Source organism: Aulonocara sp. 'chitande type north' Nkhata Bay, linkage group LG4 (genome assembly GCF_057382095.1).
Source record: "Aulonocara sp. 'chitande type north' Nkhata Bay isolate Kocher_YH1m ecotype deep benthic linkage group LG4, A_spYH_male_GT1.1, whole genome shotgun sequence".
Taxonomy (NCBI): domain Eukaryota; kingdom Metazoa; phylum Chordata; class Actinopteri; order Cichliformes; family Cichlidae; genus Aulonocara; species Aulonocara sp. 'chitande type north' Nkhata Bay.
Genome location: NC_141347.1, coordinates 17,473,289 through 17,596,627, shown reverse-complemented (window position 1 = coordinate 17,596,627; position 123,339 = coordinate 17,473,289). Strand labels below are relative to the sequence as shown.

Sequence of the window (123,339 nt, the reverse complement as noted above, 5' to 3'; positions counted from 1 at the left end):
CGGATGGAGCGCCTCTACAAGCACTTTGAAATCGATTGCCCTCAGAAGGGTCCTTTAAGTGAAGGAAAACTAGAAAACATGATGAAACGCTCTGGTGTACAGAAAATGTAATGCGGTTCTCTGAGTTGTTGGCGTAATAAGGGTGAGCTGGAGGTTTTGTATAGGCGCTCTTCTGTTTGGAGAAAAAATACTCTAACACACTGAAGTGTATATTTAGGTGCTCTTTCAAAGCATAATGCCATGACGAGTGGCCTTTCGGGAAAGACAAGACGCGGTGTGCTGTAAGGGAATAAAACACGGTGGAAGTGTCCTTTCAGAAAAGAACACGAGCTGCTGTGTTCTATAAAATACCTTTACGATGGCCATTATGGAGAAGAATAATGTGTCCGTCGTGCAGGCTGGCAACTTGGAAAGACCTTTGGAGTTGTTGTTGGTTTAGAGCAGATAGAGAAGTGTTCTTTACTCATAGACTGAATCCAAAGCTGCAGCAGCAGAGCACAGGGAAAACTTCAGCCTGAGAATGCTGAAAACGTCCATGAAAGCTGGAAAATCTGCAACACAAATCATTTCAACTCGGAGTCAGTGTTCAGAAATACTCATACTACCCCAGCAGCAGGTTTCCGTTTGTGGGGACGTTTCAGCACCCAGGACAGCTCCACTTGCGAGGCAAACAGCAGATCAGCAGCGACACCCAGAGGGCGGAATATAGAATACAACAACAGGAGTGTCATCGTCCTCTTTTGAGCCTCGTTTTGACTTATAGGCCACGGATCATTTTAAAATAAGATGCTGCAGACTAACAGGTTGACTTCATTCTAAACTCCAAACACACATCACCGGGCAGTCCATAGTGAGTAACTCTGAGTTTACAGCAGGTAGCTGGATTGGCCCTTTCAGATGAATAACAATAAGATTTTTTTAAAGATGGAAATAACCAAGTAAACAAGGAAAAGCAAGGAAAACAGATATCAGCAGATAAGGTTCTTCTGATGCTTTATGATCTGGCACCACGAGGAATTCTAGTGAGCTTCTGGAAACAAACAAATAAAATCTGGCACCATTCTTTAGACACTTGAGCCATTTAATTTATTATTACTATACCATTTGGTTTATTACTTTATTTTATTATTATTTCTTTATCATTTATTTATTTGGGGGGGGGGGGGCGCTCCATCCTAATGAACGACAGACAACAGCTTCCTCTGTTGCCATAGAAACTGCTTTTGCTTTGCTTTGTCTTGGCTATATCTGTTGCTGCTACGCTGGCTTTTGGCCCGCAGACCAGTTCGGCTGGCTCTGCTGACATTACGAGCCCAAGCTGACATTTAAAATTCATCACCGGTGAGATCACATTCACTTACTGTAAAATGACAGCATGACAGGCCTTCTTCTGACTGGCTGCAGAATGCAAAATCCCAGCAAGGGTTACCCATGACAGACAGCATATTATGTGTCTGTGTGCTTATAAGAGCTAAAATGATGTTTGTTTTATGCATATGTCATTCATATCTTTTTATTTGGAAGCAATATGTAGATGCAGCTGCACAAATGAGCAAAGCGAGCACGGATTTGTGCATCAGCTGTGATTCAGGTATAAATAATCCCACCTTTGCAGTGTCATGTTGGGGTTGAACGGCAAACACAGCGAGGCTAACAGAAGAAATCATTTCTTTATTTAAGAGGTGTTGGTTTCTAAGAGAAACAGCAGCATTGTGTCTTGAGTTTGAACCACATGGTGCAGCAGGCAACTGAAAACACCAGCTGAGAAAATGAGCGCAAGGAGAAAAAGGAACAAAAGCATCAGAGAAGAATATTAGAAGAATAACAGACAGGGAGGCCGTGCTTAAAACCTCGGTCTGTTTTGCATTTCTGGCACATAACAGAGGACTTGAATGTGCAAGAAGACATTTGGATAGGCCTGCAGAGCTCTGGGAGTCTGTTTCGTGGAGGGATTTAAGCAAATTACATGATATGTACATGATAAACACTGTCCTCACAACTGAGCACGAGCAGTTTCGTCCTGTCATCGTGCTGTTTTGGCGCTTTTGGAGTAGTTTAACCTTGCCTGACTTCATGGGATTTTACAGAAAAGGAGTCACTCCGTCTGAAAGTTATGTTTGAACAATGATTGTGAAAGAAACAAAATTGGTTTCATAGACATAGCTATGTGGTGACATAGGCCTGCAAATTTTGACAGTACTGTTTTTGTCTTGTAACATGGTAGGAGAGAACAGTCCTGATCGCATTTATATTGTTAAAATAAAAGGCAAGCTAAATAATAAAACATCCACCATTCACATCAGCATAATGAAAATGAAATAAAGATGAAGATGTGAAAAGGTGAGACTTTTCAAAGCAATAATACTAAAAAGTACAGCCTTCTTATGATGTAGGATACAGACATGTTGCTTGTTTTCCTGCTAAATTACTAATAAATTAACTTACATTTATGTACAGATTAGTCATGCATTACTTAAGATTACTTACACCTTAATGAAACTGACTTGCAGTTGAATTATTTCTTTGTTTCCAGGTAAAAGTCTGACTTGTTACTCACTTATTCCAGTGTACCTACCTGTTAGTATAATTACATTCTATTTTCAAACAAAATACATTGAAATTCCATTTAATTACAGGGTTCCACACCGTATTACATAATTTCTCAAATGCTAATCCTTTTTTAGAAGACGCCCTCTGAGTATTAATCATTGGATTTCCCAGCTTAATTCAGGTTCAATTCAGGTGTTCGTTCATGAAAAATCCTCAAGGGGACATCACAATCCCAGAATCTGGACTCTTTTATGCTTATGCTTTCGGATGGGAACGACATGGTGAAAATCAGACTGAGGGAAACTACTGTTTAATAAAATACTGTAGTTCATACAAAGCAAACGGTTTTTGGAAATATTAACTTTGGGGCACATTTGGAGAAAGATTTATTGACCTGTATTTTCCTAATCGCAAAAAAGTTTCTACTTAGATGTAAAGATTTCCCTCATAAATCAGTGCTAAACTATCTTTGGCTCCACTTTCTTTTAACCACAGAGACCCTCTTAAATATCTCACATCTTCTTTTTCATTACCTCTCTTTTATTTGCTTTCTTCTTCTTCTGGGATTTTTATCAGCTACAATAAATATCTTCTTTTGATTTTCTTCTTGTCATAAGCCATCATCTTCTCACTGACCCCTCCGTCTCCGCACTCTCCACATACAGCCTCTCTCAATCTATCTAACCTTATCTTAATCTCACCATCTTTTCTCTCTGTCTGTTTACTTGTCCCTTGAGAATCTGCTTCCACTGCTGTTTCTCTCACCCTCCCACTGTTTGGTTTGGACTTGCCCTGCTTTGCTGAAAATTCACAGAAGCAAATGCCCAAGGGCGCGCGCACACACACACACACACACACACACACACACACACACACACACACACACACACACACACACACACACACACACACACACACACAAAGTCTTAAAAGTATTATACCAAACACCGAGTTAGTATTCGATAGGGATCTATGCACCTGGGGAAAATGCAGAATGTTTTAGGGTATTGGCAGAAAATCAGATGTATTAAGCTTCATATTTGTGATCATGAGATTCAGTCATAGTGAATATATTACATCTTTTTTTCCTGGTGTCTAGCAGGGGAAGATGTGTGGGAGAAAATCAGGGGACTGAGTGCACAGTTCTTCAGCCCACGTAACTTTCTTTGCTTGCTGAGTCTCATTCAAGGCAGCGCACATACCCGAAGCACTAAAACATCTCCGTATATCCAGCGCCCTTGTGGAAATATCCAGTAATTATTACCGTGATTCATGGGTTTCGACACATACTTAACGAAGGTGTGTGGGCTTAGCGTTGTGCCACTAGGTTAAACCCAGGGCTTTCAGGGTCACAGAGGCAGTATACTTCATAAAAGAGTGTGTCACCATGGTAACTCATGCTGCAGACCTAACCTGCTTTGGTGCGGGTTAAGTGTGAGATAAGAAACCACTATATATAAACCCTGCTGGAAAATTGCTTCATTCCTAGAAGACACCTCAGTGCACGGATAAGAGGGCCTTTAGATTTTTGAGGCCACTTCAACACTTTGACTCTCCCTGACAAGGATCAATGAGAGGCAGACATTTTCCGCAGTGGGAGCTTTATATCTTGCTTTGTTTTACCTGCTTTCAGCGAGCAATTTTAAAGCAATTTCATTGTCCTACAGGTCTCCATATAATCACCGTTGTTGGCTATTTTCTGACTTGCTGAACTTATAAATATTTCCATTTGTAAAGGTGTTGGAAGCAAGTTATGAATAAATCCAAATGGTAATCATATATAGTATTATCTATGGATCTTATACTTAGATGTCGTACCTGTGCTAACATGATTAGTGCCTCAGTGCTGTCTCTCAGTTTTGATATAATTTCTCAATATCAGCCAACTCTTCTGTCTGCCCGTTGTACATGCCATGCAGGGGCCTGTCCTGTCATGATGGTTCCTTTGGCATGTTTAGGACTACTCAAGACTTGTTTACTCTCTGCAGTTTGCAAGTGAAAGGATAAGTTCTATTTAAAAACAATCAGACCTGATTCTCGTATCAAACACTCCACTCTAGGATATATTTGCTACATTCTAATATCTACACCACTTGTAGATTATTCTTCTTATGGTAGAATTATTTATTCCAATCATCTTTATTGAGACTCGGCATGTTGAACTGTTGTTGGAAAAGAGACCCTGAATGTTACAGGGTGTCATTAGTGAAGGAGGTAAATTTGAACCTTTGATTCTAAGAAAGGTCTATCTACAAGCTTTTAAAATGTAGGTATATACTCCCTTTTTAATGTGACTGGGTGGGTTTTTTCACCTAAATCACGACAAGACCTAAAAAAATCTAAATGTCATGAAATGTCACGCGTTATTTCTTTTCGTATGTCAGCTTTATCTGCACTTTTTGAAAGAAGGTTTAAATGTTTGCTCTTACAGATATATGTCCAAATAAAGTTATAGGTTGAAATAGTTTTTTAAGGTCTATGAAAGTATATTTTAAAAGCAGTTACACTGCACATATATCACATTTTCAAAAGCTCACATACATAGCTGCACATTGCTAATCTGAATGAAAGTGAACAACACAGAGTCTTACGGGCTTGTGAAAACGTGTTCAACATGTTTCACTGCCAGTGATTCTGAGTTCATGTCAGAGCCACGGTCTTTTGACACTTTCTTTAGTCATTATTTCATTTAAATTTTTTATTACTTCTTTCCAAACTATCATCCTCATTTCTAGCACCCAGTGATTTATTTCCATTAGTGGGGGTTTGGTCAAATTACTACTCACAAATAGATCCCCTGCTCAACAGAGACATAAATATCATAACTCCCATAAAAAATTGTAAGTGATACATAGCGCTTGATGCACTGATACTAGTGTTGAGCATAAGCAAAGCACCAGTCTTAATGGTCATTTATACAGTTCCATCAAGAGTCAGATCCATTAAGATCTGAATGACTGTGTATGTCATAGCAAATAAAATATGCATGCAACAAACACAGTGGAGGAAATAATTATTTGATCCCCTGCTGAATTTGTAAGTTCACTCACTTGCAAAGAAATGAACAGTCTCTCATTTTTATGGGAGTTTCATTTTAATGCAGAGAGAAAGAATATCAACAAAAAATCTGGAGCAAAAGAAATTAGATAAAAGTTTTGAAGTAATTGATCTGCTACAACACAGCCAGCATTCTGGCTCCCAGCACTGGCTGTGCACCGATACAGCTCACAGATTCCAGTCAATATCATTCAATTGATTACTCAATTTAGATACTTCTGATCACAACTCGTTTTGTGTTATCTTTACAGCCCTGGTTTCAGATCCAGTCCCTTACCTTTTTTGGAGTTTGCATAATCTTCCTGTGTCTGCATGGATTCACTCCAGCTACTCCAGACATGTCCTCCAAACACATCAGGTTAATTAGTGATTGTAAACTGACCATAGATGTGAATGCTTAATTAGCTCTCTTAATATGCAGTGGGTCTACCAGACCCACTGCATATTTAGTATCTTAAAATGTTTAACTTTGTCGCAGTTTCAAGGAGTACAGACCATATTATTAGATATTTTATCTCTGTTCGGGCCCAGCACCTCCTGATCAGGATGATTTTCTAGGTTCCTTGGAGCCTGCTGTCCAGGCAACCAAAGCCATGTTAACAAGTCCCATGATCAAGAAGCGGGACTAATCAAATTTGACTTGGAAGACCATTCCAGTTTCTTCTTATCAAGATTAGCAGGAAAAACACCTGGACAACATCCAGGTAGGTAGTACTGGGCAAGTCCCCTCACCCACATTGGCTCCAGCTGACCACCACATACCTATTGGGTAAAACCCAAAGGATTGGGGATTAGGACATTTTTTATGAGAGAGCTGAGGCAGACTTCCTGTATAGGGGTTTTGCAGGCCCTGCAGATTGACAGTGTGATAAATGATAAAGCAGTTCCCAGACAGGCAGAAGGCAAAATATTAGGGAATGTGTGGGATCAGACAGGTGTTGGTGCTTGAAATGGAGCAATGCTGTGTGTGAAAATAGGAAGCAGGATGACAAAACACAGGCATGCTATAAACACACAAATACAAACAAATACACCCCCTCCCGTCCAGTGTGTCAGTGGGACCGAACGCCTTACTATATCTTAAAGTGAGCAGTGCCATATTCCCACATTACACGATGGGAGTCAAGCACCAATTTCCCCTTGTGAGTCACCGGGCGGTTAGCCAGAATCCCTCCAAGGTTGGCTAAAAGTCTTGTTCCATGAACTCCTCCCACATCAGAGTTTTGCTACAGCTACTTCAAGAGCTACACTCAGCTTTCATAGTTTTCTTACATACAACATATACATGAGCACTTTGGAAAACCTTAGTTTCAGTTTCCGAGGATTTTGATGTGATTACTGGCCAGATTTTACACACTTCAAACATATTTATTTCATTCATATTTCATGAACTGATTCTGGGCATAGGTGTGCTTTATACATAAAGGTGCTGAGACTATAGGTCATCTGCATTCATGCAGTAAAGTGATATTTACAGATCACTATCACTGTCAACTCCAGAGAGGGATTGACTTATAAATGCAGTTATGTTGGGGAGTTGGCCCTCAGGATACAGCATGTCTCAAACTGTAACATGAGGAAAATCCCAAGTCAAACAGGTCTGAACTTTCTGAACAGTGGTTTTTCTTTTGCCATCACTTGAGTTTGGTGTCAAAAACATTGAGACGAAAATACTGGGTGCATGGTGCTTTACTGTATGAAGGCATGATTCGGCAAAAAACAACTTTAAAGCCAAAATTCCTTCTCTCTGCTCAAACATGTTCACTGCATCTGCAACAAAAGCTGCTTCTTTGGCATTTGCTATTAACTCCATTGCATAATGCATGTTACTGACTGTTCTCCTCTTTTGGTTTATGGATGTTTGGTGTATGCTGCCATGATTAGAGGGAATTTTAAGGCCTTTGCTATAATTTTCAGTTAGATTTTCTAAGTACATCGGTAAACTCATTCAGGTGAGGATACGTTTTGCCTTGGTGTGAGTGCGAGCTGAAACATGCCAGTGCTCATTAAGTAGCTGTGAATCAGTGAGTAAAGGTATTACAATATCAGACAGGCTGCTACTTGGTTGGTATTAAATAAAAAAAAAGCCTGATAAATGATATTTAACTTAACCCTTTTTATTATAACATGAAACAAAGTGGAAAAAATGAAAAGTGAGTCCTTTGGATACTCTGCATCACCTTCTACAGCCTGTCTTTGTTAGGCTCTAGTAAGCAGGTTAGCTTGCTAACTAGCTTCCAGTGTTCTTCCTTTACTGGCATGACAACCATTAAAATAAAACCTTTCTATATTATAACTCCAGAGTCTCTGCTGTCAGCTCACTTTTACATTGTCTGGGTCTGTGCAGCTGCAAGACGTTCTGCTGCAACACCCCCAAAAGCCCCAGCTGTCTTCATCTCCAAGCTGTCTGAGATGCTTACCTTTGTATGTCTGACGCCCTCCACACTCCTTGTGAATTTTATATTTCACATCTATACTGACTCTCACAACTACCCTTTGCTGCAGAAATGTCACTCTTAGACTGCTTTAGCATTGGTCACCATGTTTAAGACCCCAAAGATCACACACTGGAAGGATATAGCCCCTTCCGACCTGCACTATATTGACCTCGCTGTCTCTGATCATCATGCCATCTTTTTCTCTGTTACTGTTCTCCCGCCCAGTGTCAGGTGTATCATCGCATACAGGAACATAAAGTCTCTCGCAAGTCACTGGGCTTGGCTTGACCTCTGACCCTCCAGAGCACAATGTGGAAGGGCACGCTACGGTTCTGTGTTGTCTCTGTGCCTTGACTCTGTGGTCCCTTTAAAATCACAACAAATCCAAAATCTCAAACTCCCATCTTCATCCTGCTCTCAATTCCCAATATGAAGGCCTTTGGTTTGGGTTAAATGCACCTTCATCCACAGAAACTATACAAAAAAAACCTAGTTTATAGGTGTTATTAATGAATATGCTCAAGGCTGAAACTTCCCCTCATGTTTGCTTTCCTGTCTCAAAGTGTTCTGTTTACTGAACTTTTAAAACATTCGTTTTCACTTCATTAAAAAAAATGTATGCGTGTCCTTAATTTAAATAGATGGAATGTATTAATATAGCACTTTGCTCATCTCATCCATGATGGCTGACACTAGAATCTCGTGGCCAAGATTCCAGCTCAAGTTATGAAAGCTCAAAAGGATTTAGACAAATACAAACCCTGATCTCAAAATAAAACAAAGACACTTGCCACATGTTGAGGAAAAAAGACATGATGAGTCTTTGTCAGCGCTGTGGTGAAAATCGCCTGAAATGCATTTGTTTTCCGGCACATTTCTTCACTCTTCTTCCAGAGAATAACGGTTTACATTTAAATGGGTCATAGCGATACAGACATTACAAAATCCTTCAAACTTAAATTAAATCACATGATTGTAACAAAACAGTGTCTCCTGCTATGAAGAAAAAAAGTAAGGTGTGTTGACTGTACTGTCTTTTGCTCTGTCCAGTTCACCAGTTGCTATATGTGGTGTACATAGTTACGCCACATATAGTCTTCTCTGTCATTTCCATTTCTAAAGGATAGAAGTTATTAACAATCATTCAAGATCAGGTCTCTGGATAGATCAGACCTTGTGAAAATATGAGTTTCTTTTGTCTGATGCTTGGTGACATACATGTACATCCTAAACGTAATTATTTGTAATCACCAAGATTATTAACTGAAACTAAAACCAGAGGTGAAACAGCATTTAGTTAAGTAAATTGAAATAAAGTAAAATAACTAAAAACTAAAAAAAAAGTAGGAAATATTTCCTTCAAGTATCACAACTTCCTCGATGAAGCATTGATAGACACGATGTTGTGAGACTGGATGTTTACAAGTCTGCGATTCGACTGCTTTTAAAAGGTTCACTGTTTTTATTGTAATACCTGTGCTTATTTTCTTTTGCCTCTGACATATCCTCCAAACATTAATAATTAAAGTTATAAGGCGAGTAAACACGTGAGTTTAAGAAAATACCATTAGCCAATGATACGTTTAGGGGAAAACATGATATAGCTCTGCGTCCAGCTGGTGAGCTGTCCAGAGTGACCTGTCCCCCGCCTTTTGCCCCATGGTAGCTGGGAAGCTGATAAGCATAAGTGAGAGCAAATGGATGTATGGATGGATGGTTGGACACATAAACACATAAGCACTCCTGCATTTGCTCAATTAGGTGGGGATTTGATATATTATCAATCAATCAATCAATCAATGAATCACAAAAGAAGGGTAAAGCCAACCAGTTCAAAAAAGATGACTGAAAACTAAATAAACTAACTGTAAGAGTTAGTATTAAATTTGTTCCCCTAGGTTGTTTTCTTAAGAAGAGAAAACTCAGTTTGTTGGAGCAGGGCATGTCTGTTCATGTTGCTGAGTAAATATGATACCCTAAGCTGAAGTGTCTTAACAGCAGAGAATGAGGCACTGTGTGTTCCTTCATTCTGCCGTTGTGCTCTGACACCATAAAACAGAGTCAAACTAAACGCCACAGACATCTACAGTGGATCAAAGACAGCAGGGTGGTACGTATAGATAGACTTGTTTTAGCCCATGTAGTAGCTCTCTGTGCTTGGCTTTTATCTGATTCCTCTCATGTAAAAAACATTGATTTTCATGCAGGTTAAAATGATGGCTTTCTTATTTACTGAATGGAGACATGTTACTGCCTTGGTTTCTATTTTCTGGCTAGCTGCAGCAGAAGGTAAGTCTTTGTTTTGAGTTTTGAACAGTGCTTAAAAAGAAGTTCTCACGGGAACTTTTTTTTTTTTTAAGATAAGATAAGACTTTATTGATCCCACAACGGGGAAATTTTTGCGTCACCTCAGCTCAAGTACAGATATATGAAGGAAATACAAAAATACAATTAAGTACAATCAATGAAAAAAAGTAAGATAATACACTATATACAATGGTAGCATACACAGTATGTGATTATGGATATAGTTGGAAATAGGGAAGACATAAACTATATAGCTTGGAAGGTCATGGAAGGTCCATTATGCATGAAACAGTATAAAGACAGTATAAAAGCCTTCCACCTCCAACTGAGGTAGTAAACTTTACTCCATAATATTTGTCTCTAAGTCAGTTTCCTGTATTTCTGGTAAACTATACCAAACTGGTCTTCTTGCCAGTGAATACAATAAAAATGACCCAATAACTGAGGACGGTATTTATCAAAGGTGTGATCAACCTAATCCCATTCATGCTGTTGATATTGCGGGAAATACTTTCCTGGCATATGGAGGCATTTTGATAACCATGTCTGGGAGAAGAAGAGCATCATCTGCAGATTAGCAACTAACTTGACGGCTGACAGTTTTTACGATGTCCTGTAAAATCTGGATCGTAACATTATGTGTAGCATCCTTGGAAGTATAAGTGAATGCAACTTTTCTGCAGAGCCTCAAGAACTGACAGTAGTTAGCTAAGCTTAGCTTGATGTCGATAAAACACAGTTAAACAAAGCTAGTCTGACACATGGTAATATTCTGCAATTACAACAAAAAATAAATAAATAAATAAACTAAGTGTAAAATTGTGTCTCTGGGACATCAGCCGAGTACATTTTTGTGATCTAATATCAACATAAAGTCTCTATCGTGCCTTTTAGTGACAATAAAAGGCACGATAGGTTATATGTTAGGTTTCAGATGAACAAGATTCGAATGCAGGATTCAAAGAAAAACTCTATTCAGGTTGTCAGGAGTCCAGAACAGAAATCCAGAATGAGCCAAAACAAACATCAAGCAAGGATGGATACGCTGATGCTCTGACAAGGGCTGAAGAGAGACGACTATTTAAACACAATGAGGGCTAATCAGGGGAAGGGGACACAGCTGGAAGAAAACTAGACACAATATAGTCATAAAGACAAAACATAAGTGAAATTAAAAGTAAGATACACAAATGCACAAAGTAAAACAGAAAATACCAGGGGAATTACACACAAAGATAAGAAACCTCAAGCAGAGAAGACCCAGGGGCAGACTAGACTTATAAACTGAAATGCAAGAAAAACACAAGAAACCAGATATAAATAACTCCAAGATTAGCAATTCAAAATAATGTAAAATATTAATAATATGAAAACTCAGCTTAATGATAAAAAATCAAAAACGAGAGCATGACATTTTATTTATTTATTTTTACAGTTTTTAGTGGGTGGATATTATCTGTTTCACATTATCGACTAACAATTAATAAATTCAAATTTTAAAAAATGAGAATGAGACGAGAGAAACACCCTTCAGCCATGTTATGAGTGTTGATGTTTGTCCATCAGAGGGCACTCAGCAACGTCCCTGTTAGCAGTACATGAGCGCAAGTAAATAAGTTAATACACAAAGGAAATGTTTGGAGAGTCTGTGTCTGAAAAGAAAAAGAATTACTGAATGACAAATCACCAAAAATCAGTATTTGGAACAGCTAAAAGACAATTAAAAACTATTAATAACAAAAATCAAAAGAATAAAGTAAATAAAACTAAAATTACCAGAAAAAAACCCACATTCTGTCATCCTGTGCACTCAGAGTCAGCAGCTGATTTATTAACTTAGCATCAAAACGAGGAAAATCCAGTTGTGTTTAGTAGCCATTCAACAACTCTATTCCTTCAGCTGCTTATTTTATAGTTTATAGTTTTCATTACTTTTAACAGGGACATGTAATAAAGAGGTATCTGTTCCTTATCTGTGCTAAGCTAAGCTAACAGCCTGCTGGTCTTAGCTATCCTGGTACAAACTTAAAACAAGAAAGTGGCTTAAATTTAGCATTTACAAAGTCACAATCCTAAATCTTGTTTCCAGGCAATACTTCGATACATTTTCCTGAAATCCAATTAAACTCTAATCCAGACAGTGAATTCCCACTGATGACTATTTCTAGTAAATATTTTCATTATAAATAAGCACTCTTTTAAGGATGACAATTATTAACTAATTAAAACATTGCTCCTGTTAGCATATTGAGCTAAAACATGGTAAATGGTAAATGGCCTGTATTTATATAGCGCTAGTCCCTAAGGACCCCAAAGCGCTTTACATATCCAGTCATCCACCCATTCACACACACATTCACACACTGGCTAAAACATGACTAAAAACGTTCAAGTATGTAACTTGAACAACTGATAACACTATGTCCTCTCTCTCTCTTTGGTATTTCAGCCAACCAGAAAATAGAGTTGAAGACTTTGCCCAACATCACAGCACAGCTTGGACAAAATGTGACACTGACATGTGAAACCAACTTAGATTCATCAAGTATTAAGCACTTGTCCTGGTTATTTCCTAGTAAAAATCAATCTATGTGTCAATATGATTATGGAAACACTGTGCTTGAGAACAGATGTGAAGTAATAAATGGGACTTCACTCGTCCTGAAACTCATCAACGTAAGCCCAGCTGATCAGGGATCATACATGTGCAAGCTACGCTCCAAAGTGGGAACACGAGAAAGTAACTCTACTGTTACAGTCCAAGGTGAGCTCACTTTAAATAGGTGGTAACAAATTTGTGATTTCTTTTTATTCATTCTAAGAGCCTTTTGTCTTTACAGAGTCTTCCACAAGTTCTCCAGAGGACATCTCCACGACTCTCGGTCAACCGGAAACTCCTGGATCTCACAAAGCAAATTCAGGGTCAGGAAATTTGGTGCAGTCGATGTATATAATGGTGGGAATCATCATAGTGAATCTTATTATGTATTGTTAATGGAACAAAAGTGTCCATTTCAGAATTTTATATGACTCGTTTTTAATGTGAACAGCTATAAGTTGCAGGTGGTCGTGCCCCGGAAGCTCAAAAAGAGAATTTTTGAAATTCTTAGCAAATCTTTATCTTGAGAGAAGGATTGTAAAATCACAGTTTTGCTTAAATCTGGACTAATGAAGTGCTGAATGTCTTCATTTAAAAAATCACAGCACTGATTGCTGAAAACTCCCCACTTGATGGCAGCACATCATTTTCTTTCCCTTGTCATGTGAAGCAGAGGCACAGTACACTTGCGCATTCGGCAGGAGCAGACTGAATAACTTTTATCACAAGTATCTAATTATTCCAGAAAACATGAACAGGTGAATTCACAGGCAGAAAAATCTCCACATTGCAGAAAATCCAGCTTCATTTTCACTCTTGTTTTACTGGCAGTTTGATGCTGACTGTGAAAAGGAAGGTTTGTATGTCACACCGCCACAGTCACATTTACTCAAATACTGCATAGAATTATTTGCTTGTCTGTTAAAAGTCATAATGTTATGTTATCATTTTTTATTTCCATATTACATTCAGCTCACAGTAAATGTGTAGTGATATGTACTCTAAGCTAATGTGCAGTGGATGATGTTGAGTCTTGCTTGGACACTGGATTTAGGGGGACTTGTATATAGGGTTGGAACTTTTTTAACATTTTTATTATACTACGCTTAAAAAAACGTGAAATGCTGTAAATGTGATGAACAATGTGTAAACCTTTTGAGAATAAAGCAACTAAACACCCCCCTGGTGCATTAGCATATTTGACTTGACATACCGTACACTCCGACTGTGGGTGTACATCTGCTGCTGCGACGCACGTGTTTGCTCTGCTATCGTGTGACTGCATGCGAGAGGTTTGTTTTGTCTTACGGGTTTCTCTGCTTGGTGGGAAAAGACAGAAAGAGCATTCTGTTTTCAAGCTTTTTATCTTAATTTCTTTTCTTCCTTCGACTTTTAGCACAAGAGCAGGAGTTTCCACTGGAATCGGATGAGTCTCAACAAATAACAAAAAGCCATTAACATAATATCAGCAGTCAGTGAGGAATGTTACATTCTGAGAAGTTACGTAAATAATAAAAAAAAGTAAATATGCTTCACAAAAACTCTCAATCCCAGGGCAGATATGTCAAAATAATAAGAGCTGATGCTGAGCAGACACGCAGCACAGATTAGTTTCAGAGGGGAGAACACAGGCAAGAGATAAAAGGCTTACTTAAGATCAATGAGACAGCAAAGCAGGCAGTAGAACTTTTCAATAAGTGCGAGTGTGTGAACACGTGCGTGTGTCTGATCAGGTACTCAGCGAATACAATCTATAGCTTTCATTTACATCTAATTTTTCAATGGCACACTTTGGGAAATGCAAACACAGCTGTGGATCAGCATGCAGCAGCGCTGTGTGTTCTTTAATCTACAGACTGATTTTGTGGAAGGCTCACAGAGGCAGAGGGAGAGTAGCTTAGGGAAGAGCCGGAGTCAAAGGGAATGGTTTCATGGAAAAAAACCCAACAACAATTCTGATGAACGCAGATTAGTGTCAAACAAACTTTAAGCATGTAAACTGCCTTATGCACTTCTCGTGAACCAGTTAGGTGCTGGTGTGTGGGAAAAAACTTAAAACTGCTCTTTCAGAGGGGTGTTCAGGCTTCACCTCACGAAAATCACACAAATGATGTTGTTTTTGTGTGCGTGTGTGTGTTTGTTTTTATAATAGAGGTACAAAGAACAATGTGTTGTTCACTTAAAAAAGTTTTAATTTTTTATTTAATGTTAATGCTTTATATTTACCCGCTGTTATTATCAGGAACATTTATATGCAAATGTATGTTCTCAGTCAGGGGAAGCTTGCTGGCATTTAGGCTGAATGTCCAGATACACAGAAAATTATAAATGTCATGTGTAGGTGTGTGTTTGCAACACGCCGCAATCCACAAAGTCATGAATGATGATCATCAAGCGATAGATAGATAGATAGATAGATAGATAGATAGATAGATAGATAGATAGATAGATAGATCAAGCATTTAAAGCACTTTTTAGTCACAGTAATTTAACATAGTAACAGCAATAACTTACTATACTATTTTTAGTAGCAGTATATAAGTTGCTGCTGCTATAAACCAAACAGTTCCTACCGCTGCAGGTTCAAGTCACTGTCAGGCATCCACAGAGTGGTTTTCAGTGACTATCTTTTCTCTTTCTGAGAGCAGCAGTCACAGTAAATTGTTAGATTAAAAAACTGCAGGCGACATGCTGGACATCTCCAACTACTCAATGAAGTAACCACCATTCATGTGCACGTTCTTTGCACCCTGTTGTCTGCAAACTCATGTGGTGGGCAGCATAATATCGGATCACAGCTGCTTGCAGAATGAAAGGGAGGAAAAAGCCAGTGAAACAAATTTGCTTTTAGCAGCAGTGCTTACGGTCAGCTCCAGCAGACCTTTAGAAACTGTGAGATTACTCTTTGGGTTTGCAAAACACAAGAAGATTAATTTGATTGTCTCACTATCAGGTAGAACTCAGTTTCCATGGTGATGCAAAGGCACTCAAGTCATGAGAGAAGTATATTGCTATTTCTCTAATTTGTTCCTTTTCATCCTTTGCTGCAGATGAGTGAAGCCTTCTGAAAGCCCAGCAATTACATATGCTTGAAAAGCTCTTAAATTCAAGGAGCAGTATTTGAGCAAACAAAGGTGAAGCTCATACAAGTCTGGGCATTATTTGTAAGAGGATCAGTTACATTTACTTATACAAAGTCAGGTGTAGTTTAAGAGTCAGGCTGTACACAGTACAAGGATTATGGCTTTGTATAGGGTACTCTAAACTGTATTTTCTCGAACCTGTCGACGCTTGATCTTTTATTTTCACTTTCTTGCACTTTGCTGAAAACAATCGACAGCAGTGCAATTTAAACTTTATCACATAAAATAACACTAACGGTGGAGCTGTTTGATGGGAGGTTGACCTCTTTTTGAAATTAGTTCCCTTTCAGTGCAGTGGAGGTGAACCACCCCCTATTGATAAACATCCTTAGCTTTTCATTGGCTGGAAGTTTCACGTCTCTAAAGTACTTTGGGTCATCTTGTGTTGTTTAAATGTGCTAAAAGCTATAAATAAAATAGACATCACAGTCATCACACAAGAGTGTTCAACGTGTATGTTTGTGGCTTTTTTCATTTCCCAAATATAATATATTTAACACAATTTAGTGGGTTACAGACTGAACTTAGAAGATCGAAACACAGTATCGATCCTGCACTTGTATCGATCTAAAACCTATACCAGTGCTGATATTGATACCACTGATACTTGGATTGATCCATCTCCATCTACTGGGGCAAAAAAAAATGTGGCCCACATGAAACTACCAAAAGTTATAGTTCCTTATATATCCACTTGAGCCTGTCTCCTAAAGTGAGTGAATACGGAGTAATTACATCAACAATTAAGGGCCTGACGACTCTGAGTGACAAGTGTGTGCTGTTTCATCCTATTCGGCTGTACTAAAAGAACCTCTGTGGAGTCCGTTATTCAGTTTTCTCTGTAATTACTTTTTGTTTTAAGCCTGTTTTATGTTAGCTAAAATTAACATCCTTCAATAATATCTCTTTTTTCCTTGAATTATGGATGCACTTTACTAATCGAGCGAGCCACCTACGCTTGCGTTGACTTGACTGTCAACATGCTCGATAAAAGCTTTGTTCGTTTTTTACTTTAGCTGATGTCTGACTTGACTGTTAGTCATATTCAGTTATTCTAACAGCAATAAATATTCGAATGCTATTTTTAAAAACAAAAACAGATTGTAATAACAAATTACCAAAATAACTGTTTCCAAAGCATTCTTGTCAAATGTTACCTGTCAGAAGGAGAAAATAAGATCCAGATGGGCAACCCAACTCCCAAATCTTCTAATTCAAATATTGTAGTGGATAGTATCTGATGTAGCAAATCTAAAAGAACTACACCCGTCAGTTTAATTCTAAAGTCATTAATAACTTGAACCAAAGCTGTTTTTTTGTTTGTTTGTTTTTTTTTTGGGGGGGGGGGGGGGGGGGGGGGGGGGTTCTTGTCAAGCCAAAAAAAGACTAGACTGATTTTGATCATGTTTGCTGTTGTAAGCAAAGTGGCCAGGTAACCTTCTCCCGGACTGCCTCGTTTTTTGGGGGTTTTGTTGTTGTTGTTGTTTGTTGGTTTTTTCAATAAAGAAACAGGAGATTAGAAACCAATCTGTAACACTAGCAGCCGGATGTAGGCTGGACTTCTTTACAAGTGGCTTTACAAAAGAGGATTCCAGCTAACAGGAGATTAAAGGTGTGGCAGAAAAATACCAGTTTATACTTACAGAGGTGTACTTACAGACGTTAGCTACATTTTCTAGCTATCTATCTAATAAGTTGTTACAAAGTTACTAAGTTGCTAAAGCTACAGCCCCATAGACAGAGGCTCCATCATTGTAAACATTAGCTGCTGATGTGTTGGTTATTTTTCAAAAATGTATCTAAATCATTCACAGTCAGCTTGTGTTATCATATATTAGCCCGATGTTGCTTCACCCTACGTCATAGGCACAGTCAGGGCTGCTTAGAGGTGCTGAAGTGACAACATTTGATGACATGACGATGGTCGCTGGACTGGTTGAACCCAGATCTGCGCCCACAGCCCCTCCTTTATCCTGATTCTTAGAATAGCACGCTTCTCCAGGAGCGTCAGTGGTGCATGTTATTTACTCTCTCCCAAGAGATCACAGACTGTTCACAATCACTCAAACGTTGTGGTATTTCTTAACATCTAAACATTACGCTTGAGCAAACCATTTGCATGGAACACGGAAGTCATGTACCTCCTAAAAACATATTTATTTTAGTTCTGACTGCATCAGCACCTGTCTCTCTACATCATCAGTCATGAAATATTGAAGGTATATTCAGACAGGTGGAAAATTAAAGTGCCAGATTTCAGGCCTGAATTTTCAAAACCGCAACAGTAAGACAACCAAATCTACAGTACTTTAAGTACTAATTAAATTACCTTTGCCTTTCGAATGCACAGAAATATCACAGTTCTCTATCTCAGACTCTATTTTGTTAACAGCTTTACGGTCCAGGATAGCGAAGGCGAGGTACACCATATATGAGTTGCCAGTCTATCATAGGACTAACGGAGTGTAAGACATCCTTTTCCTCATCTCCTCCCACGGCCAATTTAGAATCAACAATTAATCCATTTGTTCATTCACTGTGTGTTTGGACTGTGGAAGGAAACTGGAGCACCTAGGAAAAAACCCACGCAGGAACACGGAACATCCAAAGGTTGAAAAAAAAATGATGAGATGTTGAACTCCATTTAACTCCTCCAGTTTTAGGATAGTGATCATGAACCACTTTCATGGCTCATGGATACACTTGAAAACATTTTTACTGGGTCGTCATAGTTGCATAAGCAAACAGGTCTAGATGTACGCTGTTTTTAATGTGCATCAATTCAACTACAGAACAGAACATTTTAACTTTGGTGGCTAAAAAAAAATCCATTTGACGATGATTGCAGGTGATATTTTTTATGAGTCACGGTGGAAATTTTGACATAGAGGTGAACATAATGCATCATCAGTAAAATGCTTTCGCCTGCAATTAAAAAGATAAGTGGAGCACAGCTGCAGGGCACTTATTTTATGTAAACGGTGGTTGCTCAGGCTCCTCCCCTTTTTTCCGTCTGTGGAAGAATCCATAACTTACACTTGCTGCACAAATTACAGGCCTACAGAGAGCAATGCGGGGGGAAATGGCAACACCAGCAACATAACACAAACTCTAATAGCTATTCTGCGCATTGCGCGGGACTCATCCAGTGACATTAATTGGCTTGATCGGGGAACGGGAATGTGTTGCGTGTCTGTACAAGTGCACGCATAAAGTTTCTCTTCCTCTCAGAGTACTTCGTCTCCCTATTGCTTAAACTGTGTCTTCAAAATTGAGCACAAATCAAGGGTTCAAAATGTGTAAGGCAATGACCTTAATTTCAAAGATGAAAAAAAACCCATTACAACTGACTTTAAAAAATGTTGTTAAATCTTTGTGGAAACCAAAAACTGGAACGTTACTATACTTGTGGTGACCACCAGGCCTTATGGCGACAAAATGCCTGTGCCCTTGAGTTTAAAGGCATTTTTGAGACTCAAAATGTGGTTTTAGTGTCAGGGTTACAATTAGCTTATGGTTAGGGTTGGGCTAAAGGTTAGGGTTATTCATTCATTTTTGATAGTTAGGGTTAGGGTAAGTGGATAGGGAAAGCATTATGTCAATTAGATGTCCCCACTAAGATATGAAAACATAACTGTGTGTGTGTGTGTGTGTGTGTGTGTGTGTGTGTGTGTGTGTGTGTGTGTGTGTGTGTGTGTGTGTGTGTGTAAGAAGATATGTTCCTAAGACCACTCTGTATGAAAATGTGATTTTTTAAAGTATGCTAACTTTACTGTAAAACTTCATTTAGAATTTCAATTACTCGTCCTCCTATCTTTGTAAACACAGTACACTGCATATAATACACCTTGAAAGCATGTAAAATATAATTCAGGCAATTACTGTAGATAAATTATTTACCATTCAAGGAATTTGTACCTGCAGAGGTTTGAGGAAAACAAAACAGAATGGCAGCAATGCTAAAGTAAGCTGATGACCTTAAATGAACACACAGAATTCATTGTGTGATTCTGAGTCAGTCGGTCGACTGGTCACTGGTCACATTACTATCCATTATCTCGCTGCATTACACAGTCAAACAAAGCCTCGAGTCACGTGTCCTGGAACCCAAACACAGACTCCAACCACTACACCTTCTCAACGAGGTTCACGACACTCGAGAGTTTTCACACTTGTGCTTTGAAAACAGAGGGTCAGTGTGTGTATGTATGGGTGGGTGGGTGCTTTCCTGTGTGTTTGCAGAGTGCAGCCGGCAGCCCAGTGACATTAGGACCTAAACTGGAAAAATCAGCCAGAAGTTGAGAACAGCTGAACTGAGCGGTGAAGAGACACATGTCAATGTCTGTGTGCGCCATAGCATCAATCCCCAAGAGCTACACAGCTTTTAAAAAAGAAATGATTTTATAGATAGTAATCACTCAGTATGTGATTATATTTTCTTTTCATACACTCAGAAGTTTGATCTAATATTTTTTTTCTTTTTATCATGAGCAAACTTAATAAAATCGGAGATTTTTCCAATGGCACTTTGATTTCATGAAAACCTTTGACACTTTAAAACAGCACAACGGAAGCACTGAAGCATTTACAGAATTTGACCATTTTTTGCAGGTCCCCATCGTAAACAGAATAAACTATTCAACTGTGATGTTTACATTCAATGGCCACTTCATTAGGTACACCTGGGTTGGCTGCCTATATCTCCGTCAGTATAGAGCAAGTAAGGTGCTGGAAAGATTCCTCAGAGATTTGGGTCCACATTGATATGATAGCATCACACAGTTAGTACAGATTTGCACATCCATGATTTGACTCTCCTGTTCTACCACAACTCACGGGTGCTGTAATTAATTGAGATCTGGTGACTGTGGAGACCACTAGCACTTTATATAGCCTCTGTAGAAATTATCCACACCCTCAATTATCTTAACTGCACTACTGTATAGCTCTGTGTAAATAATCATTCTGTACATACGATAATTTTTAACCCTACAACTGTTTACAACTTGCATAGTTCCCATTTCTGTATAACTGTATATCTCAGATTTCTGTAAAGTTATTTCATATTCTGTATAGTTTTTCATATTTATATCCTGTTCATATCCTGTACATAGCTTACAGCCTGTACATACTTATAGTTATAGAATATTCACAAAATACTTCATACCGTGTACATTATAACATACCATAATAGACCCATTTCTGTAATATACTTACATATCTATATTATTGCTAATATATATTGTAATATATCTATATCACTAAAGCACTTCTGGATGGATGCAAACTGCATTTTGTTGCCCTGTACCTGTGCATGTGCAATGACAATAAAGTTGAATTCTATTCTATTCTATTTTAATACAATGAACTCACTGTCATGTTCAAAATCACTCTTTGAGATGATTTGGTCATTAGGGGATGGCCAGCAACAAAATGCTATGGTGTTTATATGATGCTCAGTTGGTGCTAAAGGGCCAACTGTAACCCGCACCATTACACCACTAGGCAGAATGGATACACGCTTCCATCTTTACATCAGATGCTGACCCTACCATCCAAATATAAAGCAAAAATCAAAACTAGTCAGACCAGGAAACATTTTTCAGTTTTTTACTGTCTAATTGTGGTGAGCCAGAACCCAAATGTAACCTCAGCTTCTGGTCTTAGCTGACAGAAATAGCACCCAGTTTCCTCAAGGTTAAACATGTTGTGCACTCGTGGATGCTCTTCTACATACCACCAAGGTATGGTTTTTCAAAGTCAATTAAATAATCTTTATTTCACATTGTAATTCTCAACTTGAACTTTGGGTTGTCTTGACCATGTCTAAATCCAATCAGTTGCTGCCATGTGATTGGCTGATTTGATATTTGCATTAACAAGAATTTAAACATGTTTACCTAATAGTGTCCAGTTTCCCTAATTATAGAGAAATTTTGTGACAAAAAAATTATGCATTTTTAAATTTTACTTCATTATCATAAAATCGTGACTTAAAACTAGAAACAAAAAAATGGCAGTACTGGTAGAATCTTCATCTATTTGAGTCATGCTGATGCAAATACCACCAAGGTCACTCAATGCTTGGAGTTATCAGTACTCCAAGAATGAAGTCACCTTGAAGAAGGCCTTGGGAGGCACAATGCAAATGCAGGGCTTTCTAAAAAAAACTGATGAGACAACATGTTTATCTTTCACGCTGTAAAATGTGCTTAGAGACTGGAAGAATCTTACATCGGTGTGGTGATTCACGGTAGTTCCCAATGAGATTTATTATTCAACATTTCCCCCAACATAGCTTGTTGCATAAGACACTAATGGATGACTGGTGAGCGGGTCATTGATGTCACTTCAAATTTGCATAGTGTTTAGTTAGATAGCACATAACCCTGACTGAAGGATGTATATCACCAGAGGGAGACAGAAAAAATATCTAATTGCAAAAACAAAAGCTTGGCTCACAAAAGCGCCTAATGTCCACAGATGCTAATAATCAGCTGGAGAATTTTAACCTTGATTGTATAACAGATTCACAGTTTTTTGGGGTATGCTTTTCAGTCCTGTAAAATCTCTATAAACTCTTAACCTGCTGTTTGAACTGTCAAGCTGTCAGCGTCGCTATGCTCATGTGTCCACAGTAAACTCTTCTAACAAAATGTTTGGAGTTCAATAAACTCATTTGGTCTTCTATGTGATGTTATCGAACAAGACAGGAGAGTCGTGCTTTCGGCTGCACCAGCACTCCTGCTGGTTTAAACCACAGCAAGTAGAAGTCAGCAGAATAAAAACCTCCGCATGCAGTTCTGTATTCTGTCTGTGCAAAGAATAAATGAAAGGTTGCTTGTTCACCTTTCACAGGAAATAAAGTTTAGATGAAACATGTATATATGCACACTGACTCCACCAGAATCACAAATAGACAGTTGAGAAACCTGCCCTTAGTTTTATGTGATAATACATAAAGATGAATTTGAAGATTCTCCAGCATTCACTCACACGGCATTCAGTGGTGGCCTATGTGCAGTACCAATACAAGAAATTAATTCCCCTTGCGGTGTAACATCCTGATAGATCTAAAGGTCAAGTGCTTCTTTGTGCAACATTTCCAGAGCTTCCCATATCTATTCTGACTCATTTTTATAGCTTCTTCTATATGGCTTCTGCCGGTAAACTGCAAGCACTGCCCGTGTTTTCAAGGATTGTACATTTAGATAAAGGTTTCACAAGCAGCAAGAGAGAATAAAAGGTAAGCTCTTCTCTGTGTGCGCATGTAAATACATTAGAACGGGGATCTCAGAATCGTATAGCGCACCCTCATCCTGAGTGGGCCGGACTACTGGACTACATTTAATAACTGAGATGTCATAATATAAAAAAGTGCTTTTTAGGACACAAGTAGCTGTCAATCAACTGCAATTCATGGAACACAAAATACATCACAGTTGCAAAGAGTTAAATTACTGACTGCATTAAATGAAAGATGTGAAAAGCTAATAATGCGCAAAGTTTTCAAAGGTTTTTGTTAGATTGAGAAGAAGAGAAGATTTTGAGTTTAGTAAATGCAGAAACTAGGCTGGGAAGCCTGACTGTAACCACAGAAGAGAAATCCAACATCTGGTGAACTTTTCTTTAATTTATCCCCATGACAGCTTCAAAATCACACTCACAACTCGAATTTTCACATTTAAAGAAAAGGGTAACAGCAATGTGAGGGGCTGAGCTGGTTAAGAAGAAAGACTCAGTTATAGTTTTGATTACAACCTTGGTACTAGTTATTTTGTATTTTTGTACAGCACTTACATAAAAAACAGACAAATGGGGGTTTTATTTAAAATTCAAAAATAAGTCACTCAAAATTTAACTGAATAATAATAATGGTCCCTTAAAAAAGGCCAAGTAAACAGAGCTCAAGTCATAATGCCAACTTAACATAATCAAACTGTGCGTTGTGCATGTCCCAGCTAATGCTTCATAAACATAGCTTGGTTTTGTTAACGTCTGTTATTCTAATAAGCAGCAGAATTAATCAGAAATATGACGTCGAATTTTAATAACCATCCAGACAACATTTGATTATATGAAAAACGTGTAAAATGTAAAGCAGCAGCATATGCTATTTTTATACATATATCTTCAGTGGGACATACATATATATATTTCACATAGCATGTGAAGCAGGTTTAACTCCATCTTCCCTCTGAACAACTTAATTTTGCATTTTGCAAATTTCATTAAATTTAGATTTCACATGTTTCCATGAACCAGAGACAAAACTCAAAAGACAGGTGGAGGACTCCCTTGAATGTGAAAGTCTCATATTTATATTGGGAACCTAATTATCTTTTTTTTAAATGAATTATTTTCTGGCTTTGAGACCTCAGGACATATTTCACTTTCAATCCTGTGTTTAATTAAATTTATCACTTTATTAATAACTGAAACTGAAATTAGTTTTGGACTTGCAGCACTAATGAAAAGGTCATGTAGCTTAGAGCTTAATTATCCCATAGTTGTCAGAGAGTAGTTTCTAGCACTTTCTATCAGTAATGCGGGAGCTTAATAATGCTTTTCACAAAGATCAGTTTTCTAATCTTCTCCCTGGTGTTTTAATGATCTACTCTTAGTTTATAAAAAATCGTATGCATTTTTTGAAGCATAAATATATTTCTCTGCTCGAATATCAGTTATTTCCGTATCTTTTGTATTACATATTACTATTCAGAAATCCTTAAAATGGCACATCCATCTTTCCTAGTTACATTCCAAATTTATAAATATGTTAATATTTCCAAAGTTGTTTCAGCAACAAATCTCTTTTTTCAGTTTATGGGCAATGTAAGCTTCAAGTTTTATCATACTGTAAACTAGATTTAATGGTTACACTAGATTAATGGGTTTTAACCTCTAATGGCCACTTGAGGCTCCAAAAGGAGTCAAATCTCAAATAAAAAAGTTTGCAGGACTAAAAAGCATGTGATCTGGCCACCTTGATCATGAGGCGTTCCAACACAGGCAGCTGTCAGGGACTCACCTCCTGCACTGTGTTTGTGGTGGTGGCGTTGTTGGATCCTTTTTCTTTTCTTTTTTTATCTATGGTACGATCGTTATAGTAAAATGACCATAAACTCAAGTCAAGCCTATAGTCCTGTAAAGGACCAGAAGTCTTTTTGCAACCCCAGATCTTACCACTGATGGGCTTCAAATATAATTCAGGTGTAGCGCACTTCTACATTGGCTTCATTTTCCAAACCCATATATTTCCATATTTTATACTGTGTTTGCACGCCACCCCAGTATGAAACATACCGACACATTAAAATTAGCCGTAACAGCAGAAGAACAAATTCTGAACATGCATCATTGAGAGACGTGAAGGTGAAACTTTCAAAAGCTCATTGATCAAAGCACATTCCTTTACAGGTCTCTACACGCTGAACATGACAGAGGTCAAGAGTTTCAGGCCTGATTGAATACCAAGCTTTTACGACCCTTTCATTAGGCGGACACTTAAAAGACTCACATGGTTTGTCGCTCAAGTCAATCTGGTTTGAGAGAGAAACCATTAGAAGACGTGGCCTGCTGTTTATATGTTAAACCGATCTCCCGAACACACTGAAGTCAGTTTAGGTTTAGAAATAGCATTAGTTTAAGTGACCTCTTTAGTTGACATCGGGGGGGATCACAGCTAGAATGGAGAAGCTCTGCAACTGTTGCTGCAACCACCACTAAGAAGCTTCACCAAAAACAACCCCACATACACTCTATGAGCAGCATTTTAAAGAAAGCTGAATAAAGTTTGAAATGAGAAACTGGGTCAGGAATACATAAACATTTACAGCAGCAAATATCAAGCAGGAACAAAACTGCCTTCACACACCAGGGTGCTCAGAGGGGGAAAAAAATCGATGCAGATTCTGAAAATAATTGCACACTTTCACTCGGAGGTCACTCTAATGCGATATTCTGAAGTTTCAATAAATCTAGTTATTTTCTTCCCTCTGTGTCCCCAGTGCCTACTGGCAGAGCATATAGTAGTTTCTGGCTAAAAAAGTAACACATATTTAAAAATATATATATAATATATATAATTCCAGAGGTTTTAAGGAGGTGTTGTTTAATATAGCAGCTACTCTAAACTCAACACTTTTCATCAAGTGCTGAATCCCGAAACCTCCAGCGAGAAACCTGCACACAATCCTTCAAATTAAAAAGATGTTTGCCGCAGATGGTCTTCTGATGCTTTGGACACAAGGGACAAAAAAAGGCTTAGGAGCTCATAACCTCACAGTACTGAGCACAGAGGAGCATGTCTGAAAAGGTCTTGGCTTATGAAATCTCTCTAAATCTCATTCTGAGATCGTGTTACCACCCTTTTAGTTAACTCGTTAAAGTCAAATGTGGGCCACCGACTCGCACCTGTTTAATCAGATTAAAAATTCTGTAATTCCTCAATAACCTCCATTACTGTGAACTTAGAGTTATTTAACTTTTTAATAGTTATTCTTTAAATAACAATGAATAATCTTTGCTGAACGGTTATTAATGGCATTGTGATCCATTTTCACCCACTCTTTGGATATTTACTGAACTTGATGTGTTTATAATTTTGTAAATTCTGCATTATAAAAGGTGAAACTGATTTCCACTGTGGATTTGCAATTTTAATGGCTGCTTCAGTTTAGCCACCAAAACTTATACTTGGACGTTTTAACAAAAGAATATCATTTGGCTTAAAATACAACCGTTCACATGTTGTAAAATGACACACAAATGATATGCACTGCAATAAATTGCTCTTATATGAAGCATCTGCGGTGAAAGTGGCATTGGTGACAGGTGCTCCATGGCTCCGTTGCCAAAGGATACCTTGTGTGTGTCTCTGAGATATCAGCGGCTTCAGCAAAGCTCCAGGGTTTGATGCATTGGGAATGAAAACAGGGACAATGATCAGTAATGATAGCTTTATTAGAAAACAACAATCATATCCAGCGATCAATGTAAAGACTTAAAATAATATAAAGTAAAGTGCTTTGAGTGCTAATGTCATTAGAATGTAACTGTTATTGTCTTGGTGCAGTACATACAGTACAGGGTGGGCCATTCATATGGATACACCGTAATAAAATGGGAATGGTTGGTGATATTAAAGTCCTGTTTGTGGCACATTAGCATATGTGAGGGGGCAAACTCCTCAAGATGGGTGGTGACCATGGTGGCCATTTAGAAGTCGGCCATCTTGGATAGAACTTTTGTTTTTCCAATAGGAAGAGGGCCATGTGACACATCAAACTTATTGGTAATGTCACAAGAAAAACAATGGTGTGCTTGGTTTCAACGTAACTTTATTCTTTCATGAGTTATTTACAAGTTTCTCTTTGTTCACAGCCATTGACATTGTCGAAGAGGTTAACACGTGAGGAGCGGATCGAAATTGTGTTGATATCTGGTGAACGCAGTAACCGGGTCATTGCAGCAGATTTCAATGCAAGACACCCTACGAGACCACCCATCTCCCATGCTGCAGTTAGCAAACTGCTTGCTAAGTTTCGTGAAACTGGTCGAACATCCCTTCGGCGGATATTAGCTACTCACAAATGGCACCCTTACAAACTCCAGTTACTGCAGCATCTCAACGAGGATGACCTAACACAACCACCGCTATTGGTCTGACACTAACCCACATTGGATGGATCCCTCCAAGACTGTTGGAACAACAAAAGTGATGGTTTAGTGTAGTATATGGGGTACAACAATAGTGGGTCCATTCTTCATCAATGGAAACCTCAAGGCCACTGGATATTTGAAATCTCTACATGATGATGTGTTTCCCGCTTTATGCACTGAAGCTGGCACGTTCCCTGAGATTTTCCAGCAAGATGGTGCACCACCACATTATGGGTGCCAGGTCCGAGCATTCCTAGATGAACAGTTTCCTGGAAAGTGGATTGGTCATCGTGGGCCAGTTGAATGGCCCCCAAGGTCTCCCAATCTGACCCCCTTAGACTTTTATCTTTGGGGTCATCTGAAGGCAATTGTCTATGGTGTGAAGATACGAGATGTGCAGCACCTGAAACTACGGATACTGGATGCCTGTGCTGGCATTTCTCCTGCGGTGTTGCTATCAGTGTGTGAAGAGTGGGAGAAGAGGGTTGCATTGACAATCCAACACAATGGGCAGCACATTGAACACATTTTATAAGTGGTCAGAAACTTGTAAATAACTCATGAAAGAATAAAGTTACGTTGAAACCAAGCACACCATTGTTTTTCTTGTGACATTACCAATACGTTTGATGTGTCACATGGCCCTCCTCCTATTGAAAAAACAAAAGTTGTATCCAAGATGGCCGACTTCTAAATCGCCACCATGGTCACCACCCATCTTGAGGAGTTTGCCCCCACACATACTAATGTGCCACGAACAGGACTTTAATATCACCAACCATTCCCATTTTATTACAGTGTATCCATATAAATGGCCCACCCTGTACAATCCTTAGCACACAATATAATCCTTAAGTGATTCTATAATTCTATATTTCTAAGTTTAATTTGCATATTAACATTTTTCTGAATATGCAGAATTTTCATATACTACCTGTAACATTATTCTTACAAAGAAACTTGGCTATTTTCTCAGGAGAGTGGCAGGTATTTCTGGGCAATATCTCTATATGGATTTTATTGTTATCATTATTTTTATTAATTAATCTTCTTTTTTTTTAAAAAAAAGCCTGAGTCACTGCTTACAAACAAATTCAGAGAATAACTGAAGACAGCTGTCCTCTGTTGTCATCTTCAATCAGAGGGACTAAATTGCAAAATTATGATTTTTTTCCCCACATATAATGTTTTTTATATTTCTCTTTATTATGTGCCTTATGACTGTAACATGAACAGTTTGTGAGCTTACTCAATATAAAAAGCACAGCGGGCATTAAATGTACTCATCAGCTCACTCCCTGTTGTCCAGCTGCCTTCACCTTTCAGTGCTGAAGGTTGCGTAACGAAATCCCAGTACACCCAGTCCAAATGTTATTAGCTGTTTCTCAGGATGTTCAAAGATTTGTTGTTGAGTGCATGCAAACACATATTACACACACACACATGCACGCTTGTGTGGATGCCTGCCATCCAGTGGGTTTTTGTAATGCTCACTCAGCCTTGCAGACATCTGATGCATACAAAGGCTCACCTTCAATTATTGCTAACCTTGGCGGGAGAGACATAACTGCCATTGGTGCCTTGGCTGATGTTGAAAAAGAACAATCAAAGCGGCACTGACTAATTCCTAGAAAGTATGAGTGATTCAGAGAAAAAAAGCATTAACTGGATGATATTTTAGATATATCCATGTACAGTAGAAAAATCATAATGATATAGATGAGAGCTTTTGCCTCATGGTAAACAATAATTGCTCAGTTGCTGAGCAGACCTGCTGCTACGGCGAGATATAATGAGACCGCTCGCCATTTGGTATGTTGCTTCTTCCCCTTCCACCACCGCACCTTTCATAATCCAGGACATGCTGTTCCAGAGTCAAAGGACAGTCAGAGGACCTGTAGCCAAAGTTAAAATCCCAAAAGCCACTGAATGAAAAAGATGGATTAAGAGAATGATGAGGTGGAGGTTGGTGTATGTTTTCTGTTCTTTTTGCTGGAATATGTGAACGGTAAAGACGTGTCTGCAATCTGCTGTAAATAAGGTGATCCAGAAGAATTTAGGAACAAATTAAGACAAAGGAGACTGATCGTGCTGTCCTGGAACAATAAAAAATGAATATGCATCTATGCTCTGAAAAAGCTTTTGATTTTAAAATAATTCAGATATGGTCATATTAGGTAAGTATCCATCAAAAAATGCTCTGTCAGATCACTCCATTGCCGTGGTCATTATGCATGTGTGACGCTCTCTTTTGTTTCAGATGGATGATGGAGCAGTATGTGCGACCAACCCTTTGTGTTACCTGTATGTCAGTGTATGTGTTTGTTTAAAAAAAAATAATGACACAGTGCATCAATGTTGAAGCCCTGAAAGAAACTGGTCTGAACAATTGTACAGTTCCTGCACACAAAAACTAAACCAAAAAAAGCTTTAAAAAAGCTGGACTGCTATTACGATCATCCTGGATATCGATCAACTTCTTCTGCAGAGACGATCTTATCCCTCAGGTTCCCTCAGGAATTCCAACTCTACAAAATACTGCGGGTGGTGCCAACAGATCAAATGGTGCCACTCTGCAGGAAATAAAGAACTGATTTACCTGCCCATACTTCATACTTATAGTGGAGACACTCTTAAGTTCACACAGTATTTCAAGGAGGTCTGGAGATCTTGATTGGACCATTGCAGCACCTTGATTGTTTTCTTTTTCAGATATTCTGTTGCAGATTTGTTCCTGTGCTTGGAATCATTGTCCTGTTGCATGAGTCAATTCCAGCCAAGCTTTAGCTGTCAGACCGATGGCCTCACATTTGATTTTAGGAGACTTTGATATACAGAAATCTGAATAGTCAGCTGAGTGACTGCAAGGTGCCCTGTTCCCGTGGGTGCAGAACAAGCCCAAATCATGACCCCTCCACCACCATGCTTAACTCTGGACCTCATACCAACTGTTAAGTACCAATAGGGAATAAGTAGCACAGACACAAAAAAATGTGCTAACATTCAGCCTTGTGACCTACAGCTACCTTTGGGTACCTTTGGGTATACAGCACTGGAGTTATATGACTTTGGTTTAGTACCACGGATGAATGTACTATGAGGGCACATCTTCTTCAGAGACTGGATAATTTGGTATGAGGTATTTGTGCTGATATGCTGTGTTTAGTTTTTGCAACCTTGTCTGCCCAAAGGACATCGCCATATATCTTTTATTTTGTGTATTTCGTCTGTATAGGATAAGAGCATGCTAATCAGATTATGCCAGTGCCTGACTGGTATTGATGTGGCAAGTCTAAAGCATTCAGATCATTGGCTTCAACCTGAGGATTGCACCCTATATATGGAGACAAGATGACCGCCACCTGCTGAGGATAATTTGCCTCCCTTTCACTCAGCCAGCCACAACGGTGGTTATGTAATTGGAAGTTTGATCTGTGTTTAGAAGGAAGTAAGTAGGGGTGAGCTACTATTTTTTTTCTAGGTGTTCCTTATATTTTTGTTAGACTAAGGAGGTAAGCTGTTGAAGTTTGGTTTGCTACATTTGCACAGGTTGGCTGAGCTTGTGTTAAATGGTGCAATTTATATATCATTTTGGCCTTAGCTCACCCTGATGTTATCTTACACTCCTCTGTTTGTGAATTCACTGAACAATAAATAAAGTTGTTCTTTTTTTCAGCTATATCAACATCTATATCGTTGCTCCCATCTAAATTTATATTGGCTCTTACTACGAGCAGTTTTTTGGTACAGGTTCTGGCATGAAGTGCAAACTTTGCAACTGTAAGTACAGACTACGTACAGAGTACGTGCGTATCCAGCAATGGCACTGGACCAGTGTAGTGTGACAAAGAAACATCTTGTGAAACATGACAGTTTGAGTGTTTGACTGATGGGCGTGTCAATATGACACACCCTGCTGAACTAACAGTTAGAAATAAACAGATAGGCATTAGATATATTATGTACCTTATGCAACTATTATATTATACTACTTATGCAACTGAATTAATGCTCCTGATACCTTTCTCAAAAACTGTTTTGGAAGTTAGGGGAACATTGGGTAACATCGCTCTAAACTGTAACCTTCATTTTGCTTTGGACAGTAAAGGCAGACATGCTGGGCAAACCACAGTTACATGTCAAAATAAGGGTTTTTTTCTTCTTCTTCTTTTATAGCTGAATAATATCAGAGTAACCAGTGTACAAAAATCAGAGTTGCTTAACAGAACACCAGATCCTGTGACCATATGAAAGGCCATGTGCTCAAAAAACAAATTGTTCCTTCCACTGTGACAGTCAGTCAACAGAAACCAACGCCTCCAGGCGACCACCAGCTCAATGCTACATCACTGCTGGTGCTGCTACTATTCTCACATCTGTATCTAACATCCGAGAAGCCTGGAGTGGATGTTTAAAAAAGCAAACAAAAGTAAATCATATCTAAAAATGGATCATGCTGAAGAAAAACAGACCAAAATAAAGATACTGTTCACGGTCAAGACTATAAATAAAAACTACACTAACTTCCCCAGCTGGTTTGAACTCTCGAATTTAGCATTTTATCAGTATTTTGTTTTTTTAAGCTAGAAATGATCAAAGCTGCCAAAACAAAGTTATGCATCCACAGAATGGAAAAGCCCAAAGACCAAAGCTATTTTTGCACCAATACTCACCAATGAAGTGAAAACCTGAGCAGAGAGAGACATTGCATTCCATCTTTAGAGAAATATGATCAATATGGACATCTAGTCTAAATGTAGCATCCCTAATGAATAAAAGTAAGATCATAAACTGTACTTAAAAAGTATTACAGTTAATATTTATTGCAAAAGAGAAAACGGTGACAGTGTGCTTGTTTTATTTCCTGAATTAGCCAGTATATTACTGGTTATTAACATTCCCCTTTAAGTAGAGTGCAGTATGCATTACAATCATGATGTAAAATCAGTAAACTCAAAAATGACATGAATTGACAATTTATTTTGGATATTTAGAGTGAATTACACAATCCACATATTCTTTTTCAGTCATTCTGTTGTGCATTTGCTGCTGTGCTTGTGATCATTGTCCTGTTTATGTCCTAATTAGAGTCAACCTTTAGCTGTCAGTCATGTGTCCTCACAAGAATCCTTACAATTGAGTTTATGGTCAAAGCTCATTTCATCACACCTCCACTACCGTGCTTCACAGTTGAAATGAAGTGTTTGCACTGATATGCTGCACTTGATTTTCTCCAAATATGCCGCTTTGCATGTACAAACATCTCCAGTTTCCTCTCATGTTTCCCAAAGAAATTTCTCCAGAAGTCTTGCAGTTTGTTCAGATACAACTTTACAAGCCTTAGGACTTTTGGCAACGTTTCCAAACAAGCCAAAATTGTTCAATCTTTTTCTAACTGTCCTGTCATGAGCTTCGACATTTAAAATGCTAACTGAGGCCTGTAGAGTCTGAGATGTAGCTTTTGGGGTTTTTTACTATTTCTCTGAGCGTTCCACAGTCTGACCTTGTGGTTAATTTGCTGGGACATTCACTTCTGGGAAGATTGTGTTAACAGACAACTGAATGCATTAGACTGGCACACTGTGAAAATTATGCCTTTATAGAGGTGCTCACGCTTGCTGATTATCAGTTAATGATGTGCACTTCATTATCACCAACTGGCTGCTAGTTAATTCTTTATACTGCTTCTTATGGAAGCAGTAAGGTTGTACTGAATGCCACAGAATCCTGTGACTACTTTCTTTTTCTTATACCAGTAAATTTAAATTACAATACTTCAGTGAGGACAAATAAAGTCAAACAGTGTTTATTTACAGTGATTTATATTTTTCATTATTGCTCTGTTCTGAGATCTGTGAAGAAGATAAAAGACCATCAGTACCGAACAAAGCAGCGATCAGGTACAATAGATGTGAATAAGTCAGTCACAATATTAGAAGGACAAAAATGGGTAGCAAAGCAGCTTGCATGTGCACAGCAACTTTTAGCAGGCTAAAACAATTTAAACATTATGCTCCATATGAGACTTGCCTATTAGACATAGAAAGCTGATCTGTCAGAACTGTGGCTGATATCGACTTTGTAGTTGCCTAAATGAACTCTAGAAGGCAGACCAAAAGCCTTAAATATTTTTTCTGATTCTGGTGCTACAACAACTGAGTATTAAGTCTTTTATGTTAGAAGAAAAATTCCACTTGAGTGTGAACAATTTATAGTATAAACTCTTTTACAACAAACTTTTAGCAAAAGATGAAAATGATTAACCTCCTTGCTGCAAAGGGAAGTATTATTTTTCAGATAAACAGATGTGTTGAGATATTTGATGTTGAGCCAGCAGTCAGGAATGCTTTCTGCACTGCACACAAAAACTCTCAGTGAAAGTATCTCAGTATCACCTTTTTTTTCTCTTACTGGACTTGATTTACATGTATCTCTGATTGGCTGGTGCAGGTTCAAGATGGAGCCACTGCTCCCTGCTGATTGGCTGGGAGCAGAAGGGGGCAGGCAATGTGTGTAAATAAATGAGCAGTGTAGCCTCATAGGCAGACTCACATGCCAACCACTTCCCTCTTCATCATTGCCATCAAAACACCTTCCAGGCTAAGGATCCACAGCCAAAGAGGAGAAGAATAGAGGGGTGAAAAAAGGCAAATTCTTCCTGTTACACGAAGAAGCACATCAAGATGTCTATTGAAGTGAAAGAGAAGACAGAGGTGCGTCTGGTGTTTTTGGGAGCAGGTGGAGTGGGAAAGACAGCCCTCATCCAACGTTTCCTCAAAGATACCTTTGAGCCAAAGCATCGGCGTACAGTGGAGGAGCTCCACAGGAAAGAATATGAGGTGGGGGGTGTCAAAGTCACTATCAACATCATGGACACCAGTGGCAGCTACTCCTTCCCTGCCATGCGCAGGCTCTCCATCCAGAACAGTGATGCCTTTGCTCTGGTCTACGCTGTGGATGACCCTGACTCTCTGGAGGCAGTCAAGAGTCTGCGGGATGAGATCCTAGATATCAAAGAGGACAAGTACACACCGATTGTGGTGATAGGGAACAAGATTGATCGTAACAATGAGCGACAGGTGTCCAGCGAGGACGTGGAGTCCACTGTGGAGTTGGACTGGAACCACAGCTTCTTGGAGTCTTCAGCCAAAGACAACATCAATGTCCTGGAAGCTTTCAGGGAGCTGCTCCAGCAGGCCAATCTTCCTAGTCGGCTCAGTCCAGCACTGTGCCGGAGGCGGGAAACCTTCCCCAAAGACAGCAACAAACGACCTCCTATGAACAAAACCAACAGCTGCCTCCTCTCATAGCGATATTGAGATGCACAAAGGACAAAGTGAGACTGGGGGGCAGAAAACTGTTGTAAATAGATTTAAAGTTCCTTGTTTGCAAGGGTCAGATTTGGACAGAAGCAAAACAAGAAATGCTGTTATACATCTTAAGCTTCATGTGAGACACTGAGTCAGTAAAATATTTGTCCATCAGTCTTGTAAGCACTGCAGTTAGCCCCACAGAGGCACTGACAGCACAGAGATGCTGCAGCGAGGACCGACATGTGATGATGTAAACAAATACGACCTTAAAGACAGTGTGGAATGTGGCTGAGCTCGAAAATACTTACTGTGAATGTTAAAAATGTAAGATATGGTGACAGTGCAGAGCTCATTTTACATACAAATATATGATAATGTTTGATTTGGGGCCTTTATGTTACTGCTGTTTAAAAAAAAGTGCAATAACTGTGAAACCATATAAATGCAAAAGTGTTTTTGTGTCTGCATATGTCAGTTTTATGAATCAAGTGAACAACTAAGGACAAATTTAAACTTTTTTTCTTGTGAATGCTTGTGCAACCTGTTCTACAGCTCTTAGAAGATTGTTTGCAAAACAGCTAACATTTAAATACACAGAGCACATTCACTGCTGGTTCTCTCTACTTTGATGTTTATTTATGTGAGTTTGTCTTAAAGAATAGCTGACAGAAGTGCATTGCAAATCTGAGCATAAAGGGGTTTTTTTGTTTTTCTTTTCTTATTAATGTGGTATTTTCTATTTATTGTGACACCACAAAGAGCCACAAAGGCATGTTCGATGTATTTATTCAGTGCTTATTTCAAGTTAAATAAAAGATTTGAATTTAATCCTGTCTATCCCGACTATTTTATCTTGTTTACTGCTGTGACTTTGTTATTTGACAGAGCAGCAGAGCAGACAAACAGGAACGGTATGAAAGTTACTGTATAACTAGGGGAAGTTTTCACAGTCATAAGTGAAAAGTTATGAATCTAAAAAAAGCAAAAAATTAAAGTCTAACACGTGAAAACAGGTGACCATTAAATAAATAAAACAACTTTATTTTGTATGTCCTTAAAAAGATTCACACTGCACAGACCTCCTATACTGTTTCTCTTATAATAAGAATTCAAATCAATTCAACATCAATCCATCAATTTTCTTCTGCTGTCCTGATTCAGGGTCTGGGTCTCTTTATTCCAACCAAACTGGTGGGGTGAGACTGTCTAGTCTGTTGGCCCAGTTATCACAGGGCTAATGGTGCAGAGACAGCCACTGCCACTCACATTCACACCTACAGAAACTTTGACCTAACATGCAAATTTTAGTACTGTAGGAGGAAAGCCCAGGCGCCCAGACACTAATTCTTGTTGCACACTTCAATGCATTTGTGGCAAAACTTACAGACAAACTATACCTCCCTTCTAGAGAATGGGGCTGGTCTAACCAGATCTGTAAAGGTTTTTTCATTTGTTTTTTTGTTTTTTATAAGACGGAAATGTAAAAAAAACCTGCTGAATCACCCAACTGACATGTCTTACAGTTTGTTCCTAAGACCCTAGAAAAGTTATGTTGGTACTGAGTGGATTAAATCAACTAATAGGATCGCTTGGTTGGTCTTTAACACAATCTCAACGGCACAAGCTCTGTTTTGTGCTGCATTGCCCTCTGGTGGTGCACTTGGTGATGTGTGCATTGTTTGATGACTTCACTTTATTAGGTACACATTGTGAGTACTGGTTTGTACCCCCTTTCGCCTCGAGAACAGCTTTGTGGCGCAGATTCAACAAGGTGCTGGAAACATTCCTCTGAGACATGACAACATCACATAGTTGCTGCAGGTTTCCCATAGGTGATCTATTGGATTGAGCGCTGGTGACTGTGGAGGTCATTTGAATACAGGGAAGTCTAAGGAGCTTGGAAAGAAAAGCGTCTGGACTTCTTTGAGTTGCTTGAAGACGTTTCACCTCTCATCCGAGAAGCTTCTTCAGTTCTAAGGGTCAAATGGTGGAGAGTCCCAGATTTAAACCCAGTGGGAGTTTCCTCCCAAAGAGGGACAAAGGACCCCCTGATGATCCTCTACCTAATCACATGAGCCAAGGTGAGAAAGCGGGTGTGGCTCACACCTTGGCTCCTTAGACTACGATGACCTGGATGACTGAGAACCTTCACAGACATGAATACAGGGAACCTATCATCATGTGCAAGAACCAGTTTGAGATCATGATAGTTTTATAACAAGGTCTGTTTTCCTGTTGGAAGCATCTGTCAGAAGATGGGCGCACAGTGGTCACAGGTAGGCCGTGGCGTTTCAACTATGCCGAAATATGGCAAGAAACCTTTACACCACCATGAACTGTGCCAAATCTAGCCTTATTTCATAACTGACAGGATGGCACTAGTATGGTCTTCTGCTCCTGTAGCCCATCTGCTTCAAGGTTTGACATGTTGCACGCTCAGTGATGCCCTTATGCACACCTTGTTACTGTTCCCTTCCTATCAGCTCGAGGCAGCTCGAGGCAGTCTGGCCATTTTCCTCTGACGTGTGGCATTAAGGTATTTTGCACCCAGAGAACTGCCGCTTGCTGGATATTTGATGTTTCTTGGACCATTCTTTGTAAAGTCAAGAGATGCTGCACAGGAAAATCTCAGACCAGCCCGTTGAACATAAAAAAACAATTCTTAACCCTGTTCAAACTTCAGCAGGTCATCTTGAGTTAATGCCACGTCACTGTCTGATTAGATATTTGTGTTAATGAGGAGTTGAACAGAGACACCACTGACTATGTCTCCAAAACCTCCTGAAGTGCAAAATAAAATCTAGTTACTAATTTTATTATCTGAAGTAAAATTAGTTACTGAGATTAAATCTGGATGAGTAATGTCTCCCATGTTTTGTTTAGCTGGATTTTGTGTCTACTGTGTATACTGAAACATGCAACAAAAGCTGATAAAGAGGTTTTCATTCCAACCAAACTGGTGGGGTGAGACTAAAATCTAATCCACTGCTTCAAGAAATTCACATGATGACTTGACTAAAGAGCTTACTCCAGATGGTTCTCTAATTCTCCACTCTTAACAATGGCAGCAATGACAGGACAAAGTTGCCTAATAAAGCATGATAAAGTATCATGCTATTTAATGTTCACTTTTCATGTTCTCTAAAAGAACTTCATACACATTGTTAGCATTTCCTGACTGTTAAAAGGCAACACAGGCTTAGAGAAAGAGACAAAAAGGTGCACTTCCTTTTTCCAAAAATGCTCAGATAAGGTACATTGTTTCCTCAGAATGAGACAAGGAAGTGATCTGTAATTATCAGATCTTTAGTTCCTCTTAGTGCCTTGTTTAAACTCACAGCTGCCTTCAGCTGCTCCACTGAGATTCACAAACCCATCTTTCTCAGCACATGGACGAAGACCCGGGAGGGGGGACCCCTGCCTTTTAAAACTCAGGTGCGATTTAAACCTCTTTACTTAGGTTGCTGGCAGAGCACAGGGCTCAGCTGTAGATAAGGGTAAAGGAAATGCAAACTACTCAGATAGGATTACTGCTACTATAGCAACAAGTAGAAAAGTCTGATTTGTGAGTATGACCTCTGAAATCCCTACACTGCCTGGCAAAGTGTTTGTCTCTGCTCCTAGACTTGGTCCAAGCTCCTCAGTGCTGTTTATATACCTGAGAAGTTTTGAACAAGTATAGGATCTCTGACGTCCACATCAGGTGTTTTTAAGGAAGCGGTAAGACCTAATGGCAACTGCATACTGGATCTTTATGCTAACATTTGAATCACAGTGCATGTTAAAAGTAACTGAAAGCCTTCTCATAAAGCTGTATTCAATTTTATATTTGTCTCTGCAAGATTGTTTTAGCAGGATTCATTAAATATCCAAACCGAATACATATAAAAACCCAGAAAAGCAACGAGAAATCTGGTTCTTTGTAGCCAAAAACTACAAATGGAACAAAATGTTAGCTTTTCCTTGCTGAAATAGAACATTTGGACTTCAAATGTATCTGTAATCTTTAAATCTCTCTGATTCTGACAGATCAGTTTCTTTTATTACATATTAGTTGAATTCAAAACTAAGGCCCACAAACCAAACCTGGTACTTCTTAAACTTTAATCCAGTCCCCATATCCTGTTTTTCCAATAAATTTTGTTAAGCACCACAACCTATAAAACTAAACAGACATTTGCACCTCTACAGCATCAGTAAACTAGCTGCTATGGAACAAAAAGGAAATTCTGTGACTATTTTGGTTTTCAGAGAATCCAGTTTGATTTCTGAATCCACGTCCTTCTTTGGAAACAGTCCTGGACCACAAAGGCTTCAGAGAGGTTCTGAAGTGAAAGTGATGGAGCTGTAAAGGGTAATGGCTATGCCATATAGTACAAACAGTCTACATAAGGTTCATAGTCAGGCAGTATGTCAAGAACACAGCTAAAGATTGATTTTCTTTTTTTTTAGAACTTGTTTAATGGATGTTTAATGTTTAATGGACGCCCCATTGTGTTAACTGATGTCAAATTCAGGCTTGTGACTTTATAAGCTATGTGGTAGCCTTTAAGCAGAAATGTAATATGGATGCAATTATTTAGCTTGAGTGTTATAACATATGTTATAAAGCTAATAAGCGTTTTTTTGTTTTTGATTGATGCAGCACAAATTAGATATGATTTTCATTACATGGTGCAGCCTTTAGAGAAACAGAACAGACTCAAATAATCTAGAATGTATAGATAGATAGTAGTTTAAGGTGCACATGTTTTGCAACGGGAGTTATTCAAATAACTTTTTTTTTTCTTCACAAAAGTGGCAGATGCTGTGGATTTAATTAATTTAATTAATAATAAAATTCCTTATTTGGTAGAGATGAGGCAGAACCAGAGGCAATGTTTTTTTTTAATTTCACAAACAGTGACAAACACAGTACAGTCTGACAGAAAGGTGGGGTTGGGATGGGGAGGGGTTCAGGGAAACAGTAAATACAGAGGATTTCTGAAACACGCTGTGGACAGAAATTTGAGCTGACATGGTAATGGCATTTTTACCCAACTCTGTGCACAAGAGTGCCCAACCTTATCAAATAACATCCAGCATCTATAGCAAACCTAAATGATAAGATAAAACGAGCACAGGTGTACAGTACTGCTGTATGGAAGACATTCTCGAAGTATTAGGGTGTGCGCACACAACAGTAAAACATCTTCATAAGCACAAGAGCAAATAATTGTGCATTGGCTTCTAAAGTATATTTCCCTGAGCAAAAGGCTCAAACAGCATAGAAAATAAAGTCATTTTCACTCAACCTTCACTCTGAAGTTTTCTCAGAGGCCATAATCACTTGGAGACTAACATCAGAACTGTGCTGCTGTGTCGCAAATCATCTTAAAAATTAGAAGGCAAAACAAATGCACAAACAGGGGACACCTTACAAAGATGTCAGTATGTTGCAAAACTGTCTATCCAAGTCAAGGCTTCAATACAAGCCATCTAAAGCACAAATTATCTGTACTTTTAATTACACAGAGAACAATATTCACCTTCATCAAAGGCATTCAACCAAACCATCGCAGCTCCCTGCATCAGTTGGCAATAGTGTGGTGCACACCTCCCTTTAGCTATGTCATATGTAGTGCATTGTCACAATCAGGTAATAGTTAACGGCATTTCAGTCGATTAATAAAGCGAGAATATGATAAAGGCTCATTTCGCCCACAGCAGCTTGCAGCGGTGGTATGAAGCCATTCGCTCTTAACTTCCTGCTGAGAGTGCAATACAACAAAAGTGAGTGACATTTTAACCTGTGGTGACGACATTCAAAAACATTTTCATTTCCCCAAATATTTCCACAGAAGATGCAAAGAAAAGCTGCATAAAAATGATCATTTGAGAACTACAGTTTGTATACTTGTTCTTACTCATTAGATGAAACATGCCTCGTTCAGTGCAAAGAAATCAGTGCCTGAGCAGCCCTGATCACAAGACCTGGCAAGGTGTTGGTTAGTAAAGCCAACAAATTCTTGCCAGCTCTTCTCCTTTGCAGATTAAGCTCAGTCACTAGATAGGAGGTACTGTTAGAGTATGACAAAATAATACCAATGCAAAGCATCTTTTGTTCAAGTGAAATGAATGAGAGCAGCGAGACGTGCCTTAAAAAACTGAAACAGGTCTTGTTTTTTATAATATCCACGACACGCCCGAAAACGTATCAGTTTTTAACAAGTGAAATATTTTTTAATAACTTCTGGTAAGAAGATAAATAACTTTGGGCAATTTATAGAATCGCTTCAAATGACTTACATTGCTTTTTTTTTTTAACATGTATAACACAGGAAATTATGACTTGCTCTCTATCACTGACAACCTCTGATGCCACTAGTCATCCACAGTGATGTTGCGGAACAAGTAAGCCATGGACTCGCCATTGTGGATCCTGCGGATAGCCTCAGCTAATATCATGCTGACATCCACAGTTTTGATCTTTGGACACTGCAGCTTCTGTACTTCATGGGGAACTGTGTTGGTCACCACAACCTGAGGACCCACAGTAAACACAGACATTTTATACTATGAATATATTATTTGTAATATTAGTTTGACATATAAGTAACAGAGCTGCTTTAAAATGACTTGAAACGCAAGTATCCAAACATGGGCATGCACTTGAAAAAAAAAAAGAAGAAAGGGGGGTGTGTGTGTGTGTAAGTTTTACTTTAAAAAAGGGACAAGTCGGTAAAGACATAAACTGGATCCAAAACATAATTAAACACTTAAGCAATACTGCCATTGACTCAGGTCTGTTACTTAGATCTCAGTTTTGTGAAAGACAGATGTCCCGAGTTCAAAAAGAGGACAAAATACTTGTACAATGAATAGAAGATCACAGGTATAGTGTTTCCTAGTTGGCATCCCTGACTTTTCTTTCTTTCTTCTTCGTGCAATCAATCAGAAAAGTGCAAGAGGCACAGGATCAATATTCTGATTCTGTTGTTTGAATAACTTATTTCTATAATTCTTAATAAATGAGCACTGCAGCAGTTTAGGAAACAGCCCCACACTGAGTTTGCCACCTTCACACTCTGCAAACTTTTAAGATAACATTTGTTTGTTTGTTTCCCCAATAGTATTAATATCAAAGTAAAGCAAAAACTTGAATCTTGACTCTGTAGGATAATTTAGTGGCTCTGTTATGCTGACAGAGACATGGCTTGGACCCACTTGTCTCTTTTTCTACCCTGATAAGAATGGTTGTTTTTTCATCCATATGATACGAGGAGTAACTGAACAATTTGACAAGTATGAAAATGATGTGAATAAGCAGCTGTGGTTTTCACACTTACCAGACATCGACCCAGATGAACACAATTCAGATTTTGACTAATGTGTTAGACAGCACTGGAATTATTGAAGCTTTTCTGGTAGTACTACAACACTTTGCTACAGGGTGGCTATAGTAGAGTAGCTAGAGCAAGTCATTAGAGGGTTGGTGACTCCAGTCTGCACACCAAAGCATTAATGGGAAAGATACTGAAGCCTGAGATGCATTCATTGGGGTGCAACTGTGTATGAATATTAAATATAAAGTATGAATAAGTGCATGAGGCATGTATGTTTTAAGGGCTTAGGGTAGAAAAGCACCAACTACCAGTCCTTTCACCAGTATGTGGATCAAGATTAAAGAGACTAATAGATCAATTAATAATTAATAGATCTCAGATCTCACTTGTTTGTTTTTAATAAGTCATAAATGTAGAGTAAACTGCAACTATTGTTTTCTAGATAGTTCAGAGGAAGTGAAAATGAAAACTTCTATTCAGCAGATCATGAAACTCCTTACACAGTACAGGGAAAAAATGCCCACTACGAGGAAGCATCTCGTTTTACACTCTGTTTACAATGAACAAATGATAGCCCGTAAAAAAAAAAGAAAAGAAAAAAAAGACCTTTTACCACTTCTCCTTTAGCTTGTGTGACAGTTTCGTTCAAATACATGAATAACCAGTTCTCGCGTGGGTGGGGGGGATCAGTCCTCACCTCATCAATGGCTGATTCCTCTATGAGACGTGGCGCGTCAGCAGAAAGTAAACCATGTGTGGCCATAATATAAATTTTATAGGCTCCTCTCTCTTTCAGGATCTCGGCAGCAGCGACAAAGTCTCCTACATCATCTATGATGTCATCCTGTCAGAAAAAAAAAAAAAATACAATCTGTAGTTAAAACTGCATCTCCCTTTTTCTTTGTGTTTTTTTTCCTATGATTATTGGTGATATACTTGCGGCACTGCTCACAAGCAGTGTAATGATATACAAAATATACAAAAACACTGTCAACAAGAAAAGATTAGGAAGTGTCAAAACTCTCACATTGCTCATTGTTCAGAAAGATAACTGGATCATATTTACCATTAGAATTAACTTCCTGCTTTTTGACTATACACAAAGAACAAATATTGATCAAAAAAAAAAAAAAAAAAAAAAAAAAAAAGAAGAAGTTAAAACTTTGTTCCCGTTTTAAAAACAAAGAAGGGATAGCGTCTGTATCATAAGCGCTGGGTACCAAATGATTCAGGAGAAAGACCAAAAGATCCATTATACCCCTACTAATCACACTCAAAGACTGAATTTGATCATCTTGTTGGATATTTTACTTGATTCTAGGGCTGTTCATATAACGATCTATATCAGATGACGATATAAAAACATCTAGTTTCATTTTACACTATCGTTTGTTTAGTGGTGTCGCAAAATAAACTGTTTACAGTAATATTTTTTCATCGTTTTGATGGTCACTGTAGTGGCTATATTAATTTCTTAAAGTTCTCTCTTTCTCTTATATTTAATATAACCACACTACGGACGGACAAGCGACTGTTTTTGTGCGTTGTCATTAGCAACAACGACGGTAAAACCATCGCGTGTCCGCTTGTTTATTTTCCATATAAACCTTTCACAATAAAGCTCAAGATCCTGTTGAGGCTTTTCAAAATAAACCGAATCACCTGAAAGAGTATGCAGTGTTTACGGATGGGAAGCAAAAAAAAAAAAAAAAAAAAAAAAGAGTCGCCAGGTGCTAAAAAAATAAATAAACCTTAGACTCAAACGTTAGAACAGGCTTTTCCCCGCCCGCAGCACGCTGTGTAATACATACTCTGAAGGATTAACACACATCATCACCATGGACTTGCATCAGAAGGAGATCCAGGGCTTCTTCAGCTTTCCCGTGGACAACTTGCGTGCCTCCCCTTTTTTGATTCAGTACATTCAAGAAGAGGTAATGATCCCTGTCAGATCTCTGCTGTGTGTATTCTAGTGACCTGTGGATCACTCAGTCCGTTACAACTTATGTCTAAAAATGTATAGTTTCATACATCGGTTAAAACACTCGACTCCAGGTACACGATGCCCAGCTGGAAACACTTCACATGTTTCAAATGTTGCATTTTTGTTATTTATATCGTTATCGGGACAATAGATGTCTTATATCCGGATATGAGATTTTGGTCATATCGCACAGCCCTACTTGATTCTATCATCATTATTATTATTAGAAGATTTTTTTATTTTTTTTTTTAATGTCAGTTTTCCCATTTTTTGGCTTGGATTAGATCTTTTCACATCCTTTAAAACAGAATTTGATAACTTACAACGAATAAGGAAAAATAAAAAACAAAAATATGTAGCAGAAGATGAAGAGCATACGTAACCAAGTAAAGTAAGGACAGTGCAAAACCAGAATTGCAAAAACACTTGGTGCAGAATGCACTGGATAAATAGACACACCTAAAGGAAGTGACTGGCAGACAGTAAGCATATCACACTTCAAAAAGAACTAGCCAATCATTTTAAAGAAAGCTGTAGTGTTGCATTGGTAGATTTTATCAAGAAAGAGGGCTGAATTATCAGCTAAAGTTAGCCACGGAAGCTAATGGAAATGATAACTAAGGAAGGAGAAGCAGAAATGACCTACCACGATGATGGCAATCCTTCCTCCCACATCCCCAACCACAGTAATGGGAGGTTTCTCTTTGGCCATCATTACTGGAAATGAAAAGAGCAGTTTGCCCATGAGAGCACTTCCAGGAAGTTATGCGTACAGTTTCTCACTTAATCAAAAATAAATCTCAGTAGATTGGGTAAAATGGGTTGAGAAAATTGTTTTTCGATTTAAGCTCATTTTCACTCCAAATCATTGTTTTTTCCATTGCATGCTGTGAATGATTCGTAGAAATGCTGCATTCAATTTAAATTTCAAATGCACTTGATTACACTTTCCCTCCATTCTACCCCTCCTACCCCTAAAAGATTAAACTCAAATGGCAAACATAGTACAAAACATGCCATGCAAAGATCAAATGGCCTAAGGGTTTTCTGCCCAGAATACCCAATCAGAAGACAATGTATACAACCGCCTTGACACACATGTTAGGTTGCCAGGCTGTGGCAGGCATGTGGCAGCACTCTGTATATGAATCAAATAAGCACCACACAGTCTTATTTCACATGGGTCAACAGTGGCAAGCACCGATGAGGGTTTCTTCATCCACACTTGCCAGTGTTCTGGGATCAGTCTTCAGTGGAACATCAGTGCTGCTACTTTTACATGCACGCCATAATTTTCCACCCTTTAAAAAAAACTTACAGTGACTTGGATATAATTTATTTCTATTAAGAAAAGCTCTGATTATCATCAATACTGTCACTGCATCAGTGCTGACGTCCACTATAACACTTCTGGTCTCACATGATATATCACATATCGCTATGTGTTAATAAAACATGAAAGTGCTTCATCTTGTGGCAGATCTTATCATGTCTCTAATTCTCAACTGATGCATTAAAAATTATCCTCAGATAAGGATTGATGCAGTGTACTTAAAGTGGAGAACCATCAGTAACACTCTGACATGTAACCCAAATCAAAAACAGCTGTTTTCTGATTACAGGTATGCATGTAAATGCAGTCATTTAGAGGGTTTTGAGGAAACAATCAACTGATAAACAATCAGCCAGCCAAGCCGATTGTGCAGGAAAAGTATAAAGCAGCAGAGAAAGGTGGAGGCATGCCTTGCAGAACATTTTGCTGAATACCGTGAGTCCCACAGCATCAGAAAACCTGGGAGTGTCACATTCAGTCTTTTATTGCTATCAACCAAAAACAGCAAGAGCCATGTTGTTAGCGGTACACACACTTAAAATACATTGTCTCGACAGTTTGTTGATGTGCTACAACATTGTCCTGAAAAATGTCTGCTCAGAGGTTTCTGAAATTAATTTCAGATGTCTAAAACGTATTGATACTTTGAGTTATCTGTAGAAAATGTTAAATCAACAGGTTGGCATGCCCAACCTGTCCAAACGGCCTAACAGAGTTAAAGCTTTGCATCACATTAAATATGCCACCCATCAGATCAGCCAGTAACCCATATACAGGAAGTCTGGACCGGTTCTTAGTGTAAAGGGTCAGTGGCTCTGAGCCTATGGGTATTACATAGTTTTGGAAATGATTTGAGCGAAAGGAGATGGGGTACATCCTGGTTTGTGCTTTGCCCTTGCTAAACTGCTTCAATAAAATATCCTGAATTCAGAAGTCTAAATTTCAGACATTTCTGTTTTAACTCTTTACGTAATCTTGTGAATAAGCAATAAATCTTTTAATACTTCTTACATGTTACCCTCAGGCCTTAAAATTAACAGATCCCTGGGACCTATATTCTTTTCCTGGCCACCAACGTACAACCTAGCAAAATTACCAAGAGCAAGCATCACAAGAGGAGAGCTGCCATTAACCAGTGTGGCTGACAAATGGTACTTAACCTACAAGGCTACTCAGCCAAGCAGGATAGACACTGGGAGCACCACCAGCTCAAGAACCAAGGTCTGCATTATCTGTTGGGAGCATTGCTTGGAATCAAAAACATGGTCCCTTTAAAAGAAAAGCTGGTCCAGACCTGTAGGAGTAACTGACCGATCCAACACTATTCAATAATAAAATAGGTTATCTGATCCAGCATATTAAAACTGCTACGATTATGCTATATGCTATAATTCACTAACCGTCCCATTCACAACATCTTTTGTTCCCGTCGCTGGATGTTAGATTTCAAATGCATGCGTTACTGTTTTATGACATGCAGTTATGACCAAATGTTAATCAGGTTTTTAAGGGCGGGTTTTTTATGGGTGCACAATGTGTTGATTGGCAAGATGAGTCCAGATGTTCAACTACAAAATAAAAACAGAAAGAATGTTTGGTATGGTTCTGGTTTGATTTATGGATTTGGAGTTTAAAAAACAAAATAAAGTAAAATAAAAATCAGAACACAACAAAAAAAAAAAAAAAAGAGGGTTTTGACCATCTTGTAGAACTAGCTGTCTGGAGTCACAGAAATGTGGCATAATGCAAACAGTATATCGAAACTGAAATTAACTGGTCTTTTAATTCGTTTGAGCACTAATCATCCACTTTGTTTTTACAGACCTGAATCCAGACTGTATTTTCACAAGATGCAACACAAACCCTTTGTTTATACATGCAAATTGAGGAACCATTTGAAGAGGAATCATTTCATAGTCAGATGTAAATTAATTTTACGGTCGTACTTGGAAGTTCTATGCCAGGGAACGGAGCTTGTTGTTTGCCTGCTATTGTCAACAAATAAACACCACGTTAAACACAAATGCACAAATATTTGACACGACACAACACATGACGCCAGGACTTGAAAAATCCTCTGCTCGGCCTGACGGGAATTTAAAAAGCGACACAACAAATCAGACTGATTCTAATAAGAAAAATTAAGGATGAAGCCATTTGTGAGTTGCAGTTCCAAAAGAGGATTTTTTAAGTCAAGGTTAAAAGCACAACGCTGTTGGTTTTTTGTTGGTTTTTTTAAACAAAATAATCAACTAAATATTGGACACAAATTTGGAGTCATTTGCCAACGACACACTTATTTGACATTACTTCAGATTCAGAGTTAGCACTATAAAAGCTTCACCCAGTCACATGTATTCGCACCAAAAAAAAAAAAAAAAACAGAAAGAAAAAAAAAAAGATAAAATTAACGTGGCAAGAAACAAGCAGAAGACTGCGCTTTTATGATTACATTGTAGTTTACACTTTGTAAGTTAGGAACTGCAGCTTGCCGATGCAGCATGAGTCAAAGTAGCTCATCTGTAGAAACGAAATCATGCACTAACAAAAAATAAATAAAAAACAAAAATCAGTTACTTGCAGTATGGCTGATGGTATGAGTGAGAAACGGCAGAATCGTCAGCTCAAAACAGGTTAGCATGAGTAAGAGCTGTATTTTGTCTGTTTTCCCCACAGAAGACATTTTAAACTGCTACAGTAGCTAAAACACAGGTGAACTCTACCATGACTGCATCCCACTGACTTTGATGCTGTTGCGCATGTTAGCTAATTGTCATAGCTTCCTGTGACGCTTAAGCCATCATTAATAAACTCATCAATCCACCTGTGCTTTTTCTGCTTCTAAATGTCTGCTGTGAAAAGGTCTGTTAAATTATAAATACAATGAAGTGCTAACATTAAAAATTCAGACAACTGAAGAGTTAAACTAGGAGAAAATTCTCAAAGAAACAATAAATAATGCAAATCATCAGTGCTGGTAATATCTATGGAGCACTTAAGCTACAAGAAAAATTATAAAAATTAAACATAAATGCTTTTCATATGGGTTTTCTTACAAGGAAGCTCCAGGCCTGTGTGTCCTGTTGTGTTGCGTACACATGGTGGGGAGTGTCTTCCATCAGCCATGTCAGACTCTGAACACTGAGCCTCGCCGTGGATCACAGCCAGACCGAGACGCAGTCTTTCTGCATAGGACTGAGCCCTAAAAATAGTAATAATAATAATAATAATTAACAATTAGTCAATAACAACATTATTATTATTACCAGTAACAACATGTATATATATGCACGTTAGTTATACATATGTATCTAAATATGCATGCATAGAATAGGACAGAAATTATTTTTGCAATATATATCTGATGTAAAGATTATCAGAAATTATCAGTGGTGTATTGCATCAGTTACCTTTTAGCTGCAGCAGGGGACTTTGCCACAATGATGGCATTTCTGTAATCAGGGATCTGGCAATAAAGAGTGAAAACAGTTTTGTTAGACTTATTGATGGAGTTCTGGACTGAGTGATCCACAGGTCACTAGAATACACACAGCAGAGATCTGACAGGGATCATTACCTCTTCTTGAATGTACTGAATCAAAAAAGGGGAGGCACGCAAGTTGTCCACAGGAAAGCTGAAGAAGCCCTGGATCTCCTTCTGATGCAAGTCCATGGTGATGATGTGTGTTAATCCTTCAGAGTAAAAGACATCAAATAATCAAACTCAAATAAAGATTCTTTGAACAAATCACAGATTGAGGTTTTCTTTTTTGCTATTTTTACCTGCTTTGGCTAACATGGAAGCTAACAACTTGCACACTATTGAGCCCCTTTTTCTCATCTTGCACTGCTTGCTGTAGGGGAAGTAAGGAATAACTCCAATGATGTTCTTTGCACAAGAGGTCTTGAGGGCATAAGCCATGACAAGCAGCTCCATGATGGCTGTGTTCACATCCCTGATTGTAAAAAAAAAAAAAAAAAAAAATCAGATGACTCTGTTTGGTGATAATCTAATAACCTTTTTAAATGTTTGGCACATCCTACTATACTCACCGTGGGATGGTCTGGATAATGAAGATGGTCTGTCCACGAACAGATTCTTTTACATCCACTCGAGTCTCTGAACAGAGAACATACTTCACCAATACTTTTTAATACACATTTGTTGTTTATTTGAGCAACAGAACACGGGATGTTGTACATTTACGTCTCATGACCTAAAAACTGATGAAATCTTGTAGCTCTATTACATGAACAATGTGCTATTTTTGATGGATTCCATTAATTTCTGCAACAGTCGTGTCGTATTAATATCCATGCCCTACTCCACAGCAATCCTGTGCCAACAACTTTTAATGCAACTATCAGGAAAGCTCTGCTTTCCCTAATGAAACAGACAGTGGTACAGATACTGATAATCTGAGCTAAAATGTCCTAGATCAATTTCTTCATTGACCATTCATACTACACCAAAACTAGTAAATAATTGATAAACACATCAATAACATAAAAGTTCCTGATTTTCCACTATCTACTATAGAAATGTGATTCAATGGGACTACTGCAGGAATAAAATAGGAAGTTTTCTGTTAATTAGCAAAGGCTTTCTATTTTATAACAACAGGACAGCCTGTTCGTGAATAACCAGAACTCTTCCTGTAATTTTACACATTATATTCTAACAATTTAACTGTACACGACAAACAGTCGTGCTGACAGATTTCTTTCGTTACAACAGCAGCATTTCTTTATCTTATAGAAAAATGAACCATGTTATTGAAACTACATGTATTGATCTTATATTAAGATATGTCAGGTATTATATAAGCTTAAACTTCTTTACACTGACAGTAAGCAGTTTTGCTTGTTCAGATTCAAGGTCAAACTGGGCTGTAGTGTCCCATGATATAAAATGAGTTTGGCATCCCTGATCTAGAGGATACTTCTATTTATATAGCACCAAATCACAACAACAGTTGCCTTGGGGTGCTTTATCTTGTAAGATAAAGACCCTACAATAATATAAAGGAAAGTCCAACAATCAGATGAGCCCCTAGGAGCAAGCACTTGGCGACAGTGATCATTGGGAGTGAGGTATTAAAATAAGAGGGGAAAAGTCATGGACAAGCTGTTTATAAAGTCACTTCTGGTGAGAAATCAGCTTATCAAGCAGAACAAATTGAAATACCAAGTCTGAACTGAACTTACACCTGTCCCTGAAAATTGCACTTACATTATACATTTAATAAAAGGAAAAATTCAAATACCAATCTGAAACTGACCATTTCGAAACAACAAATAGTGATTAAAAATATCAACTACAGTAACTTTAGCACACAATCTCTAACTACCCTCACCTACTTGTGTATCAGATCACAAGCCTACATTTCAGATAAAACCTGACCAGAAACATTTGGAATAAAATTGCATATAAAGCCATAACACCCTGCTCACCTCTGTTAGACTCCTGGAAGACCACAGACTTCCCCAGCTCCACACCCAGACGCCTGTGAAACATGAGCACAACATGGCAACCTAATGGTCATCTGCCAGCTGCAGAGTTTCAACACACAATATCAGGCTTTCACCACACGACTAATTCATTCATCCACGCATTACAGACCACACTCACTATGCATGGTAAAGTGTCAGCAGTGAAGTTTTTCCACAATTATCACCGACCAACAACCTAAAGAAGCACTATTAGTGGCATTAAATATTAACTAGCAGTCAGTCTTAACACTAACGGTTCAAAGCATTACTTACTCTGTTATTTTCTTGGCTAATTCTGTGCATGCTGCAGAGGAGTTTGCAGAAAATACTCGATAAGCACTTTTAGCGACATTCATTCTGGTGTTTAACTTGACAGGCACTGTCAACAGCTCAACCTTATTCCTTCTAACCACTTAGTTTCTTGTCCTTTTTTCTCTGACGTAGTCGTTAGCTTGCTCGCTCGCTAGCTGGCTCAAATTAGCCTGCTAGGGGAGCGGATGTACCCAGAATGACCGTCAGAGTGCGGCACAAAGTTAGCTAAAACATAGCAGTAAAATAAGCATTGCTTATTTTGGTTTGTCAAATTATTGTCGCAGTTTTCGCCGGAAGTCTACTGACACCTGCCTCTCTCTCAGGTAGCAATGTAGCTTATAATGTTAACTACGGAATCCCCGTCGGGTCAGTCTTAACCGCGGATCAAAAAACATAAGTTCAGTTGTACTGAATGTCAGACGGCGGTTTTCTTTAGGGATACTAATAATCTGGTAATAATTTGGTTAACCAAGAGATTACATTTATTAAGCAATAGTTTAATAACACACTGAAAAATATTCTGTTAAAAAAGTAATTTATTCAGAGCCAAAATATAGTTGAGCAAAATGTGAACATAGTCAAGTGACTAGATGAACTCGTCATTTCATATTATTGCATATTGTCTATGTAAGATTATATTTTTCAGTTTTTTTAAACACTTAACTGTTTTGGCAGGCCAAGTAGGTTAAAGCTTTAAAAAAAAATTAATTACGGAGTTCAATTATTTACTGTACTACGGTCAAAGTAGCATAAAATATGTGTACTCCAGCAAATTTACAAACTTTCTAATTGAAATAATAATAATTCATATTATTTTATATTCATATACTACAGGTTTTTAAATTTTGGTTAATATATGATATATGAAATATGTTGTTGTCATAGATTAATCATAGTGCGATTGTCAGTCACTTAAGATGAGATGACCATAGTTTACTGCCCAAACTAAGATAGCGAACTGTGTGAAAGAAAGCAAAAAGAAAATAAAGACACTATAAAGCGTTATTACCACAACTGTCCAGTAGATGCCACTAACGCTGTACTGACTGCAGTTACAGCAGTTATTCTTTTGGATGATAATATTATTGTTTTTCTTAAGAGGGTTAAAGGTTTGTGAAAAAGGGTCTGAATTTACTGTGGGTGTGAAAACCACTAGAGATTCAAGGAGTCATGAAGTGTTTACAGAGGTATGTGGATTTGTCTACATAAACCTGTAAAAATAAAGTTTTTTGATCCCAAAGTTTATCCACAATTATACTCTGACCTGGGGCCATAGGTCACAGCATGCACATGAACAACATACCATCCTTTAATTATGTGGCTTCTTGTACACCTTACAACCATGACGGGATGCAATATCTTGTAAACCACTGGTTTAATGTGATGCTTATAATTACTGTTATAACTTGTAAGACAGTGGTGGCAAGGCAGCCATGGTGGTGCTGATCTTTGGACAATGTAAAGGAGCAAATGTAAAGCCCTGACTGTACGCTTACACGAGGTTGACGAGTAGCCTACACGGTTAGGATCGTGCGCATAGTCATGATCTTGACGAGCCAGCTTGAAGGTCACATGCCTGCATTATAATGAGCTTCACACATGAACTGATGGTGCATGTGTCACGGCCTGGGCTCTATAGCTCCTCTTCATCCCCCCCCCCCCCCCCCCCCGGCTCCAATCAGCATGCACACCTGTGGCTCATCATCTCATCACCGGAAGCATCACTCTGCAGTCTCTCTGACAAACCATTCTGCTTGAAGCACTTACCCATCACCTTGTTGTCTACCTGCCCAGCTCAGGCCACTTGCTCTGATTGCCTTCAGTTCCATTCTGTTGCCTGCCCAGCTCACTGCGTGTCAAGTTGTGTCCTGTGTGCTCTGCTTTTGATCACGAAACCCAGATCTCATTGTAATGTTTCTCACTGCACACCTTAGGAGCAATAATTCCCCGTCTCCCGTGTTACACTATCCCCCTGTTCATTTCCCCTGTTTAATTGGCACTGCTTCTGCAGACGGGGTAAGGGAAAGCTATTTGAATGGTTGGTTATGATACATCTACCTTAAGTCTACTTTTTTTTTCACCAACTTGAATGGCATACTATCAACTCTGTCAATGTTTAACGCAGAGTTGTACATTGTACCTCCCCTTGTAAGACAGTTGATATTACCTAAGTCACAGTGTCTGGTCTTGTGTTTGCTCTCCTCCCATATTTACCTCCCAGATTCCAGGCTACCTGGGTCCTGGTTGGCCAATTCATTATAAAACAGCAATAACAACTTACTCAAGCTTTTTTTTAACACATGGAAGCGATATATCCTTATACTGATAACACCAACCACAGCAAAGCTACACATGTTTGCTTTTGAAGGAAGAAAATGAAAAAGTTAAAGCACAAAACACCTTATTATTATTAATATTAATATTATGATTTTTATCTATGCATTTATTTTTTCATTTACATAAAGGGAGCTTGTGAGAAATTCAATATCATTCCAGGTTATTCTCCTGGAAAGTCTGCATGAGGGACTCTAGAGGTAAAACAAGTTAAGAGTGCACCTTTATCTTATTTTACCATGCTGACATTACACTGTATCTGCGCTCACACATTATGTGCATGACATATCCGGCTCCCTTGCTTGGGATTTGTTTCTGATCTCATCGTATTTTCATTAAACACCACCTACAAAGGTGAGGCGGGCAGAGGGAGAGAAGGGGAAGAGAAGGAGGGAGGCAGGGAAGGGAGAGTGTATAAAGAGAGAGTACAGAGGCTCCTCCTCATTCGCTGCTGCGTGTGTTTCTTGTGTGATTTTTTTTTCCTAGCCCGTTCTTCACTCACACTCTCGCTCAGCAGAGATTCAGAGGTCGGGAGCAGAGATTCTCACAGGGACAAGGGGTGGAAAACAGGAAACTGCTTTTCCCTTCTGCCACCACATAGGAGACACAAACAAGAGGAAAAGACATCAACAACAACAACAACAACAAAAAGGTACAAATTGTGTTTATTTGCCTGAGGGGGAGGGGTGCTCTCATCAGCCCTGCCTTCTGCATGTGCTCAGCTCACTACACACTGTGTTTCCAGATGGAGAGGACGCAGGGAGACGGAGAGGTGGACCACCTGGAGCGGCCAAGCCCGCTGACTGACAAGGAGAGGGTGATGATCCAGGCCTCCTGGGGAAAAGTCTACCAGAACTGTGATGATGTCGGGGTGGCCATACTAGTCAGGTATTTCCTTTTCTATGTATGTTTGAGGAAATATCTAATTCACACCAAAATAATAAAAAGAGTACTGTGAAAAATGTTATCTATAATTAACAGGAATGTTATATTTGAACTATTTTAACATCCTTTTTTATGGCTATGCATCTATTTACTCACATGCTGAGTAAATATAGCACAAACAGTGTAATATCACCTATTTTGAGACTTTGGTATGAAAGTTCTTTCCATCTTTATTATATAGTTCACCACACGTAAGTTAAGGTTTGCCTTTTACCCCCTTTTACCGTCAGCGCACCAGCAGGAGCCAATAAAAAAACAGCTGATGCTTGTTTGTTCTCCTGTGCAGACTTTTTTTTTTTGAAAAAACTTGCTTCCTCAAAATCCAGGATACGCTCAACTTCAATGAGCTTGCTGACTTTTACAGGTTTTACAGTCATCTCTTTAGATGTGACGCTCTCTTAATCCTGTTTGTTAAGTTGTTAAGGCAGAGGTCAAACATTTAAACCCCATCTGTGCCCATGAAAGGGGCACACTCCCTCTCAGAAGAGGTTCTGATTGAATGCCTGTATAGAGGGCTTGGCAACCTATGGCAGCATGACTCCATCACCAGCTGTAAGACATTTAAAATCCTCCTCTTTTCTCTATCACAGTGGATACATACACAGCAGGTATTCAGTCTTTCATATATTTACTACATCATATTTTATTGATTTGCTGGTTGATTCCTGCACTTACCACACTTTCATTTTTTCACATTGAAAGTTAAGCAAAGCAAATGTTGCAAAAATCATCCATGTGCAGGGATTTCGCAGAAGTGTGACGGCTTTGAATGGAATTCTTGTGTGACGAGATTCGATGCACGACAGAGCATGCCTTTATAATCCGTTCTGACTGCAGGAGGTGAAAGTTGAGAGGGAGTGTAATACTGTATTTATACAATCACCATTAGTAATGTAGTTTTCACAGATTGTTGAAAAGATGGAATTTAGCTGCTGCGCTTTCCTACAGAAACAGAAAATAGTATAAAAAAGTATTTAAAATATGTCCTTTCATATTGTCTTGCTTATATTCCATCACTAATTTCCTGTGACCTTCGGGAATTTGATTAATAAAGTCCGATTGATATCCGTGTCCTGGCAAAAGTCTCCTTCAGCCAGCGAGAAAAGATCCTGCCACCGTGTCCAACTTCAAGCCTAACGCTGCAAATCCTTCAAACTCGTCGGCTTTATGGTCGTCAGATAGGATCTAAAGTAGCAAATCTCAGCGCTCTGTCTCTGAAATGAAAAACTTTCTATCACTTCAGCTCTTCATTTAGTCTCGAAATAAGATAAGGAAGGATTAAGAACCAATGACCATATGAAAAACTAATGAGGCTATTTATATGCAACCACAGGTCACATGCAATTACAAAGACAGAAAGATTAAACAGCACGGTTCATTATTTTGCTCCGGCACTTGCAGAAGCCCATACACCCAGGATTGAAAAATGAATGCACCGCCTCCCAACCTCCTTCCCTCAGACGTTTAAGTTCACGAGTAAAACTTAAATATCGAGCCATATGTTGCAGATCTGACAGTGTAAATCCGCACTTCCTTTTTCTGTTAGTTGCTCTACAGACAGGGAGGAGATGGGATATCTCGATCCGATAGCCAAAAACCAGATGCTTTGGCCCTCTTCCCAGACTGTGGGAGGGGGTAAGTTTTTAGGTTCCTCATTGTTAATTCACTCTGATACTTCTGAGTGTCAAAGAAAACATCTTTAAAAGGACTATTTGCTGTCTTCAGAAAGAACGCAGCGATATTAAATTCTCGACCCGGAGCTTAAACTGAGATGAGAAACTGAGTATTCCAACATAAGTATAACTTCGTATCTGTCTTTGCTGGAATTATAATTTCAGTGTCACTCAGAAAGAAAAGGAAGTATCAGGTGTGATCATAGCAACCTTAGTAAGCATGGAATACCCACACCCTCATCTGTAATAAGCATGTTACTTTTTTTTGGAAAGTATGCAGGATCATGTTTTTTTAAGTCCTGACAGGAACCAGAGCAGAACTAGAAACATCAGCCAACAGGTTCCCAAACGAGGAGCGGCGAGGGTGGGTGGCTTGAAAACAATGTGTATGAGGAGACAGGTTTCATGTTCCTGATATTAATTTTGTCATTCCATCCCAAGGAATGGGTAAAATAACAAATATTGACATTGATAACAGGACTGGAACTGTTTTTCTTTAAAAACAACAGAGTTATTCATCACACTGGGTTTTCAGGTACGAAATAGGGATACGCATATGTATACTACCTTATAAGTTGAATGGCAAAGGGCCTTAAACTGCAAATACAATAAGAAGTCTCCATCCATTCATTTATCAAAGCAAAAACAGTTATGAAACAGAGAAGCTCCCAGAATATCAGAGTTAGTGCACGCTTTGGGATTCTTTATCTGATGCTACAAGATTTACTTTCCTTCTCCAGTGTGACATATTAATTGGTTTGGAAAGCAAAGGAAGCTATAACCTCATTTATGATGATAACTATTTCATATTTAGTCATTTAGTCAGTATTCCTCATTTTTATTTCATAAACCTAACCACAGCTGTTGTTTAGTACAACAGAACTTGTGAAATCACTGTGTAAAGTATCTATTTATTCAGCTCTTTGCCATGATCACAGCTCTGCAGCTGGACTCTTCCCTTTAGGTTGTAAATCCTTTGCAAATATATGGAAACCACACTGCACAGTATCAGTTTAATGCAGTTATTTTACACTAAAAGTATGCAGCACCCTTATACATGCGCTAGTGTTTACTCGTGTTATCTTGCCAACTTGACAAGGGAACGTGGGTTTATAGGATGAGGCTGCAGGCAGAAGGAAGATGAGAATAGTACAGCAGTTACACGTATGTATATATATCGTATTTTTCATTTAGCACTCCTCCTTTGCAGATTCTTTGTCAACTTCCCCTCCTCCAAGCAGTTTTTCAACCAGTTCAAGCACATTGAGGACGCGGAGGAGCTGGAGAAGAGCGCCCAGCTCAGGAAGCATGCTCGGAGAGTTATGAATGCCATCAATACACTGGTGGAAAACCTTGACAACTCAGATAAGGTGGCGTCGGTGCTGAAGCTAGTGGCCAAGGCCCATGCACTCCAACACAAGGTGGAGCCTGTGTACTTCAAGGTAAAGAAAACAGTGCGTGAACAGCTGAGCAGAAAGCACGCTCCAAGACATTAGTAGAAAAAAAAACTGTCTTTCATTCTGCACCATGTGCTTCTGTAGAGTCACGTATTTACAGTCAGTCAGTTTAATAGGTTAGCATAAAATGATCAATAAATCATTTTGCATTCACAGGAAATGATACAATGTGAGACAAATGTGATAAATGTCAAGCATACGACGCATGTCATCACCCCCAACCAGTCATGATGGCCGCCCCTCCCTGAGTCTGGTTCTGGTAGAGATTTCTTCCTGTTAAAAGGGAATTTTTCCTTCCCACTGTTGCCAAGTTCTTGCTCAGAAGGGATTGGTTGATTGTTGGGGTTGTCTCTGTATCATTGGGTTTTTACCTTACAGTGTAAACCACTTTATATTATGTTTGTCATTAAACTCCTCTTTCCTGCCATAATTTTGTGACTTGGTTTTGCTCCCTCTCCTTTGATTCTTTTATGTTTTTTTCTCTAGCATGTAGTTTTAAGCAGATACATAATGCACAGTCAATTGTTGTGAGCTCGTGAACAGAAACCAGCTGCACACCGTTTAATATGATGCACCACGCAGCTGTTTGGACCAGGAAACCAGATTAATTAGCTGAGAGCGCCAGAGACTGCTAGCAACCCTTCCCATCTGAGATTCCTTTGATTCAGTATTGAAACATAGAGTTATATGAAAAAACTGACACTAAATAAGAAGATAAGAGACAGCTAGTGTATTTGCAAATTTGATGAACAGTTCCATACATCAGACCAAAGATAACAAGCACAACTCAATCCCTTGCAGTCTTTATATTGTACATATTATGCTTTCGTTGCTTCGACTGTACAAAAACCCGAGACTGGGGGTCAACATTTTCAGGGAAAAACAAGTCAAAGCGCTCCATCAATGTCCTGAGCACATTTGTTTGTGTCTTACTCAGATTCTGAGCGGTGTAATCCTAGAAGTCCTGGGAGAAGAATTTCCAGAGGTCATCACACCTGAGGTGGGCGCAGCATGGACAAACCTCTTGGCCACGGTTTACTGCAGTATCTCTGCCATCTACAAGGAACTGGGCTGGGAAAAGCTCTCAACCTCGACTGGTTGAACGTTTTAAACTTGGACTACCCATATGGAAAAGAAGTAGTAAAATTTTCTTAGAAATATACACGCTCTCTAATAGTAAAAGTTAGTTTTATATACATACATATCGTAATACTATGATTTACTCATGATTGTGTCCATTTTCTGTTTTTCTGGTGTCGTAGTTTGAATTTTTTTTAATGTTGCATGAGAAAAATGTGAAATGGCCACTTTCATATGTAAATTGATGGTATAAAATATAAGCCTTGAGAATTACACATATAAAACAAACATTTACTCGTTTTTTGTTTGGGTTTTTTTAAATTTTCTATTTCTTTTCCACATAGGCAGGCATGCGGGGAAACCTTCTGATTTCCAGGCTTCATAGGACATTAATCAGTTGACTCTAATGTGAGATACAGCTTGATGTAATCTAAGATCATCATGGGACGTCCACTCTTACGTGTGGTTAGTAAAGTGGGTTTCTAGTGTGTATAAGAGAGGGAGAGACAGAAAGAAAGAGAGGGAGAGAGGGAAGAATAAAAAAAATCAGCTCACCTTCTTACATTTGTACTCTTGTAAAAAGCTAAACCATTAAAAGGAGAGAGAGCAAAGAGGAAGAAAATGCAAACATAGACCCACCAGTGGACTAGAGGTCACATTTGACTTGGATGTGCCTTCTGCTGAATGTGTATATCTCGAAACAGAAATGTAAACAGCATTCTTTCTAAACAGTATGATGTCTTTCAGATGTTTAATCTTATCAGTCTGTATCCACTTGTAGCCACTTTATTAGCTCTTAAGTATACGAGACGTTTTTACATTTTTACATTTAAATGTGGCGATTGTACATTTTTCATCATGGCTCACGTTTGTATCTGTAATTGATTCAATTTTCAAATAAAAAGAAAAGCCTCTGTTTATCTGCTGCTCCAATGTGACCCTCCTGTCACTACACACTCGTGGGCATACCGACAAAATTACACCTTTCTTTTCTATTCCTTGCCCCACTGCTCCCTTATTCTGTGCTTGAGTCAGCAGTGCTAAGTATAAGTGGCTTAGCTGCCGACAGTCCGTATTTATACCCTCATTTATCCCACTATGTGCTCTCTTTTCATAATATATTGTAGGAACACTGGACTTGGCCTGCGGAGAAGTCATTAGAGGGTCTGGTTTTGGTATATTTAGAAGCAGTCCCATGATATGTTCTAAACATTCGATGTTTCCCAAGTTATGTTTGAGCACAATAATATTGAACTAGATAATCCACTTATAAAACAATGTAAGCTGATTGGTATGTTGATCTTTAGGCTCATGTTGCAAAGCTACCCTGTTGCCCCCGTTACATAATTCTGCCTATCCTCAACTGAAAAAAAGACAATATACTGATGAGATGGATTTAGCATGCTGTGCTAATGACATGGTGGTAAGGGTGGGCTGTTTTTAGAACAGCAACTCACAGCATGCTCTGTTTACCTCGTAGTCCTGCCAGCGAGATCTAACCCCCCCTCCTTGATCCTAGCTAATCCTCCATGGTAATCTCCCCAATCATGTGTGAGCGCCAAGGCAGGAATAGTCAGATTGTTACACCACAAACTCTGCCTTTTACCATTCAAGCCTTTCAATGGCGGAAGACGGTTCAGTGCTCTGAACCACCAGCGTTCCCAAGGCAGGAGATCCTTGGGGTAGAGCCATGTGTACGACTATGATGGTCCTCACCACCATTGCTCTCATCCTACGACAGAGGTTCTTCAACAAAATCAAACCGTGAGTCTAACTTTATAAACCCCCATTTGAATTTTCACATCTAGAAATCTTGTTTTATTTTTGCATTTAACCCCCTCATGTCAGTATTTGCTTTAGCAAATGCCTGAAAGAATAAAGAGGAAATTTACTTTGAGCCATTGGAGAAACACATTAAATAGCTCATTAAATAATTGACACAAAAACTATACTTTTAGCACATAAAAGCCATATCTGTTTCATATGAGGGGAACAGCGTGAGAGACTGGTTTTCATTGATTCGAAATCAGCCATGTGATTATTTTAGGGCTTGCTTCGAGCAACAGCGTGGTGGATTAAGTGGCTGGCTATGTAACGACAGTGTATTCCAGCTTTTTTTAATGGAGACATGAATGGAGGAGGAAAAAAATATCAGTGCTCTTGAGTTTATGGCTACTAATTGACTTTAAGTGCAATCATCTCAGGCCCCTGGCCCTGCTTACCCACTCACACTGCAATAGCAAACAACGCCAACGGCTACAGCACCATGGAGCATGGCAGCATCTAGCTCACTATTAAGACTGAAAAAAGCAAACAGAAATAAATGAAACAGGAAAAACTGTGCGCACATTTTCCATCATCCAGATCTCAAGATTTTATCATGATAAAAGTGTACATTGTGCTCTTGTTATGTATCACCTCCCACAGGCAGAGAGAGGAGTTTGAGGAAGACGTGCCATACATGAAGAGCAACGGAGCAACAGAAACAGAGAAATGACTGGGTAAGAAAACGCAAACAAATGACCTGAAGGGAAGCATACTGAGAAAATGCAACACCTTTTCTTCAAATTCGAGAACATGCGAGCGACAGATTAAAAAGCGGCAGACAACAAGATCCGATGGCTTCTTTAGTGCTTAGCGCTGGCCAGGTTCCAAAGTTTTAGGATTTACAATTCCCGTAATTCAACTTACAGCCCAGGTTGTTAAATGCTGTTGAAACTGTCAAACATGCATGTCATCCTTCTACTGGCCTGACATGAGATAACGTCCACTGGGTGTTGTTATTGCAGCCTTGAAAAATGTTCTCTGTTTACAGGTTGTTAAATCGCAGCAAACCTCCAGTGCTCATTAAAACACTGTTTTTAATGAGGAATCATTCAAAAACGATCAGGATTTTCAAGGAAGTTTTCAAAATCCTGATCTTTTTTGAATGTGCTTGTGATGAAGATTACACAACATGTTTTGTTCTAGGATTTGACAGTGTTTATACAGTCAGTTTTTAAGAATCCAAATCACACTACAGAACTCAACATATGATATGTACAAAACATTTTTGTTGTAAATCGAAAAGAAAACTCAATTCATTAAATAAAAACATTACAACATAAGACCAACACACCAAAATTGAGAATCACGACGGGTGACGGAAAGACAGGCTGACAATTATGAGGAAATGGTGTGTGTGTGTGTGTGTGTGTGTGTGTGTGTGTGTGTGTGAGAGAGAGAGAGAGAGAGAGAGAGAGAGAGAGAGAGAGAGAGAGAGGAGAGGTTTACAAAGGGGCTTCAGACAAGTGGAGAAAGTGGAGCAGTGGAGCATGTTGGAGAGGCACAGATGCATAAAGAGCCAAGACGCCTGCCCCACATTTGGCTTTTAAGTACTCACTGCTACACTGCTAACACTAAATGATTCAGAAGCAGAAGAAACAATGCACCATCTCTTTAGAGGGTTATTATAAATACATTGCCTTCCTGGAACCGCAGTGTTAAATGCGAATGTGAAAGATCGCTACATAAAATAGTAAACCTGTGCCCCACTGCAGGATGGAGGTTTCATGTAGGTCACAGGCCACCTTAGGAGAGCGCTTTTATGAGGGCAATTGGATTTAGCTAAGTCAGGATGACTATTCCTTCTAAATCATTATTGGCCAATGCCATTCATGACTTTGTAACTAACAGCATTTCAGCACCAAACTGTGTGTTCGCAGTGTTTACAGTTCCAATTGCATAAGTGGAGGAATTGTTTTCCTCTCCAGTGCAGATGGACAAAGTCTGAAATGTCATTGGCGTTTTTTTCTGAACTTCCAGCCATTACTTAGAATGTCATTAGCCATTGCAAACCGGAATTGTGAGTGGAAAACCTCTTCCCACTTTAGTTTATTTTAATTTAGTTTGCTTATGTGTGTCAGATACACCGTGTAGCATTTGATTGCAGTAAATTATTGCCTATAAATAAACTCTCTTTAAAATTTGCAGTGATGTCACGCGTTTCAAAATCATTATAGGATCATTTCCAACAGGAGTGAACTGAGGCACGCACCCTCGGTTAGCTTTATCACAGGAGATAATGAGAGAAGTCATAACTTACGTGCATTCTGACACATTCCTGAGTCGATCTAGTCTAACGTGTGCTGGATTTGGGCTGTTCAGTCTGTTATGATAGAGGAAGGAAAAACCCCACTGATAAATCAATTCTGCAATAAAAAAGAAGAAAAAAAAGAAAACATTCCAACATTTCTGACATTCCAGACGCGATATTTTAAACATAGATTGAAAGATCTGCCAGATCCTCTGTCATCTCTAGAACACCTGCAAACGCTGTGCTGTAGTGATGAAACTGAAGGAGGTTTCGTAACTTTTGTAAACCTTCGAAAGATGCACGAAGAACAGAGATGCCTGCCTCACATTTGGCTTTTGAGGACTCACTGTTACTACGCTAAATGATTCATGGGCAGAACAGCAATCCATCATCTCTTTGGAGGGGTAGTATAAATACATCACCTTCCTGGAACCGCACTGTTAAATGCCGGTGTAGAGGAACTTAATAAAGTAGTTGACCTCCATAATGAACCACAGCATGTTAGCTTCATGAATCATCTTCTGGAGACAGCTGTTTTCCCACATCATTCATGACTTTGCATTTAATATTTACATTTTTTTCCCAATTGCTTGCTCATCCTCCCCTGCAGATGTCATTTGTTAAATCTTAAGTTGAATAAGCCAGAAAACAAGTCTTAATTTATTTTGTGCTTCTTTTTTTCAGTGGCCTCTTGATGTCAACACTTGTTCCACTGATGCTACAGGACAGACTTCATGTAATCTTCTTTGTATTCTCTCAGTGATCTGATTCTAATTCATCTGCATTTGGCAGCTCACAGTAAGGCTCCCACCGGGAGTGAAAAAAATAAAATAAAATAGAGGGCTACAAAAACAATGAGGCTTGTTTTGATCATGCCTCCCCCCTATCTGTCCAACAGATGTTCGTTTTACTGAAGAGGAAACAGCAAATGAGTGAACATGGGTATGTTTCAGCTTGGAAGATGAAACTGGACAAAGGCTGAATTTACAACATTGCTACTACTGCTGTCTGCTTTAGAGTCAAAATGTATCTTTAGCTTGTGAATTTGATCAGATTTCCAGGGTTTAAAGTAACAAAAATGTGCCTCCACACAATAAAATGCCACAATGTTCTTCTCTGATTGTCTGATGTTTTGCTTTGACATATAAAATTATTTTCCATAAGGAAAAACAATAGAACAAAACATTTTCATACCCTCCAACAATATTACATTTTAAATCTCGCGAAATGTATGTTTCATTCACACATGGTGCAAGTAGCTTCTAGACCAGAGAAGTGAATCCAAGGCCATTGCCTTGGAATCCATTGCCTTAAAGCTGCATTCTTTCTAGTGGCCAGCAGGGGGCGACTACAGTGGTTGCAAAAAGACTTCTGGTTATGTTCCTGTGACCACTTGCAGTCAGCTGCCAACTTTAAACTAACTAACAGGAATAAGACGGCAATAAAACAGTTTGTCACTGAATGAGGTCAAGTTAGCAGTTACGTTCAATCTGTTTGTGATCAGCTGTGATAAATCTGTGGAATTACATACACAGAAATTCAATTTAACGATTAACGTTCAGAGTTCAGCAAAATTTTCTTCAATTTGAAACTGAAAATTTACAAATTCCACGAGAAAGTGGGAGGTAGTTACTCCAGGACTGGCAATTTAACTGCAAAATAGCATAGGTGCTCACTATATTTGAGCATAATCAGCTATGTCCAACCAGCTAATAACCACCCACATGACAGATGAGTTGTACTCATTGGAACAGACTGGCACAGACTGATTGCAAGGCAATTATTTGCAAACTTTTACCAATTTGTAATTACAGTCTGTGTGGTTTGGAGCATGATTGCTTGGAGACAGGTCGCCTCTCACCAGGCAACCTGTTCAATCGCCTCCTGATCAAAAGTAGTCACTCAGAGGTTGAAGGTGTTGCATGCTCGAACTACATGCAATCAATTGCTGAATGTGAAAGAATTCAATGTCCTTACCAGGCAACCCCAGTTTTTTTTTTTTCCTTTTTCACAAGAAGGTTGGTGTCCTGTTTTTACTCTATTGTTACAGAGCTGTTAGAAGTCCTCAGCTCTCTCACTCGGCCACCGACGTAAACATTTTACTGATAACTTTATGGGTTCAATTAGAAGTTTAAAGTCATGCTGAATAAAACATGAAGTTCACTGTTTTAACATTATTATTAAAATGCTACCAGTTGTAATTGACTTTGTTAGCTGAAGGGCGTACACTGTCCTCGGTTTTATTGTCACTGCCACCCCTCCTTCATGAGCTGCTAAACTTTAGGCTTCATATGGAGTTCACTAGCCAGTATGACTACTTACATCTTTTACTGTAAATAGTCTCATCTCACACTATGGTTAACCGTAGATTACATAAAAGATGGACGCCTGTTTGGAGGCCTGAAAACAGCTAACACCACTCAGGGCTAGCTAACTTGGTGAGCAAAGTCCATTGACATGCTAATTTTGGCTATTGGAAAACTAGGCCTAAAACAAAATGTTTTAATGAGAAAAACTGAACAACAAACTCCATTATATTTTAGTGCAACTGAATGCTGATCAAGACCAACCATCCATGCTCCCATGTTTTGCATAACTTCAAGCCTTAGCAGAATTTTAATGGGAACATTAGAGCAAAATTCACATGTCATGAATACAGAACTTAGCTACAGTGGCCCAAATGGTTTTTGCAAAAGGCTGTAAACATATTTATATCGGTGGTAAAACTGAGCATTTTAACATGGTGTATCTGCAGATCGACTCACTTTTGGAGTCAGGCTCTATTGCTGTGCTCAGCACTTCTGCGTTGGCATTATTTTTCACCCCCTAGACTGCTGCTTGTGATTTTCTCAGGAAATTAATCCTTTCACATATTTTAATTAAACTGATTTTTTACTTTATTTGCAATCAGTTCTTGTGGGGGTTTTTCTCCAGGAGAAGACTGCAAATGTAACACTTTCATGGGTAAATCATAGCATGACACATACATTTTTTTCCTGCCTCCTTTCCATATGGTTTGTGTTAAATTGTTGCACGCAGAGGGCTAGACCTTTGGCAGGATGCATCTCAGCATTTCACAAGTGGCCTCATTTCTTCTGAAGTATTGAGTTTACGTCATATGTTGCACTGTATGTGGCATGTAAACATTAAAGCTTTATGCTGTTCTCCCAGAGGAACACCAGCAACTAAATATAGCATTAAAAGGCATTTATGCTCTGCTGTGTGCCACTGAACATCAGGGAGGCTTCTCTGTCATATGCACTAATAATAACTGTTTCATACTTAGGTGATTTATTAAAATGGTTTTCATATCATACAAGTATTTATTTTCCACTCGGTCAAAGTGCTTTTTTTTTGCCTTCTATCAACATTTAAAATGTCAGCTGACATTACAGTAAACAAAGCACTCCTGTAAAGTATACCGATCACATGATATGCACAGCAGATAATTTGGAAAATAAATAAATTGTTATTTGCACACTTGTTATTTGATATTTACTTTATCAAAGGCAAATTGCCATAGATTATCACTTGTGTGCATTAGTCCGACAGTCTCGACAAAACTGCAGAGTCAAAATGAGGCCTGTCCACATTTGCCAGCAGAGGAAGGAAACCTGTCTGTTAACAGCTTCTGTCTGACTCACCAATTCAGCAAAAATGAAACAATATCGAGCATGTACAGACCTCATGCGCTAAAACTGTTTTGATACTACAATGAATAGGAAACAAAATCAGGTCTAGTTGTATGTAACTCTGTAACACGATGAATGATGGCTTTGAGGAATGTGCTTACTGTAAGACGACAGTCCTCCTGCACCTTCAAACACAGTCCACACAAATCATCACAGAAAATAAACTTTACAGTTCAAGTAAATGTTAAACATTAGATCAATATTGGAAAATGTCATTAAGACATAAAGCTCACATTCAGCCATTGTCTTTTATTTATCCATTTCAGAGCTCATGGGAGGGAGAGAGGCGGACTGAATTCGAACCCAGCGCTAACCACTGCACCTCTGTTCCACCCTACATGAAAATTAGTATTATGTATGAGCACATATGCATGTATAGCTTCAACACTGTGGGACAAACTTCCCTTTGCCATCAGAAAGGCACAAAAACTCAGTTTAAAAGGCTTTTAAAAATCTACTTGTAAACTTTTAAAGATGATTACCCTTTTTTTTCATTTTTTTTATAATGACTTTTATAAAATTTCAAGTTTAGGTACTCTTCTAGTCAATTTGCAAGCTGTTTCTGAGAACAGAAAAGGCTTTAGAATATTAATAGTATTAGTAAACTGATTTTAAAATATTACTCAGCTCTGATTTGCCTTGAGTCATTTTCTAAGCTTTGATGCCACCTGCTGGTAAACCACTTTGGCAGACCTCACTAAGCAGGCCCAAGCACTTTGGTTAAAAATACCAGCTCATGTTCAAAACGACTAACTTTAGTGTTTTTAGACAGCACAAATCAAAAGCCTTTTTTCAAACGCCTTTCCCCGAAGGCTTCCTTGAAACTACTCTACCCATAATGCACCTCAAACAGTAAACAGGAAACGTATGTTTTGCCGGTCGGCACCCGCTACTCCAGCACTGAGTGGCCCAAACACCGAAGCTGGTGGTTTACTGCTTATTTTGTATGTAGCTACATTTAATGCTAATCACAAGCCTAGCGCTGGAACACTAGTTAGCTTTTGTTTGCAGTGTAGCTAAGGTGCAACCCTCTGTGGAAATGGGTTGTGTGGGGGCGGTGCGATTTGTTTTTGTTTTTTTTTACCGTTAGTCTGCTGGCCAACTTTAAGATGCTAAACGCTAAACACAACGAGCTGTATGAATACGTGACTATTTAAACCACAGTAATTAAGACGAAAGGCTCCAGTCGTGTTATGTTCTTGACAAATGCTAGCTAGAGTAGCTGAGCGGTTGCCAATAGAGACAGGAGGCGCTATGTGTGTTCATTTTATGCTGCTCTTAAACCCAGAGCTGCTAACAGTGACGATGAAATGATAAATAAATAAAAAATGGCAGTAAAAATGTATTCTGCTCGGTTCTGTTGCACTGTTAGCTTGATGACTACCCTTACACTGTAAACCCACCAGCACAGATTGAACATGGTAAGTCAAACTGTGCTCTCCCTCGACATTTTTTTTGTATTTATTCATTGACGATGTAACGGGGTTTCATAATCTTCGAGGATCATTTCATTATCATTCACTTTTTTCATGATTATCTGCTAAATTAATAAACTTATTTTCACTGCTATTTTCAGGCTACAAAGCCGAAGGGGAAAGCCTCGAAAAGTAAGTTAAACTTGTGCTATTTGAATCCTACTAACTTTCCTTCTTTTTTTTAATTTTTAATTTTTTTTAAATAAACTTTCAGGAGTATCAAAAATAAGGCCTGGGGCCCAGAATCAATTCGACAAAAAAGTTTAAACGGTCTTGTACCAAGTAGTGATTTCCGATGTTTCTGTGTATTTGTTTTAATGTGTAATGTATTTGCTTATATTGAGTGTAGCTAACATGATTTATTAAGGGGTTATGTATATAAAATAAATAAAAACGCAGTGTCTTTATATAACTATTATTTTGTATTTGTTGCAATTTCTGCTCCTTTCTTGGCCAGATTACTCTTTAAAAAGACACTTTTAATGTCAGTGAGACTTAGCTGGATAAATAAAGGCTTCTATATAAGTTAGTTTGCCCAAAACTGATTGCAGCTTCTACCTTGTGACAGGAATGTTGTTTGTGGCTCCAAACGACTTGATAGCAATCATGAAAGATATGTTTGACAGACAACAAGTCATTTACAAGAGTTTAAAAATGATGAATCTCTTTTGGTACAACACTGACCCGCTGGGTGGCTTTGAACAATCTAAAGCACGGCATAAAATTAGACTTTTAACTGATTTACAGCTTGATAAAGACCTCTCCCATGGTCATTCATACTACACCAAAGTAATTAAGTAATATATAGACAATTAAATGGCAGAAAAGTTAAACTTTTGTACAGTGACAGTTAGGGGAGTTTCACTGGTCTGGTCCACTTTATATTAAAGTATGTTGTATCTGGCACACAATTACATCCTTGTCCCTCGTGATTGTACCTCAGCAAAACATTGACTGTAAAATGATAAAAGCCTATTTCTACATTAAAATATAACCCAGTGTGTGTCTGTCCTGCTGATCCAAAATCATTGGATCATGAGATGTCGTACCACGACAAATACAGATATAGGCAGCAGCAGTAGTATGCCTCTCCTGCACCTTGCTGAAGTTGACTGTATACCTCTGTTGCTTTTCTAAGGTTCATTCAGGGATGATTTGCTTGACAGCTTGCTTGATGATGACAGTAAGTGAGCGCAGTTGTGCTGTTTTATCAGAATTAGTGTCTATCTTTATGTTAAAGTGTGTCATAATATTTTCTTGAATTAATTTTCCAACTAGAGCAGCCAGTAAGGACGAAAGCATCACACGATGGACCTATGTATAGGTAAGTTAGAAGGAAGATTTGTGAATTGCAATGTGCCAGCTGTAAATTATTACTCCTCTTCATGTTCTGTTTTCTTTTCCTGCTCATCTGCTACTGATTATATCTTCAGCACGCTAGCACAGGAGATAAAAATGGATGGTGCGGACACTGAGGTATGTAGGATAATATGCAAACTGGGTCATATTCACCCCGTTTTTTTTTCCTTTTGTGTTTATTTTGTCTTTTTATATTTTCTTTTGTCCAAGGACTCGGATGTGTCAGCGGCTGATCCCAGCGACATACTCAAGAGCATGAAGGTGGGTCATTAATTGAGGTTGCGGCGGCAAAGATAAAGTTCACACTGCACGTTTCACTTTTCCTCTCTGTCCTCGTGCAGGACATGGACGACATGGACGCTGACCTCTTTGCATCAAAGAAGAAGCCCAGTTCGGCTCCCGCGCAAACAAAGCCACTTGTTAGCGAAGGACCAAAGAAAGACTCTGCTGTGCTCGAGAGTAATGCAAAACCAGAGGGAGCAGGTAATTCAGTGCAGAGTGTTCTCGCATAAATTACTTTCTCATTATTAGCTCCACATTATTACCAGCTTTGAAGTTTTACATTAATAGCAGCGATCAGAAAAAGGCTTTTGTCTGCCTTTGCTTCCCTCAGATGAACCCACCAAAGAGGGGAAGAAGCCGAACTCTGCACCTTTATCCTCAGCGCGGAGTTATAAGAAGTTCACCTTCTCTGGTAAGCGAGTCTCCCCCCTCCCTGTCGTGACATCCGCTTCCTTGACTGAGCTTTGTATAAATGAACATGGTGCAGATGTGTTGTTGACTTGCAGCTTTGCTTTGTTTCTCTCAAAATGTTGCTTTAACTCAGACAGTGGTGGTGAGGATGAAGGTGTTGCTCAGACTTCGTACGCTAAAGGTACATTAGTGTGGTTGATACGTGTTTAGTCCTGTACTTGCAGTTAAGTCACATCAGTGGGTGCTTGTGGGTAGTATTTAACAGTGGAGGTGTACACTGTAAAATGTTTGCTATTCCAAATCGAATCAACAAATCTGGAAGTATACGGAAGGAATTAGATTTGCATACGCTGACACCCAAGAACAATGATCCAACTAGCAGATGGAATTGCCCTTCAGTTATTCCAATATTATATCTATACATGTAAAGGGGCAAGTATAAATAATAATTTGAACTTGTGCCTATGGATAAAGCTCATATATCCAAACTTAATGTCACAAGTTCATCTGCTCTCTTTAATTCTCTCTGCCACTGAAGTTTGTGGTGTCGTCAGAAGTAAAATGTTGTTTTTGACGGTGACTATGAACTAAAGCATAGGACAAATTACAATTAAAGAGATTTTGCTCAACAATGTTCAAAAACTTTGAGTGAGCAATCGCCAGAGATTGTTGACAGACATGCAAAACACCTAAAACAACTGATTTCTGCAAAGAAAAAACTAGATTCTGTTTGATCTAGCTTGTGTACACTTACTTTTTTCACAACAGACTATTTATATTTGTATTTTGTTCAATAAATGGTAAATGGACATGATCAGAAATATTACTCAGGTTGACTGTGAGTTCGTGTGAACTGTAGCCTCAATTTCCTGTTCTTAGCTGACCGAAATCACACCCAGTATTGTCTTCTGCTGTAGCCCATGTGCTTCAAGGTTTGACAGGTTCACTCAGAGATGCTTTCTGCAAAACTGGGTTTTTCAAGTTATTTGAGTTAGTGTTGCCTTCTTATCAGCTCAAAGTAATCCGTGTGCTCTCATCTGATCTCTAGCATTAACTACTCTAGATTCAAAGTCACTTAAATCAGCTTTCTTTCCCATTCGGATACAAAGTTTGAACTTCAGCAGGCCATCTTGACAACATCTGCCTACCTCAATGCACTGCCATGTGATTGGCTGATTAAATATGTGTGTTAATGAGCAATTGAAACGTGTGCCTAACAAAGTGGCCACTAAGTGTATGTTTCACAACTGGGAAATGTGTCAGTTAATGAATCCAGTTCAACAAAGTACAGTTTCAAGTTATTGTATTGGTATAGCAGATAAAAATAATAATAATAAAGTAAGTATTTAAGTGTTTTATTGCCCTTTTACACTCTGGGGCCCAAATCCATTATTCATAATATAAAGACTCTTATTTTTTGCAGATCTAGACGACCCCCTGGATGATTTGCTTCCAGGTGACTCAAAGCCTGACTTGAAATCTAGCTTCTCCAAACCTGAAAAATCTGTGCCATCTCCTTCAGCATCTCCCATTCTAAAGAATGAAATGAGTAAGCCTTAAACTTACCAGGATCCTTTAGTTTCCTTTCTTTTTTTAAATAATTGCCAAATGCTGAAGGCTTGTGTTTTATTCTTTGTTGATCAGCTAAGGCAACAAAGAAAGGCGAGCTCACGTTTGAGGATGATAAGGATGACCTAATGGATACACTCGGATTTGACAGCAATAAAAACAATCCCAAGAAAAAAGAGACACCGCTTTGGTCTCCCAAGGAAAGGTAACAACTCTGTTTTCACTTTTTTTTTTCCCCTCTCACTCTCGTTGTTGTCCTTATTTATAGCACTCAAATGATGAATAATTACTGTGGTATTGCTTTGGGCTGCAGCTAAAAACATAACCAAACTCTGACTTTACAGACTTTACTAGCCTCAGTCTGGTTTGTTAGCCTAGCTGCTTTTGTGCGTCACCTCTGTTCCCTGTTGCTCTCAGAGCCGACGCCCCTCAGAGACCTCGTACCAGAATTGATGAGATTCTGGAGAGTTTCACGTCACCGCGTCTTCTGGAGCGACCACCAACGGGCGAGAGGAAGGACGAGCTTCAGTCTCAAGAAAAGCCGCAACAGGAGAAGACGTCTGCTGGGAGAGGTGATAGAGCACCATAGTTTTGTCCTTAACTTGGCTGTAATTAAATACTATCTTAAAAAAATGAAGTAGCTAATCGTTTTCCCAACTATCAGAGCCTCGTTTAGATGATGACCTCACATTTGGATCCTATCAGCCCACACTGGGATCCACTTCTGAAGGGCGTCAGTCTCGTAGACAGTCTGTCAGGTGTGCCCAGGTTTTGTTATTTACAGTTTGCTTCATGCCTACAGCTTTCAGCAGGACAGAAGTAATCTTTTTTTTCTTACGACCAGATTTTCTACTGAGGACATGAGTGTGTCTACGCCAGAAAAGAAGCCAAAGCCCACCACTCCCACATCTTCTCGACAACGCAACTCAGCTGACTGGCTGGGCCTCAAGACAGAAGATGAGCCGGTCTATCTAGAGGAGGGCATCGATAAGACAAAGAATCCAGCAGAGGCTTCAAAGAGCCCCTCGTCTCCTTTACTGGAAAGAAAGCCCTCATTCACTGGTAGCCATTCCACATCTGTTGCAAAAACACCAGAAGAGAGCTCAGCCCCCGCTGACAATACCATTAAACAGGCCAAGCCTGAGGTTTCTAAGACCCAGAGGAAAGAAGGGGATGATGAGGATGACTGGTTAGCTGGGGCACTGAGCAGGAGGAAAGCTCTGTCCGCGTTAAACACAGAGGCAAAACCATCCAAGCAGGAAGAGTCTTTCACTGACTTCAGTGTTAGGTACGGTGCAATTTGAAGACAATAACAGAAATGCTACAGAGACAGAAAGAGCATGTTCTCAGTAATGATTGATAACCTGATCTCATTTTTAGTAAACAAGTAACGTCACAAACTCCCAAAAGCAGAGAAGACACGCTTCCTTCAATCAAAGAAACGAGGTAAGGGGTTTGTTGTGTAAGTCCATTAAATCCATGTTAACGTTTTGGCCCTTTTTAAAAAAAAAATGTTCCTTATATTTTATGTAGTGACACTTTTCCCGGACGCCTCGGTCCTGCTGCTCATTCCACGCCTGTAAGAGAAGAAAGGTCTAATCATGGTAGCTATCCTTCCATCTTATTAAAGTCACTTATTCAGATTGCCAGCAAATTTGCCCAATTTGCACATTTACAGCAGAAACCCTTTTGACCACTCCTCTCACACAATCATACTAGTTAATGTTAATCATTAGGCTGCTTCCCGTATACTTAAAAAAGCCATCTAATACCTAATCCTACCTTGTATCACATCATTTTAAAATAGAAATAAGTCATGAGCTCATATTTTTTCTAAACCGTGTCTTCCTTTTCTCATACTCTCTCCTTCTGTAGTTAACGAGTATACACCCACAGGCGAGTGTTACCTCCCCTCCACCTTAGCATCATCCCCACCAAACCCACTCCATCCATCAGCTCTTAGTTCGCCTTATCATTCAGTTTACTCTGCTAGCGATACTGATCCATTGTTAGCCTCTGCTGTTAGCATTAGCCAGCCTCAGCTTCAGTCCAAACCCCACCACTTCCCATCCAGTACAAGATCCAAGGTGCTAACAGAGCCCACTCAGGCTTCAAATGAAACCTTGCAACAACTGCCTTTGCCCAGCCCCCTGTCTGCTGCACTGCCCGGCACAATGTGGTGTAGGTAATCTCAGGGAAACGAGTCAGTTCACTAAAATACCATCAGATTTCTCTCCAGTGCCTTAATATCAGATGTAACGCCTCGGTGTGGTTGTTACTCATGTTTTTTTTTTTTTTTTTCCTGCAGATCCGCAGCAAAATGCAACGCTAAACACATCAGCTGCTTTCCCACAACAGGTACTGTTACCTTCATGCATCAAGGCTGACATAATTGTAATAGATATGTTTTACCTCCACCAAGGAGGTGATGTTTTTGGCACTGCTTCTGCGTGTACTTGTCCTTCTGCCTGTCTGTGAACACGAAAAAATGGAGAAAAAGTCTTATAACTTAGAATCTATGATTCCTAAAAGTGCAGTGTGTATTGTCAGCATATAGAAAATGCTGTATAAAGATTTAAAATAAGTCACTGTTGACCTTTACGTCATAATCTCAAATTATTCATGTCCAGTTAACTGCAAATCAATACCTATTATCCATTACCTACGCCTACATAACAAACGCCTGCAGTTTGTAGAGCAGTAAAAACAAGTGCAAACCTCTTTAAGTACGTTTAAAAAGAACAAAGAAAACAAAATGAGCGCAGAGGAACTACAACACCGTTCCCTTTGAAGTAAATACCACCCAAAGACAGGTTTGTAGTCTCTGAGTTTTTCTTGTTGTCGTTTTTAATGCTTTCTTCTTTGGAACAGGCATCATTTTCAGCCGACAGTCTGCAGCAGCTGCTTCTCCAAAACCAGGTAAGGACCTCCTCACTTCCAAAGACCTACTAATGGATGTAATCACCAGATTCATCCTTTGGTTTGTTTTTAATTTGGCTACTTTTTTTCAAAGCTGATGCAGACTCAGTTGCTGGGCCTAGGCGGTGTGGTTGATGCGGGACTCCTGCGGCGACTTAAAGAAAAAGAACAACCTGCAGACTATCAAGCTTTACAGGCCCGCGTCATCCAGTTGGAGGGACAGGTATGTCCTCATGTGGTGACAAGAAGGATGTGAGGTGTGATGGGGGGAGCATTGTTACTGTATTTTTTATTTTTATTTTTATTTTTTTTTATCTTTAAAGTTTATCGTGTCATCATTCAGGTCAAGACTTTGCAGCTGGAGCGAGACCAAAGCCAAATGATACTGGAGAGCATGCAGCAGCGGCACAAACAGGATATGGAGCTCCTGGAGAACGCACACAAGTAGTCCATTCCTAGACCACATCAATTTATCAATTCAGTTTAGCACATGAAACTGTGGAAGTCTTCTACATACATGTGTCTGTAACCCAAGTCTCTCTGTGTATTTTCAGAGGTCGTGTGAAACTGCTCGAGGATTCGGTTGCCCAGCGGGAGACTCAAGCGCGACATGAGTGCGAAGACCTGATGGAACGCCTGGCAACGGTAACGCGAGCGGCTGAGAAGGAACGCTCAGAGCTTCAGGCTCAGTACCAGCGGAAAATGGCCCAGGCCCAGCAGGAAAGAGACTGTGAGGTGGAGAGACTCAGAGACCTTCAGAGGTAAACGTAGGAAAACCTGTTTTATGGCAGCAGGTTGACTATGAAATGAAAGCAAGAACAAATTTTCTACAGTTAGCGACAAATTTACTGGCTGTGAAGTTGTAGTTTCAAAAGACAACACCATAGGAAAGAAAGAAAAGAAAACCAGCCTTCTTTGCTTTATTGAAATTGGTTTGGGTTTTGGGATTTACTCAACTAAATTATCCAGATAACTCAGTGAAATAACTCAATAAGTCTCCAAATATTTAGTTTTTTATCGCAAATAGATGACTTTATGGTTTAGTGTATATTTGTTGCATTGCTGCTCAGAAAATCTATCTTGGAGATGAAGAGAGACTATGAGGATCAGATCCACAGGCTGAAGAGGCTAAAGGAAGAAGAGATCGATGCTGTTACAAGCGCAACATCTCAGACCAGGTAAGAAAATTCCCAAAAAGTCTAATTGACAGTCACATATTTAATGTTTTTGCTTCTTTTTCTTTTGTGCACGATATCAGCGCCAGTGCTGATACATGTAGCAAGCTTTTCGTGTATAAAAAGTTTTAATTCCACCGCCTTTGTCCAGGTCCGTGGCAGGGGTGATTGAAAGGATGGAGCAGTTCTCCTCACGGCTTGGAGAGCTTTCCTCTCGGGTGGAGAGCACGCACGAACACACCGCTCACGGCCTGGAGCAGGAGGCACGGCACAGAGACGAGCAGCTTCGAAGTATTTTACACACACACACGCGTGTGTACTTTGTACAAAATGGGTCAAGATGCAGATTGTCCGAGAACACGATGGCTTAATGTCATTCTGTGTGTGTGTGTGCGTGTGTGTGCGTTTTAGCAATGCAGGGTCATCTGGCCCAGCAGCAGAAAGCCATGGCAGAGGAGAAAGCGTACCTGAAGGACATTATTTCCAGGATGGACACTCAGCTTAAAGAGCAGCAGAGACAGCTTGAGAAGGTGATTATGAGAAATGACAGTAACAGACCAAGATCATACACCAGGACCTGCTGCAGTAGTGCATCAACGAAAAATGTCATACTTTAGATTTCTAAACATTCTCTTTGCATATTAAGAAATATTGCAGTATCATTTTTACCTCACATCAAGAGTCAACTAAGTATTTGGAATTTGTAGAATTATGGCCGAGCGCTTGATGAACCAGTAAGACTAAACATGGGCGAACGAACAAAAGCGTGGTTCATGTTTAATTGAAATCATAACATTAGAAGTAGCTGCGCAGACTGAGAAGAACAAAAAGACAGAAGATGGTCGTCCTGCGTCTGCAGAGCCTCACACAGACAGAAAGTATGCACCAGACGTGCTTCCCAACCGCACTGAGCTGATCTCCGAACTGCCAGAAGCCTCACATCCAAAAAAAACTGCTTTTAATGCTGAAGAAATAAAGCTCAAAGCTCATTTTGATGTACGATGTTGACAAAAAACATGCAACCACAGTCATAAACAGTGGTCTTCTGTCCTTTGGCAGGTTCTCTAAGATGCTCAGAGCATCCTACTTATTCATTTTTAAGCTATATTTTATAAGTGTGAGGAAAACAGCTAAAAAACCACCTATAATATAAACTGACCTTCTTCTCATTAAAGACTGAAGATGCCATTTAATTTTGCGTGCTTTAGGAGCGCTGGAAGATGACAGCAGAGCAGGCCAAAGCCGAGTCGACCCAAAGAAGCCTGGAGGAAGAGCGGTGTGTCCTCACCACGCAGATCAGCGTGGAGCGAGAGGAGCTGGAGAGAGCCAAGGTGAGGCCAACGAACATCTGCAGCAGCAGCGCAGGTGTTTTGCACCAACTTGGCGCAGCTTGACCGCCACTTGCTTCTTTGGCCTTTTCTGTGTTTTCAGAGCGCGTTACTGGAGGAGCAGAAGTCAGTGATGCAGCACTGCGCGGATGAGAGGAGGAAGCTGGCGGCCGAGTGGGCACTCTTCCACGCCCAGGAGAAGCAGAGGCATGAGAGGGCTGAGCGTGAGGTCAGCAGTCTGTTGGAGAAGAGGGAGGGCTCCATCATAAGTCTGGCACAGGTGAGCTTGAGCTTAGGTCAGCTCTTTAGCCCACACAAGTCGTGAAAAGGCACAAAAAATGTAAAAACCTTTTGTAGGAGCAAGCTGACTTGAAGCTTCGCACGGCCGAGCTGAAACAGAAGGAACTTGCTGTGGCACGGGAGCGAGAGGCTCTGGAAGAACTTAGAGAAGAGCTGGACAGAGAGAAAGAAAGACTAAGCAGCACGGCCCTGAGACTCAAAACACGAGCCCAGGAGGTCGAGGCATTCAGCAAGGTAATTTCACACTACACCGATCCCTGTGTGTAGTGTGTTGGACATGTTTTTTGTCCAGCGTGTGTTCATATTTTCCCTACACCGTGTTCTTCACAGCTCGCGGCAGAGAAGTATGAGGAGGGGGAACGAGCGTTGCAGGAGGCGAAACGATTGGAGGCGGAGCACGAGGCGCGACTGAGAAATATTCACACCCAAACAGAGCACCTGAGGCAACAGGAGCAACGGATTTTAAAGGTATGTGTGTCACTTTATGAAGCACATAAATGAATGAATGTGGTGGTTATCTTAACACTTGTTGTTACAGGAGCAAATACGATTAAGTCACCTGCATAAGGATACACAGAGGCTGGGGCAAAACCCTCCTCTTACACCTCTACCACAAATTATTGCCCCCGTTTTACCAGGTGAGGCTGAATGTTGGTCTTCTCTACTAGCTTAAAGTAACACATTTTCTGTGATCTCTAATTGGCCTTTGTTACTGTCCCTACAGACTCAGTTTCAGAGCTGCCTGCAACCCTAAATGTTCCTCCTCCAGTTTCATTTACCAGCTCTCAGTCTATGGCACTTCAGGCCAATCTGGCTCTGTGGAGATATACTGCAGAAAAGGTGAGCACATTTTTAGTTGCAAATGTCAACTATCACTAAAACAGAATTGACAAACAGCAGCTCACATGCTCTATTTTTCCTTACATGTGAAATTTTTACCCTTATTTGATCCTAAATTAAGACACAGGTCTGATTGTTTGTGGATGTTTTTGGATGAAGTCTATTTCAGTGAAGCCAAACACATCTTCTTCCCACCACCCTGGCTCCAATTCCACATTCACCTCTGTGCAGAAGTAGCAGCCAATGTGTGTGACTGAGTAATTGGCCCAAAACCTGCCCAAAGAAATTGCACATCATAGACTTCATGGCCTCTGTTTATTTCTGTACAGCAGCGTGCTATACTTACATTTTTAATGTTCCTTGGGGTGGCTGTGGCTCAGCAGGGTAGAGCAGGTTGTCTTTTAATTGGAAGGTTGTTGGTTTGATCCCTGACTGCTCCAGGCAGCATGACAAAGTACCCTTGGGGCTCAGGTAGAGTAGAAAACCAGTCTGTTTACCACTCTTTTGAACACAAACGTCTGCTCTGGCCAAACAAAATCAGAATGGGCAGCGACGTTTGGAAGGTTAAAACCAGCCCAATGCTTTCCTATTTCCATATTTATCAATTTACTGACCTAAAATTAAGAAACCTTCAAAAAAGTGGGACTGTTCTATAAGGAGAGTTCAGCGTATCTCTCCATTATCTGGGTCCCCTTACCCCAACATGTGCAATTGGGATAAATAGTCATGCAAAGCTGGTTATCAACCCAGGGTTTCACATGGAAAGGGTGGCATTGAGCATCTGACCAATAGAACCCTGGAGTCACCAGGACAGTACAGGCCTCAGTAGCAAAGACAGCAATTTTCACATTTAAGAAACCTATTAATCCATTTAGTTTTAAATTTATCCTAGACAAACTGAAAGAATATATAAACCAGTACAGTCTATTTAAGATTTTAATAACAAGTCTTCAGTTATTCATTGCATTGAGGTTTGTTCATATCTTTTATTTTGGTAACTGTTGCTAAACTGTTGGTGGGAAAATGGAACCACAGCAAACAATCCAAAAGAAATGACGTCAGATAAACACAAGTGTTATGATCCAGTACAGGCTTTTATTGCACTTTGGAAACTCAGTCAACATGAGGCATCACAGTGCACACAGCTTTTTAATACAATCACTATTTGGCCAGCAATGCTTGAAATCATTTGTCAAGAATTCAAGTGTTCAGATTTTTGACTGACTGGATTTTGTTTTTCTGCCCCCAACAGGACCGTGAATACCTACAAGAGGAGCAGTTCTTTCTAGAAAATCTGAAAAAGAAATCTTACAGATCTTTCAGCACAGATTGACCAACACATGCTGGGCTTTCCTCCCAGCACATATGGAATCACGTTACTTTCTATACTTCAATTTTATAACTCGTAGTTTTATTAAAAAACACGTTTCTGATCCAACATGGTTTTCATCTTTCATAAAGACAAATACTGAATTTAATAGTCTCCTCTGGCATCACACTTGAGGTTGGTATTCCGTCCTTCCACAGCAGCTCAATCTGCAAGTTAGAAAATAAAATAATAAATAAGACCGTAACACTAAATTACAACATGATCAATACAATATTCAAGAAAAACTTTGCTATAAAAACATCAGCAGTCAAGCCTCAGGTTACCATGACTCCACACTTGAGTTCAGACAGGGATAACTTGTATCATCACTGGCTTGACTTTAAAAATCACAACTCTTGCATGATTTACCTGCTCAGGACCTGCTGTCTTCAAGCCCAGAAAATCTTCATCCTTTCTTCTGCTGCAACAACACGTGGATGACCGAGTGCTCAGATCACACAAGCTGAAAGCAAAGAGCTTTGCAGATTCTCAGAACAGCTTTCTATCGTCAGTTATCGCATCAGACGGCACTTCCTATGCAGCAGTTTTCATCACTGAAAAAGTGGCAACAGAGATCACAAGATCCAGTGCAATACAAACCTTTTGACTGTGGTTCCTTCCTTAGGCACTCAGTGGAAAGGAGAACAGATGAGCCACGAATCTGCAAAAAACACGTCATCAGTGAGGATCCATCAGCAGCATGTGGGTTTCACAAATAAACACAGCAGCTCAGATACCATGGCTTTCCACAAGGTTTTGTTCTCTCGGACAGGGATAACAAGTTCATCATGTGTACTGCACTGACACAAATGCATACAACTGTTAACCAGTTTTACCTTTAATCAGGAAATGAAACTTCGCCCTGTTGCAGGCAGACAAATGAATCCCTCTGCATCATCCAAACCTGTATAAGAAGTTAAATCAGTGATTGGCTGTAACGTGACACAAGCAACATAACATGGTTCGTCAAAAACGTAAATAATCAAACTTATCGTGCTTCTATTCTACGTGCCAGTAAACATGATGCATGTTTCCTTACTTAAACGAAACGCTCATTCTACCACTTTCTGAGTCCTCGACTGCGTGGACTCACTGCACGTGTTCACCCGGATAAAGAGCAGCTAACAGCTAGCACACGCGCACAATTAAAACTTCCACATATTGAGGTCTCATTAAAAGCTCCTCAAAGTCTCACCTGCTCACGGTGGGTCACCAGCAGCAACCTCAACATGTATACATGAATATAATTTAACAAAAATGAACTGCATGGCGAGAGTCAAGAAAGCTGCTTGCGCGTATCTACCGCCTGGAGAAGAAGACCGGAAATCTCGCGTGATAACGATTTTATGTGTCGTACGCGTCACATGCCACGTGACCGTGATTGGGTGTGGTTAAAAAGTTGTTTTTTTTTCATTGTTTCTCGCTAAAAATGTGTAACAACCCAATTACCATCCATGGTTATTAATAATAATAACAACAACAATAATATTAATAAAGCTAAAAACTAGCTGGTGATATTGTGGTCCGCTTACGGTTACTGTGTAAAACGAGGTCATGTGATCACATTGTCTAATGTTCTATATTTTTGAACTTTAAAACATTTAGTTGCTATTTATTGTCGCAGATTCTTATCAATAATACTAATAGAAATAAAGTAATAAATGATGTTTGGTTATAGATTTAGATGACCAGCAGTATAAAGCTGGTTAAATGAGCGAGTTACTCGTCATAAATAGTTTACTGGATGCTATACTTTTTCGTTATAAATGCTGGACTTTTACTTGTAATAGAGTATTTCTATGGACTGTAGTATATGTTTACTTATTTTTTCATTTTACTTGAACACTTCTTTTACACATATACGCTTGTGCAGGGGCAATTTTCATGTAATAAACTATCAAAGCACAGGATCCTGACAAGTCTGTTTACTTCTGGTGTGTCATCCAAACATCTGTGACTTCATTCAAGCAGGAAAAAAATAAAATAAAACAAAATAGGAGACATCGCCTGTTGAATTTTAGTCTGGAGTTTGTGAGTCAAATGACACGCAGTTAGTGTCTTAAAATGGACCTACTAGTTTTAAAATATTGTGTAAGACTTGGTGTCACTAGATAAAATCTGCTGCACAGATAAGGTGCAAAGTGTTTCATAAAGTGTGAGAAGGAGACGCGGTTGGGACGGTTCGTTCTGCGCTCTCCTCCAGCTCCATCACTGCCATTCCCCTTCCCAGTCACTAGGGAGAGACTCTGAACTAAGCAAGCTGCTGTTATTACGCTTAAAGGGTCCCACAGCAGGCTGGTAGAATCAGAGTGTGCACCGCACCGCCATCCGCTCACCGGCCTCCGGGACGCGTCGCACTCTCCGTCCGGGATGGAGAAAGACGCCTGTGATCCGGACCCATCCCGCCAGCGGAATGGGTTCGTGGGCGTGCTGTACGGGGAGTTCACCGACATGCTCAACGACAGGGTCCGCTACTCGGTGAGCTTGACGGAGAGCGCCCTGACCATTCAAAGAATCTCCTCTTCACCCGGCCGGACTAAGGTGGTTTTTAACTTGACCGACTGTGTCGGCTGTCGGGCGTACAGAGGGCCGGACAGCGCGGACGTCGGCGCTTACTTTACAGCCTATTTCTACCCGTTCAAGAGGCGCTGGATGAGCGCCGGAGTGACCCGGCACAGAGTGGAGCAGTGCTTTCGGGTCGCACTGGTCCAGGACCCGCTCGCCAACCTCCAGGAGGCTGAGAGGTGGGCTCATGCCATCAGAGATGCTTCGGCGCGCCAGGCGCCCCGGAGAGACGGTGAGTAAACGCACGGGTCACACGTGTGAAGCCTGAGATTCAACTTTATATTGTAAAATAAATAAATAAACTATATGTAGCAAAAAAAAAAAAAAAAAAAAAAAAGGCGAACGCTGACAAATTTTATGTGCAGATGTTAAAGTATTCAGTGAGGTCAGGGGTGTGAGAAGGCCTTTCTGGCTCTCAGAAAGAGCCTCGTGCACAGATATCCAAAGCAGAGATCTCCAAGTCCCCGGAAAAAGAAAAAACAAACAAACAGGTTTGGCATAGAGGAAACACATTCCACTTGCTACTGTAACCTGTTCTACCTGCTGTGAACGGTTAGCAGTTAACTGCTGTCCCATTCATGCATGTAGCCCATGGTGATTTTTGTTGGATATGAAGCTTCTTTTGAAAAACACACACGCATAAAAATGATCACTTAAGTAGTTGGATTTTCAACTGATCTTCTGTCAGCAGAGGCTGTAGCTGCTGTTCATCCTTCCATATTCGCGCTCAGTAAATTCCCACTGAGAGTTTATTGTTGATGGGTGGAGGAAAAAAATCACATCAAAACAGCGTCTGTTTTTCACCCAGCTTTGCAGCAGCCTCGTCTAATTAGGCCTCGTCATGTCTCGCTCTGTTTAAAATGCAGACTGTCCTCAAGTTCCTTTTGTCTTCCGATCTCATTATCTCCTCTGTGCTCCAATCTGGTATACAACAACAGGATAATTAACGTGAATACTGTATGAGAAGAGTTTATGCGCCTAATTATCACTATCACTCATTTGGGAACTGATTGGTGATACTTGCTGAGGATGCAGGGCAGAACAGTTTTGGTCTCAAAACCCGATTCTGAATCCTCTTTGTCGGTCCGGCAATATCTCTTCACACCAGAAATATGAAAAGAAGAAGCGGATATTTGAGTGAGCGGTGACTAATTTGGAATGTTGAAGTGTTAGGATATGTAATGAGGTTGCCCTCCTGCAATAGCAGCCTCCAGGTGTACACAGCACACACACACACACACACACACACACACACACACACACACACACACACACACACACACACACACACACACACACACACACACACACAGACTGGACGCTGTGATACTGCAAATTGTGACATCGATCTGATACCAATATAAATACAGGCCTGGTATTATCATACAATACTGATACCAATATTTTTGACCCATAAAGGCCGTTTGTGTTGGGCAGAGCAGTGTGTCATGATTCATGAGATGAATCATCATCAATTTGCAAATTCTGAAAACATTTATGATTTTTACCCCCCATTATTGTGAGTTAAGACAATACAATACACCTTTTAGCTTTTCATGTATTTTGAAACTGTTTTTTTTTTTTTTTTTTAAACCTAAGATGTATATGTGACTGTCTTTAAAGCACTTTTGGTCAGCTTTTGTTGGTTAAATGTTCTTTAGGCTATAAATAAAACTGACTTGGCAGTCAACAGAAAAAAAGTTTTTATTCCCCTGTTCAGTTCAATGGGCTGTATACTCAATTTAGAGGATGGAAACTAAATATCGATCCTATTACACTAGTATCAAACTAATACTGATACCAGCATTGGTATCGACACTCTCCATATTTGGATCGTTCCACCCACTTCTACTGTGTGATGAGGAACATCCAGCCTCCCTCTGCTTCTGAACTGTTTATTTGCGGCAGGCAGACAGATGGTAAGCTCAAGGTAACTTGGTTGCTCACTGGACTCCGCATCAAAGTGCTCCAGCCTGGGAGCATTTCAGTCAGACATACTAATGAACCGGCTCAGGCCTCTAACAGTTTGTAGCCTTTTATTCCTAGCTTTCTTTCACTTGTCTTCTTCTTTTGAACGCAGCATCTCACGCGATGATGTGATCATATCATTAATTCTTAAGCTTGTTTTAGCGTTCCAGGTCCGGTCGAGCTAATAAAAGAGCATTTAACGGAATATATTATGTGCTTTAAGTGAATAATGTTGTACTAATGATGTTGCAGAATTGCTGCTTGTCACAGAGGAAGCAGGGGAAGTCAGAGTGACTCACTAATCCCCAATAGTGTATTTACCCCCTGAGTTAATTGCATGCCATCTCATCTGGGATTGCAGATGGAAAGGTTGGATTAAACATGCAACCACTGCACAAGATTGGTATTTAGGCAGGGAGTTATCACGGTGACACACTTACACTCAGATATAAAGTGATTTAAACGTGTAATCTAATCTATGAAGGTGTAGTTTACAGTGAGGCTGGAACTCTGCTAATTTAGCTACTGTTCTGATGTCTATCACAGTGGTAGCGTCGCAGGGTTTTTTATCCTCACTGTGGGTTCACTGGAATGAATGCGCTGTAAATAATGAAGAGCACACACTATGATACAGTCCTGCTGCTTAGAAGATCCGCTGGGAGATTGCATGCGAAAGAATGAGATGATAGTTACTTGATTTGACTTATCTTACAAGCGCCTGCTTTTTTTTGGCTACTAGCCGTATCCTTTTTTGGCTCTTCGGATATCTGATAGAAGGCAGATTGTAAATTCCACTTTTTTTTTTTTACATGACATGTTTCCTTCTTTCCTTCCTGCTACACCGGTACATCATCAATGAGGATTTGTCTTGAGTTACTCCAGAAAAAAGTGGGGCCGCACTTTTTAAAATCTGCAAATAAGCTTCTCCAGTGGTGATGTGAGTGTGATCCTGGCACCCACTGTGTCTGCTATTTAAGATGAAGAGTGCAAAAGAGAAGGAGAAGAGGATAGGAGCTACGAGTAGTGGTGTGCCATACTGCAAATGTTGGTATCAACCCTATACCAAATAAATACAGGGACTGCTGATACTGATACAATACTTTCACCGTATAAAGGCAGCTTATGTAGGTGTGTCATGACTTTTAAGATCATCATCACTTTGCAGATTCTGAACTGATTTTAATGACCTAATTTGACCTAATGACCTAATATTGAATTTACTTTGGGTCAGCCTCTGTGGTTTAAATGTGCTATGGACTAGAAATAAAATAGGCGTGACAGTCAGCAGAAAAAGGTTCAGGTATTTTTCAAAGTAGGTATATTATTTAATTTAAAAAACAAGACTATTTAACACAATTCAGTCAGCTTAGAAATGACGTATCGACTCTGTTGCACTATTGTTCCAATATCGATACCAGCACACTAGTATCAGTATTTGGATTGATCCGCCCACCTCTAGTGCTCTGCTACCTCAAAAGCAACTGTTTACTAGAAGCTTTGGGGTCAGGTGCGCCTGTCATTGTGCGATCTCCCATGGGGCCCTCCACTGAAGCAGTCATGTCTTCCTCATTGAAGGAGTCGAGAGCTAAAAATGCGTCACGAGAAGACCTCTCACCCCGGCCAGCATCTCGGTCCCCCTGGAGCTTCTGTCTTCTGCTCTGTGACACATGGCTGTGATGGGCTGTCAGCCGCTGCCACAGCGGGCACTGGTGTTTGTACTCTCTGGACGTCTTCTCCTCCTCTCCAGCAAACACTCGCCCAACCTTGGAATGCAGTGTGTGTATGTGTGTGTGTGTTGGCAGATGCTTCTTTGCTGCCTGAATTTAGTGCTGCTCCTGAACAGGAATGCTCTCAGTAAATAACCCACATATTTGTTTCTGTTCCAGGAGTTTTCATTCAATGTTTTCATGTTTTAACAAATCCCACCTGTGCTGCCGCTTGCGAAACTTAGAAGCACATTTTGTCTTTATTTAGATTTTTTTTTTCCTGTATAGACGTACACCTTTTTGGAAATGAGGTGGCAGATTCTCTCTGTCAGCGCGACACTTGTTAGTTCTGACACACTGTCATTTCCCGTCTGCCTGTCACCTCGCTGCCGGTGTGTGTTTACCCACTCGTATCTGTGAAATGCACACCCTGAAGATTTTGTGGCAGGATGATGCCTGCAGGTATCTGACTTCACATCCCAGACAGACTTCACATTCACATTCATATAACCCCTATAAGTCCCTGTCATATGCACAGGTGACACAGAGGTCAGGGAAGTAGAAATGTCTGGGAAGTTGTCGTTTTCAGAAATCTTCTTCAATGTGGCCTGTATGTACTGTCTGGGTATGCCTACTTAAATCAGCCTCATTTTATGAGCAATTTCCCAACGTATACCATGCAAATCTTCTGAAATTAGAGTATAAATTTCACCAGCAGTACTTACTAAAATATGAAAACAGCAGAGCACAGGATTACTGATATGCAGTTTTTAAGGAAAGAAGTAGCTTACAAAATTAATGAGCTATTCTACAAGACAGGAGACAAGTAGTTTTAGTTACCATTACTGCTGATAATACTGCTTATCAGTGCTGCTGTGCAACATGGGTTCAATGAGATAACATCAAAACACAGAAAGAGAAAGAAAATCTATTTTTTTCATTTTAATCTGATAAGCTGCATGTGCATATTTCTTTCTCCCACCGTAATCTCAGTTTTGTAAGAGACCCAGTTCATATACACTTGCAGCCACTTCATTAGGTACACCAGTTAAACTGCTTGTTAATGCAAATATTTAATCAGCCAATTGCATGGCAGCAGCTCAGCATATGGACATAGTCAAGTTGGCCTGCTGAAGTTCAAACTGAGCATCAGAATGGGGAAGAAAGACAATATACGTGTCGCATGGTTGTTGGTGTAAGACGGGCTGCTGCTGATCTACTGGGATTTTTCCTACACAGCCATCAGGGTTTACAGAAAATAGTCTGAAAAAGTGGAGCAGCAGTTTTCTGGGTGAAAATTTTGTTGATGCCAGATGTCGAAGGAGAATGGTCAGACTGCTTTGAGGTCTGAGGGAGGCACCCGTGCCTCAAATTAGCATTTTTTACAACCAGAATATGCACAAGAGCATCTCTGAATGCAGAACTGAACCTTCAAGCAGAAGGGCTACAGCAAAACAGAAGACCAGACCAGGTGCCACTATTATTAGCTGAGAGAAAACTGAGGCTACAGTTTGCATGGGCTCACTAAAATTGGAAAAGAGAAGATTGGAACAATTTTTGCCTGGTCTGATGAGTCTTGATTTTGATTTGCGGTATTCAGATGGTAGTGTCTGAATATGGTGTAATCGGCATGAAAGCATGGATCCATCCTGGCTTGTATCAACCGTTCAGGCTGGTGCTGGTGGTGTGATGGTGTTGGGGATATTTTCTTGGCACACTTTGGGCACCTTAGTACTAATTAAGAATTGTTTAAAATACCACAGTCTACCTAAACATGCCCACCACATTTCAGCCACGTTAGCAGCCTGTGACTCTCAAAATTGCAATTCTGTCATATCACTGTCACATATGCAAGAATTCGTCACCAGGCATGTTTTTACATATGTTTTGGAACTGTCCAGTCATATCTGACTTTTGGGTCTTTGTAAACGCTGTGCTATCTGATGTACTTGAAGTTTTTTTACACCTCAATCCTGGTCTTTGCCTCCTTAATGATACCTCTGACATGTCATTAAAATGAATTCAACGCAAAATGTTGCAAGATTTCTGCACCTTGCACGCATCATTGTAGATGCTAAACACTTTGGCATTATTATTGCAGACATATTAATGTTCTGATGATAACATTTAGCTTAAAAAACCCCCAGCTTGGCTCTTTATTAGCTACATTAGGTTATGTTATCTCAATGCTTGCAGTGATTCTCAATTAGAACACATTCATGAAGATCTGAGAAAATCCCTGCTGTAAATTAATGCAGCAATGGGCAGTGGGTTTGTTTCAAAGTAAAGCTACACAGGCTAGAATGAGTTAGGTGGGGGACTGAACACTGTTTCTTTCTTTTGTTGCATTATTCTATTTGAATCACTGACAAAAACTCACAGGTGTAATAAGCATAGTTCAGGATGAGCACATCTTTTGCTTTATGTGTCATATATCCCAGTGTGAAAAATGCTAAAGGTGTTTGCTTTAACAAACAAGAATGCCTGTGTTGGGTTTGACCCTTTTCAAGGGTGTCTGTAGGTATTGAATGGGATGATTTTCAGCCCTGCAGACTTGAGGGCAAAAACCCAATTTGAAAGCCCTTTCACTATCAGCAGCCATTTTCCACTGTATTCTGGAAGTATAGATAGGACCTTTGTGTCTGGATGCCACATTGTGCTCAGATTCAAGTAAACAACAATGCTAACCCTGTGTGACTGAATGGAGGCACAGTTTGGCATGCACCTGTGTTTTTGCCCACTCACCTTATTCTTTTTGGCGGGTTCACACCTCTTTCTCTGAGATATTTTCGTACCGTCACTGTTTCCTGTCATCACAGGCCATATAAAGTAGAGGATGGCAGTAGCACAGACAGGTCACAGACCTGGAAATTGAGGTTATAAACTATCAAGAGGACAAATACCCTGACAGCTCAGCCAGAGCCAACAGATAGTGAGTCAAAACAAAGACGGCAAAAGCATTTGCTCTGTCAGTTCTAAGGTTAAAAACGACAGCTGAAATTACTAAATGATGAGGATCTTTTTTTTTTTTTTTTTACATCTGTCACATTTTATGACTCTGAGAAACTTTGCTTGCCCGATACCGAAGGCAGTATCATCTACAGCCATGTATTTATGGCAGAAATCAATACCGGTTCTGCTCTCCGTGCCCCAAAATGGGATGATGTTTTTGTCCTTTCTGATTCATTTGATATGGTCTCTGGCGAGTCTGTGTGTGCTCTAAAGGTCAGGAGCGTCTGCTGCAAAATCCAACTCGAGTGGGGGAAACTACTCTGTAAAAGCTGCAAATCCTTTTAGTTGCAACCAACAAGTATTTTACAATTAAATCTGCAGTAGGCAGAAATCTTTTCCAGATTTCTGCCTACTGCAGATTTAAAATTAGACAGCTCTCCTCCCGCAGCTCTCTGTTTTAAGCCCCCAAACAAATGAGCATGGGCTAAAAATAATTAGCTGCCCTGGGATTTAAAACCCCACTCTCACTGGTGAATGTCATTTACTTAACCCATTACGCTACCACATCTCCTGCGCTCTTTCTCTACATTTCACTTTCAGTTTTTCTGCAACTTTATATTGTTCCTTTAATAAGCTTGCAGAAGTCTAGTTCCCTCTCAGAACTTTCAGATTAGAATATGATGAAAAGTTGTAGTTAAGATATTGCAAAGTCCTGTAGTAGCCCTTACTACGATCATTACTTTACATTTCGCAGTTGATTTTTGGCATCAGGAGCAATGTGGGGAATCATTGTCTGTCTACAGGATGCACTGTCATGTGGACAATCTACTATAACTTCATCATTATTCTACTTCTGACAGTGGTTATTTTGGGGAAAAGGATGTTGAAGATGGAGCTGCCAAGCAAGCAGCGTTTAATTTTTAATTATAGTTATTGTCGGGGACTTTTTTCAATCAGAACTAGAGGCGGGACAAGGTTGGAAGTGATCCAATCACAATCTTGTGAAGGTTAAATGTACACATTTGACGTGAAGTGGTACAGCTATATTGTTTTTTTCTTTTCTTTTTTACCAATTAGCAGTGGTGTGCAGTTTTTTTTTTACCAAGTAAATACAGGGCAAGTGTTGCCAATACCAGTACAGGTGCTGATACTTTTAATTTGTAAAGGCAGCTTATGTAGGGGAGAGCACTGTGTCACGATTTAATCATCATCAATGTGCCAAATCTGACCAAGTATACCAATGCTGATACTGGTATTTGACAGCTAGCATCCACAGTGCACATGTGCCCTTGAGTAAAAAGGCAGAGTCCCTAAAAACCTCAGGAAAATGGATATTCTCATTCCATTAATCTGTCTTCTCTTGAAAGACACAAGCAACAGGAGGATTTCCCTCATGGGGACGACAACATGTCACGAGTTGCTAATAATACATGGTGAGATCTCGAATGAGAAGCATCTGTAAGCCCTCTCTCTTTGAAGAAAGTAGCATGTCACATTAAAATGAAGCGTTGTCAGCCTGAATGCTCTCACGGCCCGTGCCTTTACTGCCTCATCCTTCTTTTTTTTGTGCCAAAGAGACCCTGAGGGAAAAGGCTGCCCTTATACATTCTTTAAAAATCCTACTCCTTCATCTCTGTCCTCGCCTTCACTCACATCCACCTTCCTCTGCCTCTCTCAGGTGTGGCGTATATGGAGGTGCGTCGGCCTTGCAGAATCATGATGCTGGTGAATCCTCAAAGCGGGCGCGGACAGGCTCTCCAGCTTTTCACCGGCCACATACAGGGCATGCTCACGGAGGCCTCTGTTCCCTACACGCTTGTCATCACAGGTCAGTGGATTTCACGCACACGTAAATATGTTTTCCCTGTGCGGTTGGCTGGCAATGTTCTCAAGGTCACCTCCATATGAAAATATCAGATTGAAGTCTTTAACCCCACCGTGGACGATCATTTAAAGAACCTGCCAATTACACACACACGCACATAAGTTGACATAACTGCACTCTAAAACAACTTTTAATCTCTGCAGGAATTATGCATTGCCTGTGTGATCACAAATTTACAAACCACATGTTCAAACACGAGTATGAGCAGGCACTCAGGCACATGTGCAGTGATACGCATTTAATATCTCTCTCAAGCTGCTCCATATTCCATATGAATTGCTTATGCTTTTTGTGAATTCAAACAGTGTTGCGTTGGTTGCTGTCATCAGAGGCTTTAAGCTCAAAGTGACCTCCCTCGGGATACCAATAAGCTGATAAAGAAATATAAAAAGGCTTTAATACCCAAACATATGGAATAAAATATAAGCACATAGACTCATTTACCCTCCTGCCTTTAACTTTAACTATACAAAGTTTGATAAAGCCTTTATAAGCCTATGTCAACCACTGGTTTATAAAATCATGTTCTAAAGCCTCAAGCCGCTATCATGTGTTTACCAGCCAAGCTAGCAACCTTGGCAGCAACCTGCATTCATATATTTTGTTTGTACGTTGCATAGATGACTCAACAAAAAATTGTTTTTCAGGGCTTTCATTGCAGCCAGTGGATATGTGGGACAATCCTACCCACTCCATCCATTAATCCTTTACATTGAAGATCAAATAAATCATCAGCATATACAGCATTTACAGTTAAGACTGCATTTTATAAATTACATTCATTCTTTGATTTCCACATGCACGGTTCACCCGCATGCAATGAAAGCCTGTTCAAATGTGATTGGTCAGTAGTACCTGGTCTACAAACAAAGTACTAATGGAAAGCAGAAAGCTCCCAGTGGCAATAATGTTGTTCCTTACTACAGACTCTCCGTTTTCATATGTATGTAAGTGTTTATACGGACTGCTATTTCAGTGCCTTGAATTAACTGAGTTGAAGCTCAGCAGAGAGCTACTGGCTACAACTGTGTCAGAACCGATATTTCATGTACCTAATAATGCATAATTTAAGCCTTCATCAAATTTTGGTTAAGGAAAAGAAGAAGTCATCTCCGGTACCACTTTACACAAAGTTATAGAGAGAAAAATATTTTTTATATCAGCTTGTCTTTACTTCAGTCATAACATTGGCCAATTTAATGGGAATCTACCACTTGTGCCAGCCTCTAGAACAGGGGTAGGCAACTCGAGTGCCAGTGGCCTGCAGGTTTTAGATGAGTCCTTGATCGACACTGCTAATTTGATGTCTAAATGACCTCCTCAACATGTCTTGAAGTTCTCCAGAGACCTGGTAATGAACTAATCATCTGATTCAGGTGTGCTGACCCAGGGTGATATCCAAAACCTGCAGGACACCGGCACTCAAGGCCTGGAGTTCGACACCCCTGCGCTAGAAGTGAACTTCTCATTAGCGATCGTGATTGACTACAATTATGTGTTTGATAACACTAATTGGATTGATCATATCTCAGAACAACCCTGAAAAGTCCAATGAACTCATTGAAGAACTAAGAAAGAAGACTGTAGATTTTAAAAAGTTGGGAAGGTCTCTTGGAGCCATTTCTAAACAACTGCAGATTCCAAGATCATCATTTCAAACAAATGGATAGGAACAACCCAGTAACCACCTAGGATTAAACCTGCCATGAACTGGGAACTGCTGGAACACCAGTGTCACTGTCCACATTGCCATGGACTGAGAGAGTGCCAACTAAGAAAGAAGCCCCTGCTCCAAAGTTGACATGTTCAAGTTCCGATGAAACCTGCAGCTGTTTACATGGACAAGCCTAATGGCTTCAGGAGAAAAGTTTTATGGTCAGATGAGGCAAAAAATTAAGCTGTTTGGCCACAACAAGAGGCGTGTTAGGAGAAATAAAGACGAGGATTTCAAAGCTAAGAACAGTGGTAATTTTAGCATCAGGTTTTGGGGCTGATTTGCTGCCAGTGGTACCAGTACATTTCACAGCGTGGATGGAAACATGAAGAAGGAGGGCTACCTCCAAATTCTTCAACTTCACCTCAGATCAGCAGCTAGATGTGTGAAAATTGGACACAGCTGGGTGTTCCAGCAAGACAATGATCCCAAACACACAAACTGGTTTTGGAATGGATAAAGGAGGCTAACATCTTCAGGCTTGTGAACTACGCAAAAGCTAAGTCCATGCCAGGTAACCAACCAATTTAAATGAACTCAACCAGTTCTACCAAGAAGAGTGGTCAAATGTCCTGCCAGAATTATGCCTGACGTTTGTTGCTGGTTAACAAATCATTTGGTAGAGGTGTAATTTGCTAAGGGACATTTAACCAAATAGTGGGGATGTATGTATACATCTGGGCAAGAATGCATACTTTTGACCCTGTATAGATACAAGAAAATCCTAAATAACTTCCAACTTTTGCTCCTAATTCATGCTTTTTAAACTCGCCAAAGATGTATGTAGGTTTCAGTTATTGTGCAAATGTACTGTTTATAAGGTTGGGGCAACCTGCAGTCAGCTGAGACTGAAGAAGTCACTTGGATGAGTGACGAAATGTTTCTCCCGTTGAAAACGCTACGTCCAGATGAACAGAATGAACCTTTTGGGATATGCTGTAAAATCATTCCACGCTGGAAAAAGAGCAGTTCAAAGAAATCATTAAAAGCCCCAAATTATCATTACATTCGTGCCCATGATTAGTGTATGTGAACTTCTCACCACAACTGTAAAAGCACTGTCTTCTTATTCAGTCCTGGAGGTTACCACTTGCCTCCAGCCAAACCCTGCTTGACAGAATCAACAGAAGCAGCTGTTGCTTCTAGCATCAGCTCGGTAGCGTGTAGCTCAATGTGAGATGAACCACAACAGCAAATTCAAAAAATAACAGGACAGGCTCTGTGTTTGTTTATTTGAGAGAGGCTGCTGATGTGTACTCATTATACAGACCTCTGGGATTCAAAGGAAGGCTGGCAGCTGGGTGGGGAGGTAAACAGACAAACAACAATAACTAATGTTAAACAGAAATAAGGTGGGGGTAGGGAACACTAAAGGGCTTCTTTGGTCTGATACAGATTAACTGGCATAAACCATTTACTGGGACAGGTCCTTGATGACTGTATCACACTGCCTTAGCCTGAGGAAGGACAAGTACCAGTGGAGGCACTTCTTGTGTCAGCATGTACCTTTTACATACTGTATGAAGTGCACCAAGTTTAATCTTTACCCAGCTTAACCTCAGAAGGAGGCACACGAAGGTGACACAACTTGGGAACAGCTGTATTTAAAGTGGAATTTACTGAGGATTTTAAACAGAGCAAAATCTTTGGTAGTCGTGTGCAGATGGTGGAAAACTCAACAGCGAGCGTGCCAGGTGAAAACTTTGTGGCACCTCTGCCGTCAGGTTTAAGGCTGTATGCGTGACAGCGACCTCTTGAATAAGGAAGTGGCTAGGAAGTAAAGCATCAACTCCCTCGGCGGGCTCAAGTTGCTGAGTCAGCTGTGCAGTGCAGTTACTCCCTCTGCTTCAGTCTGTCAACACAGCACTGCATCAGTGCCTCGAGCCTCCCCAGCAAACAGCAAACAAACAGCAGCAACATGGGGAGCACCGCTGGGGAAAGGGAGACCCAAGAGACTTTCCAGGCATGGGGGTTGTGGGGAAGACAGGTAAAAATTGAGCAAAGTGAAAAGAAAAGACGATGCCACTGTTTTTATTTCCATCAATAGATCAGAAAACAGTATTTCAACCATGATGTGAGCGTATCAGTGTTTGTTAATTTCATATCTGCCGTCCTCTTTTACCATGCACGACTTCACTGCGGAGTGTCGGCTGGCGGGACAGTAGAATTTGATGCTGACAGGATGAGCCCCCTGCAGAGGGACCTACTCAATGATGCTGCCAATAAAACTAGGCTTAACAAATAGCTCAGCGCATTAACCAACATTCATGCATGCACACACACACACACACATTCAGATATTTGTCAGTCACAGATGTTTGCAGGCTGGCTAAAGCTGCCTTGGAGCTGTTGAATAGCCACTGGATGGGCTAATGTGATATGTCTGCCCTGATAAGGGGAAATTGAATCTCTTTTCTGCCTAATCTCCCTGATCCTACCCCAAAGGCTGGCGATAAAGGGGAGCATATTTCTTTCACTGACCTTGCCCTTTTTTTTATGTCTTTGCTACGTCCTGCATTTCACCGCACTTTCTGCTTCGTGTTTTACTTCTCGATCTCCTCTCGTGTCTTCCAGAGCATCAGAACCACGCTCGGGAGCTGGTGAGAAAGGCGGACCTGTCGCAGTGGGATGCACTGGTCATCATGTCTGGAGATGGGCTGCTGTTTGAGGTGCTTTAACTTTACTTGGCAAGGACACAAGTGCTAATCAGCTGCGGATGAAAATCATACAAACTCTTACAACCCTGCCCTATTCTCAGGAACTTCTTAGAATAGGACTATAAAAATTTAATTTGTTCTCAATCTTGACAAAAGAGCTGGCACCAGAAAAGCCTTAATTTTTTCTGTGGATGTTTTTCAAGCTATGATGTAGAATATAAGTAATGTCAAGGTTTTTCTTTCTTTTTTCTTTTTTGCTTTTGATTCTCTGATTCTATAAATCTTCCACCGTGGTACCTTCATGTTTCCTGGAAGCACTACACTTAACACAGAACAGCTGTAACTATGAGAGAAACACTTTTTATCAGAACTTGCAGTCTTCCACAGTCACTACTTTCTATTTAGAACCACAGTCTGATTCTGCTCTTCTATTCTTCTTGCTTATTCAGGTGATAAATGGTCTTATGGACCGAGAGGACTGGCAAGAGGCCATTCAGATCCCTCTGGGTATTCTACCAGGTGGCTCCGGCAATGCCCTGGCTGCATCCGTCCACCACTACTCACAGTGAGTTGATCCATTAATGAGTCATTTAAATGCATGGGTTAACAGTCCAAAAGATAAACCTTCCTCAGTTTTGGAAAAAAAAGACAATTTATCTCATGCTTGTGTAATTATGCCAAAGGCTGACTGGGCACATCATTTCCTCAGGAGAGAAACAAGACTTTCAACTGCTTTGCTGTGCGGCAAGGTCATTTCAGGTTCCTCCAACTCTCAAAGGAATGATGTAATGGGTTTAAAAACTGGCACATTATGAGTGATTATAGTCCAGAGTGCAGCTGGGGAACATGTTGACCCAGCACATGTTCAAGGTGTCATCTCCATCTGCTGGTTGGTTGTTAGCACAACATCAAAGGGGCGAACAGAAATATACACTAATGAGTCAAAACATTATGGCCGCCTCTGACTAACAAGCTGTTGGGCCTTCAGTGCAGCTCTGACCTGCTGAGTCATGGACTTATAACAAGATCTGAAGGTCTGTAGGTGTAGCACTGAAACTTTGAAGATCCGAAGTTTTGAGATCAGACTTGATCAATGACACCCTCCAAGACCAAACTGCCAGTTCAGTAGTTAAATGTTGTTCAGTAGCATGCTGTTGCTACAGTAATATCAGCATTATGTGCAGCAGTGAGTTTATTTAATTCATTATGTGTCTATTTGTGAGCATTTGTAGTGCTTTAGCTCATTCACACATTTGTCACCCCAGTTTTTGGGGTTCTGTGTTTTTAATGTTAGTTTATTTTTAATGGAGAGAAAGAGAATATCAACCTTGCCTGAGGACATGGTGGTTGATATTCTGTCTCTTTCTATTAAAATGAAACTACCATAAAAGTTAGAGACTTTTCATTTCTTTGGCAGTGAGTAAACTTACAAATTTAACAGGGGTTCAAATAATTTTTCACCCCACTGTAGTCCCATGTAGTAGTTGTGAAATTGAGGCTTACCTCATGATCTCTTAAACAACTTTTCAGGTCACCTCCAGCATGGAATGAGGAGCTTCTGTTGAGCTGTGGTTTCATGCTGTGCAAAGGCCTGGTTGGCCCTCTGGACCTGGTGTCTGTCCACCTAGCCTCTAAACAGCGCCTCTTCTCGTTCCTCTCTCTGGCCTGGGGCTTTGTGGCAGATGTCGATATTGAGAGCGAGAAGTACCGCCACGTCGGAGCTATCCGGTTCCTTATGGGCACCCTGGTACGTCTGGCCTCACTCCGAGTGTATCAGGGCAGATTAGCATACCTTCCTGTGAAGGAAGCACCAAAACCTTCAAAAGGGAGCTTCACAACAAACCACCCACCCTCCACACCTCAGCACCCCTCACTCTGTTCTTCACTTCCTTGTCAGTTTATCCCCAACACTTCCCCAAACCCGAGCTCTCGCCATGGCACGAACTCAAACCACAACACTAGAACCAACTCTTCCAACAACGCCATCACCACCAAGAGGCCTCAGATCGAGAGTGACACCAAGACAAGAGCCCCTGTAGACTCTCTGCTCCCTGACCTGGAGCAACCTGTCCCAGACACATGGACAGTAGTCAAGGAGGAAGACTTTGTCTTGGTGCTGGCTATTTACCAGTCCCACCTGGCTGAGGACCTGTGGACAGTCCCTGGTGCAATGGCAGATGATGGTCTGATCCATCTGTTCTACGTGACAGCAGGAATCTCCCGGCCTGCCCTTTTGCGTCTCTTCCTTGCCATGGAGAAAGGTGGCCACTTGGCATGTGGCTGCCCCCACCTGGTGTATGAGAAGGTGAAGGCTCTGCGACTAGAGCCCATAACTCCACAAGGCATGATCACCGTTGACGGAGAGGTGGTGGAGTACGGGCCGGTGCAGGCTCAGATCCACCCCGGAATAGCTAGACTCATGCGTGGATGAATTTGGAGCATCACAACCTTTTCCTGGCTGTAGAGCTTTCTAGATTGGCCTTTTATACTCAGTGTCAATTTCTTGATCTGTGCTGGGTTTTTTGTTTTTAATTATTTTATGTTTTTTCAGAAGTGCCAAAGACATTTTATCAGCCTCTGTAAATTTCTCTATTTTTCTACTGAAACAACTTGTCCTATTTTTATGGATCTCCGTCCCCTCTTTCTCCAAATGTTTGATTCAGGGTCAAAGCCATGGATGGTTGGTCTTGCTGCTGGCTGGTCCAGGCTTAGGGAAATACGGAGGGATTATGTGTCTGTGTGAGTATGTGTGTGTGAGTGCATAAGAGAGAGAAATCTTTATGTATGTTTGTGTGTGAGATCGTGCATGAGAAGCTTTAGCGGGTGCTGGCGGAGGAGTGCATTGTGCTCTCTGCTGTCAGACCTCATAAGCATGGAACACGTGAAGAGAAGCACATTTCCCCTTCCTGGGAGACTCCTGGAAAAAAAAAATCAAACACACCGCTTGTACCCAGTGTACCACACCAGACCAATAATCTAACTCCTGGGCATCGCCTCCCTCTCAGCTTCATAGAGAGGAGATTTCTTAAAGAGGAAATGTAAATCTACCAAGGATTTCGCATTAACGGAGCTTTAATCTTTGATTAATGTGTGTTAAAAAAAGCAACAGCGAGATCTTGTCACATTAAGCTTTATCACTCTATGATGCCCACTCCATTTTCTTGAGCGTGGAAGCATTCATCAGCTGACAATGCATGAAGTGCTGGCAAGGTAGACAGAAACCCGGCCACCTGAGGTTACACCTCCACTGCTGGCCGCTCCTTTTCCTCTCCTCCTGTTCCATCTACAACCACCATGGATCTGCCTCTGCTCGCACGCAGATACACACTCTCACTTTCTTTCCCCCTTCCCCCTCCTCCTATGCACACACACACACACACACAGATACACACGTACCCTTACATCTCTGCAGCACTTAGCGAGGGGGAGGTGCATGGTCTGCCACTGTGCATATGATCCCTACTCCTCTTGCCGTCTTAAGATTGTACTCATTCTCTCCCTCCCTCTGTTAACGAGCCATCAGCACCTAATGTGTCCTTAATATGAGGCTTTACATCTGGAAAACCATGCTCAATAGAGAGCCTCTCTTTTTTTTACTCATATGAAAGCTTTTAGGTGGGCTTCAAACACATATTAGACTGGTTGAAACACACTTAAATGGAGGAAGTAGGATTTCATTTTGAGTCTGTCAGCATTGAATATTGAGAGGCGCGCAATCAATGTGGGCAAAAGCTCTGCTCAGCTGTGTGGCCTTTCCTCTGGCTGTCAACGCAGCTGTGATGAGCATTAGTGTGCTGGAGAAGTGCAAAATGTTAGCATTATTATCCGTGCCCTCTCCACACACACACACACTAGTTTAAATTATAAAAAATAATCGTGTTAACAGAGCAAAAGAAAAGATAAATGCAGATGCATCTGCTAAAAAGAAAATCACATGTAATGCTGAAGGTGAAAATATGTAATGTCGACAGGCAGGTAGAGATCAAAATTCTGAAGATCAGCTGCTTCAAGGTTTTGATGAATACATCACTGTCATCAGTGAAATACAGTCGGTGTGATGAGCTGAATTCGCACACCAGTTTCTGCTGCTTCTGGGGGTTCCATGAGTGATGGACCCTTTTTCTTTCTTAGAGTCGTAATGAAAATTATTGGGCAATGGCAGCCGGCCACCTGGACACTGGCTGAGACTGCTACTATTAGTTACACTGGGGTGGCCCAGAAACTTACGTCTCCATTTATTTTTCTGATAACACACATGCAGAAGTGCACCACCAGGAAACAACAGCTGCTGAGAAATGCTTCAAAAAGAAAAAGCATATTTTTTTTTAGTTCACTCTCTTCAGTAATAGACACAGTAATAGTAGACACATATAGTTCCCAAATAGGCCACCCCTGGCCACCACTTGGCTCCACCCCTGCAGTATATCATAGGCTGGATACCAGACAAAATGGTGCCTCATATGTTTGGATGAAAGCTGCACAGTGGTAATTACACTGGGAAAAATGAAATAAATAATTGCACGAGGGACTCAGGTGCTCTGCACATGCTCCATACCTCATAAAAACTTACAGCTCTTCTATTTCCTAAATCGTATTAAATTGCGCACATCAAATCCAGAAAACAAAATCAGCTCATGAGATGTTTATATTGGATCGTATTTTAATGATTGCTTATGAAGAGGGTAAAAACAATTCTTTAGTCCAGCCATCCTCTGTGTACATCACGTGATAAACACAGAGGATGGCTGATTTATTTATATAGTTTAGATGGATTATTTAGGACATCAAAATCCGACTGAATAATGTTTAAATACAAGTTAAATGTATCTTTAAAAACAACCTAGACATTTGAAACAAAACCCAAAAACAACTGAATTATTAATTTATTGCTGCTGTTATCTGTTTTATGATAAATCCTATAAGTAAATAGCAGTTTAAAATATAGCGGGTGAGGAAGATAATATCAGAGAATTATAGGACACCGCAGAAAAGGAGACAAACCTCTCTCCCTAATAATACTTTTACAGTCCTTTAATGAACTGCAATATACTTGAAGTTGACCTGACTCAATATGCATATTTTTGGTTTCCATCTTCACTGCAGTGCCGATCTTTTTCCTAATACTTGATTTTCCGTGCGTTCCAACTCATACCTGACATGCTGTACCTTCTATCCTTGCTGTGTCCTCAGCGATGCTATTCAGGTGCTTTGAATGCATTGTCACGCTCTCAAGGGTGCACTCCTGACATTGCTGTCGCCCGCCTGCACTGTTCATTATTAAATGTACATCTCATAAGGGTAGAGATGACCTATGCAAATGCCTTGTCATGGCTGCAGATAGTTGGAGTGAGGGTTCCCTCTGCTGGACCATCACTGAACATCGAGTGAAGGTTTTATCTGTGATAGTTTCTTCTTACATTATTCAATGCAATCTACTGAAACTACCACCTGCTTCCTGCTTTTTTAGATTTGCAGTGATGATTATCGTAGGCGGAGCTCAGCTGCAGAAGACATTGCATTCTTTGTTGTTATTAAAACCGAACATCCAGCTTATTGTAATGAAATATTGGGGAAACTTTTTGATACTTCCATTGAAGCACAGCTGCAAATAATAGCTCATCTCAGTGTAGGGTTTTGGCACACTGCTGTTAATCTACGGTACTATACTGTTGACTTGTTGTACCCTGTTGGCTGCTTGAATGTAACAGCAACATTTTTTTTCTCTATGTCAATAATGTTACAGCATTTTACAAATGATTTATGAAAAGTGAGACTATGAACTGATATTATACAAAACAATGATGTTTTTTTCCCGTTCCTGTAAGAATCTGAATATGTTATCCTTTCTGTATCATGTACACTGTACTTAGGAAATTGTCAGTTTGTGTTTCTGTCAGTGCGTCATCCTGCCAAAACATGGTCCTAGAGAAACTCGCAGCAGGAACTACTACGCAGATAGATTTGAGTAGGTGTTTGTCTCTCTGTGGACAGATTGTGTCACCATTCAAGAAGTCAGGACATTTGTAAAGACAGGTCTGGTCCAAGGAAGCATTCGTGTCATGGCTGGAGTGATACACTCACAAGAAAACATCTGGTACATGTGTTATTTGTTTTATGTGATGTTATAAAGTGCTAAATAAGCTTTTAGTGCAGAACATCAATGGTTTAGTGCATTTGAATGTGTTATACTATTTGTGTCTATAAATAAAAAATGAAAAAAATATCTATACATGTGGCACAGTTTTGTAAATTGTGCCAATTAAAGAGCTTTTTATGTAAAATTAAGTAAAAGGAAAGCCGTTTCTCTAGAAAGTGCCTTAGTCTTAAGCCAAGACAGCAGTTAGGTGGTGCACTGAAAAAATAAATAAGTGCATGAGAAAACAAACTGTTTACCATGTGAAATCACAGTTTAGCTTTATGAAAGACAGATTTTTTCTTTCTTTTCGCATATGTCAGTGTTATACTGAGGCTCTGATCTGCACAGGTTACAATACAATCACAAAGAGTGCAAGTGAAGCGCTATGACTGACTGTAAATGTTTAATAATGACATATAAGGGTGTTATTACGTCTATTCAACTGGCTGATGACAACCAGGCATTTATCATCTCCTTTTATTTTGTTATGAACTTCTTTAAAAAAAAAAAGACCAATAAACACATTCATATACAAAAAATGCTTTATGTGTTGTTCTCTGATTCATTGAAAAGGTGTCAGGGCTGAGCAGCCGGTGTGGACCCAAAAAGCAGACAGGAGAGCGATGGAACAGAAGTTTGAAAGCCGAGCCATTTATTCGGCTGAAAAAACATGAGCACAAAACAAGGTAAAGCATACAGGGGTGTAAACTAAAACTAGAACCCAAACTGGCAAAACCTAGACTATCACAACTGTGACAAAGTCACATGAACATGATTCTGAGCAGGTGCATGTGAGAAACTATGATGAGAAAAACATGAACATGACCATGACCTGAACAGAATTATGAAATACTTTAAAACAGACGCGCTAACACTGAAAAAAGGAAAGCTGTGGCTCAATTCAGGAGCTGCATCCTTCAGAGGACCCGGCCTTTGTGTCTACGTCTGGGCCGGGTCCTCCAAAGACAGAGAAGGCCGGGAGGCTGTAAAATGGGACAGTCCAGCCTTCAGATTTGCGTTACCACTGTCTCGGTGGAGTTTAATAAACTCAGCCGTCTGCTCCTTGCTATCTAAAATATAACAGGAGATTGGAGTAAATTCTCTACCATCTCACACTTCTCACATCATTTAAAGTGACTTATATATCATGTTTAACCTGAGTAGTGAACGACCGCGCGGGCCTGAAAACGATCCATCCATCCATTCGCGTCCGCTTATCCTTTTCAGGGTCGCGGGGGGCGCTGGAGCCTATCCCAGCTGTCATAGGGTGAGAGGCGGGGTACACCCTGGACAGGTTGCCAGTCTGTCGCAGGGCCTGAAAAGGATGTGCCGAGAATTCGTTGTTCTCGCCAGCTTTAGTGAGCCTTGACCTCTCAGTCACTGATCGAGCTGGTGGGTAACAGACGTCTCCGAAAACGGCAGAGCACTTTTGCAAATATGTGATGTCTTGATAAATCGAGAAGATATTTGAAGTTTACACAGCTACATTCTCACCTCAAAATATCTTAAAAGTTTATTTTCAGGCGAGAAAGAGTCATATTAAAACTCTTTAGCCGTGCTCCTCTGCCATTGCTGCGTTCGACAAGTATTTTTATATTATTATAAAAATATTATAAATACTAATTTAAATAATAAAGTATTGCAAAGAGTAATAAGAGTAATATTAAAATTAAGTAGCCGCTGCCATTGTTGAAAACTGGTATTGGCCGCATTTGGAGCAGCCTTCGAATTGGGACAGCCTTCTTTGCGTCGCTGTGATGTAATCGGCCATCAAATGCAGCCTCCAAAGGATGCAGCCCCTGAATTGAGACACAGCCGAAGACAGAGGACTTAAATATGCAGAAGGGTAATGAGGGAAGTGGAAACACCTGGGGAAACACAGCTGACACAAATGAACAAGACGCCACAGGGGAAGCAAAATTAAACAAACTGAACATGGAAACACTAGAGTTTCAAAATAAAACAGGAAATATAGAAACTGGGACATGCAAGCTTGACGCAAGAGAATGAGAGGGAGCGAAACACCAGGGGAACCTAGATAGACAAGGAGATAACACATGAAAAGAAAAAAAGACTCATTAACAAGGAGACATGGACAATAACATAAACTAGACTGAACTTCAACTAAACCCTAACTAAATAATAACATAAGAACGTAACATATTTTCAATTTAACATAAGAAATCAAAACTAGAAGATAAACTCAAAATGCTGGGTCACCTCCCTAACCCTCTGTTGAAAGTTATTAATATGTGTCCTAAACTAATGTGTTCCTAAACTGACAAATTCACACACTGGCCATGATTGATTGCCAGTATAATAAATGCTCTTGGTCCTCTTTCAACGTTTGTAAAACCATCTGTCAGGAACTTAGGGATTATCCTTGATCCTGCTCTTACGTTAGATAGTCATGTTAAATCTCTTGTTCGGTCTTGCTTTTATCATCTAAGAAATATTTCTAAATTGAGCTCTATAATATCCTATACCGAACTGGAGATTGTTATTCATGCTTTTATCTCATCACGACTGGACTATTGCAATTCCCTGTTTACTTGTTTAAACAAAGGTTCTTTGGAGCGTCTGCAGATCGTTCAGAATGCTGCAGCAAGACTTTTGACGAAAGCTTCTAAATATTCACATATAACACCGTTGCTTATGCAGTTACATTGGCTTCCTGTCGAATTTAGAGTCCATTTTAAGATTTTGGTTTTAACTTTTAAGGCTCTTCAACAACAAGCACCACCATATATTATTGAACTTTTACAGCCCTATGCCCCTAGTAGGTCTCTGAGGTCGAGTAGTCAGGGCCTACTTGTCATTCAGTATACGAGACTGAAAACTAGGGGTGATAGAGCTTTTGCTACTGTGGCCGCCAGACTGTGGAATTCCCTTCCTCAGGACTTACGATCCGCTGATTCATTGATTACTTTTAAAAAACAGCTAAAAACACATCTTTTTAAAATTGCCTTTTGCTAACTTTGTTTGTATCTTGTTTGTTTTTTTTATTTTTATAATCTGTTATATCTTGTAAAACACTTTGTGATTTCTATCTAGAAATGTGCTATATAAAATTTTTTTACTTACTTACTTACTCACTTTACTTGATTGTACACCTCATGGATTAGGAATAATCGGGCTGCTACTATATTCACATAAACATATTCAGTTCATCACATGGATATCTTTTGCTTATTGGAACAGTATTTGAAACGGTGCGTACAGGTACAGGTGATCACTTTCATAATTTAAATAAATCCAAGAACAGACCAGCCAAGTGAATGAAAAAGTAAGTAAATGCCTATTTTTATAAACTACAACGCAAAGATTTCTGTCAGGGATGTCAAACATAAGGCCCGCAGGCCAGAATTGACCCTGCAAAAGCTCCAATCTGGCCTTATGAGCGGCATTGGAAAATGTGAAGGACAGCATACATTTTGGACTTTTAACAGTATTTTCATAGGTTTTGCAGCTTCCCCTGACAATAAAGATTTCCCCCACAGTCATTCTTCTCTTTCTCCTCACCTCAACTGGCCTTGACAGATCACTCCCCTTCCCTGAGCCTGGTTCTGTTGGAGGTTTCTTCCTGTTAAAAAGGAGTTTTTCCTTCATTTATTTCTTACTGTTTAAGCCCAGAGACAGACTATATACATTTATACACAAACACACACACGTATGTGTATATACATAAGGCTTTTAGGGACATCAAGAAACAAAAATGTGGATGATGCCTATAAATCTAGAAAATAATTTACAAAGATTTGTATACCACTCTAAAATAGTACATCCATCATTTCTTTGTATTTGGCAAAGACAATGGGGAAATAGATGTGGTGATTTATTGAAATGTATAAATATACATAAAAATACAGTGTGTGAGGCAAAACAGAATTTGTACCACCTTTATTCTTCAATTTGAACTCTCTTAGGCAGTTTTCATGTCATGTCTTTAAGAAGACTTCAGGAATATTTCCCCGGGTCCCAGCACGCTACTAAAATAAAAGGAGCCAAGATTAGACAATCACCGCCAGCCTCCCCTGACACTGACCCTCAACCCACTGCACCACCCCTCCCCTGCAGCTGAGCCACAGACTCCTGCCACATTCTGGTTTTGTATTTTTGATTAACTTTGTTTTATGTATCCAAAATTGGTTATGTTTAGCTCTGTTATTTCTTAGTGTTTGCATGTCTATAATTTCCTCATGGTTGGTATGAGTTTCTTTGGTGTTGTGTTTGTGCCTGTTTATCTTTTGTCTCTGTCAGATTTGTGTGTTGTGAGCCTGCCGTTTGTTACTTCCTGTTTTACTTTGGTGGTCTTTAGTCTCTTGTGTTTTGCAAAGTATTACTTCCTGGCTTGTCATCTATAATTTCGCTCACCTGCATTTCCACCTGTTGCCTCTCCCTCATTAACTTGTGTGTATATTTTCTTAGTCTCTTTCTCTGTTTTTCTCTGTACTCCCTCATTGCTGTCATCCTCCTAGTTGCAGGTTTTAAGCTGCATTATCCTTTATTTCAGGTCGGCATTAAGGCTGCTTTTAACTTTACCTCTCCTCTTCTGAGTGCTGCATTTTGGGCCCAACTCCTGCCTGTCACGCTTCCAACCTCGACACCTTTGCTATTTAGGCACTTTTCAAACAATATTATTTTTTCTGCTACTTTTCTGTGGTCATAACTTACTAATTTTGACAGTATCCCCAATACAACTGTCTGAAACATAGCCCTAAACCTTTAGCGTCTGCCAGCGTGCACATTGAGCAATTATGTAGGACAGCTTTCATTTATTTTTGCATTATCACTAAAGTTAGAAACATATTGTCTCTCACTGACGCTGAAAAGCTAGTTCCTGCATTTATTACTTTTAAACTAAACTATTGTAATTAATTATTATTATTAGGTCACTCACTACAACTCCTTGAAAGCCTTCAGTTGATCCAGAATGCTACAGCAAGAGTACTCGCTGGGACTAAAAATCTTAGATTTACATCTTAGATGACCTTATTATCCTAGCAGAGCACTTTGCTTTCAATATGTCGTTTTCAAATGTAGACTGGGAGGCAGAGCCTTGAGCATTCAGGCCCCTCTTCTGTGGAACCAGCTGGATTTAGGAGACTAACGCTCTCTCCATCTTTAAGATTAGGCTTAAAGCTTTCCTGCTCTGATAAAGCTTTTGTTTTATCTCATTGCCCTCTTCTCTTTCTCCTAATCTCAACTGGCCTTTGAAGGTCACTGCCCCTTCCTGAGCCTGGTCTTTATCCTTGACTTCATTGTTGTTGTGAATTGGCGCTATATAAATAAAACTAAATTGAATTGAATAAGGCATGTTGCTGCTGATTTTCAGCCCAGTTCTTGTGTAATTTGGCATACCTCAGATTTTTCTCTGTCTTTTCATTCTTTAAAAACAGCTTCTCAAAAACCAACCAATGTTCTCTCTACGCTGGCACTGGCAGAGAAGATTTGGCAAGTTTTTCATGTGTGGAACGGACTCTCACAAATGCATTTTCCGTATAAATGTGGCACTACTTAAGTGGAAATAAACAGGGTTTCAAACAGTAAAATTTGTATCACCAAGAAGTATTGTTACAAGAGAAAAATAATTAAAAAAAAATAATAATTTCCTTGATTTTTATGTTCAAAGTCACGCTCTTTGAATTGGAGTCACCCTCCAATTCAAAGAAATGGAGGTGACTCCGAACTAATGGGCAGTATTGTTTCCTCGACACTTCTCTTTGCAGCAAAAAAGTCACCCTCCATTTCTTTGAATTTGCACTATGACAGGATTTATCTCCTACATCCTTTTATAAAATGCAGATGTTTGCACTCAAAATTCTGTTGCATAAGAGTAGTGAATCCCTCTTCTCACATCTCTAATTCCTCTTCTCCTGTGTACCTCCTGCCAAGGATGCCAGCAGAGGTGGCGAGGAACAGACACAAGGAGAGCGGAAAACATTTAAACAAGTGAGACATCCTCAGCACGGAGCCTCGTTTTAAAGCGATGTCAGTCCAACACAGCCGGGAGCACAACTGTGTCACAGCTGCATTTTATGTCAGATGTAACAGTGTTGATGACTCGCCTTACATATCGGGCTACTTTGAATTACATTTAAACACATGATGCAAAGTCACAAGATGTCCTACTTTTTTAATCAAACACACACACAGTGAAGGGCAGAAAGCTGCTGATCATCTCAACTGAAACAGCATATGAATGAAATCGATGAGTGTTTTTAAGAGTCCTGCTCCGCCTTGGTTGTGAGCCATGTCTACGTTATACTTGAAGGTAAAAATGTTCTGTAAAGGGTACACCTGTGCATCTTCAACCACAGCTCCTCTCCTTTGTCCTCTAAATGCATTAAAAGATTTGAGATGGCCTTCATTGTGATGCACCAAGATGAACTTCTGAGTCTCAGGCTAGAGGACAGAGAAGACGCGTAGCTGCAAATTAGAGCTGGGGAAGGGCTAAAGGGGCTCAGGGTGCTTTATATTTCAAGGTAAAGACCCTACAGTGATACAGAGAAAACTCCAATAATCAGACAAAACATTCTCAGCAAACACTTGGCGACTGTGGGAAGGAAAAACTCCCTTTTAACAGGAAGAAACATCCAACAAAACCAGGCTCAGGGAGGGCCGGCCACTGGCCGAAACAAAAGACACACTGTGGAAGAGAGCTGGTGATGAAAAATAACTAGCAAAACTACCATGTCCTGCTTATCTTAAGACATGCAAAAATATCAACAGTAATCATTTAATGATATTCTGTTGAAAGTGACAATGCCAATAACTTTCTGCAACTGCTGTTATTCATGATAACACCTTATGCAAATAAATAAAAGAAACTACTCATATCTGCCATTTATATTCATCAATATTAAATTAACATTAATTAACATTTAAAGCATAAAACCTGCTTATTGGAAACTAGTCTGGTCATTTAAAAAAACCTTGCAGATTGGCAGATTGTAATCTTATGAATCCTCCAATTCCTCTTTGATCTCTCTTTTAATCCCAGCTCAGAGTAAATGGATTTGGTTTTGTTTAATGCAGTAACAGATAGGCATGTAATCTGCTCACATTTATACAGCACTTTTCTAGGATTACTGATCACTCAAAGTGTATTTAACTACAAGTCCCACTAAGTCCAAGTTCATACAGCACTTCATTCTATGCACTGTTAATGTTAAGGCACCCTCTGACTTCTGTGTGACCTCTCTTCCTTATCTGCACCATACATGATCACTTTTATGTCCTTTTAGTGTTAAACTCTTTGAAAATTCCTCCCACAATCCTTCAAAGACCAGCGAGTGTCTGTCTCTGTGGGAACCTGGGCAACTATAGAGGGAACATAGACTCAAACTCCTGCCTTGATCTCTGCGACTGCTGTCCCATAAAAAATACACATAGACAGGATATGTGCAGTTTCAGAATTGCCAAAAACAAACTATTTTCCCTTGATTTGACCCACGCTGTCCGTCTCAATACATACAGGTCAAATCTGTATGGGGTTTTTTTTGTATTTTGACTCAATTTAGGAAAAATACCCATCAAATTTGCGGCTAAAATAATCAAATTTACTGTTGTCAAAAGTCAAAGCAGGTGAAATTTGACCTAAACTGTATGTTAGAGTTGAGAAATTGTATAGTTTACTGAGAGTTTATCAACCTTTATTTATATCCTCTGTTTCAGCAGTGTGTTAATATAACTATTTATTTAAAGGATTGCTATTATACTGGTTGCACACTCTCAATGGACTCTGTATTAAGTATCAGTTTAACTACTGCCAGCTTGAAGGCCTGCGGTTCATAGCTGATTATTAGAGACAGGTTGATCATTTAACATTGAAGCATTAATTAACCATAGGACTTCTTTGAGGAGTCTTGTAGGAATGGGGTGTAAAAGACACGTTGATGGTTTGGAGGAAGTAATTACTGAAGTTAACTCAGAAAGATCAATTGGAGAAAAAGAGTCTAAATGAATATCAATGGTGCTGAAGAAAGCTGTAGATAATGCTAAATCTGTGAGATGATTATGAGTAATTTTTTCTCTAATGGTTAAAATTTTATTTGTGAATAATTTCATGTCATTACGTTAAATAAATGGTTGGCTCAATGTGATCCACACAGATATGTGGTCACAATTGTTAAGTGCCGTGATATATGGAGATTATTATGCATGTTTTCTTTTGCTGGTTTACTGGCGTGATTTAAATCCACAACGTCATGTAAATTCCCTGTTGCCAGGAGAGTGTATAACACTTTGGACAGTAGAGGGCAGCAGCGTGCTTTGGAAACTGAGTCGGGTGCATAGTTGCCGTGAGCTTTCCATTCTGCTAAGATTAACCAGGCGAACGGCAGCGTGTCTCCTGTGTTCACTTTGTCTCCTGTTTTACAGGATCGTAATCTGGCTGCGCGCCCACCATACTGGGGCCTGTAACATCAACAGTGCTCTGACTTTTTGTCAGCCTGGCTACAGTGTTGAAAAGAGGGTTGTTCTTATTTTCTTATTCTTATTTTCTTCAACCAGTGATGATCAGTAAGATGTTCTAGCTTTACGGAGGGCTTTCTTATAAAGCAGCCAACTATTTCTCCAGGCTAAATGATGATCTTCTGAATTTGTGACACGCCATTTCTTCTCCAGCTTACGAGTCATCTGCTTTAGGCTACGTGTTTGACAATTATACGAGGGAGTCAATTACTTCTGATTTGAGGCCTTATTTTTCACAGGAGCTACAGTATCCAGAGTCATACAAAGTGAGGAGGCAAAATTATTAACAAGATAATCGACCTCTGTTGGAGTAGCAGCCAGGTAGCTGCTCTTCTCTGTGTTGGTACAGGGCATTGAAGATGATAACAGTGGGTGGATGATATCCCTAAATTTAGTTACAGCGCTTTCAGAAAGACATCAACTGTGATGAAATCTACTCCCCATTGTTGTGTAATCAATTATTGTACATTTAAATGTTATCAGGAAATGATCAGACAGGAGAAGGTTTTCAGGAAACACTGTTAAATGTTCAGTTTCTATACCATATGTTAAAACAAGATCTTGAGTGTGATTAAAGTGGTGGGTGGGTTCCTTTACATTTTGAGAGAAGCCAATTGAGTCTAATAACAGATTAAATGCCATGTTGAGGCTGTCATTTGTAGCATCTACATGGATGTTAAAATCACCCACAGTAATTATTTTATCTGAGCTCAGAACTAAATTAGATAAAAACTCTGAGAAATCAGACAGAAACTCTGTGTAAGGCCCAGGTGGACAATAGATGATAACGAATAAGACTGTTTTTTGAGTTTTACAGCTGGGGTGGACAAGGCTAAGCATCAGGCTTTCAAATAATTTAAAGTCTGCCTGGGTCTTTGGTTGATTAATAAGGTTGTGTGGAAAATTGCTGCCACACCGGCCCCTCGGCCTGTGCTTCGAGGTTTCTGGTAGTTAGAATGACTCGGGGGTGTTGATTCATTTAAACTAACATAATCATCCTGCTGCAACCAGGTTTCTGTAAGGCAGAATCATTCGATTTGTTGATCAATTATTAAGTCATATACTAACAGAGACTTGGAAGAGAGAGACCTAATGTTAAATAACCCACATTTCACTGTTTTATTCTTTGGTGCTGTTGAGGATACCGTATTGTTCTTTCTTTGTGTTTTTTATCTTTAAGTTGTTTTTTGCTGGTTTTTAGTTTGTTTTTTGTCTGTTTGTCAAATTGTCCTTCCATATGTTTCTGACAAGAGCAAAATATGCCACTGATTTTTCTTTCATTTTTTCTTTTTTTGTTTTTTAAATTGGTTACGGTTATTTAAAGAATGGCACCTGGTGTTTCCACAGCAAACTGTGGATATACTTCCTACCTCACACTGCATGAAATTTGCACAGCATTATTTTTGAAATCCCTCAAAACCTTTTGAAGATTTAATGTACATTTATCTACAATTTAATTTACAGATATATGCATTTGTCATGACTTTTCTAAAGGCTTAGCGAAGCAAACAATGTTTTAGCTGTAAAGCTCTAGCCATTGACAGTGTACGGCTGTAGTTACTGTAAAGCCATAATGAATGCAAGTCTGTCAGTAAAGCCACAAACTGTTATGAGTAGGCTGTGTGCAGACAGGAATCGTGGACCCAAAAGTGCAGACACTCGGAGGCACAAAGTAAACTTCAAAAAACAGCTTTAATGCTGAACTAAAAAGATACCAGAACTGAGACTTTAAACATAAACTCAGGCAAGCAGACAAAACACACAGCAAAATAAACAGTAGATCGCAACACAGACACAGAGAAACACAGGGCTTAAATACACAGAGGGAGCAATCAGGGAATGGGTAACAGGAGGGAAACACAGCTGGGGCAAATCAGGCTTAACGAGACAAGGGAAAGCAAAACCAGATACATTAACCTCAGACAAGGACCTTCAAAATAAAACAGGAAACATGACACAGACTGAACTAAAGACGCAGACTCGCACGCACTGCAACAAAGGGAACAGAGACGTGGGACCAGGGCAGACACAGACACTGACTGCACACGGGGATATAGCAACTAAGGATACACAGAGACGCGAACTAGACAAGGGAATACAGCTGACAGGGGAGACAGAGCAACTAGAGAAGACAGAGACATAAACTATAAGACAGAACTCAAAGAAAGCAAGACTAGAAATAATAAATAATATAATAAACTCAAAAACCCTGGGACAACGACCCAGGCATCCTAACACAAACAGTCAAAGCATTATGCAAAGGTTGACACATCATCCTGTTGGTATAGTTTGCAGAGACAGTTTGACATCATGTTTTAAGTATACTGTTAATTTTTTTTCCCATTAAAAGCAATTCTTGCTGTTGTGATTTGACACCATTGTTTCTATGGATAAATACATCATGCAAACATAAATCACTGTTGTTTTCTATCAGAAACTCAATATATGAAGGTTTTGTGCCTTTATAGATCCACTGTGATCTGCATATTATAATGTAGATGTAACATCACTAGACTCATGAAAAGACTGAAATATATTGCTGAAACAGAAAAATATCTCTTGCAGCTCATAATCTTTTTATATAAATGGCAAATTTATAGTTAAAATCAACATTTTCAGAATACATTTGACTTTGTCTGGGAAATATCTGTCTAAAACAATGAATAAGGGAATGATACATACTCACTTACAGGGAGTGCAGAATTATTAGGCAAGTTGTATTTTTGAGGAATAATTTTATTATTGAACAACAACCATGTTCTCAATGAACCCAAAAAACTCATTAATATCAAAGCTGAATGTTTTTGGAAGTAGTTTTTAGTTTGTTTTTAGTTTTAGCTATTTTAGGGGGATATCTGTGTGTGCAGGTGACTATTACTGTGCATAATTATTAGGCAACTTAACAAAAGACAAATATATACCCATTTCAATTATTTATTTTTACCAGTGACACCAATATAACATCTCCACATTCACAAATATACATTTCTGACATTCAAAAACAAAACAAAAACAAATCAGCGACCAATATAGCCACCTTTCTTTGCAAGGACACTCGAAAGCCTGCCATCCATGGATTCTGTCAGTGTTTTGATCTGTTCACCATCAACATTGCGTGCAGCAGCAACCACAGCCTCCCAGACACTGTTCAGAGAGGTGTACTGTTTCCCCTCCTTGTAAATCTCACATTTGATGATGGACCACAGGTTCTCAATGGGGTTCAGATCAGGTGAACAAGGAGGCCATGTCATTAGTTTTTCTTCTTTTATACCCTTTCTTGCCAGCCACGCTGTGGAGTACTTGGACGCGTGTGATGGAGCATTGTCCTGCATGAAAATCATGTTTTTCTTGAAGGATGCAGACTTCTTCCTGTACCACTGCTTGAAGAAGGTGTCTTCCAGAAACTGGCAGTAGGACTGGGAGTTGAGCTTGACTCCATCCTCAACCCGAAAAGGCCCCACAAGCTCATCTTTGATGATACCAGCCCAAACCAGTACTCCACCTCCACCTTGCTGGCGTCTGAGTCGGACTGGAGCTCTCTGCCCTTTACCAATCCAGCCACGGGCCCATCAAGACTCACTCTCATTTCATCAGTCCATCAAACCTTAGAAAAACCAGTCTTGAGATATTTCTTGGCCCAGTCTTGACGTTTCAGCTTGTGTGTCTTGTTCAGTGGTGGTCGTCTTTCAGCCTTTCTTACCTTGGCCATGTCTCTGAGTATTGCACACCTTGTGCTTTTGGGCACTCCAGTGATGTTGCAGCTCTGAAATATGGCCAAACTGGTGGCAAGTGGCATCTTGGCAGCTGCACACTTGACTTTTCTCAGTTCATGGGCAGTTATTTTGCGCCTTGGTTTTTCCACACGCTTCTTGCGACCCTGTTGACTATTTTGAATGAAATGCTTGATTGTTCGATGATCACGCTTCAGAAGCTTTGCAATTTTGAGACTGCTGCATCCCTCTGCAAGATATCTCACTATTTTTGACTTTTCTGAGCCTGTCAAGTCCTTCTTTTGACCCATTTTGCCAAAGGAAAGGACGTTGCCTAATAATTATGCACACCTGATATAGGGTGTTGATGTCATTAGACCACACCCCTTCTCATTACAGAGATGCACATCACCTAATATGCTTAATTGGTAGTAGGCTTTCGAGCCTATACAGCTTGGAGTAAGACAACATGCATGAAGAGGATGATGTGGACAAAATACTCATTTGCCTAATAATTCTGCACTCCCTGTATTTATTGCACAGGTTGGCTCGTTTATATTAATACTAATCTGTAATTTTGACAAGCCCAGTAACCGGTCTGTTCAGTGAAATTAATTAGATAGAGGCTTAAAACTGCTGCAGGAGCAGGTGTGGCAGCAGTCTCACCTTGAGTATGACATTAATATTTGTACAGGGAAGGAACCGTAATTTTACTCAGCTGCTGTAGAGAAGTATATTTTAGCTCAAACCTTTCTGTTTTTTTTTTCTTTCATAAATTGAAATGAATATTTTGCACTTTGTATATTTTGCTATTAATATTAATAATATTAATATTAACTGTGGCAGGGGTGTGGTCTGCTGCAGTGGAGGCTCTAAGCAGTGGAGTGCTTAGAGCGGTGCCGAGGTGTGGCAAAGAGGGCAGGTATGAGAGCTTAATGTAATGATCTTCTTCTTCTCTGTGTATATATAGTGACGGCAGAGGCGGAGGAGGGGATGTGCTATGCCAAAGCTCTTTGTAAAACTCTGCAGGAAAACCATCTGTACCTGGAGTTTTATTGTTTGGGAGATGCTGTCTTCATGAACTCAGACATTAAAAAACATGAATCCAGTGCCACTATTTTTTTGCCATTTAGTTTTGGTAGATTTATATTGTTGAGAAATTCTTTAATGGCAGCATCAGATGGATTAATATATAATGTGTATATAGCTTCATAAAACTCTTTAACACATCTATTTATTTGTTGTGGATCATGAGTAATGTTCCAAGCTGAATTCTTTATTGAATAAAGAGTTGTTGTTTTCTTTGTATAGTTTTAACTAGTTAGCAAGGAATTTCCCAGATTTGTTGCCCTGTTCAAAGTTTTTCAAATGCAGCCTTTGCACATGAAATTGTGTTTTCTTAGTAATTATTTAATTTTACTCCAGTTTTAGTTTTCTCGGGTTGTTGATTATATGTATATGAGGGTAGCAAAGGCAGCTTCTAATGACTTACTTGCTATTTACTTATTTATTACTTTCTTATTATTTCTTATAAGAACAGTAAGATATTATCCTCCCCCCAGCATTTCATAATACAGATGGACAGCCAAAACACAGCCAAAGCAACCCAGAGGTTTATTACAGGAAAAAAGTGGAATATTCTTGAATGGCCAATTCAGTCACCTGAAAACCAATTGAACATGCATTTCATTTATTGAAGACTACACTTCGAACAAATGTATAATATATCCCAAAGTAACATAATCCCTGCAAAACAATCCCATTCATTCCCACCCAGGTCACTGCCTGCACCCGCACACTGTATTTCCACACCTGACTTAAGAGAGTTTGCTGAAAAATTCTTATCCGGTTGTTCAGTGATGACGCGACGAATCCGACGAATCCTACTTCCGGGTCTAAACGCTTCTGTGTTCAATATGACACAATGCTGTCTTCCTGGTTGTTTTAACCAATCTGGCTCAAAACAACAGTCTAAACTGTCATTTTACCGGTTTCCTTGTGAAAAGAGAGAGAAGAGGAAGTGGCTGAAGTTGATAAGGTATGTTACAACTCGTAAGTGAATGAATAAATTTGTAAGATAAGAGCTAGTGGGCTCTTACTTTAGTTAGCTAATATAGCTAGTGATGAACAATTAAAACCCGCTACTAAAAGACAAACTGGCTTTTACGAGTAATTGTACTTATATAGACAATGGATTTTATTGTGTTTTTTTAATACAAAGACGTTGTTGCATTTTTGAAGTCATTTTTATTTCTCCAAGCAAAGATTGAGAGCTAAGGGTCACTTCGCTATATATATGAACCTTAGTTAGCTTTCGACGCTCAGAGGAATAAAAATTACGTCCAAAAAGCGATGTCTATGTAAGAAAATACATTACAATCCCCAGCCTATGTGCCAGTTAATTACCAAAATAAAGACCTAACCAACAAATAGCTAGCAAAGGTTGTCAGTACATATCTTTCTGGTAAGCTTAAAAGCAAATTAGTACAATGATGTGTAAGAAAAGCATCTGGACTTCTTTAAGTTTTAAGTTTCTTGAAGCTTCTCTCATCTGGATGAAAGAAGCTTCTCTCTATTATTTATCTCTATTTTTTTTTCTATTAATCATAACTAATGGAGGGCTAGCGTATGATCTGAAATTTCTCTCTGCCTTTTTAAACACTTCCACAGACGTGAAAACTTCACCCCAAACTGCAACTCAAGAGTCTGCAGTTGGCACTTCCCTCAAGGAAAAGCTGCGGGGCCAACAAGATTTGCATGGAACGACGGGAAGTCTTTTCAGTTCCCAGATGACCACAACCCTGTTAGAAAAAAGAAGAAAAAAGAGCAGGTCCCAGCTATTGGTGAAAATCAGAGTGAAAGATCAGATGAGCTACATCCTTCCAACAATGCAGATACACAGACAGCTACTGCAAGTTCCACAAGTTCTTCCCAAAGTCTTCTGGTGCTAGAGATTCAGAATGACATGCTAAGAATAGAGAATGAAAAACTTAAAAAACAAGTAGAGAAGCAGAAGCAGACTTTCTCATTCAGTCAAATATCTGACAATCCTGAAAGGGTCCAGTACTATACTGGATTGCCCGATGCTGCTTCTGTCCTGTTTTTAGAAGCGCTTCTTTCCAGATTTGATCTTAAATATCATTCTGATTGGACTGTCCAAATGATGCCCCTAATTGACCAGTTATTTCTAACCCTGATCAAGCTCAAACTTAATTTTGGTCATGAAGACCTTTCAACAAGGTTTAACTGCAGCAGAGGTACAGTAACTAATATTTTTACAACAATTGTTAGTGCACTGTATGACATTTTGTATGTTGGCATGCTGGAAAACAACATTCCCTCAAGAGCCAAGAATCAAACATCGCTGCCAGATCCGTGACGTCTGACTGAACAACCGGATAGATTTTGAAAAGCATCAAGAAAGGGTCCCCACATGTTTTGAAATTTCCCAGTGGAGTTCTGAAGTGAGTGTCTTATCTTTTCCAGTTTTAGACAGGCCATGAGGTCATATAACCACTGTTTGTGAGTGGGAGGGGCAGCGTCCCGCCACCTCAGTAGGATTGCTCTCCTGGCCAACAGGGAACAGAATGATAATGCCTGTTTTTTAGAGGCCGGTAGAAGCACCTCATTCCCACTGATGCCAAACAGAGCAAGAAGGGGGCCGGGGGCCAGCGTCACACTGAGAATCCTGGACAGGGTACGAAAAACCTCTGACCAGAACTGAGTGAGATTGGGACAAGACCAGTACATGTGGACCAGTGAGGCTTCAGCAGTTTTGCATCTGTCACAATATGGAGTGATTTCAGGGTAGATACGGGATAATCTGGATTTTGAGAAATGGGCTCTATGCACCACTTTGAACTGGATTAAACAATGACAGGCACATAGTGATGTTGTGTTGACATGTTTGAGTATAGAGGCCCATGTTTTGTCAGAGATTGCCATGTTTAAGTCTTCTTCCCACAGTGTCTTGAGCTTGGATGAAGAGGTATGTGTCAAATTTAACATTTTATTGTAAAGTAAGGAAATCAGCCCTCTATTGGTTGGATTGAGTTGTAGGATAGTTTCTAGTAGTGTAGGCTCTGGTGGAGGGCTTGAGCCTGAAGTCTGGGAATAAATAAAGTGCCTGACTTGCAAATATCTGAAAAAGTGTGATGGTGGAAGAATATATTTATTAGCAAGTTGTTCAAATGATGCTAGTTTGTTGGCTATGAATAGGTCCTTAAAGCAAGTTATTCCACTTCTGTGCCACTCCGCAAACCCACCGTCCTGGGTAGAAGGTTTAAAGAGATGGTTAGATGCAATGGGGCTGAGAAGGGAGAAGTCACAAAGTTTAAAATATTTCCTAAACTGGCCCCATATTTTTAATGAGTGCACCACTACAGGGTTGGGAATGAAGTTGAATCAAGAGGATGAGAGTGGAGAACAAAGTGCAGCTGGTAAGGATATACTGTTGTCACTATGCAATTCCATAGTGACCCAGTCAGGACAACCACTCCGATTATGGTAAAAATACCAAAACACCAAACATCGTATGTTAGCAGCCCAATAATAAAAACAAAAGTTGGGAAGTGCAAACCCACCCTCAATTTTAGATTTTTGAAGATGCATCTTATTAAGCCTTGGGCGTTTACCCTGCCATAGATAAGATGAGATGACAGAGTCCAGCTTATTGAAAAAAGTGTTGGGAATGAAAATGGGTATGGCCTGGAAAAGGTATAAAAATTTGGGTAGAATGATCATTTTAATTGAATTGATACGTCCTACCAGAGAGTGGTGTCCAGTGGGTAAGGGACCGCTTCACTTGGTTCAGCAATGCACTCACATTTTCTGTGAAAAGGTTTTTATGTTTTTTTGTCACTGTGATTCCCAAATATGTAATTTTTGTCCTTTCAACTCTGAAGGGCAAGCAGGTGAAGTCTAACATACTTGCTTTGCTACTTAGCGGGAAGAGCTCACTTTTATTAAGGTTCAGTTTATACCCTGAAATCTGACCAAATTGACTAAGTAGATTCAATACAGATGGTAGTGAGGCTAAGGGCTTAGAAATAAAGAGCAGGAGATCATCTGCATAGAGCGAGACCTTATGTTCTGTATTGTTTCTCCAAATGCCGTGTACCTCTTTGCAACTGCGGAATGCAATGGCAAGGGGTTCTATGGCCAGATCAAAAAGCAGGGGGCTGAGAGGACATCCCTGGCGTGTGCCTCTGTGAAGTTTGAAAGGTTTTGACAATTGGAGGTTAGTTCGTATTGTAGCAGATGGTTGAGAATAGAGTAATTTAATCCATGAAGTAAATTTTGCTCCAAAGCCAAATCTATCAAGGACTGCAAAGAGATAATCGAACTCAACTCGATCAAAGGCCTTTTCAGCGTCAAGCGAGACTACACATTCATCAGAGTCTGTAGAGCTGGAGTAGACTATGTTAAATAGCTTCCTTATGTTAAAATATGAATGACGACCTTTAATGAAGCCTGTCTGGTCTTTCGAAATAATTTTTGGAAGAACTATTTCTAGTCTACGGCCCTGCTCTCTGGTCTTCCTAAAAAGAATATTTCAACTTTACAACGTTTACAAAACTCAGCAGCTCGTGTGCTGACAAAGACCAGAGGGCGGGCCCACATTACACCGGTTTTAGAATCGCTGCATTGGCTCCTGTCGAGGTGAAATATTATTTTACATTCATAGTCTATGTTACTATTCATAATCCTTATTATTACTGTTGCATCATTTATGATTTATCATTGTTATCATTTCATTGACACATTTATTGAAACTGGTGATGTTATATTAAAGTCTGTATTTCAGGTGTTAGTATAAGCACATAATCTTTCATTGCAGGTGCAACTGTAATCATGTTATACACATATTGCATAATTAAAGGGTTGAAGCTCGGTTAAGTTAATTAATGGTTTGAAGCTACGGGCAGTGCGATGTCTGGCCGATCAATGGAGCAAAGTTCAAGCTGGAAGGATTGCTTATATATATACAATTTAACATACATTTTCTATGAGTGTTTAAGAAAGGAAATAAAGGCCGTGTGCCCTGTGTTATGGATGTTTGCCTGGTAACAGATGACGTAGAGGGAGGTCATGCACTTAGATTAACGACACAGACACATAGCCTGTCTGGGTAAACTGATTGCAAGTGTTGTCTAAAGTCTAGACAAGTGTAATAACAGGATGCATCTGGGAGGCGGTGGAGGAACTGAAAAAGGAACTGTTCTGTTTTAGTGACGCGAGTTACTGGTCATCATAAGTATAAATATTACACCCACCTATTGTCAGGCGGGAGATGGAGCCTGATGTTTTGCAGAGCCCATTTTCACCACATATATGTGTTTTAATAAAATAATTTGTGTTGACCCACTATGGACTTTCAGTCGTATGTCCCTTCCTCAAAATTCGAACCATGACACTCCCCGTGTGTTTCAGGATCGATTTTAAAGTTCTTTTATTGGTTTTTAAATGTCTTAATGGTCTTGGGCCTTCTTATCTCTCAGATCTGCTTTTACCATATGAACTCTCGCGGACCCTGAGGTCCTCTGGTACTGGCCTTTTGATTGTCCCTAAAGTCAGGACACATACTCACGGAGAGGCAGCTTTTCAATGGTATGGTCCTCATCTGTGGAACAGCCTGCCGGAGGACCTCAGGGCCGCAGAGAACGTACATGTTTTTAAGAACAGGCTCAAGACCCACCTTTTTAATTTAGCTTTTATTTAACGTTTATTTATTTTATGCTTATTTATTCTATCCTGTTATTCTCTTCAAACTCTTCAAACTTAACATATTTAGAGTGTTATTCCTCCTGTCTATGAAAGCAATAACCTAGGTATTGAAGCAGTCGAACCACTGCTCCGGTGGCCATAGCATAGTAAGCTGAAACCCCTTATAATACTGTTAAGTTTTGAAACTGTATCAGCCACCAAGTCCAAATGTAATTGCTGGAGTGTTTCAAAGCAGAGTCCAAGTATGTAAACAAACAACCAAACACAAAAAAGATGATGTAGTTCAATAAGTACTACTGGTATAACTGAATTATTGAATAAGAACAGACAGAAGGCTACGAGTAGATAACAAAACTCCCCGTCTCCGTGCAACAGGTATTATGTCATTAGCCAACGGGTAGAAGTCAATGAGGTTGTCTCCTTATTTATCAAAAAAAAAAAAAAAAAAAGATTATTGAGTTAAATTAAAGTAATAATCAGCATTTCAGTACTATAGCATTCAGACTATATCGCTACACTCGGAGGGGAAAAGCAACGTCTTACGTGGATCCCGACTGCGCCTCTATACCTATATGGAATGTTTGGTACCTGCATTTGGTGCCATTGTTTTATTAGTAATAATTCTTCATGGGGCTTCCGGAGCCTTTGGGAGCCTCTCAATGTAGTGTTGAGCCTGGTCCATCCACGGAGCTGAAAAACTTTCTGGCGCCGCTGGCCTGCGTTATGCGAAGCTGTGCTGGGAGGAGGAGAGCCGGCCTCAGGCCTCGCCCATAGAGCTCTGACATAATGTCCTTCTACTGCGCCCGCTGATTGAGGACCTCGGGACTGTAGTCCTCCACAATTTGGATAGGCACGCCTCGGTAGTCGAATTTCCCTCTCCTCCTAGCTTCTCGGATGATGAGGTCCTTGATCTGGTATCGGTGCAGGCGGATGATCACCAGGCGAGGTGGGCGTCCCATGGGCGGCTTCGCTGCGAGGGAGCGGTGCGCTCTATCGAGCTCCGGTGGAGACTGAAGCATTTCTTTGCCCAATAACTCACAGAGAAGGTTGGAAAAGAAGTGAGTGGGGCACCCACTTTCAGTGTCTTCAGGCAGTCCAAGGATGCGGATGTTCTGACGCCTGCTACGGCTCTCCAGGTCAGTGACTTTGTTCTTTAGCTGGTTGTTGTCTTCGCGAAGAGCGGCACACGTGTTTTCAAGGTCAGCGACACGTTGGCTCAGGTCTTCAGTTGCAAGCTCCAAGAATGAAACTCTCTCGGCCTGTTCCTCTTGGGCTTGTCCTACCTGGTCCAGTTTTGAATCGAGGGCGTTAATTGAGGTCTTAAATTCAGATGCCAACTCATCTCGGTGCTGCTGGAGCAGCGTGGTGATAGCCTCCAGTGTTAAGCTAGCTTCCTCCTTTTTGTTCGCTTTTGCACTCTTAGAAGCCATTGGAAAGGGTTAAAAGTGTTCAAAACCCTAGAAAAGTAGTTACAAGTGTAAGCGACTTAAAGGTGGCAGTTGAAGGGGTGAAACTGGTCAAAGTGGAGTTAAGTTCACCGGAGCAGTTCGTTCCTGCGTCTACTCTGGTCGCATGCTGACCGGAAGTCCTCCACTCCATGTACTTTAAATCTCACTGCACATCTGTCATTCATCTTTGCAGATGCCTTCGCACAACCTACCTCCTCCCCATCTCTGCCTCTCATTACTCAGACTTCAGGCTCCATTCAAGCCTCGATCTTCATCTCCATCATCAATGTCTAATCTCTGGGGGTCCTGCCCTAATCCCTATCCCTGCTGGGATTCCGTTCTGCTGTGATGGGCCAACTGGGTCTAATCACCAAATACCTCAAATTGTATTCTGTACATCAACAAATCACGTTCAATTCCAGACCGCAGCTCTTTAAAAGCTCTTTCTGTTTAAAATGTCCAGATTTGAGCACAATTGAGCCCTTCCCTGGTCCAGTTGCTTCCCTCCCAGACAATGGGTACGATAAAAGATGGTGGTCTTTATCGTGTCCTCTAAGAGTTTCAGGTGAACCTGAATAAACTGTCTCACCATTGTTTCTGAGTCCAATTCTGCCTTCTCTGGGATACCTGTCAATGCTGCAGGCCTGGAGCTCGATAACAGTTTCTTTGAGGTTTTAAAATTTTATTGTGAGAGTTGGGTCATTCCCTTTATGAGTGATGTCACTAACTGTAGGTCATGAGTTTTTGTCAGCAAGTGTTTTCACCTGCTGCGAACTGTACTCCATAGACTCTCGCAGAGTTTGAAACTCTATGTGAAGGAATTCCATTTAACAGGTTTGCAGAGCAAAACACAAACTGTTTGTGTGCAGTAAGTCACAGAGAGTGTCTACTACTGTAGCCAAAGGTACAGCTGCTGTAGGGAGAAAAGAACAAAAGATAACTTCACTCACAGATGGAGAAAGTTGTAGGAAAGATAGGGCAAGACAGGAAGAAGAGAGGTTAGATTTAAAGGTAAGATGCTCATGGTCAGAGTTAGGTTACATCAAGTGGAGCAGAGATAAATTTGAATTTAAACTGATGGTACTTAGAATCATTCATTGAATTCCACCATCATACCAACTTTATACCAACTAGCATAAAGATAGTATAAACTTTCCCCTATAAAGTCAGTGTAAGAGATGGAAATCAGCCAAAGCCAAACAGTTTGTGGAATATTGGGTTAGATTTTGTTGAATTGAGTTGTATAAATCCACAAAGAGCACTAAATCAGAGCAGCAGTAGCACAGGTCAGACTTGTTATTCTTTCATTACAACTAAACTTAGGGTTCCCCCACCTCCTGATTGTACTTATTTCTGTTTAGATGTGGATGCACAGTAAAAAAAAAAAACAACAACTTTGTGTTCCCATGTACTAATATTATTATATTACTATAGCAAGAGGTTCAGTTAGATTTGCACAAAAATGGCTGGTGGAAATGTCCTTCAAATAGCAACTTTTTACTTTCTTACGTTCTTTACTTTTACTTGAGTAAAGAAGTTGAATCGGAACGTCAAATTCAGAACTCAAAGCCAGCCATCCATCTAAGTAACACCACC

General features: G+C 39.8%; 6 protein-coding genes, 3 long non-coding RNA genes and 2 other non-coding genes across 17 annotated transcripts; 7 read left to right on the top strand and 4 right to left on the bottom strand.

The window, feature by feature from the left end:
* The first annotated feature begins 10,021 nt into the window (after positions 1–10,021).
* On the top strand, positions 10,022–14,148 carry LOC147332315 (uncharacterized). The gene is made up of 4 exons (XR_015128801.1): positions 10,022–10,155; positions 10,253–10,334; positions 12,802–13,116; positions 13,193–14,148. It is a non-coding gene; the product is annotated as an uncharacterized LOC147332315 (long non-coding RNA).
* A 20,176-nt stretch (positions 14,149–34,324) lies between these two features.
* On the top strand, positions 34,325–35,899 carry LOC147332314 (ras-related protein Rap-2a-like). The gene has a single exon (XM_086290583.1). The coding sequence runs from the start codon at positions 34,442–34,444 to the stop codon at positions 35,066–35,068; it is 627 nt and encodes a 208-aa protein (XP_086146709.1). The 5' UTR covers positions 34,325–34,441; the 3' UTR covers positions 35,069–35,899.
* A 4,041-nt stretch (positions 35,900–39,940) lies between these two features.
* LOC147332313 (phosphoribosyl pyrophosphate synthase-associated protein 1) lies at positions 39,941–51,897 on the bottom strand. Of its 2 annotated transcripts, XM_086288781.1 has the most exons (11): positions 51,480–51,897; positions 51,168–51,220; positions 49,767–49,833; positions 49,497–49,669; positions 49,291–49,406; positions 49,124–49,179; positions 48,770–48,915; positions 47,660–47,701; positions 45,027–45,097; positions 43,094–43,240; positions 39,941–41,593 (listed from the first exon to the last, which is right to left on the bottom strand). In XM_086288781.1, exons 1-11 carry the CDS (start codon positions 51,560–51,562, stop codon positions 41,435–41,437), a joined length of 1,113 nt encoding a protein of 370 aa, XP_086144907.1. In that variant the 5' UTR covers positions 51,563–51,897; the 3' UTR covers positions 39,941–41,434. The 2 variants fall into 2 exon arrangements, with proteins under 2 accessions (XP_086144907.1, XP_086144908.1); XM_086288782.1 differs by lacking the exon at positions 47,660–47,701 and having other exon boundaries at positions 51,480–51,895.
* Positions 51,898–54,300: 2,403 nt separating this feature from the next.
* LOC147332312 (cytoglobin-1-like) lies at positions 54,301–59,927 on the top strand. The gene is made up of 4 exons (XM_086288780.1): positions 54,301–54,504; positions 54,598–54,740; positions 57,681–57,912; positions 58,865–59,927. The coding sequence occupies exons 2-4, from the start codon at positions 54,598–54,600 to the stop codon at positions 59,027–59,029; spliced, it is 540 nt and encodes a 179-aa protein (XP_086144906.1). The 5' UTR covers positions 54,301–54,504; the 3' UTR covers positions 59,030–59,927.
* Positions 59,928–60,549: 622 nt separating this feature from the next.
* Positions 60,550–64,191, top strand: LOC147332311 (uncharacterized). The gene is made up of 4 exons (XR_015128932.1): positions 60,550–60,771; positions 61,435–61,508; positions 63,767–63,818; positions 63,981–64,191. It is a non-coding gene; the product is annotated as an uncharacterized LOC147332311 (long non-coding RNA).
* A 3,439-nt stretch (positions 64,192–67,630) lies between these two features.
* fbf1 (Fas binding factor 1) lies at positions 67,631–80,135 on the top strand. 5 transcript variants are annotated; one of them, XM_086288776.1, is made up of 32 exons: positions 67,631–68,195; positions 68,351–68,381; positions 69,388–69,432; positions 69,533–69,573; positions 69,683–69,725; positions 69,819–69,869; positions 69,950–70,091; positions 70,222–70,302; positions 70,435–70,482; positions 71,725–71,850; positions 71,946–72,075; positions 72,288–72,442; positions 72,535–72,628; positions 72,715–73,158; positions 73,251–73,316; positions 73,404–73,474; positions 73,746–74,051; positions 74,179–74,228; positions 74,742–74,789; positions 74,884–75,012; positions 75,133–75,233; positions 75,344–75,550; positions 75,860–75,967; positions 76,116–76,255; positions 76,376–76,494; positions 77,173–77,295; positions 77,396–77,572; positions 77,650–77,826; positions 77,923–78,060; positions 78,131–78,230; positions 78,317–78,432; positions 79,685–80,133. In XM_086288776.1, exons 3-32 carry the CDS (start codon positions 69,400–69,402, stop codon positions 79,763–79,765), a joined length of 3,645 nt encoding a protein of 1,214 aa, XP_086144902.1. In that variant the 5' UTR covers positions 67,631–68,195; positions 68,351–68,381; positions 69,388–69,399; the 3' UTR covers positions 79,766–80,133. The 5 variants fall into 5 exon arrangements, with proteins under 5 accessions (XP_086144902.1, XP_086144900.1, XP_086144899.1 ...); XM_086288774.1 differs by having other exon boundaries at positions 69,528–69,573; XM_086288773.1 differs by having other exon boundaries at positions 69,528–69,573; positions 69,683–69,869; positions 79,685–80,135.
* On the bottom strand, positions 79,508–81,140 carry LOC147332307 (uncharacterized). Of its 2 annotated transcripts, XR_015128800.1 has the most exons (5): positions 80,997–81,140; positions 80,638–80,705; positions 80,402–80,462; positions 80,171–80,264; positions 79,508–79,968 (listed from the first exon to the last, which is right to left on the bottom strand). It is a non-coding gene; the product is annotated as an uncharacterized LOC147332307 (long non-coding RNA). The 2 variants fall into 2 exon arrangements; XR_015128799.1 differs by having other exon boundaries at positions 80,171–80,462.
* On the bottom strand, positions 80,070–80,139 carry LOC147332309 (small nucleolar RNA R38). Its single transcript, XR_015128963.1, has one exon. It is a non-coding gene; the product is annotated as a small nucleolar RNA R38 (small nucleolar RNA).
* LOC147332308 (small nucleolar RNA SNORD49) lies at positions 80,289–80,360 on the bottom strand. The gene has a single exon (XR_015128964.1). It is a non-coding gene; the product is annotated as a small nucleolar RNA SNORD49 (small nucleolar RNA).
* An 865-nt stretch (positions 81,141–82,005) lies between the features above and the next one.
* LOC147332306 (sphingosine kinase 1-like) lies at positions 82,006–101,979 on the top strand. Its single transcript, XM_086288778.1, has 5 exons — positions 82,006–82,598; positions 90,671–90,820; positions 95,166–95,260; positions 95,698–95,813; positions 96,779–101,979. Exons 1-5 carry the CDS (start codon positions 82,172–82,174, stop codon positions 97,677–97,679), a joined length of 1,689 nt encoding a protein of 562 aa, XP_086144904.1. The 5' UTR covers positions 82,006–82,171; the 3' UTR covers positions 97,680–101,979.
* A 13,449-nt stretch (positions 101,980–115,428) lies between these two features.
* On the top strand, positions 115,429–116,948 carry LOC147332305 (uncharacterized). Its single transcript, XM_086290792.1, has 2 exons — positions 115,429–115,607; positions 116,240–116,948. The coding sequence occupies exons 1-2, from the start codon at positions 115,429–115,431 to the stop codon at positions 116,946–116,948; spliced, it is 888 nt and encodes a 295-aa protein (XP_086146918.1).
* Positions 116,949–123,339: the final 6,391 nt, after the last annotated feature.

Coding starts and splice junctions, on each gene's coding strand:
- LOC147332314 (XM_086290583.1), top strand. CDS start 34,442: ATGTCTATTGAAGTGAAAGAGAAGACAGAGGTGCGTCTGGTGTTTTTG.
- LOC147332313 (XM_086288781.1), bottom strand. CDS start 51,562: ATGAATGTCGCTAAAAGTGCTTATCGAGTATTTTCTGCAAACTCCTCT. Junction 43,241..45,026: donor GAAGGATTGCCATCATCGTG/GTAGGTCATTTC, acceptor TTTTTCTGACAG/GATGACATCATAGATGATGT. Junction 41,594..43,093: donor AGGAATCAGCCATTGATGAG/GTGAGGACTGAT, acceptor GTGGGTCCTCAG/GTTGTGGTGACCAACACAGT.
- LOC147332312 (XM_086288780.1), top strand. CDS start 54,598: ATGGAGAGGACGCAGGGAGACGGAGAGGTGGACCACCTGGAGCGGCCA. Junction 54,741..57,680: donor GGGGTGGCCATACTAGTCAG/GTATTTCCTTTT, acceptor CCTCCTTTGCAG/ATTCTTTGTCAACTTCCCCT. Junction 57,913..58,864: donor TGGAGCCTGTGTACTTCAAG/GTAAAGAAAACA, acceptor TGTCTTACTCAG/ATTCTGAGCGGTGTAATCCT.
- fbf1 (XM_086288773.1), top strand. Junction 69,574..69,682: donor CACGATGGACCTATGTATAG/GTAAGTTAGAAG, acceptor TTATATCTTCAG/CACGCTAGCACAGGAGATAA. Junction 78,061..78,130: donor AGGAGCAACGGATTTTAAAG/GTATGTGTGTCA, acceptor TTGTTGTTACAG/GAGCAAATACGATTAAGTCA.
- LOC147332306 (XM_086288778.1), top strand. CDS start 82,172: ATGGAGAAAGACGCCTGTGATCCGGACCCATCCCGCCAGCGGAATGGG. Junction 82,599..90,670: donor CCAGGCGCCCCGGAGAGACG/GTGAGTAAACGC, acceptor TGCCTCTCTCAG/GTGTGGCGTATATGGAGGTG. Junction 95,261..95,697: donor GAGATGGGCTGCTGTTTGAG/GTGCTTTAACTT, acceptor TTGCTTATTCAG/GTGATAAATGGTCTTATGGA.
- LOC147332305 (XM_086290792.1), top strand. CDS start 115,429: ATGACGCGACGAATCCGACGAATCCTACTTCCGGGTCTAAACGCTTCT. Junction 115,608..116,239: donor AAGTGGCTGAAGTTGATAAG/GTATGTTACAAC, acceptor ACACTTCCACAG/ACGTGAAAACTTCACCCCAA.